At 61.7% G+C, this 135,767-nt stretch overlaps 6 protein-coding genes, 3 long non-coding RNA genes and 1 other non-coding gene across 17 annotated transcripts in view; 4 read left to right on the forward strand and 6 right to left on the reverse strand.

Moving 5' to 3' along the window:
- Positions 1–6,603: 6,603 nt before the first annotated feature.
- NCLN (nicalin) lies at positions 6,604–23,364 on the reverse strand. Of its 2 annotated transcripts, none has more exon segments than NM_001287079.1 (15): positions 6,604–7,586; positions 7,768–7,846; positions 7,992–8,045; positions 9,528–9,688; positions 9,768–9,806; positions 9,890–9,977; positions 11,201–11,379; positions 11,550–11,689; positions 11,766–11,854; positions 12,317–12,420; positions 14,528–14,608; positions 17,076–17,170; positions 17,903–18,047; positions 18,839–19,029; positions 23,096–23,364. In NM_001287079.1, coding segments are annotated over 15 exon segments (1,689 nt in total). In that variant the 5' UTR covers positions 23,280–23,364; the 3' UTR covers positions 6,604–7,526.
- Positions 23,365–27,577: 4,213 nt separating this feature from the next.
- On the reverse strand, positions 27,578–28,914 carry S1PR4 (sphingosine-1-phosphate receptor 4). The gene has a single exon (XM_038567852.1). The coding sequence runs from the start codon at positions 28,871–28,873 to the stop codon at positions 27,722–27,724; it is 1,152 nt and encodes a 383-aa protein (XP_038423780.1). The 5' UTR covers positions 28,874–28,914; the 3' UTR covers positions 27,578–27,721.
- Positions 28,915–36,065: 7,151 nt separating this feature from the next.
- On the reverse strand, positions 36,066–56,530 carry GNA15 (G protein subunit alpha 15). Its single transcript, XM_038567853.1, has 7 exons — positions 55,814–56,530; positions 48,951–49,135; positions 44,469–44,623; positions 43,734–43,862; positions 41,356–41,485; positions 39,916–40,069; positions 36,066–36,961 (listed from the first exon to the last, which is right to left on the reverse strand). The coding sequence occupies exons 1-7, from the start codon at positions 55,956–55,958 to the stop codon at positions 36,735–36,737; spliced, it is 1,125 nt and encodes a 374-aa protein (XP_038423781.1). The 5' UTR covers positions 55,959–56,530; the 3' UTR covers positions 36,066–36,734.
- Positions 56,531–66,012: 9,482 nt separating this feature from the next.
- On the reverse strand, positions 66,013–85,563 carry GNA11 (guanine nucleotide binding protein (G protein), alpha 11 (Gq class)). The gene is given in 7 exon segments (NM_001195842.1): positions 66,013–66,427; positions 67,602–67,755; positions 67,888–68,017; positions 71,322–71,450; positions 71,983–72,137; positions 74,766–74,950; positions 85,405–85,563. Coding segments are annotated over 7 exon segments (1,080 nt in total). The 5' UTR covers positions 85,541–85,563; the 3' UTR covers positions 66,013–66,236.
- A 13,539-nt stretch (positions 85,564–99,102) lies between these two features.
- Positions 99,103–110,323, reverse strand: LOC119864783. Its single transcript, XR_005375228.1, has 4 exons — positions 110,228–110,323; positions 105,315–105,391; positions 102,986–103,130; positions 99,103–99,881 (listed from the first exon to the last, which is right to left on the reverse strand). It is a non-coding gene; the product is annotated as an uncharacterized LOC119864783 (long non-coding RNA).
- On the forward strand, positions 104,840–104,946 carry LOC119864826. The gene has a single exon (XR_005375305.1). It is a non-coding gene; the product is annotated as a U6 spliceosomal RNA (small nuclear RNA).
- TLE5 (TLE family member 5, transcriptional modulator) lies at positions 109,369–117,607 on the forward strand. 2 transcript variants are annotated; one of them, XM_038567861.1, is made up of 7 exons: positions 109,369–109,489; positions 110,525–110,622; positions 112,956–113,019; positions 114,235–114,279; positions 114,775–114,837; positions 116,322–116,396; positions 116,484–117,607. In XM_038567861.1, exons 1-7 carry the CDS (start codon positions 109,463–109,465, stop codon positions 116,703–116,705), a joined length of 594 nt encoding a protein of 197 aa, XP_038423789.1. In that variant the 5' UTR covers positions 109,369–109,462; the 3' UTR covers positions 116,706–117,607. The 2 variants fall into 2 exon arrangements, with proteins under 2 accessions (XP_038423789.1, XP_038423790.1); XM_038567862.1 differs by having other exon boundaries at positions 116,487–117,607.
- A 10,033-nt stretch (positions 117,608–127,640) lies between these two features.
- Positions 127,641–130,260, forward strand: LOC111091401. Its single transcript, XR_005375231.1, has 4 exons — positions 127,641–127,951; positions 128,776–128,974; positions 129,768–129,855; positions 129,981–130,260. It is a non-coding gene; the product is annotated as an uncharacterized LOC111091401 (long non-coding RNA).
- Positions 130,261–130,688: 428 nt separating this feature from the next.
- TLE2 (TLE family member 2, transcriptional corepressor) overlaps positions 130,689–135,767 on the forward strand; it is a 19,245-nt gene continuing 14,166 nt past the window's right edge. For all 6 annotated transcript variants that reach the window (XM_038567856.1, XM_038567857.1, XM_038567858.1 and 3 more), the window contains exons 1-5: positions 130,689–130,801; positions 130,881–130,978; positions 131,418–131,481; positions 131,883–131,927; positions 134,293–134,355. In XM_038567856.1, the coding sequence (XP_038423784.1) occupies positions 130,778–130,801; positions 130,881–130,978; positions 131,418–131,481; positions 131,883–131,927; positions 134,293–134,355 (294 nt within the window). In that variant the 5' untranslated portion in view covers positions 130,689–130,777. The remainder of the gene's footprint in view (positions 130,802–130,880; positions 130,979–131,417; positions 131,482–131,882; positions 131,928–134,292; positions 134,356–135,767) is intronic.
- LOC119864784 overlaps positions 134,431–135,767 on the reverse strand; it is a 3,080-nt gene continuing 1,743 nt past the window's right edge. The window contains exons 2-3 of the long non-coding RNA XR_005375232.1: positions 135,598–135,685; positions 134,431–134,920 (exon numbers count right to left, since the gene is read on the reverse strand). This is a non-coding gene — a long non-coding RNA (uncharacterized LOC119864784). The remainder of the gene's footprint in view (positions 134,921–135,597; positions 135,686–135,767) is intronic.

Raw genomic sequence — 135,767 nt, forward strand, 5'->3', positions numbered from 1 at the left:
GGCTTTCCACAGCAAAAGGCTCTGATTTCACGGGACGTGGGCATGCAGGGGGCTGAGCCCCAGGAGGACGAGTCAGAAACGGCTCCTTGACCTTCCTGGGTCCCTGACCACCCCTGCTTCCCCGCTGTCAACTTGCTGCTGGTGGGGGGATGCGGGTGGTGGTCAGCCTCACCCTGCCCCTTGGGCCCTGACGCCCCCAGGCCTCTCGCGGCTCTTCTAGCACATTCCAGAGAGCTGAGCCCACCCACCCCCCATGAGGGCCTAGTGGTTGGCGATGTGTCCCCAGCCACCCCAGACGCCTCCCGATGTACAGCTGACCCACCTCACCCGCCCTCCCTCTGCCAGGCAAAGAGCTTCACACTTGCCTTCCCGAGGGAACCCCGACCTTTCCTGGAAATTGTCCCAGGTCCCCGATCCTGCCATTTGACCCCAGGAACGGAAAATGATTCCTCATGGGGCCGAGCTCTCCACGCTCCCTCTCAAGAAACTCCCGCGGCCCAAGCAAGCCTGGGAAGAGGGGCCTCCTCTCCCCTCCCCTCCCCTGGGGGGCCTCAGCCCCAGGGACCCCGGTATGGACACCTGCCCTGTAGGGCCAGCGAACTCTCCCGCCACCAACCCTTGGGGGTGTTTGAGGCTGAGAACAAGGGGAGTCCCCTACGGGCCGAGTGCTCCATGCTGGACCTGGAAGTCGCCAACAGGTTGTGGGTTTTTTTTTTGTTTGTTTTGTTTTTGTCTTTTCCCCAACTAAGAATGAAAGAGACGGATAATTGTCTTTTCAGAATTCCTGCCACTCGCCATCAGAGCCACGTGGCTTACGTACCGCAGGATCCTGTGTGCGTGAAGTGTCCGGGGCAGCAAATCCACAGAAAGTGGATCCCGGCGGCCACCAGGGACCGGAGAAAGGTGTGGGGGGGATGGGTGGGGCGTGACCGTCTGTCTCTTGGGGTGATGGAATATTCTGGAATGAGGGGTGATGGACGTACCACAAACCGCTGAAACGTGCGCTTTAAAAGGGCGGATTTTATGGTAAGCGAAGATCTCAATGAAGCTGTTTCGTTTTAAATTAAAAAAACAAACCCCTAAATGCCAGCTCTGTCTCCTGTTTGCCGCTCGACCTCAAGGCAAGACAGTTGAATTTCCCTTCTGTCCTCTGAGAACTAGAACCACGCGTGGACGTACAATCCCAGCAGGTCCAGGAAGCAGGGAGGGGTGGGAAGTGCCCGATCCCAGGTGGGCAGACGGAGGGGCCCCTCCCACCACTGCCTAGTCTCGAGGGGGACACGGCGGGGGGGTGACCCCAGATGCCACCTGGTCCATGTCACCGGGCTCCACGCCCTGGAAGGACACGGCATCTGGGCTTTCACTTGGTTCTGAGGTAGCCCTGCCCCCGCCCCCCCGGATGCACCAGGGTGCCCAGGCTGGGGCCAGTCTACAGGAGCCTGCCCAGGACCCCGAAACGCGTCCAGGTCCTAAGAGGCCAAGACGGGGGCCATTCCAGGGTCAAGGAGGCTCAAGAGACAGGACCCCAGGGGGCTGCAGGCGTGACCTGGAACATTCCTTCCTACATCCAACTCTGGTCTGTAACTTGCCACGAATCGGCGTCCACTTCTGGAGCCGGGGAGTGTTCTGTGAGGGGGGCCGGCGGCGCCAAGCATTTTAGGAAACGCACTCGGACGGGTTTAGGGGTGAAGGGGGCAGGGACAGGCAGGGAGACGGAGAAGGGAACGAAGCAGGTGCGCAACGTGCGCGTCCCCAGAGCGCGCGAAGGGTTTAGCGGGTGCTTGCTGTCCATATTCCCGAAATCATGTCCCAGTAAAAAGTTAGGACACAGAAAGCAAATGTTTGTTGAAGCGCCGGGCGGAGACCCCGTCCGTCCCTGGAGACCCGCCCGGGGCTGCGAGCCTCTCTCCCGGCCTCCCTGAGGACACTGGTCCTGGGCAGGTGCCCGGCGTGGACCGAGGGCCACCGGAGAACACATTTCTGCAGCCCCCTGGGGGCCACGTGTCCTCTAGCGCCCCCACCACCCTCTTGGGGTGGCCAAACTCCAGAGCGTCTCTCAGAGGCCAGGGCTGTGCCTTCTTGCCCAACGACCAGGGTCCACTCTGTCGCTGGCGGTGGCCAGTTCCTCCCTGGTGAGAGGAAAACCAGACGTCGGCGGGGGCTCGCGGGCTGTTCCTGGACGGAGCTGCGTGGGCTTGGGAGGGCACAGGGTCCCTACTGCTCTGTCCTGGCAGGTGATACATAACCAGGTGGGGGGGCTTGTGCCAATAAAACTTTATTTACAAGCACAGGCAGCGGGCTGGGCCAGGCCAGGGGCCGCCGGCGTGCTGACCTCCGGGTAAACGCGCTCCCCCTGGGGCCGGGGTGTGCGATGCTGGAAGTTGGGCAGAGCCGTGTGCCGTCGGCAGAGCACGCTCCAGGATGGGGGGCGGAAGGGCGCGTGCACGGGCAAGGACTGTGAAAGGAAGCTGACGCGGGACAAGGACAGCACGATGCTGTCTACGGAAGACGCTCATGCCAGACACAAAAGTCCTGAACGCCGTCCGCATCTTCCTAGGGATGTGTGTAAAAATGCTTTTATTTTTTAAATGTATTTTAAGTCATCTCTACACCCGACATGGGACTCAAACCCACAACCCCGAGATTAAGACTGAGCTCCTCCGACTGAGCCAGCCAGGCACCCCATTTTTTTTAAATTTTTTTATTTATGATAGTCACACACAGAGAGAGAGAGAGAGAGAGAGAGGCAGAGACACAGGCAGAGGGAGAAGCAGGCTCCATGCACCGGGAGCCCGATGCGGGATTCGATCCCAGATCTCCAGGATCGCGCCCTGGGCCAAAGGCAGGCGCTAAACCACTGTGCCACCCAGGGATCCCCCATTTCTTTTTTAAAGATTTTACTTATTTATTCATGAGAGACACACAGAGAGAGAGACAGACAGACACAGGCAGAGGGAGAAGCAGGCTCCGCACAGGGAGCTTGAGGCAGGACTTGATCCCAGGACCCCGGGGTCACGGCCTGCGTGGAAGGCAGATGCTCAGCCACCGAGTCAGGTGCCGCTAAAAATGTATTTTAAAGAATAAAAAAAGGGGCGTTTGAGGAGCTCAGTTGGTTAGGCCTCTGAGTCTTGATCTCAGCTCAGGTCTTGATCTCAGGGTCATGGGTTCAAGCCCCATGTTGGAACCTACTGAAAAAAAAAAAAAAAAAGAACAAAGGATAGAGACAGGGAACAAATGTCTCCGGGGAGAGGAGAAGGTGGATTGGAAGGAGACTCACTCGTGCTTTGTTGCCCCGAAGCACAGACCCCTGGGCGGAGGTCCAAGCACAACCCTGGGGGTCCAGGCTCCAGGGCCTCTGGCCTTCGCCCAGATGTCTGCTGCCGCTGCCCAGGGCTAAGGACACTAAAGATGAAGCTCACCGGCGCCCGGGAAGCACACGGAGCCAAACCATCTTCCTAACTGACCTCCAGGAGCTAGTGACCTTTCCAAATGCCACGTCAGGCCACACCCTGTCCTTGGTTCCCCATCACGTTGAGAGTCAGATGCAGACGTCCTGCCCATTCCCCAGGGGCCCCTTCTCCTGCTCCCCCCACGGCTCGCCCGCTCCTCACACTAGGCACAATCCTGCCCCGGGGCCTTTGCACGCGCCGTGCTCAATGCCTGCACCACCATCCCTAACTTCCACACAGCTGAATCCTCATCCCAATTTCACTCAAAAGCCCCCTTTAGGGAGTCTCACGGTCCATTCTCCATCTGTTGTCATTCCCTGTCTTCCCCTGCTGAAAATGAGCCCCAGGATGGCCGGGACAGTGGACCCCCCCACCATGTGTCCCCAGGCCCAGCCCGGCACCCGGTGCCCACCCTTGCCCCATTCCCCACCCCGGTGCAGGGTTGGCCTCACAGGTGTGCACAGGACGCTGCACACTTCACACACCAGCTGCTTGCGGCTTGCCTGCCACACCAGCAAAGAGCTGTTTTTTTTGTTTTTTTTTTTAAGGTTTTATTTATTTATGCATGAGAGACGCAGAGACACAGGCAGAGGAAGAAGCAGGCTCTCCATGGGGAGCCTGATGCGGGACTCGATCCCGGGACTCCAGGATCATGCCCTGAGCCAAAGGCAGATGCTCAACCACTGGGCCACCCGGGCGCCCCAAAGAGCTGTTTAGAGGGAATCCCCGGGCGGCTCAGCGGTCTAGTGCCTGCCTTCAGCTCAGGGCGTGACCCCGGGGTCCCGGGATTGAATCCCCTATCGGGCTCCCCGCAGGGAGCCTGCTTCTCCCTCTGTGTCTCTGTCTCTCTCTCTGTGTATCTCGTGAATAAATAAATAAAATCTTTAAAAAAAAAAAAAAAAGCCATTTAGAGAGAAAGGCAGCCGACCCTCGAACGCAGGTTTGAACCGCGGGGCCCACTTGCACGCAGACCTTTTACAGGGCAGCCCTGTGATCTATTTTCTGTCTCCGACTGTAATTTTAGCAACTGGTTCTCTCGCTTTACTTCAGGAACACGGCACGAAATACACAGAACGTGGTAACACGGCCCGTCGACTCTCGTGTCACCGCCCTGGCTTCTGGGCAGCAGTGGGCTCTGGGAAGTCGAAAGATCCACGAGGGTTTCCCCCGGGGGGGGAGAACACATGCACCTACATGCACCCGTACGGTAAGGCTCAACCGTACCAAGACTTACACCCAAACCCTATCCTCAAGACGAGCGGCCGCAAACGCCCACGGGCGCTGAGACACGGGATGAAAGACCCCAGCTGTGGCTCCTGGTGGCTCGTTTTCCTGGTTTCAGGCTACAGAACTTTCTGCGTAAAAAGGAAGCTTCTGCATGTTAATCCGAGCTGTCAGGCTGGAGTCCCCACCCACCCCCTGAAACATGGGGAGTTCTCACCTGGTCGGGGCAGGGGCTGCCTTCTAGCCCTGGGGGTGAGAGGGCAGCATGGAAGGGGCCGGCCTGAGAAGAGGTGGCTGCGACCCTGGGACACCCGAGCTGTGGCCGCTGCAGGCCCAGCCCACGCACCTCTCTAGGCCCCAGCTCTGGGTCCAGCCCATCCCTCCACCCGGACCCCTCCCACCCTCTCCTCCCGGCAGCGGCCACTGGGGGCGCCTGTGAGCACCCCAGCAGGTGGACGATCTTTCCAAACCGCAGGCACCCCGAGACCACGTGCGGTCACCCCCCCACACTGTACCCAGAACACAAGCTCCTGAGGACAGACCTTCCCTTTGTTCTCACTGAACGTCACAGAGCAGGGCACACGGCCGCTGTTCGCAGACGGGCGGAGCTGGGTGGACGGAGGGCCACGCCCCAGACCGGGCTCCCTGGATCCACCTGCTGCACCCCCATCCTGGGTGGAATGTGCCCCCCCTCAAATCCACATCCCCCGGGACCTCAGCATGTGACCCGATCTGGATGGAGGGTCCATGCAGATGTGATGGGTCAAGATGACATTGTAGGGCACGCAGGGGACAGGGGGGCCCCCCACCCCACATGGGGTCCTCAAACAGCAGGAGATGCAGAGAGAACCCGTCATGTCACGGGAACAGGGATGCAGAGGCTGGAGCCCGACGTCTATGAGCCGCGAGAGCCCGGGGAGGAACCCCATGGCCACCGGCCGCCCACGCCCTGACCCTTGGACTCCTGGCCTCGGAGCTGCCTGAAGGCGCCCAGCGTGTGGCGCATCTGCCCCGGGAAACGCACGCCCCACGGTCCCCCCCTCCCCGATGAGGAGCTGGCTTGCACCCCACCTGGCAGCTGGGGAGCAAGAGGGCGAGACCACGGGGCACGGCGGGGGCACGAAGGCCAGCCCCCCGAGGAGTGGGTACGCTCAAATCCTGAGCCCCAGCGCCCCCCGACAGGACACGCGACGCTCATCATTCAATATGGCTTTATTTTCTGATCGTCCAAGTGCGTCCCACAACCAGCCTGAGCCCTGAACAGTCGGCAGTCCTGACATCCTGCCCCCGGGAAGAGGACACCCACTCGGCGCCTGGGCCAACGCCGGTGCCCGCGTCCTGGCCCCCACAGGTGGCCGGGCTGGCTGGGCTTCGGTAAACAGTCTCTGGGGGAAGACTGGCTGCGGGGGGGGGGGGGGGGGGGTGAGGGGGACAGGAGAGCCTGTGGCCCCCATGCCTGCCCCGCCCTGGGAGGCTGGAACCGCAGCCCTGCGGAGGGGGGTGGGGGTCGGAAGGCAGGAGGCCCGAGGCGGAGTTAGAGACGCGGCCCCCAGGAGCCCATCCCCGTCCCCGCAGCAAGTGGCGAGCTGGCTTCTGAGGGGGGCTGGCTGGGGGCACACGGAAGGAGCTGGGGTCCCCCACACCTTATTAAGGCCTCCCTGGAAGCTGAGGCGGGCACCCAGAGCCCTCTCCCTCATGACGACCCTGCCCTTAGCACAGAACACCTAATTGATTATATTGCTAATGAATCTGTACGCCTGGGTCTCCCTGAGATCAATCTCAGCAGCGCTAGACGCGTCCTCCGCACCCCCTCCCCTACAAGAGCCTCATCTTTGGGGTTCGGGCCTGGCCCGTCCTCCCCACGTCCCAGGTCCCTGGGAGGGCAGCCCCATGGGGGCCGCGGCCACGTCCTCTCCAGCAAATGCTCTCCCTGGACCCCCAGCCTGGACACCCTCCTAGGACACGGGGTCACCAGCTGCCCCAGCACACACCTCCTTTCTACAGATGAGGAAACCGAGGCCCAGAGAGCCTGAGGTCAGGGAAGGGGTGGGGGCGGAGTAGGGACCTCCTCTCTCCTCCACGGCTGCCTCCTGCCCCTGGGGCTCCGAAGGCACCCAGGTTCCTGGGGGGCAGGCCCAAGCTCCCCGGGGCACGTGGGTGGGGGCAGACGGTAAGAAACACACATGAAGGTCAATGGCACAGGGAGCTGGGCCGGGAGGCCGCCGGGTCTTCAGGGCACCAGTGTCCACGGGGGCTCAAGGGAGACGCATTCCAAGGCCCCACCCTGAGGCAGCTCCCTGCAGCCCGGGCCAGGGTGGGGGACACAGGGAGGGGTCGGGACCTGGGGACCTAGAGGCCAGTGCTGCCCTTCTTCAGACCAGAGGGGGAGCATCTGAGTCACCCGAGAGTGGTCTGGCCGGTGTGGTGGGAGGACCCAGGGCTGGCAAAGGAGGCCCCTTGCCCCTTGGGCTGCAGTTCATCGGTCTGTCGGTCGGTCGGTCGGTCGGTCGTGGGCCAGAGGAGGGACGCTGAGGCGGTGCTGGGCACGTCTCCTCTGTTGTCCACAGCGGGCGAGCCCTGAGGGCTGCGGGGCCACCTCTGGGGCTGGGGGCTCCTCTGCAGACGCGTCCCCAAGTCTGTGGCCTGGCCCCTGGGGACCTCCACCAAACGCTCCTCCGAGGGAGTTCAAAGGACAAAACAGAGAAAGAATCCCCCAAGTCCTCAAGAGCAACACAGAAAAGCTCTGTAATTCAGGGTTTCGGCCTCTGAGCCGGGGGCGGAGCCCTGCCCTCCTGCGTGGAGGAGTGGGGAGTGGCGGCAGGCAGGGGCTCGCGGCGTGGGCGAGGGGCCCCCTCACTGCGTCTTGGCCTTCACGAGCAGTCTCTGAACTGTTTTGTACAGGAGGTCGAAGTGCTGCAGGCAGCGGGAGGGCTCGAGTGAGGCCGCGGGCAAAGCCACCCCGAGGAAGGCCGGGCCCGCTGTGGGGCCACCGCTCCCAGGCAGCGAGCGTGGGGGCCGAGGGCTCACCTGGCCAGGTCGCCCCTCCCACAGGGGGGCCTGGCCTCCCACCCGCACCTCCCTCCCCCCTGCTCACCTGGACTGCCGTATAGGCCATCCCGAGGTAGGCGCCGATGCACACGGCCAGAAGCAGGTCGAAGATGGCAGGCTTGACCCTGAGGGCGGTAGGCAGGGTCAGGGCACGGCGTGGCCACCAGCCCGCCTCACCTCACCACCCCCAGATGTCCCCAGATGACACGGGACCATGCGCCCCGGGCCGTGACCCAGGGGCGCCATGGCTGCCGGTCCAGGGTGGCTCACCTGTAGGCGTTCATCACCTGCTTCAGCTGGTCATAGAAGACAAACTCGGGGTCCCTGGGGAGAGAGCGCTTTCACCCACAGCCCGGCCGCCTCCCACGGCCCCCGCACACCAGCCCACCCGGAGGCCCCGCCAGCCCAGGAGGGGGAGGGCGTGCGAGCACGAGGCTGCCAATGACCCTCCTGGGGAAGGACTAGCCTCTATTCTGGGGTCTCTGCTGCTTTTCTGGGTGTCAATCATATTCTTGAAAAACAAAGGGGGGGGGCGCTCGGGTGGCTCAGTGGTTTAGGGCCGCCTTCAGCCCAGGGCGTGATCCTGGAAACTTGGGATCGAGTCCCACATCGGGCTCCCTGCATGGAGCCTGCTTCTCCCTCTGCCTGTGTCTCTGCCTCTTTCTCTCTCATGAATAAGTAAAAATCTAAAAAATAAAAAAAAAGAACGAGGGAGCAGCACCTGTGGCTGTCGGTTGGGTGTCTGACTCTTGGTTTTGGCTCAGGTCATGATCTCGGTGGTGAGACAGCCCTGCGCTGAGCCCAGCTGGAGTCGGCCTGAGAGTCGCCCTCCCCTCCCCCACTGCACCGAGCTCTCTCTCGCTCTCAAATAGGATTTTATGTACTTACTGAGAAAGTGAGACTGTGTGAGCACAAGGTGGGGGGGGGGGGCAGAGGGAGAAGCAGATTCCCCACTGAGCAGGGAGCCTGACATGGGACCATGACCTGAGCCGCGGATAGACGCCTCACGACAGAGCCCCCAGGGGCCCCGATAAATACGATCTTTAAATAAAAACAAAGTAGGGTGACTCTGTGGAGAGTCTCTCGGTCTGGAGAGCACAGAGGGAAGGCGATCATGGTCTGGGAACCGGAGGCCCGGAGAGCACAGAGGGAAGGCGATCATGGTCTGGGAACCGGAGGCCCTGGCTCCACAGCCTTGGGTCCACTCTGGGCCTCAGTTACCTCTTCTGTCCAAGAGCCCGGACTCTTGCACACACCGTGAGTGGGCAAAGGCCGAGAGCCAGCGAGGGGCACCATGCGGTGTGGGGGCATCTCCTACCGGGGGACAGTGGCAGGTGCCCTTCCTCGCAAGGCCAAGTGGGGAGCCCTGAAGCACGGAATGGAAAAAAGACAAAACCCAGGTGGCCCATGGTGGGGAGGAGCATCCTGAGGGCAGGTGGGGGACCCCGGGCACAAGCCGCCTGACACCCAGAGCACGAAAGAACCAGAAGGCGGGTGGGGGAATAGGGCTGCACAATAAAACATAGAACATCGGTTATGTGCGATTTTCAGACAAAAAAGAAATGGCTTCTGGTATAAGTATGTCCCAAACGTCCTGTGAGATATACTTACACCAAAAAAAAAAAAAAAAAAAAAAAAACCCATTTATGTGAAATTCACGTTTAACAGAATCCCTGTACTTTCTATCGATTGTTTTATTTCTGGTCCACTGCTTTACGTGCTCAACCTCGCACCCAGGGTGGGAGGCTCCAGACGAGCCCGCTCAGCGGCGAGCCACGGGCGACGGGTGCAGGCGAGGCGGCTCACCGTTTGTCGGCCTTGATGTGGTGCTGCTTCACCTCCTTCAGGTAGCGGCTCAGGTAGTGCTCCAGCGTGCTGAGCAGCGTGCCGTCCTTGTCCACCAGCTGGGCGGCCCGCGGCTGGTTGGTGAGCCAGTCCATCACTGAGTCCAGCTGCTCCTGCTGGATCTGCTGCGGGGGCGCGGCTATGGTCAGGGGACACCCCCCGCCAGTGCCCCCCCCCCCGCCCCTCTGCCCCCGCCGTTACCATCTGCTCCGTGAAGACCGGCATGTCCGGGGGGGTTCCCTGCGGAGAGAGGAGGGACGCACCCTGAGTCTGACCCGCGGGCGGGGGGTGCCGGGGGCCAGCGGGCGTGGCGGGGGCCTCACCTTCTCGGTCAGGTTGTAGATGACCCGGGTCAGGGCCTCCGCGATGAGCCTGGTGTTGCGGGTCAGAGTTTTAGAGTCAACCCGGGACCTTAGGGCAGGAGTTGAAGAAAACATACTCAGGTGTCTGGAACGGGCGTCCGTTTAAATCACCCGAAAAAGCCCAAGCGTATTTCCCACAATAATGAAAACCAGCAAAGCCACAGCGGCCTCAGGGCCTCAGGGCGGGCGCCTGCCCAGCGCCTGCCGGAAGGGCTGCACAGCTCTGGGCCCACTCATCGCCAGGGACGTGGGCGTGGTGGAGCCAAGGTGGTGCCCAGTGGGTGAATGGCGCTCCCCACGGTCGCTCCCGCCTGGAACCTGGGAACGGGCCTGGTTTGGAGGCAGGGCCTCCACGGAAGAGGCGGGTACAGGTGAGGTCGCGCTGGAGGAGCACAGCCCTTCGTCTGACGCCCCCACAGGAAGGGGAGACGTGCACACGCACAGGGGGACGATCCGGCCCCAGGGGCAAAGACCGGGGGACTGCAGGCCAAGGGACCCCAAGTACTGCCAGTGACACAGACCCGTGAAAGGAGCGCAGTGCAAACCAGCGCCGACGACTGCTGACTGGGCGGCTGTGTGGTGCCGGGCCTCCCGGGAGGGCGGAGGGAGTGCACTCCTTGCTCCAGCTCCCTAGGCCCTAGAACACCCTTCTCCTGGCTCATACCCCTTGGCTCTGGCACCACCTCCTCCAGGAAGCTTCCCTGATGTCCCAGGAACGGTCAACACCTCTGCCCGCACCTGCTCATAAAACCCCGGCCCCATGCAGGGCTGACCCACCACTGGGAGACACAGACGGGAAGCAAAGTCCTATAGTGGCAGAAACCAGAGGTGCCCAGGGTCTTGACGAGAGATAATGTGAGGAAGGAAGGTAGGGAAGGCTCCCTGAGGAGGTACGAGACAGGACACCACTGTCCAGGCCTCCGCACAGCCGTGCAAAGGCCCCGGGGGAGGAGCGGCGGCATCTGAGCCACAGGGCAGACCGAGGTGCCCCGCATCTGGGGGGGCACATGTGGGGTCTGGACCTCACACCGGGAGGCCAAGGGCCCCCAAGCCACTCACTCAACCCTCACGTAGGGGGGTCTCTGTAATCAGACCCCAGCTCCCCCCTCACCAGGTTCAGGCTGGCCACCCTCCTCCGTCCCATTCCTCGAGTCGCCATCACCCGCACCTGAGGTCCACTCCCCCCGGCGTCTGCGTCTACGCCCGGGCCCGAAGGCTTGCACAGGGCAGCTGTGGGTGGAGGGGAGGCCCCGGGGCCGCGGCTGCGCCCACCTCACATCCATGATGCTGCTGCGCTGGCCGTCGCGATGGCTCTCCAGGTGGGACAGGGTGAAAGCAGGCAGCCGGCGGATGGCGAAGCGTTCGTGCTCCCAGGCCAGGATGTCCTCCGCCAGGTTGATCTTCTTGTGCACCATGGAGAACCGCACCTCCGGGAACTGGTGGGCGGCCACCTGCGAGCAGTGGCGCCATCAGGGTGGTGCTCCTGCCCTTGGTCCTGGCCATTTCCGTCCACGGATATCCACAGGGGGTCTTGACAGCTGGGAGGATCCCAGGTCCCTGCCCGAACCTCCCTTGCCCTGAGGGGCCCCACTCCCTGGCCCCGGGTCAGGAGAGCACCTACCGCCTCCAGCTCCCGCAGGAAGGCGTGCTGCAGTGTCCCCTCGCGGGGTGGCTTGGACACATGCAGGTGCAGGCTGTCCCCCCGGCCCACGGTGTCCAGGCACAGGACGAAGGCCACGTTGTCCTGGAGCAGGCTGGAATCTGCGGGGCGGCCGAGCTGGTTGGGAGGGGCAGGAAGGTCCGCGGCCCCAGCCCCAGGTCACACAGGGCCACTCACCTGTGTGGTCCAAGTTGTCTTCCAGCCAGCGCTTGGTGCCCTGGTAGTTGAACTTACCTCCTCCAGAGGCAAAGAAGAGAAGGTTGTACCTGGTGTGGGGGAAGTGGGGTATGAGTGCTGCAGGCGAGTGACCAGGACCCCGACAAGGAGGTGGTCTCCCCATAAGTACTGAACCCTGAGCAGCCTTCTGAGCAGGGTCTCCCTGTCCTGGCAAAGCAGACTCCCTGGGGGTGTCCAGGGCGCTGTGGGGAGCTGAGCAGCATCCCTGGCTCCAGGACACCCCCAGCTGTGATGACAGCAGACATCCCCAGAAAGGATGCCGGAAAAAAAATAAAAAAAAATAAAAAAAAAAAAAAAGAAAGGATGCCGGGCCCTGGGGTGCAGGATCTGGGTGGGGCTCAGCTGGTACACCCACACCCTGGTACACAGGGGGTACAGGCCTGGTACACAGGGGGCCCTCGATTCAGACGCGGTCATTCCTGGGGTGCATGAGCCCCTGTACCCAGCGGCTCCACCCTCCCAGCAGCCCCTCCCGCCCGGCTGTCGCGTACGCAGCGTGGGTGCGCTTGTAGGTGTAGAGCCTGGAGAAGAGGCGGGCGAGCTCCAGCAGCACGGAGATGCCGCTCCCGTTCGAGTCCGCACCGTGCGACAACCACTGTGGGCAGGAGGGAGACAAGGCCAGCGATCAGCCCCAGGTCCCACAGTGGACCTCGCTGCCCCTACCGCGGGGCCTGCGGCTGCTAACAGCCCCCACCTGCCTGCGGACACCGCTCTGCTCTAACCCCAGAATGATGGCGCTCCGGGTTTGCAGGGCCGAGCCCCCGGGACACGGAGCCCAGCACACTCTCCTTGCTCCCCAACACTCTGCCCCGTGCCCGCGGGAGCCTCCGTGCAGAATGCAGAGCCCAGAGCCCTGGGCGGCCGCCTTGGTATGGTCCCCAGGATCGCTGCCCGCCCATGCTGCTGGGAGTGGGGTCGGCACAGGTTCCCTCCGGCTGTGAAAGCCCCCAACTCCTCTGGATCCTATCATCTAAAGCGACATCCCGGGATCCCTGGGTGGCGCAGCGGTTTAGCGCCTGCCTTTGACCCAGGGCGTGATCCTGGAGACCTGGGATCGAGTCCCATGTCGGGCTCCCGCTGCGTGGAGCCTGCTTCTCCCTCTGCCTGTGTCTCTGCCTCTCTCTCTCTCTCTCTCTGTGCCTATCATAAATAAATGAAAATTAAAAAAAAAATAAAAAGAAAAAAAAATAAAGCGACATCCCCGATAGCATGATGGGATCTTGGGAAGTAAAAAAAAAAACTGAATTCTATGATGGGGCTTGGGACCCTCCCACGGTCACAATCCACACACTGACATGTCATGTATTGACATTTAGAATTCAGGGAGAGGGCAGCCCAGGTGGCCCAGCGGTTTAGCGCCACCTTCGGCCCAGGGTGTGATCCTGGAGACCCGGGATCGAGTCCCAGGTGGGGCTCTCTGCAGGGAGTCTGCTTCTCCCTCTGCCTCTCTCTCTCTCTGTCTCTCATGAATAAATAAAATAAAATCTTTCAAGAAACTTTTTTAAAAAATAAAACAATTCAGAGAGAGATGGCCCCACGATGCTCAGGGAGGGAACCAGACACAGGAGGCCACGCAGTGAGTCCACATGTGTGACACGTCCAGGACAAGCTTGTCCACAGACGGGGAGGGGGCTCAGGGAGGTGACTGCTGACAGGGACACGGCTTCTGAGATGGAATGTTCTGGAAGTAGATGACCACGGTGGCACAACTCTGTGGATGTCCTACAACGCACTAAAATACACGCTCTAGGAAAACAACTCAAATGTTATGTCAATTCCATCTTAAAAATAAATAAAAATGGATAAAAGCTCCACGGCAGGGGTTGGAGATTAGGAGGATCCCAAGAGGCTCCTGGTTAGCTGAAGGGGCAGACTGATGAGCAGGCCGGGCACTCCGAGGTGACCACTGAGGCCCTGCCTGCTAGGCCGGGTGGGGCCTGGAACAGCTGCCCGCCATCGGTCGCACAGGACCTCCAACCAGGCTGCCACTGGCCACCTCTCTGGTTCAGCTGATTCGTCTTTCAAAGCAAAACATGCCTGATGAAGACACGGGCACTGTTCACGCACTGGCGTGAGCCCTGACTTCACTGTGCCAGGGGCTCTGAGAGCACGGCCCTGGGGAGGCCTGGGGCCCAGCAAACACTCCTGGCCCTCCTCGGCGTCTGAACTGGACTCTGGGCTCCTGCCTCCCTCGTGGGTGGAGGACTTGGGTCCCTGAACCATCTGTGCAGACAAGGGGTTCGTGCTGAGCACCTGCTGCCCTCCTGAGCCTGGGGTCCCGGCTGAGCCGGGCAGAGGGCCCCACGAGACCGACCCCCGCGGAGAAGCTGGGCGCGGGTCTCTCCTAGGCCCCGAGACCACACCTGTGTGCATACTCACGGCTCGTGTTGGGGGAACTGAGCGTGTCCTGTGGGTCACCCGGGAGAGGACCCTGGTGTCCCCGCCCCACCCCTGCACCTGGGGACCCTGACACAGACCTAATCCTGATCCCTGGCCCGGGCACCTGTCAGCCGTGGGGGCTAGGCCACAAGACCCACCTCAGGTTAGCCCATTTCTGCTTCGTGACGACACCCACCCCCTAAGGTCCTCCTGGGCCCTGAGAGGGTGGGTGCTGCTGCTCTGACCCCCGCCCCGAGCTAGCCCGGAGTAGAGCGGGGGTGGGGGGTGCCCGTGCCCCTCCCCCAAAGAGCACGCATACATACGGGGGCTACTCCGAAGGCATCGTAGTGGGCCACGATGACAATGGTCGGGAGGTCTTCTCCACCCAGCCCCGTCAGCCGCCCCTGCAGAGAGACGGTCTGTGAAGCGCACACTGGCTGGACCCCAGCGGCCAGAAACAGCCCCGGCCTCCCCCACGCGGCGGGGCAGCATTTCCGGCTCAGCCGCCTCGTCACAGACAACATGTGAATGAGAGCCTGTGGCCACGTTGCCAATAAAACTTTATTTACAGAAGAAAGTCAAGGGGGCCGCGGCGCGCCGACCCCCCCACCCCGAGACCCAGCCCATCCTCGACGGCGGAGCCCCCAGCCCTGGCGGGCCGGCGGGAGAGCTCTGCTGACGAGGACAAGCAGCCGGTACCGACCGCGGCCACGGGCCAGGTCCCGGCGCCCACACCCGGGCTGCCACCTTGGCCACGTGAACTGGCCCTCGCTGAAGTCACATGGGTGACAGACGAGAACGGCCTTCCGTCAGCAAATGCCTCAGCGTCCACTCCTGCCGTCCGAGTGCCAGTCCCGGGTGCACCGGGGTCAGACGGCACGGCGCGGGGCCCCTGCCAGCTCACGGCCGGGCCCGTCTTCCTGATTCTCCCGAGCAGAGGGCGAGCCCCGGGAAGGCCTCGGCCGTGTCGGAGTGAAGCTCTCCTGGCGGCCGCCCACGGCAAGCCACCCGAGACCCAGGGCCACAGCCCGGATGGGACTCCTGGCCCGAGACCGTGGGCGTGCTGCCGACCCTAGAGGCCCGGGCCTCCTTCCCCAACCGACAGGCCAATGCTGGCACCACAGGGTCGGGAGAGCGGGGGGAGGGGGCACCCCGTGTCCACACAGACAACGGGTGGCAGAGGGCTCGAGGCAGGGCGGAGGATTCTGGAAGCAAAGGCCAGGGCAGCCAGGCTGAAACAGACCTCCTGGTGCTGGGCGGGACCCCCCGACCCCAGCTGCTCCTCACCCACAGCAAACCCGACCAGCAGCTGCTCAGCCCGACCTTCGGGAGCCTGACGAAGGCTCTGGCTCCTGGGAGCTTTCTCTGCCCAAACGGCCACGATCCTCCACAGTTTTAAGGAAACTCCTTGATCTGTAACCTCCCTGATCACTCAGACAAGGCAGGGGCCTCCCCACATCCTGAATCGGCCCGTCCAGCCCTGCTGACGTCACCGGCCCGTCCAGTCCCGCTGGCTACCCCGCCGGCCCATCCGGCCCCGCTGACCACGTCGCTGGCCCGTCCAGTCCCATTGGCCACCCTGCTGGGCCGCCCAGCACCCCCTGCCCCGTGTCCTCCACCCAGAGCCCCTCCCCTCACCTGCCTGTTTGCTGCCCTCATGCCTCCCCCCAACCCTAAGTGAGTTCCTCAAGGAAGGAAATGCATCTCGCTCGCTGCTCCCTAACAGCGGGGCTCCGGACGGGTGGACTCACTCAGTTCTGGAGTGTCGCTCCACCCGAGTCCCACCCGTGCCCAAGCGCCGACACCACGGGCTGGCCAGTAGCCCTGCCCCGTCTGGTGGAAGCCATGGGGACCTGGGGGGACCAGCAGGCTCAGGGACGAGTGCTCGCTAGGTGCCCACTGGGCACTGGGCTCCTGCCTGGCTCTGGGGACCTCACAGGAGGCGCAACAAACACGGTCTCAGTGCCTCTGACACTCAGGATGATGGGAAAGGACCCGAGGACACGCGGCTCCTAAATGAGTCAGGTGGGACGATTGCTCAAGAGAAAGTGCAGCCCGGACGGGTCTGGTGTGGCAGCGCGGGGCTGCAGCTCCTGGTAAAACCAATCTGTGGCTTTTCAGGCCCGAAACCGGATGCGTCCAAGGCCTTGCCTGGAGGGCACCCCCCGCACTAATTTGGGGCACACCAGGCGCTGCTGGCTGGCGGGCTGCCACCAAGCACTTAGCCCCTGGCCGGGGCCTCTGTGAGGGTCTCAGGGCGACCTCTTCACTGGGGCGGGGGACACGACACCAGAGAAGACACTCCCGGCCCCGCGTCCACACAAGTGCTGGGGCCTTTTGTCCAAGCCCCACACGTCTGCCGGGTTGGGGGCGGGGGCTGACCCTCGACCAGGGGGAGGAGGGCAGCAGAGCCGGGGTCTCCTCTGGCCCAGACCCCTGCCTTCGCTACCACCGTAGGTGATGACAGGCTGAACTCTCTCGCGTTTGGCTTGTTGTTTTAATCGGCTACTTCCACGTTCAGAGCTTGACGCCCTCCCATTTCAGCTAAGCTCTGAAAACAGGGGGTGTGTGGCCCCAAAAAGTTCTGAGAACTTCTAGGAATGCAGCACTAGAAAGACTATTATATGATGAAGAGGAGCACCCACTGTGGGAGAGAGAGCTCTCTGTGAGGCAAGGACAGCCAGTGCAAAGGCCCTGAGGCAGGATGAGGAGGCTCCATGTGCGGCCAGGGATGGTGACAGAAAGTGGGAGATCTGACTCGATTTCCCTATCAGAAGGTCCCTCCAGGGGGGAGTGGGTGGGGGGGAGCTCAGGGAGCCCGAGTGCCCCCTGTCCCGAGTCTCAGTGTGGCACACAGGGCCGGGCACTCACCTCCACACTGGTGATGAGCCAGTCGCTCACGGCCTTGCTCTGGACCCCGCTGGTGACCATCTGGAAGCCGTTGGCAGTGGCGGTGTGGAGCAGCACTGAGAACGGGTAGGGCAGGGTCAGCCCAAGCCCTGGGGACTCCTGGACCCAGGCCGGCATCCCCGTGGCTCCAAGGCCCCAGAAGGCAGGGGTCCGGGCTAAGCCAAGCCGTATGCAGAAGCGCCCCGTGATCTCCAGCATGATGTGGTGACGGCGCAGGAAAGAGCCTGGGTCCAGAGCGGGCTGCTGACCCCACTGCCCGGCAGGGGTGACACGCGCCCCCGTGCCAGCTCCAAGCGCCGGCTTCCCGTTACACCCGCCACTTCCACGGGGGAGAACGGAAGGCCAGGCGGGTCCGTTCTGTGGCGTTCCTTCGACTACTTTAGCTAGCTCACTCTCCACAGCCCCCGGCCCTGCTCCAAGCTCATGGACGGGACGTCCCTGGCCTGTCCCTGGCCCACGGTGCAGAAGAAACGTGTCCTCCTTCCCCAACGACGCCGCTGCCCTGCCCCGATGGGCCCAAGCGCGATGCTGACACTGAGAGTGTCGTCAGCAGGTGAACAGACGCCCCCGTTTTCCTTAAACCATCCAGAGGCACCTGGGAAATCCCTCCCTCCAAATTAGCAGCTCTCGAGCTTCTGTTTTCACAGGAGTCAGCGGTGGGGTGGGGGCTGCAAAATGCAGAGTCCTGGCCTCCAGCCCCGAGGCTGCAGCACAGCAGGTGTGAGACAGGGCCCTGGAAAGGGCTGGGTGAGGCCACAGCCTCAACGGGAAGGACCCCACGAGCCTACCTTCAGCAGCAGAGGCAGAGCCCTGGGCGGCGGACGCGGCCTGCGTCTGCTCATAGATGGAGAGCAGGGCCTCGTCCTCCACGGCGAAGTACACGGGGACGACGGTCTCCATGGCCAGCATCTCGGGCTCGGTCTCCATGAATTGCTGCAAAGAAACACACACTGAGGGGGCTTCCAGGGTGGGGTGGGGGCCCAGAGGCTGTCCCGGGAACGCAGGCACGCCAACTCTGGGGCTGGCTAACAAGGCTAGACTCACGCCAGAAAAAAGGATGGGGCGGGGGCCAGGGTACAACAGGATGAGGACGGAGGAACGGGTGAGGGTGGCAATGCCCACGGGGCCCCCAGGGGTACCCATCGGGGGGAAAGCAGGTTGGGAGAACGGGCGAGGGAGCCGGTCAGGTCTGGGGTCACCGGGGACTGGTCCCAGCCCCACTGGCCATCACGCCCTCAGCTGCGAGTGGGCGACAGATGCTGGCACCCTAGGCTGATGGCAGGCACCCACCCACGGGTACCAGGTGCCCGGCACCGAGCACTCGCCTCCACCACCCCCCACCTGCTCCCCGTCTGCAGATGCATCTTCATCCGAGGGGTCTCACGGGATCCTACCAAGCCGGTTCATCCAAGCAGAGCCCCCTCTCCACACTGCGTACGTGGGGCGGGTCACTCCGAGCAGCATCAGCAGCATCCCCAGCCCCCCCTGCTGGCGGCCAGGAGCTCCCCAGTCCTCCTGAGCACAGCTGAGCCCAGACACGGCCCAGAGTCCCTCGGAGAGGGAGGAGGCGACAGTGAAGCAAACATCCCGCCTTCTGAAGGGCAGAGGGCACACGGGCGTGAAGCAACGTGCCCCAGGTCACCTAGCTGACTCCAAACCCAGTGCTCTTTCTTCTGTGGAAGCTCCCGGACCCGAGTCTGTGCAGAAGGAGGCTGGACACTCACCCGGATGACATCCTGGGGCACGGCGGCCATGGCCCGCGGCAGGATGATGACCACGGCGCCGGCCGACTGCCGCAAGGCCTTCTGGTACTGCTCGTAGGAGAAGTCCAGTAGCCGCATGAGCACGCAGCGCCGGCTCAGCACGTCAGCGTCGATGGTGCGGGCCTCTGTGTTGAGCACTGCGTTCCGGGTGCCTGCAGGGGGCAGGGAGGGCCTCCCTCAGTCGGGCGCCGGGACCCCCCACCTGGAGACCACCGACTCGGGAGCCCTCAGGGTCCTGTCACTGGGCCACGGGCATCATGGACGCAGTGCCCGCTCCAACCCGCGGAGTCACGATCCCCACCCCGGGCACCGTCGGGGGGACTGAGTGGCGTTCCCGGCCCCCACCCGCTCCGTGCCGCCAGGAGCTGGACGGTCTCCCACCGTGACAACCACAGACGTCCCGACGTGGCCCAGTGTCTCCCGGGACAGGATCGCCTGGGGGGGGGGGGGCGGGAGGAGCCCCTGCTCTAAACCCAAGGGCCACCTCCCACCTCTTCTGAGAGCTGAAAAAAGCTCCAGAAAATCAGGGAGAGCGCTAGAGCCGGAGTTTCCAGGAAACTGAACCTGCCCCCTCCCCAAGGAGAAGGAGTGGCTCAGAACCAGGGCGCGCACACAGCTTTTCTAAGGCCGGGGCGGGCGGGGGGGGGGGTCTCCCCCAGACAGAGCACCCGTGCACTGATGCCCGGAGAGCACTGCCGGAGAAAACCCGCCGCAAGAAGCCACGCGGACGTCAAACGCAGGAACGTGGAGGAGCGCGGACATCCCGGGACTTCGCACAGGCCCTCAGCACGTGCAGACCCCCCCGTCTGTGCCCCGTGCGCTGCGGGAACGGACTCAGGCAGCTCCCACGGTCGCGGCACTCGACGGGGATGCTGCCAGAAATACCAACTTTTACACCAAATCACCCAAACGGCAAAGGTAAGCGACGATTCCAGAACCTTTCAAAAGCCGCAGGCCAACCCAGGATGCGCTAAATAAGCAAACCACGTTGTGTGTCGGGACTGGACGTGGCCCCCGGGGCTTCTGGTTTGGGACACAGCGAGCGTGACTCAGAAGAGGACACACAGACGTGGGCCGGCTTCCCTCTGTCCTGGAGGTCAAGGTCGCAGGGGGACACGACGGCCGTCCAGGCGCAGGGGGACCGCCACCAGGCCACGGGGCCAGCCCAGCCCCCAGGGACGTGGTCTGGGAAAGCAGGCAGGTGGGAGAGGGCTTGCTTCCAGGGGAGCGCTCCGTGGGGCTGGTCAGGGAGGCGGACGGCGTCCCAGCTGCGACGGGGAAGACCATCTCGGGAGCGGGGGCCTGTGACCACGGAGCAAGGGTGGGCCACGTGCCCAGGCCTGGAGGGGGTGCCCCCCGCCTCCACCCCAACCCTCCAGGGGCCTTTTCTCTGGTTCAGGCCCTGCTGTGGGAGCCCCCGGACAGCCGAGCGGGGAGAGGGCAGCAGGACCTTCAGCGCGTCCTTGAAGCTCTCCAGGGCCGGGGAGGCCCCTCCCCCTGCCCCACCTGTCCTGTGCTCAGCCTCCCAGAGGCCCTCAGATTCAGCTGCGTGTGGAGACACAGGGCCACCCGTGGAACCTACTGTGTGCGTCTTCTGGCCTGGAGCCCCTGCAGGGCAGGACTCAGAGGGAGGAAGCCAGAGAAAGGGAGGCGGAGAGCAGAGCTGGGTGGACGCGGGCCCCCCACCAGCTCCCCCAGGCCCTGAGGGTCCCAAGGGCAAAGGCCCCCTCTTTGCTGAGCTGGCGCGGCTGCCCTTACCCCTCAGTCTAGGCAGGAAGAGGTCAGGCCTGGCAGGTGCCACGAAGGTGGGCGCAGGACACCTGGACAGAAGTCACGGCTTCTGGAAACAGACCCAGACCTGAGCAGGGCTCGCCAATGGCTCTGTCGGGGGCCAAAAGGTCACCCCTCTCGCCCTGCTGGCCACACCAGTTCTGTCTCAACTGCTCAGCTCCGTCCCAGGCAGGCACGCCAACCAGAGGGAGTGGCTGCGCGCCAGTAAACTTTATCCACAACACTGGGTGGAGGGGATGGCACGGACGCTGGGGTGCCGACGCCCCCACCTCCTAGGGGCTCGGGTCAGCCCAGGGCATGCGGGGAGCGAGCGCGGTGGAGGCCAGCCGTGCCCTCGGGAGGGCCAGAGTCTGCCTGGCAGGGGGGTGAGGTCACACCCCGCGGCCTTGTACCTGGTGGATCACCCTGACAGCAAGAGCACACGCCTTTCCTTCCCAGCAGCCAGCCCGCGTTTCTCAAGAGGAGCGAACAGGAAGTTAGGAAAGAAGAGAAACCCAGAGCAAGGGTTGCCGCAGGAGGCGGGGAGCCTGCGGGCTCGGAGGGGGTGCTTGAGACACTGGGGAGGGCGCCATGGGCGGTGAGCCAGCAGGGCAGCTCTCAAGGACCCGGGGTCCCTCCAGGGTCCCTCCGCCAGGGGCCGCACCTCCCAGCACCGCGCAGACGTCCCCCCACCAGCACTGCGCGCCCTCCAGCTTCCCCGCCGCTGAACGTGGCCTGCTGGGCCTGGCACGGGGGCCAGGAGGCGAGTGAGCCGCACAGGGGGGCCTCATGTGGGCACCTGGAGCCGGGCCTCCGCCTCCTCCTGCCGCACACAAGCAGCACTTGGCTGGGGCAGGCGGCGCCCCCCCCAGGCCCCCGAGCTCACCCCCGGAGCCCAAGGTCTTCCCGGACGCCCGGCGTGAGGCACAGAGCATCTGGGCTTCTTGCTGGGAGCGGCAGAGACGGGGGGGGCGGGGCATGGAGACCCAGACTGGGGGGAACCCAGGCCTTCGGGGCGATGCGCTCTGGGAAGGGAGGGGAGTGGAAAAGGCAGCACAGAAACCCACTCGGATCTGGAGAAGCAGCTTATCTCACATTCGGGGCCCCAGGCCTCCGGGAGTCAGATTCCACCAGGAAACCAACAGAAGCTCTGGGCTGGGGCTCGGTTCGGTACATGGACAAACCCTCGAAATTCCCTTCCTGCCTTGCCCGAGCCCCGTCTCGAGCCGTCTCGGGGGCGCAGGGGCCACCTGTGGCTGCGGCTCCCATCCTGGCACACGGCACACACCCTCGTCCCAGACCGGCCCAGACCGTGTGGGTAAGGACCCCTCCCCAGCAGAGTGTGAAGCACGCCACAGAGAACGTGCCACGGCCCGGGGGCTCCCGGTCCTCCCTCCCTGCACCCCCCACCCAGAGCCTGGGGCCTTGGGTTGAAGAGCATCGCTCAGCCCACCTGCCCCGGGTGTGCCCCCTGGCACCGTGGACATGCAGGGCCAGTGCTACTCTGTGCGGGGCTGCCTGGCACCCCCGCCCACCCCCTACTCGATGCCAGGACCTCTGTACCTGTGACAACCATGAAGTCATCACCCAACGACCCCGGGGTTGACAACCACTAAACAGCATCCGCCTAACTGGGATGAGAAGGGATGCGAAGGGGAGTCTGGACAGGACTCCATGGAGGCTGGGACCGCCCCCCCGCCCCCCCCCAGGGCTGGGGATCCATGGGGTCAGGCTGGGCCTGAGGTGTTCAGACAGGAGGGGCCGGTCCACGAGCAGGTGGGCTCAGAGCCGAGAAGAACCAGGACTGCGGAGGGAGCCCCGCTCTGGAGAGGACAGACTTTGACCCGTAGGGACCTAAGGCAGCGAGCCGAGAGAAAAACCAGAGCCTGGAAGGTTCTGGAAGGCCAGAGACAGCTGTAATGAGGCAGAGACGAGGGAATCTAGGCTTGGGGCTGGGGTCAGGACCCCGGGAGGAGAAGGAGCAGGACGGGGGAGCGAGAGCTGAGCGGGGTGCAGGCCCAGCAGGTCAGGGAGGGCACTGAGCGGGGTCAGAGACATCCAGGACTCCTGGACGGAGGGCGCGAGTGGGGCGGGGAGGCCGAGCCCCGCGCAGGGGTGTGCACCAGAGGGAGGGACCACGCTCCCGGGCAAGGGACCCCAGGAGCCCCCGGCACCGGGACTGCAGCCGCGGGGCCCGTGCTCAGAGCTCCTGAGCCCCGAGGGGAGCAGGACCCCGGCTCCGGGGCGCCCCCGAGGTCAGGACCGGCTGGAACTGCCCCTGGGGGGGGGCTCTGGGCGCGAGGGCGGGGGGCGCGGCCCGGGGAGGATGGGCACCGCGGGGGCGGCCGGGGACGCGCCGGGAAGCGGGCGGAGGGGAGCGGGCGGCCGCGGGTTCCGGGCCGGCCGGGCTCGGGGCTCGGGGGCCGGGGCCGGGGCCGGGCGACGCACCGTAGGGCTGGCCCTGCAGGTCGTACTGCTGCATGCGGTACACGGTGAACTCGTGCGCCGCGTCGGCGGCGGGCAGCGGCGGCGCCACGAGCAGCAGCACGGCGGGCAGGAAGACGATGAAGCCGAGCGGCAGGCACGACGCCTTCAGCATGTTCTCCAGCACCTCGCCCGCTTCCTCCAGCATCCTGGCCGGCGGCGGGGCCGCGCGGGGCGGCGGCGGGGACGGGACGGCGGCGGCGGCGGCTCCCGCGGGCTCACCTCGGCATGGGTAGCCGCCGGGGTCCTGCGGGCGCCGCGCCGGGCAGCCCGCGCCCGCTCCGGGGTCCTGCGGGCACCGCCGCGGGCCGCCCCGCTCGCCGCGCAGCCTCCGGGGAGTTGTAGTCCTCCTGGCGCGCGCGCGGAGCCTCCTGGGAGTGGTAGGCCGGCTCCGTTACATCGCAATACGGGACGCTGTGATGGACTGTTCGGCTAGGCCTGCTGATGAGGCGTCACCTGACACGCGAGTCAGAAACATACGGAGACTCGAAAGCAATTAATTGCAGAGGAACTTTCTCAAACGCTATCTGTGTGGCGGGAGGAGGCGGGGAGGCGAGAGGCGGGGGCAGGACGTGACCTTGCGACCCGGAAGGAAGTTGGGATGAGAGCCGAGAAGGCGGGGGAAGCGGGGGGGCAGCGAGATTGCAGCGGCGCGCAATCTCCTGGGAATTGTAGTCCTCCTACGCGGGCACAAGGTCTCATGGGAGTTGTAGTCTTCGTGGACGGAGTCTGAAAAAAAATCACTTAAAACTGCCAAGGGTCGTAGATGTTAAACTCCGCGAGGGAAAAGACTTCTGCCTGCTTCGTGCGTTGATGTATCCCCAGAACCTAGTGCGAGGCTTGGCGCACGGTGGGTGGGTTATACCATTTTTGAATGAATGAAAGAATAATAAAGAAATGATAGAAGTTTCTTAAAGGGATGGCGCAATGGGTTGTGGGACTTGTAGTCTGGAGCCTGGAGTTCGTGAAGGGGGTGGTGATGCGGAATAAATATATATTTAAGGCTTATTCGTATTTGGGGCATACTCATAGTTTGAAACAATTTTTTATTTTTCGTTGTTCATCAAAAATGCAAATTTAACTGGGTGTCCCAAGGTTGTATTTTAGAATGTGGCGACCCTAAGAAGGCACTGTGTCCCAGCCAGGGGTCATACCCACTCCTACAGATGGGAAGGCTGAGGCCAGGGGTGCAGAGCAGGAAAGCTACCCCCCCGCCCCCCGAGCTGACGTCCAGGCTCCCATAGGGCCGCCTCCCTTCTGTCCCAGGTGCGAGGTGGCGCAGACTCACAGCATTTTGGATTCAAGTCCCAGCGCCTCCCCTTCCTGGCTGGGTGACCTTGGGCAGACTGCTTCACCTCTGGGAGCCTCAGTTTTCTCAGCTGCCCGATATGATGGTAATAATCCAACACCCTTTCCCCACCCCCCAGGGGTAAGAATCCAATAGAATGATCCCCGTGAACCGGCTCAGAAAGAGCCAGGCCCACATTCAGTGCTCAGGGCCTGTGGGTAGGGAGAGAACGCACCCAGCTCTGCTGCATCTGCTCCCCCCTCCCCCTCCAGGGGTAACATCGTCCTGAGATACCGTGTGGTGGTCTGTCTCCCCCACAGAGCAGGACCTCTACGGGGGCTGGCAGCGGGTTGCTTAGGGGTGCAAGCCCTGTGCCCAGAAGAGAGCCCGACACTCGGTGGTTCAGTGAATGAATGAGTGAGATGCATGAGAAGCGAGCCCCCAGTGCCCCCACCCCCACCCCGCCAGGTCCTGTCCGCCGCCGCTGCCAGGGAGCCGCCGGGCCTGAGGATCAGGGCTGGCCTAGCAGGGCAGGGGAGAGGACCAGAGCTCATCCTGGCCCTGGTGCTCTTCATCCCCAATTCCTCCGTCTGTCCCCGTTCTTCCAGGTCGGGCTGTGAACGCACGAGAGTCACACACGCTCACCCAGAGACAGCCCGAGAGCGCGGCCAGAACTTGGCTCAGGTAACAAGGTGAGGACCCCAGAGCTGCCCGAGCCGCCTCCTCCCCTGAGCCAGGGTTTCCGTCTGGAGAGTGGAGAGATTCAGCTGAGCCCCACCCGGCGGGGGCCAAGCAGCCACCTGCATGCCCCTGAGCCCAGGAAGCCCGGCTCTGCCCCTTCCCAGCTGCGGGACCTGACCTCTCTGGTCCTCAATGTCCCCGTCTGTAAAAGGGAGTTAACGGTGGGACCTTCCTCCCAGAGGATTTCTGAGGAATCGATACGTTAATAGAAAGGTGGGGATAGCAGGGCCAGGCACCGAGGACCATATAAGGTTTTGTTGCTGTTGTTATTCACTTAAGAACGTATGCATGTGGTTCGGGAGGCTCTGGCCCCCCCCCCCCCCCCCCCCCCCCCCCCCGTCCACACGCCGGGGGCCGGGCTGTCCATACCCTGCTTTTACAGACGAGGAAGCCCGTGGTGTGCGGCACAGCTGCAAGGGTGGCGGGTTCCAGACGCTCCCCCATCCAAGCGCCTAAGTCAGGGTTGCTGGGACAGCTGCGCTGCTGTCAGGGAGGAGGGCTGGCGGCGGGGGGGTGGTTAGAAAAAGGTTCCGGAGGCTCCGAGGAAGGCACGCTGTTGCGTCCACTCCTCCCAGAGCTCCAGTCACTGTAGTGACCCGGACACTGCCCCAGCCCCCTCCCTCATGGAGCTCACGGCCCAGGCAAGAGACGCATGAGCATCCAGAAGTGGTCACAGCTGCCATCCATGTGGGACACGCAGGCGGCAGGACACGAGGGGAAACTGAAGGGAGGAGAAGAAATCAGGGGAGACGCCCTGGAGGAGGTGGTGCCAGAGCCGAGACCTGAATGATGGGCAGAGAGAAGGCAGGTGAGGACTGGGCGTGGGCACGGGCCAGAGGCAGAGAAGAGGCCACTATGGTGCAAGCTCAATCGCGTCCCCCAAAGGTCACATGTCGAAGTCCCCAGATGGGACAAGATTTGGAGGCAGGGTCTTTACAGAGGTGATCGAGCTGAAAACGAGGTGTTTAGGGTGGGCCTGGCATCCTTCTAGAAAGGGGTGGCTTGGGCCCGGAGACCCCGGAGAGCAGAGAGCGGGACACTCGCACAGGCCGAGGGGCGCCCCTGCCGGAATCCAGGAGAGCGCGGGGTCAGGCTCTGCCCCTGTCGGCTCCACGGATGTGCGGCCTCCAGAACCACCAGAGAGCAGAGAGCGGATTCCTGCGAAGCTGCCCCCGACGCAGCCCGGCAGCACACCAAGGCACCGGGAGGGCGACTTTTAAGATTTCATTTCATTTTCATTAATTGTAAGCAGCCGCGCATGGCCAGCGGCCACAGGACCGGGCAGCGCGGCTTCCCGTCGCGGCGGCGCCCCTGGTCGTGCACACAGCTGTCCCGTGCCCAAGCGGCGGCCAGGGTGCTGCCCCCCCACCCTGCAGCCTCAGAACTTGGCGAGACGGTGGCAGGAAGCCCGGCCGGCACTGTCATGCCTGGAAGGAGGGAGAGGACTTTCTCCCAGCTGGACGTGGGCACGCGTGGAGGGCGCGTCACCCCTGGGCCGTCCAGCACGGGTGCCACAAGGGCCACGGAGGACGGTTTCAACGCAAACCAACTCCAAGTTCACTTCTAGGATCTCACCGGCCACATGTCAAGTGCGCCACCGCCGCCGGGGCTCCCAAAACAGGTGGCAGGTTCCCACGGTCGCCAGGAGTTTCGTCAGACGCGTTGGACACCACGTGCCGCGGTGAGCGCAGGCTGTGCGCCCACGGCCCCGGGGTGCGGGTCCGTCCCTCATTGGCCCATTTTACAGGAGGCGAGGGCAAGGCACTTGGTGCTAGAGGGGCCGGGAGGGGAGCGGGCCGGATTCCCTGTAGCCGGGAGGCCGAGGCAGCTGCGCCCCGCTGGCCCCCAGGCGGGACCCCGAGGGGCACAGAGGCCCGAGGCGGGGAAGAGGCCGCGAGGCGCCCAAGACGAGAGATGGGGTAGGGAAAGGGGAAGTGAGCGAGGGGGCGGGGGCCAGCAGGCAGCCCCTCCGGCCCTCACCCCCGTGTGCACACACGCGCACCCTCGCTCTGCCGCTGCCCCTCACCCCGCGCCCCCGTCCACACAGACCCGCCGCCCTCCCCGGCCGGGGGCGCACGTGCCCGCCGCCGCCAGCGACCCGCGGCCCCGTCGCCCCGGTGCCCACAGGTGAATAAGAGCGACGCTGGGACAAACTGTCGTTAACTTCCGTGTTGCCAGGGTGTCAACCCCCACCGCCGCCCGCCCCTCGCAGCCTGGCGGCCCCCCCCGCCGGAATTCAGGGAGGAGCTGGGGGTCCCCAGCATCGTGCAGGAGCTGGGGGTCTACACAGCAAGCCCGCTCACCCCCACTCCAGGCCCCTCCCCGTTCCAGTGAGCAACCGCCGCCTCCAGGGAGACCGCGGGACACCTGCTTGGCACCGGCGGGCCCAGGCGCTGTGAGGAGGACCCTGGGGCCGCGGGACACACGCCCAGCTCGCCGCCGGCTCCCCGCCTCTCCCTCAGAGCCCCACGCTCCCCGCGCGCTCCCGGCTCCCGCGGCCCGAGGCCTGCACGGCGGGGGGCGAGGGGGGACAGGACAGCCGGGTCGGCCCCCGCAGTGGCTCAGACGCTCCGCACGCTGGAGATGCTGGTCAGGGGCTCTCGCATCCGGAAGCTGAGCGACCGGGAGCCCCGAAAGCTGTCCCTCGGCCTCAGCGAGCTGTCCGTGGTGGAGGACTGGGCCTCGGTGACCTGGGCCAGGCAGTCCCGGGGCCCCCGCAGCCCCAGCCGCAGACACCCGCAGCAGAGGAAGCCCAGCACGGCCTGGCACACCTCGCGGCTGCGGAAGGAGTAGATGAGGGGGTTCACGGCCGAGTTGAGCACGGCCAGCGCCAGGATCCAGTCCATGCCGCGCAGGTACTCCTGCGCCCAGTCCGTGGAGCTGAACACGTCGGCCAGCAGCAGGCCGAAGAGCGGGCCCCAGCACACGACGAAGGCCAGCAGGATCATGAGCACCGTCTTGAGCAGCCGGCGGGCCTTGCGGCGGGCGGGGGCCCGGGGGGCCTTCTGGCCGTTGGCGCGCACCACGCGGAAGATGGCCCCGTAGAGCGCCATGATGGCGGCCAGGATGCAGGCGAAGACCCCCACGCAGAAGAGGATGTAGGCCTTGGAGTAGAGCGGCAGCAGGCTGGAGCAGCGCGGGAAGGCGCACACGCAGTTCCAGCCGAGCAGCGGCAGCAGGCCCAGCAGCGCCGCCAGCAGCCAGCACAGCCCGATGAAGCCGTACACCCGGCCGCGCTTGCTCGCCCCGCTCTCGGCCACCGGCCGCACCATGGTGGCGAAGCGCTCGCCGGCGGTGAAGAGCAGGCTGAAGGTGGAGGCGGCCAGCGCCATGAAGAGCAGGCCCTCGCGCAGGAACCACTGGGCGGGCGCCAGGTGGAAGGTGCGCGCGCCCGACAGCAGCACGTTGGCCAGGTAGGCCACGCCGGTGAGCAGGTCGCTCAGCGTGATGTTGACCAGGCAGTAGTACACCCAGCGCCGCGAGCGCATGCGGGTCGCGATGGCCACCAGCACCAGCAGGTTCTCCAGCACCACCAGGCAGCTGGCGGCCACGAAGACGCCGCGCAGCACCCCCAGGCTCCCCTCGTCGGGCCCGGCGCGCCCCGCCAGCCGGCCCGAGTGGTTGTAGTGCAGCACGATGAGGCGGCTGTGCCCGCTGGCCGCCAGCTGCTGGCAGGACTCGGGGGCCGCCGCCGGGGGCCCCGTGCCGTTCATGGCGGTCCCCTGGGGCAGACTGAGGCCCGGGGTGGCTCGCCCGGGGCAGGGTGGAGCCGCCCGCCGGCCGGCCTCGGTTTCCTGTTGTTTCAAATTTCCTGTTATGTTCAAGGTACCCCCAAGCCGGGGGTGAGGCCGGGGACGGGGAGGGGCATCCCAACGGTCGGCCCCCACCCAGGCTCCCGAGGGCCCTGCGGTCGCCCCCTGCGGCCAGACCCGGTCTCCGTCCCCTCGTGGTCCTAGAAAGCCCGGGGAGGCGGGAGGCGTGGGGGCCCAGGGAGGAGGGGAACCGGGCCTCTCCGCGCCGCTCCCCGTGCTTCCCCGGGCCCCCACGGGCCACCCGCTCCGGACCCGGCTGTTCTCTCAGAGGCTCCGAGCCTGCCCAGCACACAGTAGGTGCTTAATAAGCGTGCCTAGTGACGGCACACACGTGAGCGCCCCCAGATACCCCAGTGAAGGCGTAGATGCAACCCATCTTATTCCCACGGCGCACCTGCAGCACGCCCGTGCACAGAAGGGGAGGTTGAGGCCCGGAGACGGGGTCCGGCTGCCTCCAGTGGGAGGGCAACACCCACTCGAGGACCCATGCAGGTCCCCTTCCTGGGGTTGCCCAACCTGCCCCCGAGCTGGCCCTGCCAGGAGCCTCCCGGACGGCCCCCGAGGCAGCCTCTCACCCCTGGAGGGAGAGGGGCTCATGGGAAAAGTGGGAACTCACCCCCCCATGCCCATCCTGGCCCACTCAGGTCTACACAGCCTGGGGTGCAGGTGGGGGAGGGGTGAGTAGAGCCCGTCCTGGGGAGTCTGGCTGCAGGAGGCACGGGTTCCCCTGAAGGGATCCAGCAGCCCTGTAAGGGCCGGGCCAGTCGGGAGACGGGGGCCACCAGGCAGCACCCCTCCCTTTGTTCACCGTTCAGCCCTGGGAGCCGCGTGGTCACAGGGAGCCACAGATAGAGGTGCTGCCGGCGGAGGCTGTAGCCTCTTGTCCCTGGAGGTGACCGAGCACAAGCAGCCCCAACAGCAAGTTCTGGGAACAAGTGCTGCCCAGGCAGTGGGGGTGTGACAGGCAGGGGCCGAGCAGCCCGGTCTTCCTCAGGGACCATCCTCCACAGCTGAGAACTGAGCTTCGGTCAGCAACCATCCCACTTAGACACATTCACAGAGGACACACTGTGTGTCCTGAGGCTGAGCCTGGACCCTGAAATGGTACTTGAGTCCAGACTGAGCCCTGATCCCAAGGTGAGCTCTGATCTTGGCTCTGACCCCAGGCTGAGCCCTGATCCCAGACTGAGTTCTGATCCTAGAATGAGCCCTGCTCCTGGACTGAGCCTTGATCCCAGACTGAGCCCTGATCCTAGACTGAGCCCTGATCCCAGACTGAACTCTGATCCTAGACTGAGCCCCAATCCCAGACTGAGCTCCGATCCTAGGCTGAGCTCCAATCCTGGACTGAGCCCTGATCCCAGACTGAGCCCTGATCCTGGACTGAGCCCTGATCCCAAACTGAGCTCTGATCCTGGACTGAGCCCTGATCTCAGACTGAGCTCTGATCCCAGACTGAGCCCTGATCCCAGACTGAGCTCTGATCCCAGACTGAGCTCTGATCCTAGACTGAGCTCTGATCTTGGCTCTGATCCCAGGTTGAGCCCTGACCCTGGACTGAGCCCTGATCCCAGGCTTAGCCCTGATCCCAAGCTAAATTCTGATCCCAGACTGAGCCCTAATCCTGGCCCTGATGCTAGACTGATCCCTGATCCTTGCTGAACCTTGACCTCGGCTGAGTATGTGATTATAGGTTGGCCACAACCCTGACCTTGACCCTGGCTGAGACCTGGCCCTGGACTGGACCCTGACCCCAAGCTGAGCCCCAATTCTAGTTGAGCCCAACCCCTGCCTAATCCCCAGTCCAGTTGCATCCCTGACTCTAGGCTCAGAGAGCAAATTCAGGACTAAAGTAAATGTAATGAGAGCACAGGTTGGACTAGCAAGGCCCAGCCATCCAACAATGACCTCCTGCCATGAATTACCTGCTGCCTGGTGGAAGGCCCTATGTTCATTATACTTCATTTAATCTCACGATTATCCCCATGCTACAAAAGAGCAATCTCCCTTCTGGAAACCTGCCCAAAGACACAGCTCTGACCGTGTGCAAGTATGAATGCAAAAGGTTATTCATTGTTGTTTGTAAACGCAAAATATCAGAAGCAGCCCAAATGTCTGCACACAGGGGAGGAGCCATGCCAGGAGCATCGTAGCATGGAGTGCCACATGGCCATGAGCAAGAGTGGACTGGAGCCACCTCCAGGTTGTATTGCTTAAGTGGGGAAAAAATACAAAAGTGTATAGATAGTAGGCTACTTTCTGCAAAACAAGGAAGGAGGAATAAAACATACACATAGATGCTTGTTTTTGCAAAATATTTTGTTTTTGCAAAATATTTTGTTTTTGCAAAATAAACCAGGAACCAGTGAGATTGGTTCCCTCCGGGGGGTGGGTAGAGTTGGAATGGAAGGAGGCAGGAGGGGATGACAACCTCTGAACATTTCTGTTTGTGTAGTTTTTAAACTCTATGATTTCTATTCTGCAATAAAATTAAATCAACAAGTGCGCGGAGCAGAAAGCTTGAGAATGGATCGTGAACTGAAAAAGGATGAACCAGACTGTATTTCAGATGGAAATCATAACCACCTGAGAAATAGAGGAAAACGAGCCCATGCAACTTTTGGACATGCACTTGTTCTAAAGACAAAAGGAACTACCAAAAAAAAAAAAAAATGTGAACCTGTTTAGTAGATTTGTTTTCAGGAGTGGAGGAGGTGTAGTGATTCTGAAAGTCTCATGTGTGTTACGGGACTGAGCAAAGTAGCAAGTGTACTGATGTTACTAAGAGCCAGGTCTTCACCGGGGAGGAAATACGATGTCAATATGGAATGGGAGGACATACCCCTCAACCCCATGGGGATGGAATAGGATGGAAAGTGTCAGGGTGGACCCATGATTATTTGTTTGTTTGTTTGTTTGTTGTTTGTTTATGAGAGATACACAGAGAGGCAGAGACACAGGCAGAGGGAGAGGCAGGCTCCCTGTGGGGAGGCTGATGCTGGACTTGATCCCAGGACCTGAGCCGAAGGCAGATGCTCAACTGATGAGCAACCCAGGTGTCCTTGGGCCCATGATTTAAACAAAAACCTATTTGTAACTCCGTCTGCTGAGACAAGCCAGGAGCCACAAGTGCATCTATCTAACACCCAGATCTCGGCTCCTAAATCCCACCTTCAGGGCTCGTGGGAGAAACGGCTGATCCAGGAATGAGGCACGGAGAGTGTCTGATGGGCCGGGAACATCTGATGTGCCAAAAAGTAAGGAAGGGCCCCGAGAAGGACAGGGGCCAGCCTGACGGGGCAGCTGTTGGCCAAGCCTGGGGCAGGGTGAGCAGCAATACTGAGTGACCTTAAAATTGGACAGACCGGGGGGGGGGCACCAGGAGGGCTCAGCAGTTGAGTGTCTGCCTTCAGCTCAGGGCGTGACCCCTGGGTCCTGGGATCGAGTCTCGCATCAGGCCCCCCGCAGGGAGCCTGCTTCTCCCTCAGCCTGTGTCTCTGCTTCTCTCTCTGTGTCTCTCAAGAATAAATAAAATCTTTAAAATATATTATTCTACCAATGTTAGCTTTCCTGAATTTGACCATCGTCTGTTGCTTATGTTGCTACCAGAAGGTGTTTATTTCTAGGAAACGCATGCTGTTTTAGAATAAAGGTTCATGATGTCTCCAAGTCACTCTCAAAATATTTAGAAAAATTAAGAAAAGGGGGAAGAATATTTTCTATGATATATATTATGTACTTCTAGATTATGTTTATAGGCAGATACAAAGCAAAAGGTCAGCCATGGGCAGATCCAGCTCTGGAATCTAGATCTTTTCTGCAAAGGGCCAAATGGTAAATATTTTCAGCTCTGCGGGCCAGTCTCTGTGACAATTACTCAACTCTGCTGTTTCAGCGGGAGCTGCCTGGGCCAATATGTACATGATTGGTGGCGAGCCCAGAAAACTTCCTTTGCAAAACACGGGCTTAGCGCAGGTAGTTTGTTGACCTCTGACCTAGATGAAGGTACACGGGAGTTCACTGTAGTCGTTTTGCAACTTCTTTCCTAACTCTGTGGTCGGACTGTGGTCCCTAAATGTCACAAAAGCAGCAGGGCTCCTGGGAGGAATGACGGCGTCGGGGTCCGGGGCTGGGAGCGGGCCGGAGGAGCCCACAGCGTCCCTCTGTCTGTGCCAGGCCCTGAAGTCCTGAGGCCGGTGGGGCATGTCAGGAGGCCTGAGGAGCCTGCATGCAGAGGCCCGGCCACGTGGGCACAACAAGAGAGTAACGCCTGCTACAGAAACACGTCGACGAGTATTTCTTAACATCCACTAGTTCTCGGAGACACGAAAGTAATGAGTGTTTGGTTCTCTTTTGCGGATGATGGGGAACTGAGTCATTGTTCCGAAAACTGCGAAACCAGAGGCACGGAGCAGAGGAGCAGGCCTGTACCCTGTCTCTCCGGCACGGCCTCTATGTCTAGGTAACCAATAATTGGAGGGGGAGAGGGTTTTTGTTTGGTTTTTTTATCATGCTAAGCTTTTAAAAATTATTTTTAATTGTGGTAAAATCATAGAGCATAATATTCACCATCTTAACCGTCTCTAAGTGCACAGCTCAGGGCGTGGTGCATACTCACCCCGCCACACACAGCCCCCCACCCCGCCACCGTCTCCAGAACCTTCCATCTCCCCACATGGAGACCCCGTCCCCAGGAAGCACTGACCCCCCGCCCCCTACCCCACCCCTGGCTCCCGCCACCTCCTATCTCTGTGGATGGGCCTCCTCTGGGGACCTCCTGGGAGTGGGGTCCTGTGGGAGGTGTCCTTCTGGGTTTGGGTCTCCTCCCTGAGCCCAGTGTCCTCAGGGTCCACCCACACGGGGACAGGTGGTGGGGTTCCTTTCCAGAGGGGCTCTGGAGCAGAAAGAGGGCATTAAGGGAACACTGGACAATGTGGAACGAAGTCTCCCGGCTAGTTCATACGGGCATAGCGGACACCCAACTCCTGGCTTCGCTAACCTGGCCTGTAGCAGTCACCTGAGATGTGACATCGGGCAAGCCGGCCGGCCGCTGTCTAGAAACTCTGCACTTACTTCCGCAGCTTTTCTGTAAATCTGAAATTACTATTAAAAAAACAGTTTATAGGGGTGCCTGGGTGGCTCAGGTCATGATCCCCGGGTCCTGGGATCAAGTCCTGAATCAGGCTCCCCGCAGGGAGCCTACTTCTCCCTCTGCCTGTGTCTCTGCTTCTCTCTCTGTATCTCTCATGAATAAATAAAATCTTTAAATAGTTTTCAGGGGATCCTGGGTGGCTTGGCGGTTTTGCACCTGCCTTTGGCCCAGAGCGCGATCCTGGAGTCCTGGGATCGAGTCCCACGTCGGGCTCCCGGTGTGGAGCCTGCTTCTCCCTCCTCCTGTGTCTCTGCCTCTCTCTCTATGTCTATCATAAATAAATAAATAAATAAATAAATAAATAAATAAATAAATAAATAAATAAATCTTTAAAAAAATAGTTTTCAAAAGAGTTGGGTGACTCTTTAGCAGGTGACCGAGGCCCACAGTGGTGGCAGGTTGACTGTGTGTGCTCTTGATATGATGAGGTGGAAATGGCCCTTTGCCTCTGTGGCCCTCTGCCCTAAAACCTGTAACTGGAGCCTAAGCATGAGGAACACCCTAGGCAAACCTCACCAAGGGACTTTCCACAAAACACCTGTAAGGAGATATGGATGGGAAAGTCCTCACCCCTGGTCTGTGCGAATGTGATCTTCTTTGGAAACAGGGTGTTCGCAGATGTGATCAAGCAAAGATGAGGCCATTAGGGTGGGTCCCCATGCAGTATGACTGGTGCCCCCATAAGGGAGGGGAATGTGGACACAGACACAGACACACATAAGAAGGGGTCATGTGGAGATGGGGCCGAGGGGCACCCGGAGCCCCCGAAGCTCGAGAGGCAGGAAGGACCCTGCGCTGGAGCCTCCAGAGGGAGCATGCCCTGCCACACCTTGACTCCCACCCCCCAGAACTGAGACAGAGTCACCCGGTGTGTGGTACTTTGTTTTAGCAGCTGGGGGAAATGAATGCAATCCCTGCCCGACTGCTTCAAACTGCCGGGATCATCGGGGACACCTGGGGGGCTCAGCCGTTGAGCGCCTGCCTTAGGCTCAGGTCGTGATCCCAGTCCTGGGATTGAGTCCTGCATCCGGTGCTTGCAAGGAGCCTACTTCTCCCTCTGCCTGTGTCTGCCTCTCTGTCTGTGTCTCTCATGAATAAATAAATAAAATCTTAAAAAAAAACTGTCAGGATCATCAAAAAAACAAGGGAAGTCAGGAGCTTCTATCTATCCACTAGATTGGATGCTCCCCAATTCATGAATTGCTGGGGGGGGGGGGGGGAGAAGCCAGTAAATTCTTTAAAATTCCAAATGTGAGGAAAGTCTGAGAAACTGCCACAGCCCAGCAGCACCTAAGGTGACATGACGGCCTAATGTCCTGTGGTGTCCTGACTGATGTCCTGGACAGGAAAAGGCCACTAGGGAAAAATAGAGGAAATCTGGATAAATAACAGACTTCCGTTCATCACGGAACATGTCGGTCTTCGTCCATCAATTATCCACAAAAAAAGAAAAAAAAAGGACTATCTTAATGGAAGATGTTAATAGTAGGGAAACTGGGTACGGTTTCATACGGCAACTCTGTACTAGCGTCACAATTTTTCTGTAAATAGGACCATTCTGGAAAATAAAGCGTATATTTTTAAAAGTAAAATAAAACAAAAAGTGTTGAAGGGATCAGTGTCTTGGCTCTGCCCTCCCGCAGCCGGGGCCGCGGTCACACGCCTGCGTTCCCCTGCACCTGTTCCCTCACCTGAAGACCGAGGCGGGCTGGCTTGAGGGCCGTGGAGCCATCGCCATCTGCAGCTCCACCTTCACCCCCGGTGAGGGGTGGCTCCTGGAATTTGGGTGAATAGCATGGGCCTCACACGGCTCTGAGGACACGCCCTGCACAGGTGAGCGGACAACACGAATGTCCCCCCTCCTTCTCTGTTCTGCTACAGCGACCTGGGACCGGTGACCTGAGAAGAGGCTGCGCAGTGAGACACGGGACGCCCCTCAGATCACAGGGCTCCAGACCGTCATGTCTTTAATGTTCTGCAAGGGGCCCCACAGACGGGGAGGGAATAAATACAGAAGGGTTGTAAGATGCAGTGCGCCCGGCCCCCAGCCTGGGAAGCGGGGGAAATGCCTGTGGGCCTCAGTTTCCCTCGTCTGTAAACAGGTGAGAACACGCAGGGTTTTGCAGGTCTCTCTTCCCGCCCGGGCTTCCCCGACCTCAGGCTGGCGGTGGCGCCTCCGGCCCGCTAGGGGGCGCCAGAGTCCGGTCCCTCGGGCTGCAGGACCACGCCCCCCGCCCCGGGGCGGCGCACCCCGACCGCGGGGTGGGGTGGGGGGAGGTCACGGCCTCTGCCCCGGAGAGCACCCAGCACTGCCCCGGGCGGGCCGAGTCCCCTCCCCTCTCCTCACCCCTCCACCCCGCCGTCCGCAGTGGCCCTGGTGCTCCCCTTCTGAGGAGGTCAACGGGGTCAAGGGAGGGCGAACCCAGGGGCTGTCCCGGGGCGCGCACTACGGAGGGGGCGGCGTCCGGCCTCCAAGCCCCGACTCCCTCGGCCCTTCCGCCGCCTGGACCTGGGGCTGAGCGCAAGGGGCGGCGGGGCTCCCCGGGCCCGTCCGCCCGCAGGTCCCACTGCCACGCGCGGGTCTGAGCCCCGGGGGCAGCGCGGCCTGGGTCACAGCAGGTTGATCTCGTCCAGGTAGCGGGCCAGGACCGAGTCCCGCACGTCCTTGAAGACCTTGCGGATGTTCTGCGTGTCCGTGGCGCACGTGTAGTGGCTGAAGAGGCGCCGGGAGCGCGGGCCCTTCCTGCCCCCGTCAGCACCGTCCACGCAGCTGGCGTACATGCCCGTGTACATGTCCAGGATGAACCTCTTGGCTGCCTCCGCGTCCTGCCTCGGGCCTGGGGGGACAGGGGGGGCGGTCAGGGCACGCGGCCCGTGGGGCAGGCGGAGACTCTCCCTCCTGGGCCAGGAGGGGCCTTGGAGCCCCTGCTCCAGACGTGGCCGCCCCCGGGGCTGCAGCGGCCGCAGGGACCACGCACCGCGGTGCCGGGGGCGCCATCTTGGGCCTTCCTAGAGGGCCACGTGACCGCCAGGTCCAGCCAATGGGAGCCTCAAGAAAGAGCTCTGCTGGTCACGTGACCTGGAATGGACCAATAAGACTTGGCTCTGAGACTTTGGGCCGAACTATGTCAAAGAAAGAAACTCTCTTGGCTGGGCTTCCAACTGATGGGATGGGGACTTGGAGCTGCAGAGAAAGATCTCGCTGAGAGGTGCAGATGGGTAAACTGAGGCCAAGGGAAGGGGAGGGATGGCCACCCTGGTGAGGCAGTGGACACGCTCAGTCTCTATTTCTGTGTCGGTATCTCCGTCCCTCTGTCTGTCTCTGGAGCCCAAGACCCGACTCTGCTGCTACTGGCAGGGTTGCCTTATGATGTCCATGTAACTGCCATGAGCCTCAGTTTGCTCATTTGCAAAAAGGGGATCCTGACAGCCCCAAGCCTCCCAGAGTTGTGAGGACTCGGTGCAATCATGTAGAGGGCTCTGGGCTCAATAATCAGAATGTTATTATCATTCTTCCAGAAAGGCAGGGTACTCAGTGGGTAAGGCTGGTGGTGGCTCCTGATCCAGGCAGCCTGGGTTTGAAGCCTGCCTCTGCCACTCACTGGCAGTGTGGCCTTTGACAAGTGATTGCACCTCCCCGTGCCTCGGTTTCCCCATCTATAGTGGTGAGAAAAAAGAATTCTACTCCACAGGACTTTTTAGTGAGGATTAGACTAGTCCATACACTAGGGTGCCTCCAACGGTGTTAGATGCGTGAGCTGTCGTTATAATCACAGATATTATTTAGTATAGAAGAGGAAAGGACCAAGAGCCAGAAGTTGGCAGAGTACTCTAGCCTGTGGCTGGGAGAAAAAGATGAGTCACGAAGGCCCTTTGATGTGAAGGAAAACAGTCCCTCAAAACTGCCCACTTTATCCCCATCCCCAAATCTCCAGGCCATGCCCCCATCCCCAAGGCTGCTCAGCTGGGGAGGGAGTCAGGGCTGTCCCCCATGATGGAACAAGTTCACATCTGTCTCCCAGGCCCCCAAGTCTTCTGGATCAGATTGGCTGAGATGGCTTCACATGGGCTCTGAGACCTGACAGGGCCAAGGGTCATGCTCATGGTGATGTCACCAAGCTACCGTGGTTGTTGTGTATGGGAGTGAATAGCTCCCCCCCAAATTTATGTCCACCCAGAACCTCAGAGTATGACCTTATTTGGAAATAGGGTCTTTGCAGATGTAATTAGTTGGCTTGAATTGAGGTCATACTGGACTCGGGTGGGCCCGGTAGCCAACGACTGGAGTCCTTATAAGAAGAGGAAAGACACAAACACACACACAGAAGGCCATGTGACAACTGAGGCAGGTCGGAGAGATGTATCTATAAGCCAAGGGACCCCAACCAGAGGCTAGGGGAGATGCTAGGAGTCAGAGCCTCCAGAAGGACCAATCCTGCCGACATCTTGATTTCGGATTTCTGGCTTCCTTAATTGAGGGGGACACCCTTTGCTTGTTTTCTGCCCCCTTGTTTATGGCCCCAGGAAATAAAGTCAGCTGTCTCCAGGAGGGCTGCCATCACCCCCTCGCTGTAGTTGGGAGGCATTTGGCCATGAAGAGGGGAGTCTGCTTGCCTCCTCCTGACTGAGCTGCCCTGAGCAACCTGCCTGACCAGTAGAGTGAGGCATCTGTAACCACCCGCAACTTCTGAGGCTCCCCCCATCCCAGGGGTGAAGTCTGGCTACCCCAAAACAGCCATGAGGTGAGGAAGCCCAAGCCTCGTGAAGGGGCCGTGGATTAGGAGACACCAGATGGAGCCAGGGAGGGGTGCAGGGGGAGAGTAGGAGGGAGTGAGGAGCAGGAGAGAGGGAGGAGGGGGAGGCGGGAGGGAGAGGGAGAGAGGTGCAGAGGGATCAGACCCACAGTGGAAGAAGCCACCTTGGAGGTGCATCTCCATCCGGCCACCTTAGCTGATGCCACACACATGGAACATGAACTTACCCGCCTCCACCCTTCCCAAGTTCCTGCCCCACAAAAACGTGAGCAAAGTCGAATGGAGGCCTCAAGCCCAAGCGTCAGGGGCAGTGTGTCGCTCAGCTGGGATACGTGCACCAGCCCCTCCCAGTGGCCCTCCAGGGAAGTGCGAGCCAGTACACCCCTTCCTGGGACCCACCAGACCCCCACCTCCCCTCTCCATCTTGACCCCGTGTCCTGCTGTCCAGACGGCCAGGCCCTGTGCCCCTCGGGCTGCTGGTGCTGAGGGCTCGCTCCCAAACCTGCTCCTGCCACGTGCACCTGCCCAGACACGATGCAAACCTATTGCTACAACCCACTGCATGAAAGGAGGTCACCGTGTCTAGGAAAACAGAGCTGCGTGCCTTGGAAGGACTTGTCCAAAGGTCAGGCACTGGTTTCCTTTCTAATCTGCTATCTTAGATATAGATAAGGTGACTGCGAAAGAGTCGAAAAAGAAGTCTCAAAAATCTAGGAAGATTCTGGAAATAGCTGTTGACGCCTTCCAAGTGTGGCTGATGACAATGAACCCTACAGCGGACCCACATGCAACAGATCTACACCTGCCTGTCCAGGGCCCCCTGCTCGCAGCCACGGCATCGGGAATGATGGCGCCTGTACCTTCCCCCCACGCTGCAGAGGGGGACACGGAGACTCGCAGCTTGGGTCTGGAACTCGGGTCTGTCCCATCCCATCTGAAACTCCACTGGCTCTGGCTGGGCTAGGGTCCAGGCCAGCATCTCTCTTGGGAGGTGCTTTTGGGAGGTGAAGGCTACAGAAAGTTCTAGAACCACTCACCCTGGAAACTGGGGAAGTAGGTAGCCAGGTGGGAAGTGGGGATCTTCTCCTCCAGGATGTCAGTTTTGTTGAGGAAGAGGATGACAGACGTGCTTTTGAACCAGGGCAGTTCCAGGATGGTGCCAAATAGGGCCAGGCTCTCCTTCATTCGGTTCTAGGTCGAGGGGAACGGGCAGGTCATTGATCCAACAGCCAGCTTGGCCCAGACAGGAGCCCTCCCCCACGTCTCCACATTGGGCTGTCAGCCTAACGTCCAGGGGCTCGGGGCCCCCGATTCCCAGCCGGGTCAGAGGGGGTGCGCCCGTGCTTTGGCGCAGCCTGTACTGGTTTGACTAGTGCCCCCCACAAATTCATGTCCCTCTGGAACTTCAGAATGGAACCTTATCTGGAGATAGGGTCTTTGAAGATGTAAAGAGGTAAGAAGAGGTCATGCTAGATAGATTGCCACCTCCACTGCCAGGGGTCCCTTCCAAAGAGGGGACATTTGGTGGGAATCTCTGGGTGGCCCAGCAGTGTAGCGCCGCCTTTGGCCCAGGGCGTGATCCTGGAGACCCAGGATCGAGTCCCACGTCGGGCTCCCTACATGGAGCCTGCTTCTCCCTCTGCCTGTGTTTCTGCCTCTCTTTCTGTGTGTGTCTCTCATGAATAAATAAAATCTTTAAAAAAAAAAAAAGAGGGGACATTTGGACACAGATACACGGGGGTAAGGCCAGGTGACCACAGAGGCAGAGATGGAGCGACGAGTGTACAGGCCAAGGGACCCCGAAGCAAGGGGAGCTGGGGACAGAGTCTCCCTCACGACTCGGGAGGAAGGAGCCTGGCTGATCCGGGGCGCGTGGCCTCCAGCGCTGGGAGAGGGGGTGTCTCTGTGGCTCCTGCCCCCAGGCTGTCGTCCTTTATCACGACAGCCCCCAGCAAACTAGGACATCGCATGCGGCTGCATTCGAGCAACATCTGTGGCGGCATGACCTCAAACTCATTGTTTCATTTGGTCTGAAAGTCAAAATCATAGCATCTGACCCCTGGACCCTCAGACTGTGCGTGTAAAGCTTCACACCCTAAAAGTGCAAAGGCCTGAAGTGATCTGGGTCTTAATCGGGAGAAGAGTTCACAAAAGAGCGATGTGCGGCCTTTCCGAATAAAAGCAGGCCACTGTCCCCGGGGCATGACCCATTTTCCCGGGCCAGCTGCACTGTGCTTCCTGGGGGCCCTGTCTTGGGGGCTTGAGTGTCCCTTAGAGAGAGAGTCCAGGGTCCTGGCCACACACTGCTCGTGGATCTGGGTCTGGGGACTCAGTGCTCTGGCCACGGAAGGGTGAGAGTGGAGCTGAAAGCCACGCCAGACACACACGGGCCCGCTCAACAGTGGCAGTGGGTTCCCTGCTCAGCCGCGGCCCAGGCCAGGAGGAGGCGGCGCCCCTGTCCCCGCGGTGGCCCTCACCTCCTGGTTATTCTCCTCCAGACACTGGTCGTATTCACTCAGCGAGGCCAGGTAGATGAGGGCAATCACGTTCTCGAAGCAGTGGATCCACTTCTTGCGTTCTGACTTCTGGCCCCCGACGTCCACGATCCTGCCAATTCGGGAATCACCCCGTCAGACCTAGCCAGGGCCCCTGGCCATGGCACCCCAGACCCCGGGCACTCTGGGGCATGTCGAGATCAATATATAATCAATGCCAGCCTCTGGGCCAATGCCTCTGCTGTGTTACCGCATTTCACCCCTTGAGGCAGGTGTTACTGTTCGGCCCATGAAGAAACTGAGGCACGGGAGGGGAGACCTTGGCAAGCCTCTGGACTGGGCTGCCTGATTTGCACCCCGCGGAGGACAGCAGGTCAGACACACCTGGGGCCTGCCTGGTTCTGGCCCAGTGACCTGGGGCAAACTGCAGAACATGTCCAGAACTCAGTTTCCCCACCTGCGGCAACATGCGCATTGTTCTGACCAGCCGACACCATCCCCTCTGTGTGTGGCCCAGGGCGAGGGCCCAGCCTCCACCACACACCGCAACAAAAGCCCGGGCCCTCACGTCTTCCTGTTCTCTCTAAGAAATATGGGTCAGTGATAACAAGGCTTGCATCATCTCCCCGGGGATGGGACTGTTACCCAGGCAGCCGACAGGAAATGCCAGGAGCCCCAGAGCAAGAAGAGACTTGCCCCTTTGTACGGATGGGAAACCAAGGCTGGTGCCCTGTGGCTCCCGATCCCTGAGCCCCACCCCGCTGGTGCCTCTTCAGACTCCCTGAAACCCCAGAGCAGAACGGGGTGGGCAGTAGCTGACAGCGGGGCTCTGGAGACTGAGACAGATGTGGGGAGGCTCCTTGCCAGCCTCCCTTCTCCTAGTCCCAGCTTCCTCTGAGCCCTCGCTCCCTGGATTAGGCCTAAGAACACACTCAAGGCTCCCACCTGAAAATCAGTGCCTTAGCCCAGCCTTTCCTGTGAGCTTCTCCAACCTCTACCTTCATTCCTAAACTTTGATCAATTCATCCATCTATCTGCCCATCCACCCTTCCATCCACCACCCACCCACCTATCCATTCATCACACATGTATCCATCCGTCCATCCACCCACCCATCCATCTACCTGCCCATCTACTCACCCATCCACCCATCTCTCTGTCCATCCATCTACCCACCCACCTACCCCCCCATGCATCCATCCATTCACCAGCCCGTCCACACACCCTCCATACATACACCCATCCCTCCATCCATTTGTTCATCCTTCCGTCTACCCAGTCATCCTCTCACATTCACCAACTTCCCCTCTGATCTTGAGCTGATCATCACTGGGAAAGCAGGAGAATCAAACTCACCCCCTAGCCTTGGGGGGCTCTCCATCAGGGGAGACTGATGGCAAACAGAAAATTATGAACCATCCTCATCAGGAAAAGGCCAGAGGAGCATGTTTGGGGGGTCAATCCAGTGAAGCATGGGACACAGTAGGGTGAAGTGAACACACCCGTGTTGCACCCTGCACCCTCCACAGCTCCCTGCCATCAGCTCACAGACACAGAGCTCGCGGAGGTCACCGATGACCTTCTCATCACCAACCCCAGAAGTCACTGCTCTCAGTGAACTCTTCCCGACCTCGCCTTAGCCTTTGACGCTGGCCCTAATTCTGCATGGACGACCCCTCACTGCGCTGGCCACTCACACCTCTGCCTTCCAGCTCAGGCCTCTGTGTGTCCAGCTACCTCTGAGATGCCCCGGACCCCAAAGACTGCAGTGCCCCAAACGACTTCATTGTCTAATCAAATACCTCCACGCTGCCGCCGCCACTGTGGCCCAACGTGTACCCCGTCCCCTTGATTCTCAGATCCTTACACGCATCTAGTCTTGCCCATTCTACACCAAAACGATTTTTGCACCATCCCCATGACCACTGCCATGGCCCCTACCCTTCCTGCCTGGATCGTGACTCTTGCCTCCTCCTGAGTCTCCTGACCCCCAGCCTCACGCCCTCAAGGGGGTCACCCTCTGAGCTTCCCCAGCCCTGAGCCCATCCCTCTGGACTATCACTGACCACACAGTCTCTGTCTCCTGCCCAGCAGCCCTTCGAGAGTCCTCCTAGTGAACGTCTACTCATCCTTCAATGCCCTAATATCGATGTCCTCTCTATAGACCTGCACCCCTGGAGCTCTGATTGCCCCCCTTCGAGGGGACTGAAGGTGCCTAGATCTAGCTCTGCCCCCTGTGGCCTGGAAGCCCCTTGAGGACTGTGACTAGGAAACTCCTACTCACCCTTCAGGGCCTCAGGGCCTTTGCCCCTCCTATAGGAAGCTTCCCCCCCGCCCTGCCCCCCAGGCTGTGAGCTCACCGCAGGTTGGTCTTCTGCACGGAGAAGCAGTACTCATTGATGCCAGTGGTAGGCATGCGGCTCCGGAGCACGTCCTGTGCTGTGGGCACATAGCCCTCCTCGGTGATACGCTCCAGGTGGGACAGGTAGCTGTGGAGTGAGGAGCCCTGAGGCCCGGTCTTACAGCCTTAGTTTGTTTCTCAGACCCCACCCCAAAGCCCAATGAGGTGCCTGCTTGGGGAAGGGAGCTCCCGGGGAGGGCCCAGGATCTGTGGGTCTGCAGGTGGCCCGGAAACATCACCCTGAGGCTGTGGGAGCATCGAGGAGAAGCGGTTTCACCCTCGGAGCAGTGTGACCTCAAGGACAGTGTCGCTGGGGAGGGGTGTCACCTTCAGGGAGCTGTCACCCCAGGGGTGGTGCTGTCCCAAGAAAAGTGATGGCCTGGGAGTAGGCTCCCAGCTGCCAAATCAGCCTAGATGCGCAGCATCGTACTCAGGACGGCGTCACTGTGTGATGACGACCAGCATCACCCCCGGAATGATGTCACTGTTGGAATAGCGTCGCCCCAAGAGCTGCGTCCCCGCAGGAATGACATCATCACCCTGGAGCAAGACCATCTACAGCCAGCCCACCCCACAGCGTGTCCCACCGTGGCAGCCAACCAGCCTGGGCACCATCCTCCTGGGAGTTCATCCCTGGGGGCGTCTCCGCTGTGCCCCGCACCCCGCACCCGCTGCCCGCGGACCCCAGACTCACTACACGGCCGAGTCAAGCAGGTGGAACTCCCGGCGGCGCTCGTAGCAGGCCCGGATGCCGGCGTCCCTCCACAGCCACTGCATGGCCACGGCATAGCGCTTCTCGAAAGTGGTCACCTTATAGGGGTCCTGGCTCATGACCAGACTGGCGTGGTGCTGGGGAGGGACGGACGGGTGAGTCAGGGCAGCCTGTGGAGTGGGCACCCTGCGCACAGCCCTGCGAGCCGCCGCCTGTCTCCGCGCCCGCCGCCCGCTGCCCTTCCTGCTCCCGCCCTCTGCTCTGCTCCTTCCTTCACCGACGTGATTGTCCACAGATGGAGGGCAGAAGGGCAGCAGAGGACACATGTGCAGGGACGACAGTTCTGGTTCTTTGATGCATACGGGGCAGGTCGCCGCAGGTGTCCCCATTAGAGACTTAGTGCCATGACCCAGGTGGCCGGGTCTCTCGGGGAGGTAGAGGCACGTGCGGCTTCAGCCGCCCACCCAGTGGCCCCTCCTGTGTCCTCTTCCTCGCAGCAACCTCTGCTCCTCTGTCCTCCTTTCTTTCCAGCAGGAACACCTCACTGCTGCTCAGACTCCTGGGTTGGCCTGTGCACAGGCACGTGTGTGCACCGCTGTGTGCGTGCATGCGGGTATGTGTGCAGGTGGGCTTGCATACGCCTGTGAATCTGTGCGTGTATGTGTGTGCGCACATCTGGGCACATGCATGTGTGCTTATGTGGACTTGTGTGTCCCTCCGAGGCTGGGAGTGTGACGAAGATGTCCCAGAGCTCTAATTCACGCTGCATTGAGGTCCTCCCCGGTGCCATACAACAGGGAGAGGGAACGAAAGGTGTCAGGTTTGGAAACGAATACATTACACTGTTATTCACAGGTAACACGACTACATGTAGAAGATCCAAAATCGTCTAGAGATGAGCTATCAGAAGAACATATAACTTAGCAAGGTCCCCGCATGCAAGATCCATAAATAAAAATCAAACGGGTGGCCATATATTCACCACTGACCATGCAAATTTTTAAAAATTTAAATCCCATTTATGGTAGCACCAAAATATATCAAATACCTAGGGATAAAAGAAAAATACCTAGGGATAAATCCAGCAACAGACGTGAAAGCTCTCTACACTGAAATGTAGAAAACATCACTAAGGAAAGATTTTAAGGATCTAAATAATTGGAGGGCTATGCCATGTTCATGGATTGAAAGAGCATCTTTTTCCACTGCCCATTCTGCCCAAAGCAATCCACAGATTCCACGCAATTCTACCAAAACCCCAGAAAGGTGTGAAGGTGTGTGTGTGTGTGTGTAAACACTGACAAGATAATTCTAAACTATGTAGAAATGCACAAGGGCCCAGAGTAGCCAAGACAATTCTGGAGAAGAATAAAGTGGCAGGATTTCCACTGGCAGGCTCGAAGCCTAGATACCAGGAAGCTACACTCATCACCATGAAGCGATATTCACTCAAAGACGGATAAATTGGTCAATGGAACAGAACAGGGAGGATTAGCGGATCCAGGCACATTTGAACACCCGATTTATCACCAAGACGAGACCTTGATACTGTGAGAAAAGCGTAAGTGGCGCTGGTACAACTGAATATCTGCCCACAGGATGCGGGTGGGGAAGGAAAGAGAAACATAATCCCTGCCTCACACCGTACACAAAAATCAATTCCGGGTGGAATGTAAGTCTAAATACGAAACAATAAAAGACAGCGATGGGGGCACCTGAGGGGCTTAGTGGTTGAGCGTCTGCCTTCGGCTCAGGGTGTGACCCCGGGGTCCTGGGATCAAGTCCCACATCAGGCTCCCTGCGTGGGGCCTGCTTCTCCCTCTGCCTGTGTCTCTGCCTCTCTCTGTGTCTCTCAGGAATAGGTAAATAAAATCTTAATAAATAAATAAATAAATAAAAGATGGCAGCAGAGAGTTTCATCATGACTTTGAGGTGGAAAACCATCTCTTGGGCAGCCCCGGTGGCTCAGCGGTTTAGTGCTGCCTTCAGCCTAGGGCATGATCCTGAAGACCTGGGATCGAGTCCCATGTCAGGCTCCTTGCATGGAGCCTGCTTCTCCCTCTGCCTGTGTCTCTGCCCCTCTCTCTCTGTGTCTCTCATGAATGAATAAATAAATAAAATTTATTATGCCACAGATCTGTAAGAAGAAGAAGAAACAAAAAGGGAAGTACTTCTTTTTTGATGGGCAAAGGCCAAAACCAAAAACAAAAATGGGCAGAAGATGTGAACAGTCACCTCGCCAAATGGAACATCCGAGTTCCCAACAAACATATGGAAAGGTGTGCAACCTCCCCATTAATCAGGGCAGTGCGAATCACAACCACAGTAAAAACACTACCAAGAACCCTCCAGAACGGCTACACCAAGGTGACGGCGCCATGTGCAGGTGAGGACGTGCGGCAGGTGGAAGTCTTCGCGCGTGCGTGTGCGCTGCTGGCGGGAGCGTGGACTGGTACAACTGCTCGGAGACAGTTTGGTGTCTCCCCCTAATCTTTTTTTTTAAGATTTATTTTTATTTATTTATGATAGAGAGAGAGAGCGGCAGAGACACAGGCAGAGGGAGAAGCAGGCTCCATGCCGGGAGCCTGACGCGGGACTTGATCCCGGGACTCCAGGATCGCGCCCTGGGCCAAAGGCAGGCGCAAAACCGCTGAGCCACCCAGGGATCCCATCTCCCCCTAACCTAATCCACTTTATGATCCGCATCCACCTCTACGCGAACACCCAACGGAAATGCAAAGGCTTTCACAAACGGCTCATGGCGGAGACGAACGAACCGCCACTTCGCCTCCAAACACGGAAGGGCCACAGATCAACCATGCAGTGCCACAGGCCACACGTGGCAGAAAATTCCGTGTCATTCCATGTAGGGGAAGTTCAAAAACTAGGCAACGTGCTGATGGGAGATGGGCTAGTGGTTAGGCCTGGGCCGGAGGGTGGTAGTGATTTCGGGAAGGGGCCTCATGTTCTGCTTCTTGTCTCCAGGCAGTGGTTACCCACGTGTTTGCTCTGTGATGATTCACCGAGCCCGCCGCCTGGCTTCTTTGGCTCGCGTGTTATGTCCCAACAAAAAAAAAACAAAAAAACAAAAAAACTACGTTACTTTGTAAGGAAAGGCGGTGTAACGGAAGGTGGTGACAGGGCCAGCAGGTGCTTATCTTGAGTCTTCCACTTGGGGACTGTGAATATCAAGCTAAGTGTCCCCTCTCCTCTTGCTTCTCGTCTGGGAGGTGGGAATGACGGCCCCCAGCCGGAGGGGTTTCCTGGGGGTTAAAGTCATCCCATCCACTGATGCTCACCGCCCCCTACCCCCATCAGGCCCCTGCCAAGAGCTTTCGGCTCCTTTAATTTATCGCGTTCTCACCACAAGCCCCGTGAGGATCTCCTGAAGCCCGGGACCGGCCCAGATTCAAACTCAGAAGCCTCCTGATCTGAGAAAGGTGATGTCAGCTGACGCCTGTCACAACGGCTATTATAAAACCCAAAGAAAAGATGAGCGGTGTGGACAAACTGGAACGCCTGCGCCCCGGCGGCCGTGGGAAACAGCCCGGAGCTTCCTCGAAAACCCTGAAACCCGTCTGCCCTGGGGTCCAGCGAGTGCTTCTGGGGGTCTGACCCGCAGGCCAGAGATGAGGATCTTGGAGAGGTCCTGGCGGCCCGCGGCCCTGCGCATCGCCGGACGGATGGCGCGAGCACAAGTCGTGGAAGAGGACGGGATTCTGCTCGGTAACGGCGCGCGTGGCCCCGCAGACGTCGTGGTAACAAATAAGCGAGGCACGGACGGTCCCGCTTCCACGCGACATCGAGAAAAGGCAAACCCACAGCCGCGGAGAGCAGAGTGGGGCTGGCGGAGGGGACTCGGGGGCCGCCGGCAGGGCATGATGTCGTAGTTACGCAGGATGAGCGCGTTGCACAGGCCACCGGACCGGCCACCGAGACGGTTACAGAGGCAGATGGCCAGAGCGTTCCCGAGTAAACTTCCCTGGAAGGTGATGTGCCGGCCGCCGCATGGCTGCCCCCCCACCCCAGGGCAGGACTGTGTCAGAGTCGGCAGTGTGGATGTTTCCACAGCCAAACGGGGTGGCTCAAGACTCCCCCCCGGGAGCTGGGGCCCAGGGAGAGGTGACGGAGCCCACAGGTCCACGGGGACACATGGAGGGACACCAAGCTGCCTGGACGCACAGAACACCCCCAGGAAACTCCTGGGCTGTACAAACAAGCCCTGGGGACCCCAAATACGGCCCGGCCCCAGGTGCTGCCTGCAGGGTCTGAGGGGACACGGTCCTGACCTGGGAGGATCTGAGGGGGCAAGTGCTGGACTTTGGGGTCTGAGGACGCACATCCTGCCCCTGGGGGCCCTAGTGGACACAGCCGGGGTTTGGGGTCCGAAGGGACACGTCCCACCCTGAAGCCCAAGGCCCCACCCAGCTTGGAGCCCAGGAGGGGAGGCCCCAGGATGCTCACGCTGCTCTCAGGCCTGCTGAAGGGGATCTGCAGCCGCTCCATGGCCTCGATCATGGCCCGCATGGAGACGAAGATGTTCTGGTAGACGAGGGGCCGGAAGCCTTTGCGGTCCTCCTCCGAGTAGCCCGCCCCGTGGATGATCCGCATCTGCTTGATGAACGTGCTCTTGCCGCTCTCGCCAGGCCCTGGAGAGGCACACCACCAGCTCAGCCCCGGGGTCCCCCCCCAACCCCCAGGGCTCAAACCCTGGCTCGGCCAGGGCCGCACTCTGCAACCCTGGGCGAGTGCCTTCACCTTCTGGGCCTCAGTTTCCCCAGCTGTAAGATGTGGTTCGCAACAGACCCTGCCCGCTGGCTCTACCTGATGGTAAAGGAGTTCACTGTCAGGTGCTCCCAGGAGGGGTCAGCAAACCATGGCCCGAGGGGCCATCCAGCTGGTCACCTGTTCCTGCACGGCCAGCAAGTTTACAGTTTGTAGGATGGCTTTTATGTCTCTAAGACTGGTGGTTTTTTACATTTTATTTATTTATTCATGAGACACAGAGAGAGGCAGAGACACAGGCAGAGGAAGAAGCAGGCTCCCTGGGGGGAGCCCGATGCGAGACTTGATCCTGGGACCCCGGGGTCACACCCTGAGCCAAAGGCAGATGCTCAACCACTGAGCCACCCAGTCACCCCGCGTCTCTAACACTTTTTATGGTTGTGGTTTTCACATTTTCAAACGATTGAAAGGAATAAAAAAAAACTATTTTGTCACATGTTGAAATGATACAAAATTCATATTTCGGTGTCTATAAATAAAGTTTTATTGGCACACAGTCACCTCCACATGTGTACGAATTGTCTACGGCTGTTTCCTCACCACAACAGCAGAGTCGAGCAGCCAGACAGAGACCATCTGGGCCCCAGGGCTGAAAATATTTACTATCTGCTTGTACAGGAAGAGTTACAGCATGCCTGCAGCGCTCGCGCTCTCGTCAGGAGTAGTAGCATTGACTGTAGTTAGAACTGCTGTTATTATTATTTGCTCTAATACTTTCAAGTAGAGAAACTTTTACAAAGGAGAGACGATAGGATAAATAGTGTTTAGCTGAATGTCAGGGGCGGCTTCTCCGTGGAGGTGACTTGTGGAGTTGAGATCCAAAGGCTGGGAAGGTTGGAGGAAGGGCACATCATGCAGAGGGCACAGCCCGTGCAAGGGTCCTGGGGCAGAAGCAGGCCTGGCGTGTTGGAGGAGCAGCGAGGAGGCCTGTATGGCTGGAGCAGAGTGGGTGAGGGAGAGAGAGGGAGGACAGGGAGGACAGGGAGGGGACGGGGCAGGTGCGTAGGGCCTCGGGGAGCGCGGAGAGGACTTGGACTTTTACTCCCGAGAGGAAGGAGCCCTGGAGAGTGGGAGGGGGGAGTGGAACACCTGCCCCGCGTCCTCATAGGTGTCCTCGGGTAGCTGCTGTAGTGAAGACAGACTGTGGTGCGCGTGGGCCGGAGCACGAGGGCCGGGGTGGAGGTCTAGCTCAGTGGGGGCTGGACCCAGGTGGAGAGAAAGGGCCATTCGAGAGAATCTGGGAGGCGACTCCACAAGTGGGGACCAGTGGACACGATTTATGGGGCCAAGTACAAGACAAGGCCCTCCTGAGCCCGGGGCGCTGCGGGCCTGCCCAGGTCCCCCTTCCCTGCCCCAGAAGCTGCCCCTGGACTTGCCGCAGTCACACCTGGATTTTCGACACTGGGTGTTCCGGCCTCGGGGCTGGAAGCCCAAAGCCGAGGCTGAGCCCCGCAGCCTCCCTCTCTGGTGCCTCCGTCTTCCCTCCTGGCTCCTCCAGCACCTCCCTGCCCCGCGCTGCCCGGCTCCTCCTGGGGGCCCTGGCATGGGGTCCTTCCAGGGACAGGCTGGCGGGCTGGGAGGAGGAACAGGGAAGCAGCAGCAAAGGAAGGGGTGGCCTGGCTGGAGCCCAGAAAGAGGAAACGGGGCAGAGGGGGCAGAGGGAGGTGGAGGGTGGGGAGTGTGGGCAGTGGGGAGACGAGCAGGTGCCGTCTTGCATCACCCCCCACCCCGGGCTCCCTGGCCCTACACATCCGAGGGCAACAAGGGCAGGCCGGGGGGACACCGGGTCTTCGTTAGGTCCGCTAGACCTCGAGCTCTAGCCCCGAGGGACATTAGGGGGAAACGGGGCGAGCGTTCGGGCTGCGGGTCAGGGGTGCGAGCCAGGAACTCCTCACCTGCTCTCGGCTCCGTCCTGGGGCGCCCCGCTTCGTGGTGGGCTCAAACCCACCAAGTATTTAGGGGCAAAAGGTGTCAGGTCTGCAACGTACTTGCAAACCGTTCAGGGAAACGACGAGAATGTGTGTGTTAACTATAGGACTACAGAGCGCGCAAGTTGTAGCTGTCGTTACGCACCGTGTCACCGTGTCAATTGTGAATATAGACACCTGCTCGTCTGGCGGGGCGGGGGGCGGAGGAAGAGTGGAGAAGGGGGAGAAACCTCCCGGCGTCAGGTGCGCGTGAGACGCGGAGTGGGATCCGGAGCAGAAAAAGGGCCGCGTAAACCAGCCCCACCCGGGGCCCGAGCGGCGTCCGCGTGCATCTCTCAGCGGTGACAAACGTGTGCGTTACTCGAGATGCGAACGCGAGGGGAGACCGTTCATGAGCAGCGGCCACCTTTGCCACTTTCCTGTCCTTCTAGAATCGTTCCAACATAACAAGTTGCTCCAGGACGCCCCACGCCACGGGTCCACAGCCTGAAACTCTGCAACGTGAAGCCGCGTGTGCCCCACATTGCGGAATGTCTCAGGTTACGGGAAGGACGCCTCCGGCCCAGCGAATGTCCCCGCCGCGATCACGCGAACATCAGGTGTCGAGGCACAGCTCTCCGGCCCCCGGGGCTCCCCCGAGCCCAACACGCACCGTCTTCCAGAGCCTCACCTGACGGACCGACGGCTCCTGGCTCACTCTTCATGTGGGGAAACTGAGTCCCAGACTGGCTGATGGGATCGCCGTGGGCCGTGCAGCTGGCAAGCGGCCGAGCTGGGACTCAGACCTCGTTCTGCCTGAGGCCAGAACTCGTGGGTGTTAAGGACGACACCAGAAAGTTCCCCATAACAGTAATCCCGGCGAGCATGACTTAACTCTTGGCGTCCGCCGGGCCCGGGGCCACGATACTCCGCGCCTGTCCTCGGTCAGTCCGCACAGACATGCCCTCTGGTTCACCAGGAGACACCGAGGACCAGAGAGGTGAGGCGGTTTTCCCAGGGGCACACAGCTAGCGGGGAAGCAGGAGCCCCCCCCGCCGGTGGGGCGTCACCAGGGCATCAGACAACGTCCGTCTGCGGACACTCGGAAGCCGGGCAGCTGCCGGGGGGCTGCCGGGGGTGGGGGTGCACTCAGGCCAGCCCCGGGGACCGCACCCTCTGACCTCCGGGCCTCGGGGCTCCCCCGGGAGTGTGAAGGGCAGTCAGAGGCCTCACAGGGCAACAGTTCCCCTGATTTTCTTCTCTTCTTTTTCGTGAAAAGGTAAAAAAAAATCCCAGTCCCGGGGTGCCTGGGTCACTCAGTGGGTTGAGCATCATGATCCCGGGGTCCTGGGATCGAGCCCCGCGTCAGGCACCCTGCTCAGGGGGGAGTCTGCTTCTCCCTCCCCCCCCCACTTGTGTTCTCTCTCTCTCTCTCAAATAAATAAAATAAAAATAAATCCCAGTCACCCCCACAATATGGATTGTGTGCCTCACGCATGGGTCACAACCTGATGTCTGAGGGTGGACCCCGCCCCCCCCCGCCTGAGGCCACCAAGGGCTGTGGACCGTCTCCAGCCCCAGGCTCTGGGTCCCCTGCGGGAACGTGACCCGCCCCCCCGGGACTGGGGGCTGCGGGGAGAGCTCTTCCCACCGGCCGGGGCCAGAAGGGAAGTGACTGCTTCCTTCTGGGGATGGATGAGGAACTGGAACCTCACAGATGCCAGGAGGGGCCGTGCCAACCCCGAGCATCACGAGACACCCGTGCGGCTCCTTCCCTGGAGGATGCAGCCCAGGCACCTCGGACACTCCAAGAACTCAGCCTCGGGGGGCACAGGGAGCTGGCCCGGGGGGCTGGGGGTCAGGCGGCTCAGCTTCATGCCAGCTGTGGGGTCGGACAGGCTGGCGACCCCAGACCAATCCCATGGTCCATCCCCTCCCTGGATCTCAGTTTCCCCATCTGTCCTTGGGGAGCCGGGGCTTTCCTCTCTGGGGGCACACGCACACAGAGGTCAAATACACGGACTCTCGAGCCAGAATCCCGGGTTCTGATCCTGGCCGTGCGACCCTGGGCCGATGGCCTCGCCTCACTGGGCCACGGTGTCCCCATCAGGGGACGGGCGCTAGTGGACAGAGCTGGCTCCTTTAACGGCTTCCCTCAGATGCTCCTCGCTCCCCAACACACCAAGGGCTTCCTGTTGGGGACAGATGCCGGCCCGACCCTGCTTCCTCAAAAAGATCAGCCACCTCCAGGAAAAAATAACTTTTGGATTCAATTCCTGTTTTCGAGAGGGGAGAGTGGTGTGGAGGCCGCCCTCAGGGCTGGGGGGCTGGGGGAGGCTGTCAAGACCACAGTCCACGGCGCCGTCCACGGGGCCGGTCAGTGCTTGGGGCCGTGGACAAACCCCCCCACCACAGCAGGAGAAGGGGGCTCCCGATGGGGGCCTGGCCGGGGTGCAGGGGACCGAGTGGGTGGGCCAGGGGACGCGGAGCGGCTCCAGGGGAGGGCACCCCCGAAACAGGATGCTCATCCATTGCCTTGTTGGTGTATAAGTTTGCTCTGGGCCTCTGCTCTGTGTCACGCCCCCGCACTCCCGGGCCGATGCTCTGGACCCAGCAACCAGGGAGAGAGACACGGTCCCCACCTTTGTGCTGTTTGCTGTGCAGCTGGAGACACAGAAAATGAAGAACAAATAAACAAATCTGAGAGGGTGTCGGTGAGTGAGTGCACTGAAGAAAGATCAAGGGCATCAAGTGGAGGAACGAGGACTGGCTGCCCTCGTAGCCAGCGAGGCCGGGAAGACTCCTCCGAGGGGGCGACACACGAGCCTATGCTGTCTCGAGGGACGCTGACAGCTCCCAGCAGGAGAACAGCAAGTGCAAAGGCCCTGCGGTTTGGACATATGTACTTGAGGTGTGCAAGGGAAGATCGCCAACATTGATAACCCCTGAGCCTGATGGATGGGGAAAAAGCTAGCAGACGGAATGGAATGAGGGGTGCAGGGGGCGGGGGACACCACTCCAAATGCTCCAGGCCTGAAAAAGATGACGGCACGGGGGCTGCGGTGTACAACTGCATGCCCAGCCCTCTGACAGCTTCGAAAAATGGGCGCGTTCTTTGAAAGGCACCAACAGCCAAAACTCATTCAAGAAGAAATAACCCGGGACGCCTGGGTGGCTCAGCGGTGACCATCTGCCTCCGGCTCAGGGCGTGACCCCGGGGCCCGGGCTCCCCGCATGGAGCCTGCTTCTCCCTCTGCCTGTGTCTCTGCCTCTCTCTGTGTGTCTCTCATGAATAAATAAATAGAAATCTTAAAAAAAAAAAGCCCAACTAGCCCTCATTAACAGTATTATTAAAAAGCAGCCAATAAAACATCGTATATCATACGTATTATTAACCTAATAGCCTAACGAGTCTGAAGAAATCAGACACACCTATTAAAGTCATTAAATTCTTAATTAAAACCTTCCCGGCTCTGACAGCCTTCATTGATGACTTCACCACCGTCTAAGGAAAACAAAATACTCCCCGAAAAGCAGAGAAGCCAGGTGGCCACTGAAGGACTGTGGGGAAGCAGCAGGAGTCGGGGTGTGAGAGGCCGCGTGCCGGGGTCTGGGCCCCCCTGGGCCCCCCTGGGCCCCCCGGGCTGGCTTCCTTGGAAAACTAAATCACATAAACCTGAATTACATAAAAGGCTCGAGTCAGAAGGGCTCAGACGTGACCCTGGGGTTCCGGGCTCCCCCCGCCTCCTGCCGGGTCCTCAGCCCCCCTCAAACCAGGAAAAACGAGGCCACCACACAGACGGCCGGCCTCCTGGCCCGGGGCCCGCAGACGCACCTCGGGGACACCGGGCCGCTTCCCCAGTGACCCCCGCCCGGGGTTCAGGACATCCCACGTCCCACGCAGAGTGAGGCGGCGGCGGATGGGGGGGGGCGGGGGGGGGACACACGTGCGGGACGCGGCCTGCAGCTTCCGAGGCCACGGCCTCGAGCCCCACAGTCTGCCGGCCCCGCCGCTCCTCCCTCCCGCCCTGTTTTCTTCTCTTGCTTGCTTTTCTTGCTTCAGGAAATTATTTTATCTGCTCTTTGGTTTATGGGCTAACGTCTGAGCATCGCGGCACGACGTGGTCCCCGGGGGCCCGGACACTGCCCGTGTCCTTGGCCGCTGGGCCCCAGGAGTTACCCAATACATCGTGGGTATGAATGGATGAATGGAGCCGTCAGTCAGTCAATCAACTGGCCGGTCGGCCCGAGCCCACTGGCAACGCCCTGCCCCGGGACGAGCGGGCTCGAGCCCTCCCCGCGGCGGGGCCCTTGCGGCGGGCAGGGGAGAGGGCGGGAGGGCACCCCGCACCCACAGTCCCGGCGAGGCCCGGGAGCCGCAGCCCGGAGCCGGAGCCGGTAGGGCGGGCTGGGCCTGCCGCCCCCGGGGCCACCTCCGCTGGCACATGCCCCGCGAGGCGGCTGGTCGGCCCGGGCCGCGGGCCACCCCTTGGGACCAGACCTGGGGCTCTCTGCGCCTTAGTCTTCTCGCCCAGAAGTGGGTCTCCAGCTCTCCCGGCCCCGCCAGGGGTGAGCACCCCCACCCCCGTCCTGGCCCGGGCCCCGGTGCCCCGCCGCCCTGCCCGCCCCACTCACCCAGCAGCAACAGTTTCAGCTCCCCGCGATCCCGCTTCTTCTGCTCCAGGAGGATCCTGTTGATCTCCTGGTCGATCCGGGCCGCCGCCTTCTCATCGTCCGTCAGGCAGCAGGGGCAGCAGCGCCGGGTCAGCGAGCGGGCCATGGTGGGGGCCTCAGCGGGCACGAGGCGGCATGGCCCCGGCCCCGGGAGGGCACCCCGGCCGGCCCTGGGGAGGGCTCCTGGCGCCGGCGCGCAGGGGCTGGCCGGGGGGTGCTTTCCTTGGGGGGTCACCCCAGGGACCCCTGACGTCCCAGCCTCGGGCACCGGGGGCCCAGCTCTACGAGGCCTGAGTGCCCGGCTCAGGAGGGTGGGGGGCAGAGGAGGAGCCTGAGAAGGTGTGGAGGCTCAGGGCTCCCCGCCCATCTGCAGACCTGCCCGGCCCTGCCAAACTGGTTGAGGGTGGGTGCCCCCGGGGAGGGCGGGCTGCCGGCGAGGAAAGGCCCCGACCACAGTCAGCGTCCGTCCCCGTCCCCGTCCCCGCAGCGCCCGCTGGGCCCTCCTTCCTCATTCTGGAGAAGGGGTGGACTCCATCCTCCCGGCCTCTGACGCCGCCTCCAGGGTGGCCCCAGGCCCACCCCTTCTTCCCCTCCCCGGAACCAGTTAGGAGAGGTGATCAGAATGCCAATCTTTGATCTTTCTCAAAAAAACCCTGAAGGCTGGGGGGCGGGGCGTGGGAATGGGGGGGCTCCCGTGTATGGGAGTTCTTCTTACCCCCCAGCTGCAGATGAGCAAACTGAGGCCGAGAGCCAGGAAATGACGTGCCCGGGCGGCCCCAGATGAGTGTTTGGCGGAAGGGCAGGATGGGCTGGGGAGCCCGCAGGCCCGGGCTCTAGGCGCTGACCAGGCCGCCTGGGAGCGGCCGTCCTTCTCCGCAGACGTTTACTGGGGGCCTACTGTGTGCCAGACCCGGTTCTAGCACGAGAGGGAGCAAAACGACAAAATCCCTGGCCTCCCCGCCCAACACTCTAGATAGAGGGACAGATAAATACGTTTTGTTTTTTTTTTTCAGTGTTTAAAGCACCTTTAATCGCAAGATAAATACGTTTTTAAAAAATAGTGAAGCCTGTCGGATGGTGATACATTCTGAGTCCAATAATAATAATAATAATAATAATAATAATAAAATAGAGCAGGAGGTAGGAGGTGCTGGGGTGCTCGAGTTGGGGGCGTTACACAGGGGGTCAAGAAGGTCACGCTGACCAGATGACGTGAGGCACCAAGAGGAGGAGGGGGGCAGGCAGCCTGGGCACAGGGGTCCCAGGGAGAGCTCAGGGTCTCTCCCGACAGCCTGCGGGGCCACCTGAGCCTGCGCCCTGTACCCCCAGGCCCTAGAAGTAGGACGGTGACACGGGAGGTGAGTACACGGCCGCTTCCTGGATGGACACTCACAGCAAAAGGGGAGGTCTTGGGTGGCCTCCAGTCCAGCAGATCTTTGCCCTTTGAGAGGTTCTAGAACACTCTGGAAAGTTCTAGAAACCCTACCCCCACGCCCACCCAGCCCCGGAACTACACATAACTCGGGAGGTCCGGATACCTCTCAGATGGCAGCGGGGCGAGGCTCAGGGAGGGTGAGTGAGGAGCCCGGGATCACACAGCAGCGCGGGCAGCCCTCCCCGCCCACCCCCTGCGCGGCCGGAGGTTGCGCGGTTGTCTTGGCCGTTGATTCATAACGCTCGGCAGATGGGAAGTTCCAGAGAGGCCCCCGCTGGGTCCCCGGGGCCTGGTAGGGGCCGCCCCGCTCTCCTGCCCCCCGGCCCCCCGCCCCCCTGGCCTCCCGCCCCTGCATGGCCATGGCCCAGAGGAGAGGTGCTCCCCGAGGCCGCGGCCCGGCCACTTCCCGGTCTTGGGGCAAAGGACCAAAGGCAGAAATAGGTCTGAGGCGGGGCGGGCGGGGGGGCGGGTAGGGGGGCGGCGGGGGGGCGGGCTGCAGAACAGAAACAACCAGCTTGGCAAAACCGGGAGGCCCAGCTGAGTCACAGACGCCGATGCCAGTGCCGAGCGCAGGACACGGAGGAGGGGACACCGCAGCGGGACCGGTGGGGGCCACGGCCTAACGTCCTCCGTGGCTCCCACTGGCCTCAGGGCAAAGCCCCGGCTGCTCCCTCGGCCCCCCCAGCGGCGGCCTCGGGCACCCTGAGCGTCCCCAGCTTCAAAATAAATCTTCCTTCCGGTCCCTTAACCGGCGAGCTGCTTCCTTCCCCGTGCCAGGCACCGTTCGGGACATCTGTCACGTTTTAGTGCACGGGGAATACCAGGGCGAGCTTGTGCGCGTGTTTTTAAGACACGCGCACACACACAACACATAAAACATGAATATATAACCTAATAAATTCTTGTGAAACCCACGGCCACGTGATCCGCATCCAGGAGAAGCCGAAGCACGTCGTCAGCCCCGGGAGGGGACCCAGATGCGCCTCGCTTCTGCCCCACGGTCCCCGCTGCTGCGACCCCGCCGTCTTCCTGTGCCCGCGGGTAGTTTTTGGTCGGAAGATTGATCTCATCCTTCATTTCTCAGGTTTACGCGGTGCTGTATTCATCATCGGGGCCCTAGGAGCTGGGGCTTTTTAAAGATTTTATTTATTTATTCATGAGAGACCCAGAGAGAGGCAGAGACACAGGCGCAGGGAGAAGCAGGCTCCCCGCGGGGAGCCCGATGCGGGACTCGATCCCGGGGCCCCCGGGTCATGCTCTGAGCCCAAGGCAGACGCTCAACCGCGGAGCCACCCGAGCGCCCCAGTTCTACGAGTTTGGACAAAAGTGCAGAGTCATGGAAATTACCACCCGTGCAGTTGCCAGAAAAACTCCCGCCAGGTACTCCTGGGTCGTCAGGTCCTCGTCCCGTACCCAGTCCCTGGAAACCGCCAATCTTCGTCGCGATGATTTTTCCCACGTTTCTCAGGAGGTCATGTCAACGGCTTCCTACCATTACGTAGCTTCTCGGGTGGGCCTCTTCCACTTAGCAGCAGAGCTCCGTGCCCGCAAGCGGGGTGTTCTGGGCGCGGAGCACCGCCCAGCGGGGTTCACGATCACCCACAGACATCCGCGGCTGTTCCCCGCGCAGGGTGCTCGAGAAGAGGGCTGCTGCGAACGCGCGTGGGCATCTCCCCGGGACAAATCCCTAAGCGCTGGGGTTGCAGGGCCAGGGTCTGTAAGACACCGCTAACCGGGTCACCAAGCAGCTGCACCATTTGGCAGGCCCAGCGGCGACGGATGAGACACCCAGGTGCGCGGCGTCCCCTTCGACGCTTGCCGTTGCCCGTGTTTTTCGTTTCAGCCGATCTAAGCTCGTGCGTGGTGACATCCCATCATGGACCTAATGTGCGTCCCCTGGGAAGGAGCTGGTCACCGAATCTGCCATCGCGTTTAGTGCCTTGTGTCCTGTGTTCTCTTTCCTGCGTTTGGAAAATCCTCGGACAGTCGGGATACAAGTCCTTTATGGGGTGCGGGTTCGCGGATAGTCCCTCCCAGGCCAGATGGTGGCTTTTCATCCCTTCACCGGGCCTTTTGAGGAGCACACGTTTTAAATTTCGATGATGTTCGGGACGCCTGGGTGGCTCAGCAGTGGAGCGTCTGCCTTGGGCTCAGGGCGTGACCCCGGGGTCATGGGATCGAGTCCTGCTCCCTGCATCCCCACGGGGAGCCTGCTTCTCCCTCTGCCCTTGTCTCTGCCTCTCTCTGTGTCTCTCAGGAATTCATAAATAAAATCTTTTTTAAAAAATTTCAAAGACGGGGATCCCTGGGTGGCGCAGTGGTTAGCGCCTGCCTTTGGCCCAGGGCGCGATCCTGGAGACCTGGGATCGAATCCCACGTCAGGCTCCCGGTGCATGGAGCCTGCTTCTCCCTCTGCCTGTGTCTCTGCCTCTCTCTCTCTCTCTCTCTGTGACTATCATAAATAAATAAAAATTAAAAAAAAAATTAAAAAAAAAAATTTCAAAGACGTTCAATGTACCCATGTTGTTTTTTAACTCCGAGGACCGTGCCTTCCGCGTCCTATCACAGCTCTTCGCCCAACCCGAGGCCGTCAGGATGCTCCCTGGGCTTCTCTTCTGCGACTTTTACCGCTTTGCACGTCACGCTTAGATCTGTGGTCCACGTGCTGGCTTTGTGTGGAGCAAGGAGCTCTTCCTCTTCTCCTCCCTCCCTGTCCTCCCCATCCTCCCCTTCCCCTTCGTCTCCTCCTCCCTCTTCTGCACACCGATGCCGACTTGTTCTGGCACCAAAGCTCCTGTCCCCGGATTTCTGCGAGTCTGGGGTCGATGGTCCGGTTCAGATGTGTCCCCGAGGCTACTCCACTTGCTCGCCAGGCGGATCATTGAGTGGGGCGGGCTGACGGCCGGTGGCGGCGGCCACATGGACGCGCCCCCTCCCACCCCCCCCACCCCCCTTCCCGGCCCTTGGCTCTGTGCATTTCCTGCTCGTGAGAACCGTCGCGTCCTTGGCTGAGTCGTTGACGCTCTCCCGGGAAGTCGCCCCTCGCTGCAACTCGCTGCTCGGCTTTTCTTTACAGGCTCGCAACGGAATCGGGCAAACCTCCACGTCTCGGTTCATTTTAGCCACTTCTGAACCTGACATAGAATTGCTCAAGGTGACCTCTGGTGGCGAGTCTGGTTTCCACCTATTGCGCTGCAATTGGTTTGGGACACACGTGGTGCTGCAGCCCGCGGCGGGAAGTCGTTAGTCCTCGCTGCTGCTTCGGCCGAATATCCCACCGTCTGTTCGCCCATTCTTTGGTTTTTCTGATCAGTATTTCATATTTATTATTATTATTTTTAAAGATTTTACTTATTTATTCATGAGAGACACACAGAGAGAGAGGCGGAGACACAGGCAGTGGGAGACGCAGGCTCCATGCAGGGAGCCCAATGCGGGACTCGATCCCGGGACTCCAGGATCATGCTCTGGGCCGCCCCCCCGCTAAACTGCTGAGCCACCCAGGGATCCCCAACTTATTATTTTTTAATTTTTTTTTAAATTTTTATTTATTTGTGATAGTCACAGAGAGAGAGAGAGAGAATGAGGCAGAGACACAGGCAGAGGGAGAAGCAGGCTCCATGCACCGGGAGCCCGACGTGGGATTCGATCCCGGGTCTCCAGGATCGCGCCCTGGGCCAAAGGCAGGCGCCAAACCGCTGCGCCACCCAGGGATCCCCCAACTTATTATTTTTAATTGACATATAATTTTGCATTCATTTCAGGTGTCCGACATAAGGCCCCGATATTTGGGTATCTTGTGAAATGATCCCCACAGCGGGTCCACTTACCATCCGCAGCCACACGTAGTCACGCCGCGTCTTCCTGCGATGAAAACTCCTACGATCTGCGCTCAGCGGCTTTCAGGTGGGCTGACTGCCCCGTTGCGTGGGCATCTGGTTAAATCGCATCTCGGGGCTGCCCGATACCCGGCACACGCCGCCCGGTGACCCCCTGGACCACTGTCTGTGGACAAATGCCTGAGTGTGGAAGTGCTAGGGAGACGGTGCTTCCCAGACACGACCTTCTGCCCAAGCGCAAGCGCCCGATTACGCTCCGTCGAGCTCCGGCGAGTTTTCAGGGGCACTACTCCCTCCCGGTCGCCTTTATTCCTAAACAACCTCGTGCTCCTTGCTGCTCCTCTGGTATTAAAAACGCCCTTTCTGGGCAGCCCGGGTTGAGCGTCTGCCTTCGGCCCAGGGCGTGACCCCAGGGTCCCGGGATCCAGTCCCACGTCGGGCTCCCTGCGTGGAGCCTGCTTCTCCCTCTGCCTGTGTCTCTGCCTCTGTCTGTGTCTCTCGTGAGTAAATAAACAAAATCTTTTTAAAAACAAAAACGCCCTTTCTTCTCGGGGAGCCTGGGTGGCTCAGTTGGTTGGGCGCCCGACTGTTGGTTTCGGCTCAGGTCGTGACCTCGGGGTCCTAGGGTTGAGCCCCACGTCAGACTCTGCACTCGGAGGGGTCTGCTTGGGTTTCTCTCTCTCTCCCTCGGACCCGCCCTCCACTCAAGCTCTCTCTCTGTCTCTCAAATAAATACATCTTTTTTTTTTTTCAAATAAGTACATCTTTTTAAACGTGCTCTGCGGCCCAGCGCACTGCGCTCAGCAGCCAAGGGCTGTCCGTGCACAGGTCAGCAGGGCGGGCTGCGGGTCTCGGACCCCGCTCTGCGGCTGTTCCGCCCTGAAATCCTCCTGCTGTTAACAAAAGCCCTGTGTTCCCCTCAGTCCCCACCTGCGTCTAGCTGCGCTGCGGTCAGGGCAGGGGACTGGCCACTCTGTGCCTCGGTTTCCCTATTAGAGCGAAATGAGGGGCCCTCCCCCCCCTGCAAGAGGCAGGTTAGAGCTGTGGGGGGGACGGGGGGCAGGCCCAAGGGCGCAGGAGCGGCACCTGCCCACCTGCTGGACAGACAGACGCCGGGCCAGGACGTCCAGGGGTCGGGCAGCCTGGCTGGGCCTCCTGCCCCCTCCCGTCCTCCCTGCAGCGGCCCCCAGAGGGCGCCCATGAGCACCCGAGCCGGGTGGGCCACCTGTGCCCACTGCCCTCCTGGCCTCCTGTGCCCCGCAGTCCTCTGGGCCCTGTCCCCTCCCGCGCCCCCACCCCCCGCTCCACCCGTCGCTCACTCGGCTCCAGCCACACCGGCCCCCTTGGCTGTTCCCCGCAGGACCTTTGCACAGGCGGTGACCTCTGCCTGGAATGCCCTCCCCTCATGTCCCTCTCATGACCCGTCCTGCCTTCCTGCTCTACTTTTCTTCAGAGATTAAGTCCTGGTGGTAACCGGCCGCCTCCGCTGCCATGTCCACAGCACCTGGCACCACGGGCCTTCGGGGAATATCCTGCTGATGAGTGAATAGAACCAGAGGATGTGCACACGGAAACCCTGTGCACGGCTGGTGGGGTGTGAAATGTGGACGTCGTGGTTCTTCATGAAGTTAAGTACAGGGCACCTGGGGGGCTCAGCGGTTGAGCGTCTGCCTTTGGCTCGGGTCATGACCCCGGGGTCCAGGGATCGAGTCCCAGATCGGGCTCCCCCCGGGGGCCTGCTTCCCCCTCTGCCTTTTGTCTGCCTCTCTATTTCTCGTGAATAAATAACAAAACAAAATCTTAAAAAGTCAAATCAGAACTGCCCCATGATCCAGGAAGGCAGGGCCTCAGATATTTGCACACCCATGCTCACTTCAGCATGACTCGCGCTAGCGAAGAGGTAGAAACGACGCCAGTGCCCACTGAGGCATGAACAATACAGCAAAAAGTGGTTCATCCGTAAACTGATTATTCAGCCCTAGGAAGGGGCCTGACACCTGCCCCCCGCAGACGTACCCCGAGGACACCGTGCTGGGAGGGGACCCAGACCCGGAAGGACACCTCCCGCAGGACCCCACTCCCAGGAGGTCCCCAGAGGAGGCCCGTCCACAGAGACAGGAGGTGGTGGGAGCTGGGGGGGCGGTGGTCAGTGCTTCCTGGGGACAGGGTCTCCCTGTGGGGAGATGGAAGGTTCTGGAGACGGTGGGGGGGTGCGGGGCGGGGTGAGCGTGCTCCACACCCTGAGCTGTGCGCCTGCAGGGGGTTATGATGGTGAATTCTATGTTATGTGTGCTTACCATTTTTTAAAACGGAAAAAAAAGCCGAAGAAGACTGCAGCGACAGCCAACCTCCCCAGTTTACAGAAATAAATACAGAAATGTCCAGAAGCTGGGCTCCTCCATCCCCGCCCCCACGTGGGAGGCTCTGCTCGCTGCTCCAGCCCCGCGGTGCAGACTCCAGGACCTGAGGTCGGGGCCAGGAAGAGCCCAGCACAGGGCAGGGGCCCGGGTCAGAGCCGGGCGGGGGGACAGGGGGCCCCCCCGGGGCAACTCAGACCCCAGGGCGGCCCCGGGCGAGCCCCGCGGGTGGTGGGCGCCCCCGCACCGCCCACCCCCACCCACCGCGCCCAGCAGGAGGAAATAAGCCAGAGGGGGCCACAGCGTTTAGGAACAAAATTTATTCCAATTTAAAACAGAATTCATTTCAGGAGAAAGATATGAAAAGTCCGCTTCCGTCAGCTACCTCTGGATTAAGGGGTCAGGGCCCCGCCACGCTGAGCGAAGCCTGCCGCCCGCCCGCCGAACCGCGGCCTCGGCCCGGGAGCTGGGCGCCGAGCTGGCGCCTGTCCCCGAGCGCGCACAACAATACATGCATCTCAAATGACAAAAGGTTTAAAAACAGTATTTTTATATAATATTCTTCTTTAAAATAGGTTAAGGTTTCAACCGTCTGAAATCAGGACTGTGTAATGTACAAGTATCACCAGAGGCCGAGGCGGAGGCCGAGGCCGGCGCTCCCCGCACCGCCGCTCGGGCGCTGGTTCGGGACCTCTGGGGGGCCGGGGGCCCCGGCGGCGGCTCTGCCTCTGCTGGGGGCCTGACACAGTGGGAGGGGGACAGAGATCCCCAGGGAGGACGAGAGAAACCAACCTCACACAACGGGCGAGGGGCCCCGGCCCCCCAGGCTCCCGGCACTGGCACAGGACGGGTCTCGGGCCCCCTGGGGCGCACACCACCGTCCCCGCCCTCGGGTCCGGGGCCCTTGGGGTCCCAGATGTTGGGGGGGCGGTGGCGCTCCAGCCAGGCTTTGGCTGTGAGGTGCTTGGCACACTTCTCCCTCTGGAAAGAATACTTCAGGCGCCCAGGCCCGCATGCTCCTGTCACCGCCCCCCAGGCCCAAAGACATGGAGATGCCCACCTGCGAGGACCCCAAGTTCCCTGGGCAGGCCCGCCGCCAGCAGCACCATCTGCTCTGGCACGGAGGGTGCGCCCGGAGGCTGCGGCACATGCCCTCTCGTGTAGACACTTGGCACAAGGGCCCTTTGGGTAGAGACCCCAAGGGGAAACTGGCACAGAAAGCTGCCCCCCCCACCATTCTGCCCCCACAGAGGGCTGATGGCCAGGAATGTAGCCGCCCCACCCCAGAGAGGCTCCCTGTGGTGGCCACAAAACCCCTCCCGGCTCGGGCCCCCCTCAGCAGCAGGGCCTGTGCGTCAGGAGAGCGGAGGGAGGCGGCCGGACACACGGGACCGGCATCCGGGTGGATCCCGACTTGTTTCCACTGTGTTGCCGGCCCAAACACGCAGCGGCCGACGGCGACCACGCAGCGTCCAGATGTGGTGGGCGGGTCCAAGGCATCACTGGCAGTTCATTCCCGCTACGTTGTGCAAATCAAAACAAAACAAAACAAACCCACAGAAAAACACTGTAGTGCTCAGTCCACATCGGATGAAAACGCCACTGCCCCCAATAAGCAGCCCCCGCTTGTTCCCACCCCCACAGCCCCTCAGAAGGAGGGGTCCAGGCAAGGCCCGTGGCTCTGGCTCAGTGCGCGGCCGTGGCCGTGGCCAGGCCTGGAAGCCACCCGGGGACGCGGTGCCCGCTCCCGCCGGCCCTCCGTGGCTCTGGGCAAAGTGCGCTTCGTGCTGCGTGCTCACCTCCCAGGGCGGGGAGGGGGGGACACAACAGGGAGTTTGGGGGCAGAAGGGATAGGAGTGGGAGTGAGGCCTTGCGCCTGGGGCCATGCCTGGTACCACCACAGCGGGCGACTCCCCTCTCCGCCTCTCGGGGACACACCTGAGAATATTCTGAAAACGTCCCCACCCCACTCCCACAATTTTCAAATTGGTTTCCAAACAGAACAAATTAAAAGCGACTCCCAATCCCAGAGGCCCTGCTCGTGGCTCCCCGGGTGTAGCAGGCACCCTCGGCCCCTCGGGGGTGTCTGGGCAGCAGCCTGCGGGAGGCAGGGGAGCCCCCAGGCCCAGGGAGCCCACACACTGTGTTTTGTTTCCTCACCAAAAAAAAAAGAAAAAAAAAAGGTTAGGCACTTCCCAGGGCGGGCAGCGGGGGGCGCCACCCACCCCCACTTCTTGGAGTCCGGGACATCAATAACTTAGGGAGCGAGCGGGAGGAGAGGTCACAGTCCCCAGCCTCGGCCAGGAGCGCAGGAGGGGGCCGGCGGGTGGCTCTGTCCCCGCTGAGCGCCGGGGGGGGGGGGCCGCCGGGCCCGGGCACGGGGCCTGCAGTGGGGGCGCGGTGCGCTCATGTGTCTCGTCTCTGCTGCTCTTGTTTCCTTCTTTTCCTTCTTTTTCTTTTTTTCCTTTTTTTTTTTTTTAATAGAAAAAAGCGAGCCACAAGTCAAGGCCAGGAAAAGGCGGCCTCGCCGCTGACACAGGTGAGAAGGTGCACGAGGTGTATAGAAAGAAAGACGTACGTCCCCTGATAACTGTGAAATAAAAACCATTTGTTAAAAATATGAAAACAAAATCAACTCGTCTGCGGGCAGAGCCGGGCGGGTGGGGCGGGCAGAGCCGCGGCGGGCTCAGCACCGGAGGCAGGCCCCCGCCCGGCGGCGGTCCCTGTTCCTGGGCGCGGCGGCGGCGGCCGGGTCAGACCAGGTTGTACTCCTTCAGGTTGAGCTGCAGGATGGTGTCCTTGACGGCCGCGAACACGAAGCGGATGTTCTCCGTGTCGGTGGCGCACGTGAAGTGCGAGTAGATGATCTTGTCGCTGTCGGGGTTCAGGTCCACAAACATCTTCAGGATGAACTCCCGGGCGGCCTGGGCGTCCCGCTGCGGCCCTGGGGAGGCGGAGGCAGCGGCGGGTGAGCAAGGCCGGCCTGCACCTGCCGAGCAAGCGCACCCCCGAGCATGGACACACGCCCCCCCCCACCCCCAGTGTGCACAGACACCTGCCGTGCACACACTGACACTCGCCAGGTGCAGACGACGTCCACGGAGGGTGGGCCCGGTGCTGGCCAAGCAGAGGCAGCTCCTCCTGCCGCCCCCCGAGCAAGCCCCAGGCTGACACCACCGGCCTGGAGGTGAGCTGGGGGTCTCCCGAGGCGGCAGCTCGGCCGGCATCAGGCAGCCTCCACCCTGGGCCCTGTTCCCCTTGTGGCCCCTCTGCCTCTCTGCCAGTTGCAGCCCACATCAGACACCCCCACCACCTCCAAACTGCGCCGACCTTCCTGCCCGGCCCCATCTCATCCCATTGTGTTACCACATCCCCCCAAACACCACCACTGAATGTACACAGGTGCCCACACGCACGTGCACACAGCCTTATGCTCCCCTGTGCACACCACACATGGGCACAGCTGCTGTCTCCCGGGGCCTCAGCCAGGTCCTCGATGCTCCTCTACCAGCTGGCACCGAGCTGCCAGGGAGGCAGTGGCCAGGCCCAGACTGCCCCAGGGTCCTGTGTCCCGAGAGACAGCAGCTCTGGCTGGTGCTCACATGGGAGGGGGGCCAGAAAGGAGGTGAGGATGGTCAGCGCTCAGCCTTCTGTAGAGCTCAAGCTAAGTGAGGAGCAGAAGAGGGTCCCGGCTCACCCACTCATTCCCAGGGCCTCGCTCCTCCCCACTCAGGCTGTAGGCAAACAGGGGGCCAGGTCTGGGGGGCAGTGTCTCCGTGCATCCCCCCTGGGGCTGTGCACACACCACCAGGCATCCCCTCCCTGAGAGGACACCCCCCCTTGGGACACAAGGGCCTCTCCGTTGGTCAAAGGCTGGGGGACCGTGAAGCCATCAGCGCTCCAGGAAGCTCCCCGGCCTACACTAAGTGTGCCTCCATCAGGGCGTGCGTGAAACGCCCTCCTCACCCCAGCCGCCAAATCACAAAGACATGGAGGCCCAGGAAGCATGAGGGATGTGCTGGAGGCGCCTGGCCCTCCCCACCAGGACACGGGTGCAGAGGGGCAGGGACCCCACTCTCTGCTCTAGCCTCCCCACCCATCCCTCCATCCTGGCTCACCATCGAACTCGGGGAAGTAGTCCACCAGGTGGGAGTGCAGAATCTTATCCTCCAGCAGGTCTTTCTTGTTGAGGAAGAGGATAACCGAGGAGTTCTGGAACCAGGGGTAGGTGATGATGGTCCGGAAGAGGGCTTTGCTCTCCTCCATGCGGTTCTGTGGGAAGAAGGAGGTGGGAGGATGGAGGATGGAAGATGGAAGGGGGGGTCCCCCCAGGGCCCCAACCCACACAGCATCAGGAGGACCCAGAGGTGCAGGGTGGGAAGAACACAGAGAAAGGTGCCTCACCTCGTTGTCCGACTCCACCAGCACTTGGTCATATTCACTTAGGGCTACAAGGAACATGATGGACGTCACATTCTCAAAGCAGTGGATCCACTTCCTCCGCTCTGACCTCTGTCCTCCCACATCCACCATCCTACAGGAAACAGGAACCCCATAGGGCTCAGCACCAGGGTCCCTCCGATAAAACCCTTCCACCAGCATGGCCCAGAGACCTGCCAGGGCCCCCAACACTCATTGGAGCCAGGGGAGCCCGTCCCTCACATCGGTCAGAGCCAGGAGAACACGATACACACACTGGTGGTGCTGCATCTGCACCTGCCCCTGAAGGAGACATCACGACTATGGGGGTCCCAGAACCCAAGCACTTGTAGGGAGCATGGGACCTAAGACCAATCCTTGGACCTCCTATCTCACATCTGGAGACCCACCCTCTCATTTGGGCAACGTGCACAAATGCCCACCAGAGTGCTGTCTGGAACACAGGAAACTGCCTCGGTATCTGCCACAGGGAGACCAAGATATATTGAGGACATCCACGCAGTGGACACGCCTCGGCATTGCAAGGGGGCGGCTCGGAGAGTGACACGCTTCCCCTGTTGCCAGGAGCAACAGCAAGTAGCACAGTTTCCTGTCCTGCACAAGAAGCACGTGCAACATAACAGAACTAACAACAGGCTCCCAGGCACAAGGAGGTAGCTGGTGGAAGGGAGCAGCAGGGTGGAAGGGAGCAGGGGGGTGGAAGGGAGCAATAGGGTAGAAGGGAGCAGCCAGTAGAAGGGAGCAGCTGGTGGAAGGAGAGAAGGAGAGCAGCTGGTAGAAGGGGAACAGCCAGTGGAAGGGAGCAGAAGGGTGGAAGGGAGCTGGTGGAAGGGAGCAGCTGGTGGAAAGGGAGCAGCTGGTGGAGGGGAGCAGCTGGTGGAAAGGGAGCAGCTGGTGGAGGGGAGCAGCTGGTGGAGGGGAGCAGCAGTGTGGAAGGGAGCAGCCGGTAGAAGGGGAGCAGCTGGTGCAAGGGGAGCAACCGGTGGAAGGGAGCAGCTGGTGCAAGGGGAGCAGCCAGCAGAAAGGAGCAGCCAGTGCAAGGGGAGCAGCCAATGGAAGGGAGCAGCCAGCGGAAAGGAGCAGCCAGTGGAAGGGGAGCAGCTGGTGGAAGGGAGCAGCTGGTGGACTCAGCACAGGGGTTTGCCACTGGCTACCTGTGAATTCCCTCAGTTTTCTATGATGAACAAAGATGTCATCATTTAAAAGGATGACGAGCAGGCAAGGACAGTGGCCCTTAGGCCCCGAGAGGGCAGGGGTCCCGCGGCTGGGCCCCTCCGGGGCTGCAGGGTCAGGGGACTAACACTCAGGGTATTCCTAGGCACCGCCAACAGAAATGGGGCCGCCTGGCGGAGCTTTCAGAGGAGACTCCAGGAAGCACAGGTGGGTGGGAGACGTGCCAGGATGACACTGAAGGGACAGGAGGGTGGTGACAGCAGGGTGGTGACTGGCCAAGGGCCCCGTGCGAGGCTGCTAGGCCCAGAGCGACAGCTGTGGCCCGTCTGGGGAATGCCATCGGGGCCGACGGGACCTGGGGCCACTGCCCTTCCGGAGCATGAGGCCTCCCCAGTATGGAGTGGGTCTCCACACAAGGTTCCCCGGAACCGGGCCCGTCTCGTCACACACTGGGACAGTCAGGGGCCAGGCCACAAGCTCAGTGCCAGCGCCCCAGGCTGCCCCCATGGGTGCACAGCCGCCCCGGAGGGGCACCGCTAAGGAAGGGGTGGGCTGGCAGAGAAACGGCAGTGGCAGGCAGGGGCCCGCGACAGAGCAGAGTGCAGACCGGGGAGGAGGCACCGGGGAGGTGGGGACAGGTTTCCAGGCAGAGGACATGGCAGAGAGAGGTTGTGGCGCAGTCAGGGTGAGGCCACGAGACACCCTGCAGAGGGGGCTGGGGGGCGCTGGAATCCAGAGGCTACAGCCCCATCAGGGGTCCCATTAAAAAAGAAAGAAAACTAACACCTTGAACCCTCACGGGGAAAATGTGCCATCAGACTGCGCAGGGTGGAGGCCACCAGCCGCCGAGGGCTCCCGACAGAGCCTGGGGGGCGAGAGAGCGCGCAGAGGGCAGGGAGGGGGGAGGGCTGGCGGCGCCCCCGCTCTCTCCTCGGGGGGTCCCTTGCCAAAGGTCTCGGGCCAAAGAGCACCCCAAAGCACACCTAGTGGTCCCCTCGGGTGCTCCTCAGAGCTGGCGCTCCGAGGCCGAGGAGCAGAAGGCCACAGCCAGTGACAACTGCCACAGCTGACTAGGTCTTTGGGACGCCCGCCCTGGGTGGCATCACCTCCTTCCCCAGCGTGAGCCTACGCAAGAGGAGTGGAGGGCATCACCACAGGGTGGGGACGGCGCGGGGGGGCTCCCAGCGGCAGACAGCCCCCCCACCCCCCGGCCCGGCCCTCGGAGCGCTGGGCTGAGCAGTGTCTTCCAAGCTCAGTGCATCCAGAACCTGCAGACGTGACCTGCCTCGGGAGCAGAGTCGCTGTAGATGTCATCAGTTAGGATGAGGCCATGCCAGAGCGGGATGGCCCTATCCCGTCACCAGTGTCCTTACAACGAGAGGACGTCTGGACATGGACACACGAGGGACAGGCCACGTGACCACGGAGGCAGAGATGGGGCGACGCGTCTACAAGCCGAGGGATGCCCAGGATGGCCGAGGACCCCCGGGAGCCCGGAGGCACAGGGGACAGCGCCTCCTCCCAGCCCTGCCCACAGCGATCCTCGGCCGCCCGCCTCTGGAGCCGGGAGAGAAATCAGGCCCGTGGTTTGAAAGCGCCCACGAGCAGTCCTCTGTCGCGGCAGCCCCAGGAGACACACGCTCGCCCTTGCCGCTTGGCAGCTCTAGGTACACCGTGACCTCGCGGAGCGGCGGGCCGTTCCTCAAGGATGGCACCACATCTACTCCGGCCGCACAACTGGGAGGACTGGGCCCCCAGGGAGAACCCCCCCCATTCTGCCAACGTGCCACCAGCCACCGCGGGCCCCAGCACCGGAGCCCGGGAACCATCTGTCACCCGGCTCTCGGCACAGGTCCCCAGGGCCGTCAGGACCTCTCCGCCGCCCCACAGCCCACCCAGCTCTGGCCGCACCTCCAGACCACCTACCCCATCTACACGGGCACCCTCCCTCCTCCACGGCCCTGTCACAGAGGCCCCCCGAGGAGGCCCTCCCCGCCAGGCCAGCTCCATCACCGCCCGTACCACTACTGGGACGTGGCTCACCCCGAAACTCGGTGGCAGTTATTTATAAGCCTTCTCCCATCCTGGGTTGGAAGCTTCCCGAGAGCAAAGACTGGGACCGGGTGAACCACTGCTGTCCTCACAGCAGGCGCAAAGGTGCTGGGGTGTGAACGGCCCCCACTACAGCGCATGGAGCCGCCCCCGGGGCGCCAGGGCACAGGTACCTGAAGATGATGTTCTCCAGGTCGAAAGGGTACTCGATGATGCCAGTGGTGGGCACTCGGACCCGCAGCACATCCTGCTGGGTGGGCAGGTAGCCCGAGGTGGCGATGCGGTCCACGTCGGCCAGGTAGCTGCAATACAGCAGGGACAGGGCTGCTCAGGTCAGCATGCAAGGCAGGGAGGGGACAGCCCGGCCACCACGGTCCCCCTATGCAGCCAGAACAGGCCTGGCACCGTGCGTCAGCAACAGGGGCACAGCGGCTCCAAAGACTCGGGACGAGGCGGACCTGAGATGGGACAGAGGCCTCCTCGCCCCTGACCGGGCTCTCAGGGCACAGGGAGCCACAGGACAGATGTCAGGTCGGCGCTGGGGGCCTCGCTCCTAGAGCTGCCCCAGAACGCCTGCTGCGGCGGGAGGAAGGGGACTGGCCAGGCCCCAAACAAACCGTCTCATTTTAGCGCAGGGGCAGAGTCCACGGCAGGTGCTCCACGGCCCTCCGGCCCGGCCAGGCGCCTGCCGTGAGCATCTCCCGCCACTCCAGCCATCTGTCCCGAGCAGCGAGCCAGCATCGGCCTGTGCGCCCGAGAGCCCCCGCGCCACAGCCCCCGTGCGACAGCCCCATGCAGCCTGGCTGGGGCCCGAGGGGCAGGCGCCCTACTCACTACTTAGCGGAGTCCGAGAGCTGATATTCCCGCCTCCGGTCGTAGCACTCCTGAATGCCAGGGTCGTCCCACAGGGTCTTGATGGCGTGGACATACCGGTGCTCGAAGGTCGTCACCTTCTCCACATCTACCTCGCGGATGAGGAGCGCGTTGGCCTGGAGCCGGGCAGGGAGAACATGGGCTCGTCAGGGGCTGGGCCCCCGGGGTGCCTGATGGGGTGGGGACCACTGACCCCGTCAGGCACGAGCTCAAGTCAAGAAGGAGCCCAGTGAGCAACAGTGGCCGTCCCTCGGGGCGGGGTCCCCCGAGCAAAGCCTGAGAATCGGGCAGCTCCGGGGCTAGGCCCTGCCCGGTGCAATGGGCCCCAGTGTTGGGGTGCTGCTCTGGGGGGCCAGGAGGTGGGACCGGAAGCAAAAACGAGCAGCAGGCTCTTTAAAAAATGGCCCAGGGGGCAGCCCCGGGGGGCTCAGCATTTAGCGGTGCCTTCAGCCCAGGGCGCAATCCTGGAGACCCGGATGGAGTCCCGCATCGGGCTCCCGGCATGGAGCCAGCTTCTCCCTCTGCCTGTGTCTCTGCCCCTCTTTCTGTAGCTCTCATGAATAAATTTTTTTTAAAAAATTTAAAAAGGGGCCCAGGGCTGGACCCAAAAGAGAACACACAGAGCAATGGAACACACACCCCGGCCAGATGCTCCCCGTCCCCATCTCACCGACGAGGCGAGGGCGTCACCTCAGAAGCCTGCGTGGTCTGCACCCCCTTCCCGGCACAGGGCTCCTAAAACCCCAGTGATCTCTGAGGGAGAGTGGGCGGGGGGGCAGGACACCAGCCAGAGGCAGCCCCCAGGGGAGGGGGCGGGAGGGGCTGCAGGTGAACTGTCACCAGCGGCGTGATGGAGCCCCTGAGACCCCGTGACCCACGGGGCCTGGAGACCCGCTGGCTCCTCGGGAACCAGGCCCTGGGCGATGCTCCAGACACACACACACACACACACACACACACACACGGGGCACACGACTCTGGAGCCTCTGCATTTCTCCTCCAGCCGCTCTGTGTGCCCGCACCAGCCACCAGCTGAGGGACTGGGGAGGACACACCCACCTAAATGGGGACCGAGGGAGCCCTACTCTGGGCTCTGAGAGCCAGCAGGCTCCTCGTGGGCTGGGGAGCCGCCTCCGAGTGGTGCTCTCCTCCCCCCACAGCCGTGGCCTGCAGCCCTCGGCGGCCCCTTTGTCTTCCCCTCCGTCTGCCCTAGAGAAGCAGACAGCAGCCCCGGAAAACCCCACTGCCGATGCGTGAGGATCACGGATCCGTGAGCTGCTTCTACAAAAGCCCAGACTGTAGTATTTCCAGGGTTGCGGCCCATCCCTGCCGCTGTAGCAAGGACGATACGTGGGTAGGCGCAACACGTACCAATAAAACTCTATTTACAAAAGCGGGCACAGTTGGCGACCGTTGTTCTAGGTGCTGACGGACATCGATGGTCCAAACGCCGGCCCAGCTAGACCACGTGGGCTGGATGCTGGGGAGGGCCTCCGTGGAGCAGACCGTACAAACCCAGACTCAGAGGACAAGGGGCTCCAGCAGGCCCCCGACCCAAGGCCGGGCCATGCTGGGGTCCCTGATCATCTGAGAACCGGGGTAAAGGGGGGCAGGTGCCAATCGGAGACGCAGCAGCATCTGGCCGACTGACCTTGTTAAGCCTCAGAGCAACCGGATGCACTTAAACCACACTGCATAAACATGGACTCCTGTGCCTTGTGCTAGCCCAGGGCAAACTTCCGGGGTTCAATAAGAACCCCCAATACTTCTACAAAAGGAAAGCCAAGGGAGGCCATCATTGAGAGCCCACTGGTGCATGGGTGGGGGCTGCTGCAGCAAGGGTGAGCCAGCAGTTCCTTCCAAGGGCAGACCTCAAGCCACCCTGTGACCCCCTCCACCCCCCGGTCACCTGGGAACACAGCCTGGAGAGTGACAACAGGTGCACACAGAACCTGCTCATGAAGGTTACAGCAGCATGACTCACATGCACCAAACACTGGAAACACCCCAGGTGGCCATCAGTAGATGAGTGGACACACATTGTGTCCCTCAACCATGGGCACATCCCCCAGCTGCAAACAAGGGCGAGGCGCCCACTCGCCACCCTAGGGATGGACCCTGAGCCCATGACGCTCAGGGAGGGAACCAGACACAAGAGGCCCCACGGGGTGTGAGTCCACGTGTGTGACACATCCAGGACGGGCTGCTGCATGGACGGGGAGGGAGCTCGGGGGACCGGGATGTGTGTGTGGGGGGGTGACGGCTGAGGGGACGGGGTTGCCTTTTAAGTGATGAGAATGTCCCCAGACTAAACACTGGTGGTGGCTGCACAGCTGCGTGTGTCAGAAAGCACTGAACTGCACGCTTTAAGGGGAGACCTGCCCGGCGAGTGAATTTGGTCTCAATAAGCCATCACTAAAGAAAAAGGAAGGGAAGCGCCCCACCCCCGAGCTCCCCCAGAGCATCGGATGCGGTGTGTGCGGGGCCTGCGGGGCCTGCGGGATGCTGGGCCGACCGAGGGCCGAGAGCTCGCACTGCGCACCCTGGGCCAGCTTCCGCCGTAGGACAGGGTGCTGGGGGCGCTGGGGGCCACCCCGCGGGAGGGCTGAGGCATGGCAGGACACACCAGGGTGCAGGGGCTGGAGGTGGCGGGTCCTGACCTGACAGGGAGGGGAGCCAGGCCATGCTGCGTCCCCTGCACCTGCTGCCACGGCAGCCGCCCCCCGACGGCACCCAGGCCTCACCTTGTTCTGCTCGTACTTGTACAGGATCTTTAGCGTCTCCATGGCGCGGATCATGGCCTGCATGGCGGTGAAGATGTTCTGGTACACGAGCTTGGTGAAGCCCCGCTTGTCCTCCTCCGAGTAGCCCGCGCCATGGATGATCCGCATCTGCTTGATGAACGTGCTCTTGCCGCTCTCGCCAGTACCTGCAGAGCAGGGCGCGTGAGCACAAGGCGGGGCCCAGGCCTGTGGCCCCAACGCCGAGGGTCATGGGGTGGGTGGGAGGGGTCAGAGCCCAAGAACTCAGCCGTCAGACAGGGTGTGGGACACAGCTGGCCAGCGGGCGGCCACTCTGCGAGGGGCGTCCCCTGTGTTACCTGGGTCATGCGCCCAGGCATACGACCCTCTACAGGATGGGAAACTGAGGCTCAGCGTGGGGAGCTGTGGGGTCTGCAGGGCACCTGGCACCAAGCCTGAAGCAGGCGGGAACCCTGAGCATCCTGTCTAGTCACACAGCAGGTGAGCGGCCCCTACGCGCACCAAGTAGCCCCGAGGCTGGCGAGAGGCCCAGACCGTGAGCCTCCGCCGGGTGCCGCTGCCTCTGTGACCACTCAGGCAGACCACCTACAGCTCCTCTAGGCCCCACACGGCGCACCCCACACACGGCACCAGCCCCGTAGGACCTTCCCACGCCCACTGGGGACACCAAACCTAACTTGACGTCTCTGTGAACCCCCAAACCACACTCCTCTCCTGGGGGACCCGCCAGGCCCAATCGTCCTCTGGGGCAAGGGTTTGGTTTCTGAACGGCGGCCAGAGTGGTCTGAGGACGGAATCTGTCCCCACAATGATCCCCAAAAGCTCCTTCCCCAGTAGCAGTGAACTCGTAAACCCCCACTCAGCATCACGCCACCTGCTGAGCACTCCACACTCAGCCAAAGTGACCGCAGCACCTGGACCAGTCCAAGCCCCGTGGCCCACGCCCACGCAGACGGCCCCCAGGTCCCCCTCAGCCCAGGCGTCCACTGCCGTCACCCCGGCCCACTGCCCTGGCGCACATGACATGACACCTACGCGTCTCCCTTCCCCTCCGCAAGCGCTGAGGGGATGCGGGGCTCAGCGGGCTCTCCCAGGGCAGCATGCTGACCCCCACCTCAGCCTCGAGGGATCCAAAGGATCAGAGAGTCACCTGGAAGGCCATCCAGACAGGGCCACGGGGCCGCTGCGCCCTCATCCCCGCTCCAGCCCGCTCGGCCCGATGCGGCCCCGGGTCCCCTCGGGCGACAGCCTCTCCCGCCCGGCGCAGGGGCCAAGCAGCGGGCCTGCCTCCTCCGCTGGCTCAGCCCCCACACACGGCCAGCAGCTGGGGAGGGGATGCCCGCAAACCTCGCCTCACCCCGCAAAGGCTGGAGACCATCCCCTCCCAGGAGCACAGGCTGGACTCGGCCACTCGCCTCCAGCCAAGAGTAGGGCAGAGGATGGGGTGTCACCTCTGAGACCAGGTCATGAGGGGCACAGCGGGTCGCTCCGCACTGGCGGAGGGGGACGGCAGGGGACACCGCCATGCCGGGAGGACACTCAAGAGCGCTGGGGAGAGGCCGAGGCAGGAACGGGCTCCTCCAGCCTCGGCTGACATGTGCTCCGCAGCCTCGCGAGGACCCCGAGCTGCACGGCCAGACTCCTGACCCCGCGGGGTGACAGCCTGTCGCATGAGGCCACATCGTGGGGCGACGTCACTACACGGCGAGAGAGCCTCCAAGTGTAAGAGTGCACTGCCCCCAGCGGCCGCCTGGTGCCCCCCCAGACTGAAGCCCCGGAGCCTCCTCCCGGGGCCCAGAACCCCCAGCCCTGCCCCTGCGGCTCCACCACCGGGTCCCCCCAAGTCCATGCACTGGCTGAGCGGCGTCCCCAGGCAGATGCCGCCCACTCACACCCGCAACGTGGCCTGTGCTCCAGAAAGCTCCAGCGCCCCACAGGCGGGCACCCTTCCCACGCTCGGAGCCACGACTGCAGCCCGAGTGGGGAGCCTCCCTGCCGGGGTTTACGGCTGGCCTCCTGGATGGACCGGGGCCTCGAGACGTGTCCACGCTGTCCCGCAGTCCGGAGGCCCTCAGCCGCATCCGAGGGGCTGACCACACTCGAGGAGACCCGAGCCACAACCCCACGTCACGAAGCAGGGGCCTTGGCTGCAGCACCCTTCTGGTACTTTTGCCAACTGCCGCGGATCCTTCCGGATGAATAAAATAACTGTGGGTCCATCTTCAAGGAAGGCGGTTACCTTCACGCCGGCCCCCGTCCTTCCAATTTCAAACAACTCCCCTCTGCCACAAACGTGACAAGAGGCCACCTGCTCCCTGCGACCGACACCCGGAGAGCTCCGGGGCCAGGAGAGTGTGCGAGGCCGTGTACACGAGCCCACGCAGCCCGGCGGGATCCACGCTGCTCCCTCACCGCAATTTCTGATGTGGTTTCCCCTGACCAGGGTCAGCCCCTCGGTGCTGCTGACACCAGGCGGAGGCACTCTCTGGGGGTGGACCCAGTGAAAATCATGCCAGGGCAGAAAGGGACCCGCCCCATGCCAGCTTTTTAAAAACGAACTCAAGGCAGCTGGGTAGCGCGGCCGGTCACTCTTGGCTTCAGCTGGAGGGATCGAGCCCCGCGCCGGGCTCTGAGCTCAGCGTGCCATCAGCTTGAGATTCTCTCTCCGTCTCCCCTTGCCCCTCCCTGTCCCCATCATGTGTGCACACTCTCCCCCTAAGATAAATAAATCTTTAAAAAAAATAATGAAGGCAAAAGAGACCCGGCCCCCCGAACCCTGGTCCCCCGGAGCTCTCCAGAGGCCGTGCAGACGTCAGCATGACACACGGCCGCGAGGCCCAGGAGGGGATGGGGGGCATGTCTGTGAGGGGACCCCTTGAGGCTGGGCCAGGGAGCAGCCTCACGTTTGGCAAGACGCTGGGCCATGGCTCAGGGCATTCCCCTAAAACCAAAGCCTAAAATGTGGGTTCAGCCCCTGGAGATGTCAGGGAGTCCTGAACCCAGGGCATGGCCGAGGTCCCTTGGGTCCCTACCAAACCCCACTAATGCCCCCTCACAGCCGAGGAGCCACAGCCAAGACCGCAGCCCGGGCTGAGCTCCAGAAGAAGCAAAACCCGCACAACGAGGCACCGTAATGTGGTGATGGACGTGCTAACTAACCTAACTGCGCCCATCGCTTCATGCACATCGGTGATCAGATCATCAGGCTGGACCCCCTTGACCTTACACACCATCGGGCAGCCCTGGTGGCTCAGCGGTTTGGCGCCGCCTTCAGCCCAGGCCATGACCCCGGGGTCCTGGGATCGAGTCCCACGTCAGGCTCCCTGCATGGAGCCTGCTTCTCCCTCTGCCTGTGTCTCTGCCTCTCTCTGTGTCTCTCATGAGTAAATAAATAAAATCTTAAAAAAAAAAAAAAAAAAAAAACTTACACACTATCAACATCAATCATGTGTTAACAAGGGCCCCCGGGGGGATCAGTCAGTGAAGTGTCTGCCTTCAGCTCAGGTCGTGACCCCAGGGTCCTGGGATCAAGTCCTGCATCGGGCTCCCTGCTCTGCAAGGGGTCTGCATACCCCCCCCAGCCTCTGCCGTTTCCCCTGCTTATAGTCTCTGTCTCTCTCTCTCTCTCAAATGATTAAAAAAATCAATAAAGCCAAGGAGGAGTAGCAAAAAGGAACCACATGGCCCGCTGTCTGGTGTGCCTGGGAAATGGGGCGATCAGTGGCCTCCCCTCCCAGGGCCACCAGCACTTTGCCAGGAAGGACAGAGAAAGGCAGGTGTGGAGGCGGCGGGTGCAGGGAGGTGAGGCTGTCGGAGCAAAGTACGCGTGTCTCCCGTGGTGTCTGCACTGGGCCAACGTCGAGAGCGGGAAGCCCGGGGGCCAGGTGCAGAGACGTCACGGGCCCTCTGCCCTGGCACACGCCAGGCCCACTGCCCAGGAGGCGCCGGGCCACCACAGCGCCCGGGGGGAGGCAGGCAGGGGGACCAGGCTCGGGGCAAGGCCGAGCTGCCCAGAGCAACCCAGGTTAGTTTTCCAGATGCCCTTCCTGGGCCAGCTGAGCCGCTGCCATGTCTGTCGCCCGGGAGCTGGGACTCGGGCCCGTGACACAATTCCTGGCCCCGGGAAGCGCTACACACTTGACCCGATGTGCACCTGCCCAGAAGTGCCTTGGGGGCAAGGCCCGCCTGGACCTGTTGGCTGGTCCTCAGCCTCCCACGGGCCCTCTCCTGCCGACCCGCTCAGGCCCTGGGCCCGGTCTCCAGCCTCCAGCGCAGCCTCAACCCTCAGCCACGCTCCCCCTAAAGGGGGCTGGTCTCACAGGCCTTGGCTGCAAAGCCTTTGACGGCTGCCACCGGGAGAGCAGGAGGCCTGCCTCGCTGCACCCACAGAGCCGCCCCAGCACCTGCCAGCCATGCAGGTGCAGCTGCCCTGGCCCCAGGAGCTCAGTTGCCTGCCGGAGCGAAGACCAACGTCCCCTCCAACGCCCACAGGTGACTTCCAGGGCAGCTTCCCCCAGATGTCCCTCGGGCGCAGGCAGACGCTGACAGCAGTGGCCGGGCCACGGTGCGGAGCGCTCCTCAGCACTGGGAAGAACCCCTGGCAGACGCGCAGCAGCCCGACAGGGCCCAGGGGACCATGCCCAGCGGGAAAACCCAGTGCATGGCACGCAGAGGCCTGGGGGACACGGGGTGGGGGTCGGGGCCGGGGGGCGTGGAGAGAAGGCTGGCAGGAGGGTCCCTGCGGTGAGTAATGAAATCACACCACCTCCCCAGCGGGAAGCGAGCGACTTCAGGTCCCAGCCGTGGGAGGCCTCAGGTCCACGTCCGGGGGTCCCCTGGCCGGCCCACTGCTCGTCCTCTCAAGGAGCCACCCCAGCACAACTGGAGCTTCCTTCAGAGAGACTCAATTTCCTGGCTTCCAGGCAGTGCCCTACTCATTCCTCCCTTGTTCCGTGGGGTCTGCTCTTCCCCGTGCGTGCACGCTGCGCGGGGCTCAGCCCCCAGCCCCCAGCCCCCGCCCCCGCACAGGCCGCTCACAGAAGGCACCACACGAGGCTTTTATGAATGAACAGGATGAACTGGGCTCCGACCCAACATGCTGGCCCCGTCAAGCAGCCCCCATGGTCCTCCCATCCCCAGGCTGGGCAGGGGGCTCTACTGCTTGTTACTCCAAGAGCGGGGAGCCCCGGGGGAGCAGCCCCACGGGGTCAGATGAGGCAGGCTCCCTCTGGGCGTGTTCTCTCATGTCACCAGCAGGAGGGCTGAGTCCACCCTATGTCCAGCTGAGCCTCGGAAGAGGGGGAAAGCAGAAGCCCGAGGGGGAGGACGACCTGCTGTTCCGCCCTCCCTGGGGGCTGAGATCCAGGAGGGGTGCGGGGGGAAGGGGCTCCAGGGCAGGAAGGATGGGGCTTGTCTCGTGGCCCCAGGACTCCAGGTCGGCCACTGAGTCCTGGGCGCCAGGAGCAGGCAGGCGGGCTGCCCATGACCGGGGGTGACGGCAGTGAAGCCAGGAACCCCCAGCAACCCCCGGGCCCGGGACTCCTGGAAACCCAACAGGGACCTCGCATGTGTGGACACGTCTGAAATCGAAGATGGACAATGACCTCGCCCCCGGGATGGAGAAAATGTAAAATGGCACCACACACCCCTACTCACTCATTCATTCGGTGACAACTATCACCACAGCCTCTGGGGAGGTGTCAGAGAGCACAGAGGGTTGGGGGCTCCACGGCTTCGGCGGGCGCTCCCGCGCTGCCAAGGGAGGCAAGCCCGATGCCCGAGCGGTCAGCGGGCCCCCGAGGGGCAGGCACGGACCACCCGCCGCTGCGCCACAACGCCCAGTCACCTGAGGCCCAAAGGCGGGACTGGCCGTCCCTGGGGACTAAGGGGGTATCCTTCAGTCACACTGCTGTCCCCAGCGTGCTGAGTCTCACCGTAGGCCCTCCCGGGGCACCCTGATAGTCAGGACGCCGTGAGCCCGGTCCCGCCCGGGCAGCTCACTGACCCGTCCTCCACGGAGGCGCGGATGAGTGGACAGAGGCCGCCAGGGCCTCAGGGGCCCCAGGTGCCTCCGCGGACACTCCTGCCCCAAGGGCCTCGGGAGCAGCCCAAGCCCCCCCCCCCGCCCCCCCCACGGAGCCCCAGCCCCGGGCCAGCCAGCACGAGGGCGGGAAGAGGGCAGTTCCCGCCGGACCCTCCTCCAGGGTGTTTACGCTGCGCCCCGTGCACCCAGCACCACCAGCTGCTGGCAGGGAAGGTGACGGGGCGCGAGCGAGGCTCCCCCACCTCTGAGGTCCAAGCTCCGGAGAGCCGTGCCTGTGAGCCAGGGGCACGGGGACCCGCCGACGGGGCGGCCGGTGTGGTCGGATACAGACAATGCTGATGGTGCCCCCCGACCCCCGCTTCACATCGCCCCCCCCACCTGACCCTCACAATCATCCTAGGAGACCTCCGTGATTATTTCCACTTCACAGAAGAGAAAACCCAGACTCGGGGAGGTCAGACAGGGACAGAAACCCCACTCCAGCACTTTCCAGCTCAGTCCTGGTGGGGACGTGCACCCCCCAGGGCTGTCGCAGCTGCGTTCACACCCGACTTTGTGCAAAGCATCCAGGAGGGAAAGTAAGTGACGAGACAAAACAGCTCCTCTGCCTGCTGAGTGCCCGCCGTGTGCCAAGGGCCTTCATGGCATCCTCACGCTTAATCCTACAAAGTGTTTTGGGCCCCAGGGCCCCATCCCACTGGTTGGACGAGGATGTGAGGATGGGAGACACGGCCTCACCCCAAAACGAGCATCAGCTCCACGGGGAGCCCTCAGAGCAAGGCCCCCATGCCCACTGGCAGGAGGGCCTCACGAGAAAGGCAACCGTGAGCTGTCCCCTGGAGTCCCCGTCCACTCACAGAGCAGAGGGCAACATGCGTGGTGGCAACATTCTCATTTCTGAGGCTGGCAGCTCTGCCTCATGGGCCAGGGTGGTGGGGACCCAAAGGTGGGGAACAAGGAGACCGCAGGGCGGGTGAGCGGCCACACGCGGGACCAGGATGACTGCCCTGATGGCGGGCAGAGGACAGATACAGTGGGCACCCAGGAAGACAGAGAGGCTCGGGGCCCCGGGAACTGGGGACACCTGTGAGTGGTGGCACACACTGCCCAAACTGGCACGCCTGAGGCCTGGGATCCCAGTTCCATGGGCCCCCAGGTGAGCCCGGGTAGCGCCCCTCATCTCCCCTGCTGTCAGGGGGTCCGGGGGACCCCAGGCGAGCCAGCCACTGAGCCGGCTGTCCTCAGGTAACAGGCCCGCACTGCCGGCCCAGACAGCAGCACCCGGCAGGGCACCAGAGATGGGACCGCTCCTCCCGACTGCGTCCAGCTCCGTCCACCCCGCCCACCCGGGCTGAACTTTGCACCCAGCGCCATCTGGGACGCAGAGGGACAAACACCCCCGCCCCCGCCCCGAGTTCTCGTTTGAGCTCCGTCTGGCTTCGCTGCACGCCACTCCGCCACTCCACACCCGGTGCCACAGGCAGCGATGCCTGTGGCCGTGCTCCCGGGGCTGCACGGAGCAGGGCTCCACCACAAAAATATGAAAGTGAAACCTTTTGTGGTTAAATATCTAAGGCAGAACACTTCCTCACGTCCCACCGCAGCGACCAGCCGACCAGCAGGGAGGGAGCAGAGCCTGGACGCTCTGCCATCATCTGTGCGGATGGGCGTTCAGAGGCGGGCCCGGGCCCAGCCCCAGCCCCAGCCCCGGCACGGGGACACCTGGCGGCCACGCTCCAGGGCCCCACGGTTAGGGGGAGACAGAGCCTCGTCCAGGCACTGGGTCCTCCCGCTATGCGCAGGGAAACAGGGAGAGGGAGGGCTCAGAGCAGTTCTGGGCTCCCGCAGCTCGCCCAAGGGCCGCGCCCAGAGAAAGCAGACCCTTTCAGCAAAAGGAAATTTAAGGGGCATAAGGCACCTCCTGGGGTGGGTCAGGGGTAACCCAGGGGCGCACGAGAGCCCACCCACAGGTGCTCCCGCTGTCCTGGGCTGCAGGGGACGCAGCGTGACGACTCTGCCAGGAGCCAGTGGCCACGCTCCACTCTTCACCTCAAAGCACTGGGAGGCGCGCCCTTCCCACCAGGGCCACCACACCCCAGGCCAGATTCCGGGCCTTTTCACTGCCCTTTGGGGGCCGGCACAGCCGACAGGAAGCCTGTGGAACTGACCGCCCTGCTTTATTTAGAATCCCAGAGCCGCGCGGGCCCGGCCAGGCCAGCACGCTGCACCTCCAGCAAGCAGGGTTCCCAGGAAAGACCTGGACTTTCAAACAGGAAACCTGCCCTGAGGAATAGACAAGGGGCCTCCTCCATGGTTTTCTACCAAGTGACAGGCACACGACAGCAAAGGACTTGTCCAGAAGGTCATGGGAGGCAGAGGCCAGCGGGACCTGCCTGGGACCCCCGCCCCAAGAGCTCCGAACTGGGTCTGCAGCCCCCTGACCTCGGGGTTCTGTTCCAGCAAACGGGAGAACCATAGCGCGTCCTCGGGACGGCAGAGCCCGGGACTGGCAGGAAGCGTGGGCCACACAGCCGTGCCCTCTACCCCGTGCCCCAGCAGACAAGACGTTAATGAGAACACGGCCTGGAGCAACAGTGCCCACGGGGCCGGAGGCCGGCGCTCCCCACGTCCACGCGCACGTCGGGGACCGGGTGCACACACAGGGCTCTCCGCCGCACACACGAGAACACCCGCTTCGTAGGCAGTCGTGGAACAGTGGACAAGGCCACTCATGCTGACTACACCCCAGCTCTACCCGTGCACCCGCCGCCGCTGCCGTGTACTGCCCGGGGCACTGGGCGGGGGCAGGTCCCCAACGGCCGATAATGGGCCGATTCTGCCTCCAGGGCACACCAGGCAGTATCTGTGGCCGTCCATGGCGGTCATGACTGGGGGCGCTCCTGGCATCGAGTGGGTCGGGCCAGGGATGCTCCTCAGCCTAACCCAGCATGTGCCCTGCACCCCCACCGAGCAGGGACAGCTGTCCTCCCACCAGACCTTCACTTTGGACCTGCGAGCTCACTCCTTCCTCGTTTTCCTATCTGCCCCCCCATACTGAGAACTTAACGACCCCCTGAAACAGGTGCATGATGCCCCGTGGGGCAGGCGGGGGGCCGGGTGCCTCTCTAGGGTCACACAGGGCGGTGACGGTGTGGGACTGCAGACAGGTACTCCTGCTGCCGACACCCTCGCCCACAGGCAGGCACCAGACACATTCAGCAGGTGGCCCTGCTGGGTCTCCCAACCCAGGGAGACTGCAGACGCACACCAAGGCTGCAGAACCTCAGCTGCTGCCCTGCCTCCTTGAACCCCATCGTCAATCCAAACCTTGGGTGTTCAGGATGGGTGGCGGGGGCCCCTGAGGGGTCACGCAGCCCCCAGGCAAAGGCCGGCCAGCAACGTCGTTAACGTGACAATAACTTCTAAAGTCCCCCTCCCGTTATAAAGTCTGCGGCACACTGCAAAACCAGCCAGTGCCGCGCTGCCCCCCCAGACGCCCCTCAGAACCCACTGCAAGTCTCCCCCAAGCGCAAAGGTCGCTCCCTGCCTGTCTTTTCTGCAAAGTTGGCCTATTTGATACTGTCTTCAACAAACCAAAACGTGTTAGTAAAACAAACAGGGCCCCGTAGGGCCACTGCAGGCAGGAGAAGCAATGCATGCCCACCAAGACCTGGGGCCTCCCCCGGGGCCACCGACGGGGCTCCTGCACCTGCAGACCCGGCTCCCCTAAACCGTCCGCCGCCCTTGGAGCGCGCCCCTCCGTGACAGCGCCTCCGCCCGCCCTGGGCCCATCCAAGCTGCCTCCGCGGAAGGCGTTCCAACCTCCCCTGCAGTGCGGGAATGAAGCAGAGCCCAGGAGCCGGGCAGGGCAAGGGTTTCTGTTTTGTAAACGACCTTCCTGCCTTTGGCGGCGGAGTCCTTCAACAGGCCTCCCCTGGGTGACAGCACTTTGCCAACAGCTGGGCAGCCCGGCTCCTTACAACAGGTGTGCCCTGGGGGAGATGGAGACCCGGACGGACGCGGACATTATCTTCTCCAGGACGCGGCTCCCCCGCGGAGGCAAGAGGAGAGAATTGGCGGAGGGGGGTGAGCTGAGCTGAGCTGAGCCGAGCGGAGCCGAGCCGGGAGGACCTGCGAACGCTCCTGCAGGGCCTCCACCCTGGCCTGCGCCTAAAACAGAAACCCTGAGGGCAGGAAAAGGCTGTCTCCGCCCGCGGGCGTGCACCCCATCCCGGAGGGAACCGGGTGGCGGAGGGGGGCACAGACCCTGCACGTAGGAGGGACGGGGCTCCACCTGCCGGAGCTGGGAAGGCCCAAGACAAGACCCGGGAGGTGAGGGGCACGGAGGGCCGGCCCTCGACAGATGCGGGCAGCGAGGGGCGTCCGGGCGGCAGCGCGGGGCCGGGGGGCAGGGGCTCCGCGGCCGAGGAGGGTGCAGGGGCGCCCCCCGCCAGGCCCGAGCACCCGCAGGGGCGGCCGCCGAGACCCCGGAAGCCGCGCGCGGGCAGCGCCGACCCGGACGGCACCGGCGGGGGCGCGGGGCGGGCACGGAGGCCCGGCGGGCCCGGCCGCACTCACCGAGCAGCAGCAGCTTGAGCTCGCGCCGGGCGTCGCGCTTGTCCCGCCGCAGCTGCTTCTCGATCTCGGCGTTGATCCGCTTGGACTCCTTCACCTCATCGCTGAGGCAGCACGCCATCATGGACTCCAGAGTCATCGTCCCGGCCCCGGCCGCCCGCCGGCCGCCCCCGCCGCCGCCGCCGCCGCCGCCGCCCCCCTGCCCGGCCCTGGCCCTGGCCCCGGAGCCGCCCCGGCCGCGCCCGCCTGGCCCTCGGCGTTCGGCCCCCCGGGGCCGGCCGGTGCGCCTCGGCCGCCTGCGAGCGCCGGTCCCCGCTCGGCCGCGCACTCCCGCCCAGCCGCCCTGCGCCCGCGCCGCCGCCGCCGCCGCCGCCGCCGCCAACCGCAGCCGCCGCGACCAAGCGACAGCGGTGCGCAACCTAACCCGCGCCGGGACCGCGCCGACGGGCGGGCGGCGCGGCCAATGGGAGGAGGCGGCGGCCCGCGCGCCCGCTGAGGGGGCGGGACTAGCGGCGGCGCTGGGCGGGGCGACGCGCGGGCGGGGCGGGGCCTGTGGCGGCGGGCGCGCCCGCGGGTTAGGTTGCGCCGACGTGGGAAGGGGGACGCGCAGCCGGGAGCCGGGCGGGGCCGCCCGGGATTGTGGGAATGTGGCGGACTCGGCCTGCAGGCTCGGCCCCGCTCGGCCCCGCTCGGCCCCGCTCGGCCCCGCTCGGCTCCGCTCGGCCCGGCTCGGCCCGGCTCGGCCCCCCGCGAGAGGTGCGGACCCCGCCGCTGCAGCCGCGGCGCTGGCGAGGCTGGGGGAGCTCGGCGCCCCGCCACACAGTGGGGCATCGGCCCTCGCGGTCTCCCGGGAGGCAATGCCAGGCCGGAAACGAATCTTCCTGTCATCCGTTAAGCATTAAGGGAACGCCTCCTGTATACCGGGCCGGAGTCCAGCGCTGATGCAGCGCCTGCTCTGTGCCAAGCAGGAAACCTGCTATAAACCAGGCGTGAGCCGGCACCGGGCAGCGCCTGCTGTATGCCGGCCACGTACAGGGCGTTCGTGCAGGGCTGCTATCTGCCAGGATACGTGCTCCATCTGCGTTCGGAGCAGGCATTCATGGAGAGCCTACTGTAAGCCAGGCATTAATGCAGCACCTGCGGGACACCAGATGCGGCCCAGGCACCAGAGCAGCACCTACCTCCCCCCGAGGCACGGACCAAGCATTAAGGCCATACCTGCTGCATACCAGACAGGGCAAAAGCATTATGGAGTGCCTACTGTAAACCATGCATGGGCCAAGCAAGCATTAGTGCAGTGCCTGCTGTATTCCAGGCAGGCAACAAGCATTCATGAGGCACCGCACTTTCTTTTTTCTTTTTTTTACTTATATTTATTTTTTCATGAGAGTCAGAGATAGAGAGAGACAGGCAGAGGGAGAAGCAGGCTCCATGCAGGGAGCCCCACGTGGGACTCGATTCCGGGTCTCCAGGGTCACACCCTGGGCCGAAGGTGGCGCTAAACCGCTGAGCCACCCGGGCTGCCCGAGGCACCTTACTTTATACCAAGGACTGCTTTAAGCCCTTGAAAACAACCCTACTACCCGGTTCATTTTATTGAGACGCAGCCAAGCCCTTCCACTTGCACATGGAGCTGGGCTGCTTTACCCCGCACCCGCCCAGCTGTGCCGTTCCGACAACCCTAAGATAGTGACCATCCGGCCTCTTACAGAAAGAGACCCAGAACAAGGTTCGAGCGCAGAGAGGGTGCTCAGTGTGTTGTGAATGATGGAAAAAGAATAAAAGAGCCTGAAGTGTTCCTAAAGCAGGAAACCCATTTTACAGACAAGGAAACTGAGGCTTGGTGAGGCACAGTTCCCCGCTATGGCACCTCTCCCAGCCCTGACCCGGTGGGACCCCTGCACCTCCTCGCCCCATCCAGCCGTGCCCAGATCCCATCACACACCTTCCGAGCTGAACCTTGACATGCTGTTCTTACCTATCTTGAGATATGAGGTGAGGGGAGGGTCAAAGTCTCTTTTTATTAGTTGATTGGGTGTGTGGGAAGATTTGCTCCTCAGAGCTCTCATCTCTGGGGCTTCCATCCACCCCTCAGCGGGACACACAGCCAGGGGCTCTCCTCCCCGACCCCCCGCCCCAAACAGATGGAAGCTCCAGGTATCCTTTGCCTTCCATAGTGACCACCAGACCTGAGAGCTCCAGGAGGGCAGCGACTGAACGTGGTTCGGTCCCGGGGGCTCTCCTCTTCCCCTCTCCAGCGACACTCCCGCGTGCCAGGTGCTAGATGGATGGTGACACGGAATCACTCACCCAGTGTGCAAGTTCCACGTGTGCAGGGAACTTTGTCCACCTCGCTCTCTGTGATATCCCCAGCTCTAAAACGGCACCTGGCAAACAGTGGGTGCTCCTCCGTGTTTACGAAACCCACGAAACCAGCTGTTTTGCACGCTGCTTCCCTTTCTCTGGACGAGAAGAAATCACTGTACTGTCTTCTGTTCTGTGCTCCTGCCCCTTGGTCCTGCAGCCTGCTCCTCATGCAGGGCTCAAGCCTGAGCAAGGGAGCTCCCTTTTGCTGCTCACTCTGGTGCAGCCTGTAGGCCGGCGACTTACCTCCTCTGGGCCTGTTTCCCCATCTGCAAGGCGGGCATAAGATTAGTTCTTCTTCAGAGAGCTGTCGTGATAGCCAGGGAGGACATTGCTCTTGAAGTACATAGTAGAGGGGCGCCTGGGGGGCTCACTGGGGTCATGATCTCAGGGTCCTGGGATGGATCCCTGAGTCGGGCTCCCTGCTCCTCGGGGAGTGCGCTTCTCCCTCTCCCTCTGCTGCTCCCTGCCCCTCGCCTCCCCCACCCGCTCATGCTCCCTGTGTTTCTCAAATAAGTAAAAATTTTTTTTAAAAAAATTACATAGTAGAAGCTTCATATTTGCCTCGATATAGAAATACTAAGGGGTGGTGGCAGATGACCTCTAGAATGACCCCCAGAGAGACCTGCCTCCTGGTGTCCAGCCAGGATGTGAGTTGAATTTAGGGACTTACTTCTGATACATAGACTATGGGAGACGTGACTTCAAAGATGTGGCGATAGAATAGTTCTGGATTCCCAAAGGAGCAGGAGCAGCCACACAGGGTAGGGTAGAGGCTCCCGCCGGCCCCAAGAAAGGAGCCACAGTGGAAGTGCTCCTCTGGCCCCGGGGGGTGGGGGGCACCTGCAGATGAAGCCATGCTGACAATGCAGCCCTGGTGTCATGAGCCAGAACCAGCCAGCTCAATGTTCTGAGCCTCAGACACCGGGTGGGGGAATGACTGTTCCTTGTCCTCAAGCATCGGGTGTGGGGGTGACTTGCTGTGGAGACACTGGTGATTAGCGCACACAGCCAAGAGAAACGAAGACCCTCGGCCGCAGAACACAGAACACCTGTCCACAAAACCTCGCAGCTACTTCGCTCACAATATCCCCAAAGTGGGGATCCCTGGGTGGCTCAGCAGTTGAGCAGACGTCTGCCTTCGGCTCAAGGCATGACCCTGGGGTCCTGGGATCGAGTCCCGCATGGGGCTCCCTGCAGGGAGCCTGCTTCTCCCCCTGCCTGTGTCTCTGCCGCTCTCTGTGTCTCTCGTGAATAAATAAATCAAATCTTACAAAAAAAAAAAAATCCCCAAAGTGGAAGTGGCCCGAAGGTCCACAGACAGGTGAGTGGATAAACAGACTGTGGCTCACATCCGCTGAAACATTCTTCAGCCATAAACAGGGGGAAAACACACACACCAGCGTGAGTGAATCTCAGGTGCCCTCTGCTGAGGGTAAAGTCAAAGAAGCCAGACATGAAAGAGGATGTCCTGTGTGATTCCATTTATATAAAATTAGGTAAAATTCTGGGAAATGCCAACTACGGAAACCCACAGTAGCTAAAAACAGGCTTCTGATTGCCCAGGGACGGGGGTGGGGACAGGCTGGGGCACGAGGGAACTTTCTGGGTGATGCACGTGTTTTTCACCACTTTGATCGTGCCTACGAGGGCGGAGGGAGGGAGGACCTATGACAAAACTTCACTAATTGGGTATTTTACACACGGGCGTTTTGTCGCATGTCAGTCAAACTTTCATAAAGCTGCAAAACCAAGAAACATTTGAAGCGGTGGTGCTTGTAAAGGATACAGTGGGTGCTTAATAGATGCTTCCATGTTTCAAAGGACCCCGAGGCAGGAGCAGCCAGGGTTGGGACTGCAGCCGCGGGCAGGGAGGAGGGTCCCTGTGCCCCGCCCCGCCCCACCGCAGCTCTGCCCCAGACCCCGGGGGCGAGGGAGCGAGGGGAGCTGCAGGGAGCGGGTCCACGGGGTGTTGCCTCCTTCTCATCCATGTGTCACGTGCCTCCCACGGGCCAGGAGCCCCGCGAGGACCCGGAAGGCCCGGATGGGTAAGATAGGGAAACTGAGGTCCATGAGAGATGGCGGGTGAACCGGCCCCAGGGGCCTGGGCAGGTGCCAAACCCTGACTTTGGCTTCCGCACCGAGACGCCCCAGAGGCCTGGAGAGACAAAGTCCGCGGCGGCGGCCACACCTCGAGGCTGGGAGCCCTGTCTTCCTGGCTCCCTGCAGCCTCCGGGCCTCCTCTGTCCTTGGGAGTTGGCCTCCCCTGCCTTGAGGAGTTCGATTTTATGAGGGGTCCAGAGGCTGGGGAGCAGGACAAAGGTAAGGGGGCCCAGGCTGGGGCAGACAGATTGGAGGGGCCCCCCGGGTCAGGGTGCCAGCCCGGGGATTGGACGGCAGGTATCACAGCACCCAAGGACCCAACCTTCTCCGGGGCTCGGTGCTGACTTTCCATTAAAGAAATCACCGGTATCACGTGGACACCTGGCGTCGGAGGAACCAGAGGGAGGCCTGCACCCTCGTCCTACCCTGTGTCCCCCCGCACTGTCCCAAACCCGTGATCACGGACACCGTTGGCTTTTTCCTCTTTTTTTCTTTCTTTTCAAAGACGGTGCGATCCAAGAGGATGAGGGGCCCTGGGTCTGGAATTTGTTCCCAGCACCCACCCCTGGGTCTGGTCGATAGTAGGCACCCAGCTCCACAAATACGGGTTTGCACTCTTTAACAAAGAAAGACATACAGAGGGCCCATGAGCACTCGGGGACCATGAGATGCCACCTGCCAGCGTGGCTAAGACGAAAAAGTCTCACTGTACCAAGTGCTGACAGGAATAGGGGACAACTGGACCTCTCGGCTGCGGGTGGCTGGAAAGGCTGGTGGGGCTGGAAAGGTTAAACACTTACCTACCCAGGGATCTAACCACTTTGTTCCTAGGTCTCTCTACCCAACAGAAACAAAAACATTTGTCCATACGAAGATTTGCACGAGGACCGTCAGGGCAGCCCCACTTTAGGGGCCTTTTTTTTTTTTAAGATTTTATTTATTTATTCATGAGAGACACAGAGAGCGAGGCAGAGACCCAGGCAGAAGAAGAAGCAGGCTTCCCGCGGGGAGCCTCATGTGGGACTCGATCCCGGAACCCGGGATCACACCCTGAGCTGAAGGCAGATGCCCGACCACTGAGCCCCCCAGGCGCCCCATGAAGTGGCCTTCTCATCCCGCACACTCCCCGCAGGCTGTGTGACTGTCAAGGAGTAGCTGTCCCTCTCTGAGCCTCCGCTGCTGCTTCTTCCTTTAACATGGGGGGGTGGGGCGTGATGATAAGAATTGCCACGTACCGACAAACACACGTGAAAAGATGCCCTGCCCGCAGTAGATGCTCAATAAATGCTGGTTGTGTGATTCAAAAAAAAAAAAGATACCCAACATCGTGAGTTATCAGGGAAAGGCAAATCAAAATGCAGTGAGATGCCATCCACACCCACGGGAGAGCTAGCACACGAAAGGCAGAGATGGTAGCGAGTGCTGACGAGGATGTGGAGAAACTGAGTCCTTGCGCAGCCGCCGGTGGGAATGGGAAACGGCGAAGCCGCTGGGGGCAACCATGGGGTCGTGGTGCAGAAAGGTAAAGGTACAGGTTCCCCCCGCCGGCCACTCCAGTCCTAGGCATTCACGCAAAAGAATCCAAAACAGTTGTACAAACAGAATCGTGTTCACACGTGTTCCCTGTAATGTTACTCACAACAGCCAAGAGATAGGGACACCCGAGGCGCCATCGAAGGATGAGCGTATAAATTCTACGGGTCCCCCACGCGTGGACACGGCCCTCGGCCAACAGCCCCGAGGCGTCCACACACGCTGCCCTGGGACTGGTAGGCCGCTCATGGGGGCCAGGGAATGGGGGCGTGACGGTTGATAGGGATGGGTTTCTTTTTCAGATGATAGAATATTCTAGAATTAGTGGTCATAGCAGCACAACATAGTAAATATACTAAAAACCACTGAGTTGTACATTTAAAATGGTGAATTTTAGGGGCACCTGAGTGGCTCAGTGGTTGAGCATCTGCCTTCAGCTCAGGGCATGACCCCGGGGTCCTGGGATCGAGTCCCACATCGGGGTCCCCACAGGGAGCCTGCTTCTCCCTCTGCCTGTGTCCCTGCCACTCTCTCTGCATCTCTCATGAATAAATAAATCAATAATCTTAAAAATAAAATAGAATAAAAAGTTATGTGTAGATTTTTCACTGTGTGTGGGGTCAGCCTCTCTAACCCCCTCATTGTTCAAGACTCAACTGCATATTGATGTTAGGAGTACCTGCTAAAGAAAAAAATAAGCACAGTAGGGGACTTCCGGAGGGAGTGGGACTTGAGATACAGGGATTAGGGAAGGATTCTCTGAGGAAGCGAGCAAGGCACAAGCGTGTCTCTGAGAAGAGCATTCCAGCTAGCAGAGAGAGCCAGAGCAAAGGCCCTGGGGCAGGACGGAGCCTGGCGTGCTTGGAGGAACAGTGCGGGGGCCCTTGTGGCTGGAGCAGACTGCAAGGAGGGGAGGGAAGAGAGGGGAAGGGGCAGGTCCTGCAGGGTCTTGGGGGGCCTCCAGGAGGACTTGGCTTTTACCCAGGGAAGTGGGAGCCCTGGAGGGCTGTGGGCAGAGGAGGGCGGGACTCGGGTGATCACGGGCGCCCTCTGGTGGCCGCTGCTCTGGGGAGGCCAGGGGGGTGGAGCGTGGGACAGGACAGTGGCCACCGCGTGGCAGGGGCGGGTGAAGATGAGGCCGGACCAGGTGGAGGCTGGGGACTGGCCCGAAGCGGACTCCTCAGGAATGGCCCACGGGCCACACCCCAGCTCCTTGACCTCGAGCCATCACCCTGAGACAGGGACTCAATCTTTCCCCATTTCCTTTTTTTCTAAGACAGATCTAACCCGTACCTACCTCGGGAGGTTTAATTCACACAAAGGACTTAAAACGAGGCCTGGTCCACAGTGCACAGGCTACGAGTGTTGGTTTCTGTTACAACAACAACAATAATAATAGCGATTGTCCCCACTCATTACGCCAGGTACAGCCGTTCACTCAGGACCTGCTTCACGCTGACCCCTCCTCCCTCAGTCCGCCTCCTGGGGAACCTTCCGGGCCCGCTCCCCGGTGGATTCCCCGAGGACAGAAACCGGAGCTTTGTCATCTTCGTGTCCCCAGCTCTCCGCTCAGGGCCAGGTCTCAGGAAGGAGGCCCTGAAGGAAGGGATGAGGCTCCTGACTCTTCCAAGCACAGCCCTGCCCCCCCAGGCCCCCACCTGCGTCCCTTCTCAGTCCCCGGATCCCTCCATGCAAACTTCCTCCCTAGTTCAGAGGCTGCGCAAGGACCCAGCCTAGCAAACTCCTACTCAACCTTCAAACCCTCAGCTCCAAGGCGTGGCAGGAACCTCATCCTCTCCCCACAGGCTCCCCAAGCCTCGGACCCTCCACCTCAGCCCTGCACAACCAGCCGGGCTCCCGAGCGTGTTACCACCCCAGCGTCCCCAGAAGCTCCCCTCCTAGCCCCGTTCCTCTCAGCGAGACTGAGCTTGCTGCAGTCCCTGCAAACCCTCGGCGCAGCCTCAGATGCCATGCCACCTGCCGGGAACATCCTCCTCACCCTCTCTGCTTTGCAGTTTCCCATACCTCCTTTCCGACACCTTCTCCAGGAAGCCTTCCCTGTCTACCCCCTAAACACAGAACCCACCTCCCACTCCTGAGGATCCCAGCCCCAAGCCCCGCCCTCTGCTCCAGCCCCTACCCTGCAGGGTTCGGAGCACCTGTGACTGGCCCCCTCCCTCAGACGACGGGTTTCTCAACAGCTGGAAGTGGTGAACTTCTAGTTAACCTTCAAAACCCCAGCTTAAATGTACCCACCTCTGCATAATCGCTGCCAGTCTCCTTCTGACAGCTGCCTCACTCCTTCCCTGGGGTTTCTCCCCTCTTCTACCTCTTCGAGTTGAAAGCACCCATGCCTAGTTCTGTCTTCTCCAAACGGCCAGGTCTCAGGATGCGCCCACCATGCGGCTGCTCACAGAAAGGGGCATCTAAATGGGAAGGGAGGGGATCCCTGGGTGGCACAGCGGTTTAGCGCCTGCCTTTGGCCCAGGGCGCGATCCTGGAGACCCGGGATCGAATCCCACGTCGGGCTCCCGGCGCATGAAGCCTGCTTCTCCCTCTCCCTCTGCCTATGTCTCTGCCTATGTCTCTGCCTATGTCTCTGCCTCTCTCTCTCTCTCTCTGTGACTATCATAAATAAATAAAAAAAATTTAAAAAAAATGTCCTTCATTTAAAAAAAAATGGGAAGGGAATGAGGAAGGGGGGAAGGAAGGAAAGAAGGGGAGGGGGAGGAAGGGGGGGAGGAAGGGGGGAGGGAGGGAGGGGAGGGAGGAAGGAGGGAAGGAGGAAGGGAAGAAGGAAAGGGGGGAGGAAGGGAGAAAGGAGGGAGAGAGGAAGGGAGGGGGGAGGGAGGAAGGGAGGAAGGAAGGGAGGGGGGAGGGAGGAGTGCCTGATTGAGGTCTTGCATTTTACAAATTCCAGCTGTACTGAGACCTCAAACAAGTAACTGAGCCAAGACTTTGTCTTTAAAAAGGGGAGGGGGGACCTGGGTGGCTCAGCAGTTGAACACCTCCCTTCAGCTCAGGTTGTGACCCCGGGGTGCCAGGATCGAGTCCCACCTCGGGCTCCTCGCAGGGAGCCTGCTTCTCCCTCTGCCTGTGTGTGTCTCTCATGAATAAACAAATAAAATTTAAAAAAAGAGAGAGATAGAGGATGCATCCAGGCTCCTTCTGTAGGAGGGTGGGACGTAGAGCCCAACATCCGGGGCTGAGTGTGCTCAGGGCACCGGGGTGTCTCTCCCGAGGCCCTGATGCCAAGCCACCCGGAGGTGAACCGTCTTACCCCATACCCCGAACTCGCGAACTCACTGCTCATGCACCCTGGGCCGCAGCCCTAAAATCACTATGCGGGGGCTTTCTCAGTCACTAGCGGACACGCGCAGGGGGCGGAAGCGTGAGCCCCAGGTGCACGTGCCCAGCCGACGTGGAGAAAGGCAACGCTCCCGCCTTGTGCTTTCCAGCGTCCCTTCCAAGCTGTCTCGAGTGCCACAAGGTTTGCATGTTTGTGCTTTTTGTGGCGTTGCTTTGCTGGGTGCAACGGACCCCAAGCACCCAGTGCCGGCTGGTGTTCCTAAGCTCCAGGAGCCAGGGACCTGTCTGAGCGGGAAAGGGCTGCGCTGGGACAAGCTTCATTGGTGGCGGGCGCCTGCGCTGGGGGCCGCGGGTTCGAGACCTACAACCTACATTACATGCGGGGGCTTTGAGGATGTTATGTATTTATTCCTGAGAGACCCAGAGAGAGGCGGAGACTCAGGCAGAGGGAGAAGCAGGCTCCCTGCGGGGAGCCCGGTGCGGGACTCGATCCCAGGACCTCAGGGTCACGCCCTGAGCAGAAGGCAAGGAGGGAAACTGAGGCAGAGTTGGGCGCGGCCCAGCATCCTTCCCAGCCAGCTGGCCTGCACGGAAGCTCTGCAGGGCGTGCCTGCAAAGGCTCTCGGTCCCGAGCTTTCTTTGAAACTCTTCCCTTAGGACTCCCTTATCTGTGTCCAGCCATAAAGTCACTAAGTTCCGCAGGGGCGGGCGGGGGCGCGCACAGATAAGAGCCACGTGGGCGGGGAGACCCCGGTGCCTCCCGGGAGCACCCCCCCACTGGCAACCCTGCCGCATGGACCCCTGCTGACCCCCTCACCCCCACCCCCACCCCATAGCAAGGCCTCGAGGGGCCCCAGCAGGGTGCGCGCAGGCGGCCTGGGGTGCCCCTGGATTTAGCAAATAAAATCACTCAGCGCCCCTCGAACGGCAACTTCAGATAAATGTTGTGTCGTGTCAGGATATCCTTGCTCATTTACCTGGGCGTCCCCTAGTCCATCTGGCAGCCAGAAGCCCAGGCAAAGTCCTTGCCCGGCCTGCACCCCACCCCGGCCCCTCCCTCCAGCCCAGCCCTGTCCTGCGCAGCTGTTTGCCCCACCCCAGCAGGTTTGGGCTTTCTCTTTGTTATATTTTTTTTTCTTAACACTTTTAAGTTGTAGGAAAGTGGACATAACCTAAAACTTACCACTTTAACCGTGTCTGAGTGCACAGCTCAGGGCACAGAGCACCCTCACCCCGCCACGCACCCACCTCCATCACCGTCTCCAGAACCTTCCATCTCCCCACACTGAGACCCCGTCCCCAGGAAGCACTGACCCTTTGCCCCCTGCCCCAGCCCCGGCTCCCACCACCTCCTCTCTGTGGACGGGCCTCCTCTGGGGACCCCCTGGGAGTGGGGTCCTGCGGGAGGCGTCCTTCTGAGTCTGGGTCCCCTCCCTGAGCCCCGGTGTCCTTGGGTCCGTCCACGTGGGGGCAGGTGTCGGGGTCCCTTCCTTTCCAAGGCTGGCTCGGATTCCAGGTGTGCACAGGCCGCGCTGTGCATGTCCTTCATCCGCAGGATGGACACTTGGGTGTTTCCACCTCCTGGCTGCTGTGACTCAGGCTGCTGTGAACACAGGTGTGCAAATAGGTCTCAAGTCCCTGTTCTCAGTTCTTGTGGGTAGATAGATACGTGGAGTCTATCGGGGTCAGATGGTCACTCCGTGTTTAATCTTTGGAGGAACCAGCAGACTGTCTTCCTCAGCCGCGTGGTTTTCCATTCCCACCACCCACCGACACTTGTTCCTTTCTAAGTATGACGATAATGATGATGATGATTTTTATTATTATTATCATCATCCCTCTAGCGTCCTAGTGGGTATGAGGGGGAATCTCACTGCGGTTTTGGTTTGCCTTTCCCTGGCGGTGAGCATCCTTCCCGTGCTTCTTGGACATGAGGAGATCTCTGTGGAGAAGAGCTCCTCGTCCCGGGGTTAGCTGGGTCAGTCTGGCTTTTGCTCTTGAACCTCACGTATGTGCCGTGGGGCTGCCACGCGCCTTCGCGTCTGGCTTCCTCTGCTCCGCGTCATGCGTGCAGCAGCCGCCGAGCATCCTCCACGCGGTGACCCACCGCCGTGGCCTCTCCTGTCGCCGGAGGGCTTCAGGGGCTGGGCTCCGGGTTCGGGTCCCCCCCACACACACCGTACACTGAACCATCGTTTTGGTCAATCTGTCGGTCACGGGATCAGGGTAGTAAGCCAGGACCCACATATTTCTTTGAAACGACATAGATAAATAAATTTTTTAAAAAAGATTAAAAAAAGGGATCCCTGGGTGGTGCAGCGGTTTGGCGCCTGCCTTTGGCCCAGGGCGCGATCCTGGAGACCCGGGATCGAATCCCTCGTCTGGCTCCCGGTTCATGGAGCCTGCTTCTCCCTCTGCCTGTGTCTCTGCCTCTCTCTCTCTCTCTGTGACTATCATAAATAAATTAAAAAAAGAAAAAGAAAAAAGAAATGACATAGAATAGGGATTCCTGGGTGGCTCAGTGGTTGAGCGTCTGCCTTCGGCCCAGGGTGTGACCTCGGGGTCCTGGCATCGAGTCCCGTGTCGGGCCCCCAGCATGGAGCCTGCTTCTCCCTCCTCCTGGGTCTCTGCCTCTCTCTCTCTCTCTCATAAATAAATAAATATAAAAAAAAAAAAGAAAAGAAAAGAAATGAAATGACATAGAATAGAAGCCAGCACCGCGCCTCGTGCTTTGCCAGGGCAAGAGGCCCCTTGTGCAAGTTTACCGGGGTCACGGGTGCTGCAAACATGCACCCCGAGCCAGTGCACGTAGGTAAAGGGACACACGTTTGTCACTGGGTGGACATGTCTGTCGCCCCGGGAAAGGGCTTGAAGGCTCCCCGCTGCTTCTTTCTTCATAACTTAACCCTGGTGCGTGTGAGGAGTAGATTCACGAGGACGGTGGTTCTCAGCTGAGGGTGATTCTGCCAAGAGACATCGAGGCTGGAGGCCTCCGGAGGACTCTGATTCTGCCCCCAGGGGACGCTGGGCCACGTCTGGGAACATAGGGGGTCGTCAGGCCTGGGTGCTCCTGGCATAGGGGTTGGGGGAGGCCGCTCAGCCCCCCCGCCACAGCGCCCACCCAGAGAACGTCCAAGGGCACAGGGAAGGACCCTGGGCCAGGCCCCACGGTGGCTGTGCCAAGTCCATCCCAGAGCCCGGACCTGGGTGTGCAAGCCCGGGAGGCTGGCCGTGCTCTGCGGCGGCCTGGGGCTCCCGTCCCTGTGACACGCCGCCCCCGTGTGGACGGTCATGGAACGCGCTCTGACTGCCTGACCTCCGGGAGGGTCCCCACCTCTTTCATCCGAGATTGGAATATTCTAGCCCCGGGCTGTGGGGCGAGCCCTCGAGATAGGACCAGGGCAACTGAGGCACTGAATTTTTAATTTCTTGTCATTGCAATTCATTTACACCAAAGCTCTAAGAGCCACGAGTGCCCTGCAGTGACCCAAGTGGACAGCCCAGTGTGCACAGGCACGCTCATCTGTGGGCGGGGGGGCCTGAGACAGAGTGTGTGATGGAGGCCGTTGTGTCCCCAGGTTGGCAGACACGTGTGTATTTAGGACGGTGTTTTGGTTTTTTTTTTTAATTTTATTTATTTATTCATGAGAGACACACAGAGAGAGGCAGAGGGAGAGGCAGAGGGAGAAGCAGGCTCCATGCAGGGAGCCCGATGGGGACTCGATCCCGGGACCCCGGGGTCACGCCCTGAGCCCAAGGCAGACGCTCAACCACTGAGCCACCCAGGCGTCCCAATCAGGCCTTAATTGCCTTCCATCCCACAACTTTCTGGAACTTGTGCGGCTCCCGTTCCACAGAGAAGAAGACATAGGCCCATCGCTCGGCAAGTAGAACACCCTGGGGCTGGGTCGGAAGAGCGAGCAGCTTTTGATCTCGAGGTTGTGCATTCGAACTCCACGTTAGGTGCAGAGATGACTTAAAAATAAAATCTTTTAAAAGAAAAGGAAGAGGGCAGCCCAGGGGCCCAGCGGTTTAGCGCCGCCTGCAGCCCAGGGTGTGATCCTGGGGTCCTGGGTTCAAGTCCCGCATTGGGCTCCCAGCATGGAGCCTGCTTCTCCCTCTGCCTGTGTCTCTGCCTCTCTCTCTCATAAATAAATAAATAAAATATTTTTTTAGAGATTTAATTTTTTTTTTTTAAATTTTTTTTTTATTATTAGAGATTTAATTTTTTTATCACATGTGTTTTCTGCATCAATTGAGGTAAGCAATGTAGGTTTTTGTTTTGTTTTTTTTAATTTATTTATGATAGTCACACAGAGAGAGAGAGAGAGAGAGGCAGAGACACAGGCAGAGGGAGAAGCAGGCTCCATGCACCGGGAGCCCGACGTGGGATTCGATCCCGGGTCTCCAGGATCGCGCCCTGGGCCAAAGGCAGGCGCTAAACTGCTGCGCCACCCAGGGATCCCAATAAAATATTTTTTAAAAATAGAAAAGGAAGAAAAAACAATGCCAGAGTGAGGATTTCAACCCACATCAGTCTATTAACTGTGATGCCAAGCTGCCTCGCTAGAGCGGTCTGCTGGGTCCTGGGGAAGGTCAGGGCGGGCTGGGGCGAGGCGGGGGCGATGGGGCTGAGAAGGGCACGGGGCAGACTGGAGTGGGAACCTCCCCTCCGTCGGTTCCTTGCTGTGTGACCTCACAGAGGCGTCCTGCCCTCTCTGAGCCTCTGGGTCTCCTCTACTGCAACCGCATCTTCCTGGGGCTATTCTGGGGAGGACATTCGATGACCTGCCGTCTGACTTTGCTTGGGCGCCCGGTGCGGGCTCTCGGTCTGGGTGACGCCAGTCGCCTTCTCACTGGGGGCTCACATGCAGGGGTCCCTCATCCCCTTCCCAGGGCACTAATCCCCCCTCCGGGGACGGGGGCCCAGCCTCATGCCCTCACCTAACCCGCAGCACCTAAGGTCCAACCTCCAAATACGGACCCCGCTGGGGGTCAGGGCTTCCACGGAAGCCGATGGCGGGGGACACGATTCTTCACGCAGCCACTCGTGCAAATGGTGGTGCAGGCGGGGTGGCTGGGGCCCAAATCCTGGCTCTTCTCTGCACCCGCCGTGTGCTCCTGGGCCCGGGGCTCAAATCCTCTGTGCTTCTGGGTCTCGGTTTCCTCAGCTGTAAAACGGGAGAGGACGTTGTGCCCACCCCAAGCGCTGGGAACAGCAGTGGGGACGTGCGGGAGCTTGGTGGGCCTTGGCCACTCCCGACGCAGGGGGCGGCGTTTGTGTTGTTTGGGGGGCCTCTGGGCCACGGGTCCTGCACCGCGGGAGATGCACCGTCGTCTCCTCCACCAGAGGGATGAGAAAGACGCCCAGAGAGGGACAGACCCTCACCCAGAGCCGCACAGCCCGCCAGTCACCGAGGCGCAGCTGGCACGTGGCCCTTAGGGCCTCTGGAGGGCGCGGCAGGTGGGCGGCCACACCTCCTGCTCCCTGCTCCCCAGAGACAAGCCCCCCCCCCCCCCCCGCAGCAGCCTGCTAATCGTGGTGCCTAATTACCCTACAGCCCCAGGGAAATGCCCAGACACCTTTCTAAGGCCCTGAAGCACCCCAACAGCAGCTCAAGGCCCTGCCAACGCCTGGCTCCCCAGGGTGCGGCCACAAGCTCCCGGGGAAGAGCAAGTGCACGAAAACACAGCCCGGCACGGTCACGCGCAGCCTGGCTGGTGGCAGCAGGTGTAGAGGCTTGGGGGGGGGGGCTCCTCCCATCCCCCAAGGCTGGGAGGCCGCCGGCCGGGCCACACTCTCCCTGAGCCTCTACCGCGTGCATCTGCAAAGTGGGTTAGCAGGCAGTGAAAGAGCATGCGCAGAAGACGAGGGCGGCTCCCCGCGGGTGGGGCGCCCCACGCCACCCTGTCCCACCCCATCGTCATGACTGTCACCTGCTGCCCCCCCATCTGTCGCCAGGCTGGGAAGCAGGAGCTGCTCTGCTGCAGGTTCCACCGTGGGACAGCCGAAGCGGAGGGGCCCACGGCGCCCAGTGAGGCCGGGAGAAGTCGGGGCACCCACGGGGCTGGGGGAACAAAGGGGGTGGCTGCGGTGGAAGGTGGCGTGGTGGTTCCTCAAACGCTGGCCCACGGAGCGGCCCTGTGACCCGGCAAGTCCTCTCCCGGTGTCGGAGAAGAGGAACATGTGTCCCACGACGCGTGTTCACAGCAGAGGATTCACAGCAGCCTCCACGTGTCCATCCACGGATGGACGGATGTGCACGAGGCATCCGCCATGCACCGGAAGGTCTCTGGGCCGCGAGCAGGAGTGAGGAGCCCACACGCTACCCCAGGGTCAGACCCCGAGTCCCCGACGCTCAGGGAGGGAGCCAGACACAGGAGGCCCCATGGGGTGTGAGTCCGCGAGTGTGACACGTCCAGGATGGGCTCCTCCATGGATGGGGAGGGGGCTCAGAGGGGCCGGGGGCTGGGGAGGGGAAGAGGAGGTGACTACTCTGGGGGAAAGAGATTCTTTGAAGGTGATGGAATGTTCTGGAATTAGTGGTGATGGTTGCACAACTCAGTGAATGTACTGACAACCAGAAGGAAGGGACCCCGAGGACACCAGGCTCAGGGAGGGGACCCAGACCCAGAAGGATGCCTCCCGCAGGACCCCACTCTCAGGAGGTCCCCAGAGGAGGCCCATCCACAGAAACAGAGAGGAGGTGGTGGGAGCCAGGGGTGGGCGGGGGTGGGGGTCAGTGCTACCTGGGGACCGGGCCTCCATGTGGGGAGATAGAAGGTTCTGGAGACGGTGGTGGGGGTGGGTGTGTTTCGGTGCCCTGAGCTGTGCACCTAGAGACCGTCGGGGGGCGCCTAGCCAGCTCAGTTGGTAAAACATGTGACTCTTGATCTCAGGGTTGGGAGTTAGGACCCCATCTGAGCATAGAATAAAGATTACTTTTAAAAAATAGTTGAGCCCACCTCGGGCTCCCCGCAGGGAGCCTGCTTCTCCCTCTGCGTGTGTCTCTGCCTCTCTCTGTGTCTCCCAGGAATAAATAAGTAAAATCTTTAAATTAATTAATGAATTAAAATCTTTCAAAAAAAATTTTAATGGTTGAAATGGTAAATTTCTGCTCATCCAATCATCTGTTCGTGGATAGTTGTTTCTACTTCGGGCCATTGTAAATAATTCTGCTATCAACACGGGTATATGAGGGTCTGCTGAGTCCCCACTTTCAAATCCCTGGGGGCAACACCCAGGAGTGGACTCGCCGGGTCAGACGGTGACTCCGTGTTTAAGTTTGTAAGGAACCGCAGGACCGTCTCCCCCAAGGCCGCCCCCCCCCCCCCCCCCCGCCCCGTCACCTCCCCCCCACCTCCTGGGCCGCGCACCAGGGCTCCAAGGTCTCCATGTCCTCAGCAACACAGGGTGTTTCCTTTTTTTTTTTTTTTAAATCACAACCACCCTGGTGGGCATGGAGTGGCGTCTCACGGAGGTTTGACACCTGCCCCGACGGCCAGGAGGTGCGCCCTCTCGGCCATCTGTATGTCGTCTTTGCAGGAGCGCCTGTTCAGGTCCTCTGCCCATTCCTGCCTTGGCTGGTTTGTTCGCTGTTGCTGTTTCTATATTCGGGACAACGGAGTCTTGTCGGGATTTGCAACGATTGTCTCCCATCCTGGGAGTTGTCTTTTCATTCTCTTGCTGGCGTCCTCTGATTGATGCACAAAACTTTTTAATTCTCATGAAGTCCTGTGTATCTGATTTTCCCCTCCTTGACTCTTTTTTTTTTTTTTTTTTTTAAAGTAGGCCCCAGGCCCAGCACAGAGCCCAACCCGGGGGCCTGAACTCACGACCCTGCGATGGAGACCCTGAGGAGATCGGCAGTCGGACGTCTAAACGACTGAGCCACTGAGGCGCCCCTCCTCCTGGACGTTTCTGAGGACATTGCACAGAGTTCTCAAGGGGCTTGCAAGTGTCCCCAGCCCCATCTCCCAGGCTGGCGGCCCTGCCACCCCATCCGCACCCACTGCTGCCCACGCTAAATCTCCATCAACCCCAGCCCTTCCCGTCCACGTCCACGCCAGGCCTTCGCCGGGCCCAGCTCCTCTCTGCTCTCGGGGCACTGTTCCTGCCCAACCCACACGTCTGCCAGGCAGCGCCCAGCGCTCATGAGAGTGGAGGGGCCCGGGAAAGTGTCTCCATCTCCTCCAGCATCAGAGGCAAACAGTGAGTACAACGATCATGAATATAGCCTCACGCACCCCCCGGATTACACCTGCGTGTACATACCAATCCATCAGGAAACGGCATCTTCGGGGCGCCTGGGGGCCTCAGCAGTTGAGCGTCTGCCTTCAGCTCAGGGCATGATCCCAGGGTGCTGGGATCGAGTCCCACATTAGGTTCCTTGTAGGGCCTGCCTATGTCTCTGCCTCTTCTATGTCTCTCAGGAATAAATAAATAAAATATTCAAAAAAAAAAAAAAAAGGAAACAGTATCTTCAATGGTTTTCGTGGAAGCCCGGACCCACAGAAGTTATGGTGCCACCCTGCGTCCTACTCTCCTGGAAGCAGCCCGACTGAGGTTTGGAAGCGAAGTGGGACCGTGCTGCCCTCTTGTGATGCCCAAAAACCTTCCATGGCTCCCCAGTGGTGTCCAAATGAAGGCTGAGCCCCTGGGTGGCCGTTTCCTCCCCGCCTTACCCGCCCCAGCCCCACCCTCTGCCTCCGGGCCTTGGCACCGACCACTGGTCACCTAGGTAACCCCCCACATCCTTCACTGGGGGAAGCCCTCCCCACCAGCCTCCGGCCCTCAGCCAAGGTCAGTTCCATTGTTATAAACCTGCCTGGAAAGAAGCTCCCCTCCCTCCTCTCAATTTGCCATTTGGCTCTCGTTAGAGCAGCCAGGAGCCCCCAGGCCGCGCAGCTGACACGGGGCTGGGGCGCTCTGGGGAGCCCCCGGGGCTGAGCGGCCTCTCTGGCCCCGCCCATGCCCACGCTGGAGCACCGTCCTGCTGTGACAGCCACAGATGTCCCCACACGCTGCCCAACGTCCCCTGGAGGCAGAATTGCCCTGGGGGGAATGATCCGATAAGTGCCTGCCTCCGCCTCCCTCGCCCAGCGGGGTGCCAGGCCCTAGTCCGCCCCTGGGGGCTCGGGCTGGCACACAAGGCGGGCACCACGTGCGGCACCTGCTGGTCCTTCTCCAGGACAAGCCCCGTAGAACTATACCGGGGGTGCGTTGTGCCCCCCAGATTCCGACGGAGAGGTCCTGCCCCCAGCGGGGTTGCATCTGGAGATGGGGCTTGTAGGGGGTAGTGAAGGTCACCGGGTGGGGCCCCGATCCTGTGACCCGATAGCACTGGTGGCAGCGGCGGCCTGGCCACGTGTGCACACCCGTGGAGGAGAGGCCGTGAGCATGCGGCCCCAGGCGGCGGAGTCCGGGCCCAGCCAGGGACAGACTGAGGCAGACCTCATCCGCCGCCGCCACCACCACCGGCATCTGGATCTTGGACCTTCCGGCCTGGGAACTGTGAGAAGTGAGTGCTTATTGTTTATTAGGGCCCCGCTGGGGTGCTTTGCTTTGGGAGGCCCTGGGACTGCTTTGCTGGGTGGCCTCGTCCTGAGAAAGGTGATCTTCACAGCGAGCCAGGTCGACTGAGCACCTACTGTGTGTGACAAGCTCTGTGCAGGGAATAAAAAAGCCTGAATCCCTGCCTCGTGCAGCTGACGTGCAGCTGACTTTATTCTAGTGGAGACAATAAACACACACAGGAAAATATAAAGACAGAGATGTTCCTTTAAGGTAGAGAAAGGGAACAAATGGATATCGGGCTAGTTTAGGGAGGCCCAAGGTAGCCTATGGGAGGAAGTGATGTCACCTGAGCCGAGACCTGCAGGAAGTGAGGGATGGGCCAGGTGATTTCCACAGGAAGCGCCTCCCAGGCTGCAGGCACAGCCCATGCAAAGGCCCTGGGGCAGGACTGGGCCTGGTGTGTTGGAGGAACAGCGAGGGGGCCCCTTGTGGCTGGAGCAGGGTGAGCAAGGGGGACAGATAGAGGAGGGGGTACAGAGAGGGGACTGGGTGGTGGTGTGGGGCCTTGGGGACCACGAGGAGGACTTTGGGTCTCACTGAAAGAACATGAGGGTGCTCTCTTCAACAGCACATATGCTGAAATTGGAACGATACAGAAGAGATTCGCATGGTCTCTGCACAAGGAAGTCACACAAATTCATGAAATGTTCCATGTTTTTAAAAATGTAAGCCAAAAATTACAGATTTCTTCATTTTTCACTAAACAGGCAATTGAAACGCATGGTATAATGAAATGGACAGAACAACTATTCTATTTATTTAGTTTCCCATCTATGAGAATCTCACGATAAAGTCATAGCTATTGAGGCACCCGGGGGGCTCGGCAGTTGAGCGCCTGCCTTCGGCCCAGGGTGTGACCCTGGGGTCCCGGGATCAAGTCCCGCATCGGGCTCCCCGTAGGGAGCCTGCTTCTCCCTCCGCCTGTGGCTCTGCCTCTCTCTGTGTCTCTCATAAATATATAAATAAAATCTTAAAAAAAAAAAAACTTGATGCCTGAAGAAAGTGCCTCACTCAAAAGTGCACTTACCCTAGTCCCGGCCCTGCCAGAATTAAATAGAGAAGTCACAATGAGGCCTCGTTGAGAAGGTGACCTTTAAGCCAAGCCTGGAAAGAAAGGAAAGAATTAGTCAAGATGGCATTTGGCGGATGCCTATTGGAGCAGAAGTAGCCCATGCAAAGGCCCTGGGGCGTGGACCAGGGCCTGGTGTGTCAGAGGAACAGTAAGGAGGCCCCATTGGCTGTAGCAGAGGGAGCAAGGGTGAGGGAAGAGGAGGGGAGGACAGGGAGGGGATGGCGAGCTCCAGCAGGGCCTCGGGGGCCCCAGGGAGGACCTGGGCTTTCACCTCAGGGAGGGCTGTGGCCCCAGGAAAGACAGGATTTAAGTCAACTTTTTAAAGCCCATTGGCTCTGCAAGCGGAGGGATTTTCAGCCGCCCCCGTCAGCGCCATAAACCTCCTCCTAGAATCCCACCTGACACTGAGTAGGTGCGGCAGGTATTCCCCGCGGGAGGGCATGAGCCGCGGCTCCCTTCTGGGGCGGGCCGGGGGTGTGAGGGCCAGGGTAGGACTCTCACACCGCCCCAGAGGCTCAGACCCGGAGCCGGACCGCTGTGCCCCCACCCGCCGCTCGGCTGGGTGGTCACCCGTCTCCTCCCCAACCTGTGATTAAGGCCGGCAGCGCATCCATCACGCCCAGGCGGTGCCGGGCTCTGCCCACGGGGCCCCGCGCATCCGTAAGCAGCAGCCTGCCAGGTGCTCTGGTCTCAGAGGCCACGTCCACGAGCCAGGTCCCTGCCCCCACCTGCTCCCGTGTGCAGCCCTGAGATACCTGGGCAAGCGGGCAGCAGAGACCCCAGGATGTGGCCTAGAGTCGGGGACGGTGGGAGCCGAGGGGTGCACAGTGGCACCTCCCCACCGCGAGATCCTCGAAAGCCCCACCACCCACCCCAATTAATTATAGAGTCGGGACTGTTGGTCTGGGACTGCGGCCTGCTCCCCGCCTGGCCCCCCACCCTCCGCTCCTGCCAGGGGCCCAGCCCAGGCCGACCCTGTCCACCCCACCTCCCAGCCTCCCACCTTGCCTTTCTCCATTCCGACAACCAGGCTTCTACCTGGCCGACTCTCTGTGCTTAGAGCTTCTCAGCTAGGGACGATTCGCGCCCCCCACCCCCACCCGGGACACTCGGCGGAGTCTGCACACGCTGCTGCTTGTCAAGCCTGGGCAGGGAGGCGCTCCTGGCACCGAGCAGGCGGGGGGCTGGAGATGCTGCTCGAGCTCCCCACGGTGCCCGGGGCGGGCCCTCGCAGGGAATGAGCCAGGCCAGAACGGTCAAGAGCGCAGAGGCTGACGGAGAGACGCTGCTCTGAAACCTCCCAAGGCTCCCCGGTGCCCTCCGTGTAAAATGCCAACCTCTCCGTCTGGAACTCAGGGGCCTGCTTCCTCAGGCCTCCCGGCCACCTCCGGTCTATCCCACCGTGCCTGCCTTCATGCCCCACCTGGAGGGGCAGTGTCACATCGTGGGGCAAGGCCCAACTACCTGACTTTACACCCGGGCCCTGCCACCTTCAAGCTGTGTGATTTTGGCCAGGTCACTTCGCCTCATGGTGCCTTGATGTCCTCATCTTCAAACGGCTCTATTACCTAAGGCTAAAATCCTTAAAGCAGAGCCTGGCATGTGGTAAAAACACACACAGCTCGGTTGCTTGATTTTATTCACGCACACAATGCTGGGCCTCTGTGCCCGCTGAAGGGCCCGGCCCTGACCCCACTGGACGGCGGGGGCTCCTGAGTCCAGCTCCGCCCCTGCCCACCAAGCCTGGGGTCTGCTAAAAATGAGAGTGCGTGGCCCCAAATGCCTGAATACTGGGAACTGCCTCCCTAGCTCAGGCTCAGACGCGGGTGGCTTCCCAGGAGAAACAGCGTCTGGCGTGTGGCTCCTGCTGTCCCAAAGGACCGGGCACTAGAAGGACAGGCCCTGCTCTCGGTCTAATGCTCTGTTGTCAACATCTTGAAATTCCTAAATTCCTACCAATTTTCAACTAGAGATCCTGCGTTTTCATTTTTCCTTGCCCCAAAATTCTATAGCCCATCTACATCGGGGACTCTGATATGATTTGTGGGGACTGTGTGTTCCGGAACCCGATAGGAACATTGAAGAACCTTCCAAAAATGGGTTCCTTTTTTTCTTATACCATGGGGACAAGGGGGACTCACATTATCCTTACTCATCTCTGGCCCCATCAGATAGTGTCTTTATGTAACACACTAATATTCTGCTCATCACGAATTCTTTTGGGATGGATTTTTATTTGTAAAGAACATTAAAGTAGTATTTATCTTGAAGGAATTTTTTTTGGGGGGGGGAGGAGGGGAGGGCAGAGGAAGCCTTAAATTTTGCTTATTTATCTCATATTCGTCTGGCCTTCCATCTGCCCAGGAAAGGTGTCTGGGGTCCTAAGTCTCCGTTTTGCAGACGGGGAAAACCCAAGGCCCAGAGAAGTCACAGATATCCGGAGAGGCAAGCGGCATAGTCGATAATGACAGCGATGGTGGTGGTAATTAAGAGACTGTATTTAGCACTTGCCGGGCTAACCAGGCATTAGTTCACCAACTTCTTTGGGGCCTGTTATCCACATGGCAGCAAGAGTGATCCTATCAGAATCCCAGTTGGCCGGGCCTTTGGTGGGGGGGTCGCGGCCTCCTGCCTCGAGAGCCTCCCTTGGAGTAAAACCCCCCACCGCCCCCAAGGCCCTGCACCATCTGTCATGCCGCCGGCCCCGCTACAGAATTCACATGGCCCAGTGCAGAACAAAATTGTGGGACCCCGGGGCAGCCCCTGTGGCGCAGCGGTTTAGCGCCGCCTGCAGCCCGGGGTGTGATCTTAGAGTCCCGGGATGGAGTCCGACGATGTCGGGCTCCCTGCATGGAGCCTGCTTCTCCCTCTGCCTGTGACTCTGCCTCTCTCTCTCTCTCTCTCTCTCTGAATAAATAAAAAATAAAATCTTAAAAACAAAAATTGTGGGACCCCTTGTTGGAAAACTATTAGGAATTTCCAGACCAGCGCAGCAGGCCATGAACCCGCACAGGCCCTTCAGAGCGCAGGCCTCCAGTGGGAACCAAGGTGTGAAGCTGCTGGCCCTGCCTCCCTGCGCCGTCCCCAGTGCTAGGCTGGGCCTGCCTCAGGGCCCTTGCACTTGCTACTCCTGCCTCCCCCCACCCCCCCTCCAGGGCTGTCTCTCACTTTCAGGTCCTCTGCGGTTGAGGAGGCCTCTCTGACCTTCCTCTGTTTCAAATCGCACTTTCCGGGCCCTCCCCGCTGGCTCATTTGCCCCCTAGCTGGGGGTTCGGTCTGTCTCCTGCCATCTCCACCAGGCCGGGATTTTGCACACACGCGCGCGCACACACACGCGCGCGCGCGCACACCCCGCCCCCACCCCCAGGTCCCGAGCGGGCCCGCACACAGTAGGCGCGGTGCGCGGGTGGGGGCGGCGGGGTCAGCGCGGCCTCCCCGCAGAGCAGCCGGCCCGCGGGCCAAGGTTACGGAGCGCGTCCCTGGCACGCGTCCAGGTCGCGCCATGACGGAGCCGGCGGTGTAGACGGGGGCGGCGGGCCCTCCTCGCCGCGCGGGGACACCGAGGCCCGCGGCCGGCCGCCCCCCGCCGGGAGGGGCCGCGGCGGGGCGGGGCGGGGCGCGCCGAGCCCAAGGTCACCGCGCCGGCCGGCGGGAGGCGGGCTGGGTGGGGATCCGCAGGCCTCCCCGGGCGCGCGCCCCCCTCGGCGGCGCGCACGGGGCCCGGGAAGCAGCAGCGGCGGCGGCGGCGGCGGCAGCAGGTGGAGCCGGAGCCTCCGCGAGCCGAGGCCGCGGCCAGTGCCGGCGCCGCCGCCATTAGACAATAGGAGCGGCGGCCGGGCGTGCGGGGAGGCGGGCGGCGGGGAGGGGCGGGGAGGGGCGCCGGGCGCGCAGGAAGCGGGGCCCGGGGCGCGCCGGGGCCGGGCGCGCGGGGAGGGGGCGCAGGAAGCGGGCGAGGCCGGGCGCGGGAGGCGGCGGCGGCGGCCCCGGGAGCTGCCGATCGGCGCCGGGACAAAGGCGCGGCCGCCCGGCGCCCCGAGCCGCCCGAGCCGCCCGAGCCGGGGCGCACAACCGGGGCGCAGCCCGCGCCCCCCGCCGCGACTGACATGATGTTTCCACAAAGCAGGCATTCGGTAAGCGGGGCCCGACGGCCCGGCGCCCCCCCCCACCCCGGTCGGGGCCCCGCATCCCCGCGCCCGCGCCCCCCCAGGTCCCCTGCCGGCCGCCCCCCCCCAGGTCGGGCCCCGCGCGCCTCCCCAGGTCGGCGCCTGGCACCCGGGGTCCCGGCCTGGCCGTCGCCCTCCCCGCTCCCGGCCGGGCCGCCCCCCCATCCCCAGCTCCCTGCTCGGCGCCTCCCCCGACTCCGGCGCGGGGCCCAGCGCGGCTCCCCCGCCCCCACCGCCCGGGCTCCCCGGCCCCCGCAGGTCCCGGCCGCTCCCCCCGCCCGGCCCGGATCCCCCCTAGTTCCCAGGCCCGGTCCCCTCCGGCTCCCGGCCCGGATTCCTCCTCCCCCCGGCCCCCGGGGCAGGCCCCCCCCCCCCCGCGCCCCAGCCAGGCCGGGCCTCGGGCGGCCTTGGCCTCGGGCCTGGGGCACCCCGGGAGCCCCGCCGGGCCCCGCGAGCTCCGGGGCTGGTCTGGAGGCCTGGGATGAGGGGGGATCCGAGGCGCACCCCTCCCGGAAGAACGCGGCCGGGCAGGAGGGTGCTGGGAATCTGGGGCGGACGCCCCCCCGGGTGATTTCGGGCGCCGGGAGAGGCCCCCTCCCCAAGGGGACTTTTCGGGGAGGCCGGGCACCCCCACCAACTTGGGGAGGGGGCCTCCAGGACGCCGGCCCCCCTCCCGCAGAGGCGGTTGGGGCCCTCGGATTGCACCTCCCTCCGGCGCTTCCGAGGGGCGGTAGAGGGCGCGCGCCGCCCCCCGCCGAGGGCGGACCTGCTAACGCACCCCCACAGCCTGGGGGTGGCGGGGAGCGCGGCGGCCCCGGGCGCACCCACCCCTTCGCCTTCCCCCGGGAGAGGCGGGGGCAGGAAGCGAGGGCGGGGGCCGCGCCAGGGGCTGTAAACACGGGCCCGGGAAGTGGGGCGGGGGGGGGGGGGCGCTGCAGCTGCGCCTGCCCCGGGGGTCACCCCGCCCCGCGGGGCCCTGACCCGGCCGCCCCCTCCCCGCAGGGCTCCTCTCACCTACCCCAACAACTCAAATTCACCACCTCGGACTCCTGCGACCGCATCAAAGACGAGTTTCAGCTGCTGCAGGCTCAGTACCACAGGTGAGCTGGGGGCCAGAGGCCCTGGCGGTTGGGGGGGGAGGCCCCCCAGGCCTGGGGGGGGTTACTGCTTTATACACCTATTTGAAGAAATGGAGGCCGAGAGCGTCCTGGTACGGGGTAGGCCCTGTCCTGAGCACTTTCCGGATATTAAACTCGTAGACTTCAAGACAACCCATTTCACTGGTAAGAAGCCTGAGGCACAGAAAGTTAAATTATTTGTCCAGACACTGGGGCTGTGTGGCTTCAGAGGGCCTCTCCCCACCCCCACCCCAATCCCCCCGCGTGGATAAAAGACCTCCCAAGGAGCCTGGTGGAGGATGGACCCCCCACCCCGGAAAGAAAACATTCCGCAGCCTGTCCTGTCTCTTCTCTGCTTAGTTTTGGGGAATGAGTTCCCGGCTCCCAACAAGACTCTCCAAGGAGGCTCTTCCCCCAGAATTTAACGTTCTGGCGCCGTAAAGGGCTTGCGCAGTGCAGCATGGAGGGGTTGGACCGGTGCTGTCTTTGTCTCATGCTTTAAGAACGTCAAGCCCAGAGAGGGCAGAGATTTCCTGAGGATGCACAGCACTGAGACCAGGCCGAGATGTGCCCGTAATCTCTGGGTTGGGGAACGCAGATTCTCAAGGCTGTTGGGGGGCGGGGGGCTTTGCCTGGGAATCGGGCCGGAGTCCTCGGTCACGGTCGCAGACCCCAGCGGCTCTCTAGGCCTGTTGGCCTGCGCAGACAGGTTCCAAGACAGATTCTGGGTTTTAAGAAAGAAAAACAGCGAGATCCAGATCTGTAGATAGATTTTTAAAAAAAATCTCACCTTTCAAGGCGACTTTCCTCACTCCCCATGTGCTAGATGCTGAACCGATGTCCTCTTGTAGCATTTCCCCGCTGTGGGCCTCTTAACTGTGCCCATTTCTCAGACAAGGAAACTGAGGCACTGGCAGTTGAAGGCAGGCCCCAGGAACTTTGTTTGTGGTCCCTGATGTGAAGCATTTAGGGCCTGGGCTGGGCAGGCCTGGGTTCTCGGAGCCCCTCCAGAGCGCCCCCACTTCGTAGTGAGCCCTGGGGCCTGACAACCCCAGAGCCGGGGGTCAGAGGGCCGTCACAGGGCTGTGTGTCCTCAGCTAAACCCGACACCCTCTCTGAACCTTGGGGTCTGCACCCGGTGGACCTGGGTTTCTCTCTGGACTGTGAGGGGTCCTCCCATGGGGTGGGTACACACAGGAGTTGCCAGACCCTCAAACAGGGCCAGAAATTCAGAGTTTGGCGTGAAATTGCCTGATTGTTTTTTTTTCCCCCCAATGGTATCCACAAATAGCGTTTTTTAAGGAAAGGGGGAGAAAAAACACGTGGGGCCCATAGCCACATGCACAGTGGCAGACCCGTCGTAAGCACTTTGGTGAAGCGAAGATGCCAGGCCCCTGGGATGACTGACCAGAAGGTCAAGCATGTATCAGGTGCTTCCTGTATACCAGGCGCTGTTCTAGAAGCTTCTCTGGTCTTCATCCACTTCCTTTTCTCAGCACCCCCACCCTGGGAGGTCAGTCCCTACAGATGCAGAGACAAGGCCCAGAGAGGTAGAGGGGTTTGCCTAGAGCCACACAGCAGCGAGGTGGCGGGCCTGAACCCTGAAGCCACCGCATGTAGCTGGGGTCTGCGCCCGCGGCTTTCTAGGTCTCTCTCTGCCCTCCCCCTTGGGGCGGGGGGGGTGCTTTGGGAGGTGCCCAGAGCCCGTCCCTGCGGCGGGGGCCTGAGAGAGGCCAGCGGCTCGCCATCTGTTACCCAACAGTGGACTCTTCCCCGCTGGTGAAATCAAGGCCAGGCCCCCTCGGATACCCCTCGGTGAGCTGGGCCCAGGGCCCCGCCAGCCCGCCCTCCGCCCTCTCCAGCCGCTGTGGCTTCTGGTCCTTCGTCCCCGGCTGGACAGTTTTCCCCAGTGGCTCCGACTGTGGCCTCTGAAGCCAGCTTTCCGGGGCTGTGTGACCTTGAGCGAGTTACTCAACCTCTCTGGGCATCCGTTGCATCATCTGTGAAATGAGGATGACGCTCGTATCACTGATCTCATCAAGCGTCTGGAGTGCAGAGAAGTTTCTCGGAGTCCCTGGCTGACCCGGCGTGTTTGCTGTTTGCTCGACTCTGCTTATCTGTGTTATTCCCCGTTACTCTCTCCGCCACCAGAGCCACAAGGCTGATTGCAGGATCCCCGGTTTACACTTAGAGAGCCTGAGGGCACACACGTCCCCTCCCCTCCCCGCGCCATCTTCACAGAGGGGGACACGGCCTTCTCCCTGCACAACAGGGGGCTCAGTCCACCCCCACCCCCCCATCTTGTTCTTTTCCAGCCTGAAGCTCGAATGTGACAAGCTGGCCAGCGAGAAGTCCGAGATGCAGCGTCATTATGTGATGGTAAGTAAGCTGGCCCTGGGCGGCGGGCAGGGCAGGGGGGCGCGGGGTGACCCTGGACCCTCCTCCACCCGCCCTGGCAGCTGCCTGCACCCGGCCACCTCCTTGGGATGGACGAGGATCGGGGTCCGCGCTCCATTCAGCCGGCCCCAGGGCCTGGCCCAGGCCGCCTCGCTGGCCTGGCCGCCCGCCCAGCCAGTGGCCCAGGTGCCAAACCACCGGGTTGCAGCCCGGGCCTGCCAGGTCCCCCGGCTGTCCTTGGCAGCAGAGGAGGCCGCTGCCGTGGAAGCCAAAGCCAGGAACTGACTGGGGGAGCGGCCGGATCCCTCCCTGCCCCCACAGGCCGGGCAGTTAACCCCTCCCTGCCTGAGCTTCAGCAGGAGGGGGGGGGCAGCCGCCGCGGGCAGGAAGCTGACATCCTGGGAGGGGGAGGGAAGGGGTGACACTACATTCTTTGCCTGACATTTGAGATCCTGCCTGGATCCATCCCCGCCAGGTGGCAGTCCCTACATCTAAAAGCCCCCCTCCTTGGCCCAGCCCAGAGCCCAGCTCTCCCAGGCTTGGCTGGGCACTGACCCTCCTGGCCCTGGAGGGATAGGGAGGGGGCGAGAGAGAGCTATGGGGGACTGGGGGATTCCCCAGGGGGGGCTCACTGCCCCAAGCGGGGGCACTGCAGCTCGGGTCTTGAAGAATGAGTAGGAGCTTGCTGGACAGAGAAGAAGAAACCACGGAAAGTCCTGGGGATGAACTTGGCTGCCCCTGCCCCACCCCCAGGGATGATGGGGAGCCATGAGGGGGTTTAGAGGAGGGGAGGAGGCAGGGTCAGATCTGGGGCGTGAGGGGGGTGCTGCTGACCCCAGAGCCAGACCCAGCAGGCTTTGTTTATCCTGGTTATTTATACCCAGGAAGGCCAACTTCCCTGGAGTCTGGGGCCACCCGCAGACAAGACACATAAAGATAAAAGATTAGGCGCCCTGGAATGTATGTGTGCTGGAGAGGGGGCTGGATAATTACTCCAGAAGCCAGGGGAGCCCGGCCAGGCTGGGGCCAGGCTGGGGCCAGGCTGGGGCCCTGACGCTTCCCCAGCTCCCCGCAAGTGGCCCCATGAGGGGCCAAGACCCTGCTCCCGCATGCGCGCCCCACCTGCCCTCGTCCTCCCACACTGTGCGTCCCATCCTTGGCCCACCCCATTTCTCTCTCTGTCTCCCCACCACGCAGTACTACGAGATGTCCTACGGCTTGAACATCGAGATGCACAAGCAGGTAGGCCACCACCCCAGGCAGGTGGGCCCGCCCCTTGGTGACCCCCAGGTCTACCCCCCTATCCTGTTACCTTCCACACCCCTCTCCCTGTTCTTTCTCCGGCCTCCCCCAAACTACCACCCCCACCCGGCTGACTCCTGTGGGAGGGGGTGACACGCCAGCACACTGAGAACCCCCAGACTGCCCCTCGCCCTCCGGCCCCCTGAGGTCGGCCAATATCAGGGATGTCCTAAGAACTGTGCTGTGGGCCACCCTCTCCCCCATGCTGGGTGGCATCTTCCCAGGGCCACCCAGTCCCCGAGCCTGGACTCCCGGTTGGCCCCAGAGCCCACCTTTGCCTCCGACTGGGTGCCCATAGGCTTGAGGTGCTGATGCGACCCGGGGCCCAGTTGGGCTCCTCTCAGCCGGAACCCCGCCAGCTACTGGGGCTGGTCTGCACCTGCCCCTGCCGCCTCCCCGCCGCCTCCCCTGCACTGAAGCCTCTGTGTGTTGCAGGCCGAGATCGTCAAGAGGCTGAATGGGATTTGTGCCCAGGTCCTACCCTACCTTTCCCAAGAGGTGAGTGGCACCCCCGGGGCTGAAGGGAGGAGGAGGTGGTTGGGCCATGAACTTGCCCGGGCCTCCCCCCACCCCGACCCCCGCCCACGGCCCTCTGGGGCAGCAGCTGCTGGGTGCCCAGGGCACACGCCTCCCCTCTCTGGACCTCCCAGACACAGAAGATCCGCAGATCGGAGGAACCCCAGGGGCACAGGGCAGTACAGGGAGGGGCCTCACCCTGCTGTGGAATTCCCAGCCTGAGTGAGTCATTTCGTGGGTGAAGACGTCAGATATGCCAAAGGCTGCACCAAGGATCTTTTTTTTCCCTTTCTTGCTTCTGCCTTTTTCCCTTCTGAGATCTGTGTGCCAGGCCCCTGGGGGCCGCCTCAGGCCAGAAACCAGGGGCCGCATGTTCGGGGAGGGCACTTGCACACACACGTGCACACAGAGGCAGGCGTGCACGGGCTCAACACAGATAGATGAGGCTCGCACGCGCACCTGCAGACACAGGTCTGCACGCACATGAACGCAGGGACGCGTGGACACGCACCCCGGGGAACCACGCACTGAGCTCTTGCTTTGGCTTTTTGTTTTTTGTTTTTTAAGATTTTATTTATTTATTCCTGAGAGACACAGGCAGAGAGAAAAGCAGGCTCCCTGCGGGGAGCCCAATGTGGGACTCGACCCTGGGACCCCAGGGTCACCACCTGAGCCAATGGCAGATGCTCAACCATTGAGCCAACCAGGCATCCCGGCTTTTTGGGGTTTTAAGACCGTTGGTGTGAGGCCCATTCCATCACCGGAGCCATTCCTGCCCTCTGCCAGGCTTCCTGTCCATAATTTATCATTTCCTCTTGGATTCCTGACCATGTCTTGGGGCCCTTTGGGTAACCTGCTTGCCCAGAGACAATTCCAGAAGGATACTATGAAAACCCTAGAGAAGGGGGTTCTTGGGGCTCTGATAGACCTAGACTTGTGCTTTCCTTTCATGACAGGAACTTCTTGGTAGGCAAGGCAAAAAGGGAAACTGGCAGGAGAAACAGACTTTCAGGGAGTGCTCGGGTGTGGGAGGGATTGCCCTGAACCCAGAATCCACTGGGCCTTCCCCAGTTGTGCAAGGAGAGGATCTTGGATTAGCAGATCTCAGAGGCACAGGCTGCAGGCTCTTAGGATCAGGTCTTCTCTGTATGGTTGGCCAGGTTGTGCACTGTTCATTGACTCCTTTGCACATGGCATTGAATAGGTCATGGTCCGGGGTTTCTCTCAGACTCCCCTAATGGCATTTTCTTCAGTATCTGGCACCAATCCCCTTGGGTCTTCTTGAATCTGTCATTTGTCCCCATTTTCCAGAGGAAGAGACTGGGGCTTGGTGAACAGAAGCGGCTGGAGGGAGGGGTTTTTCGGGGGCAGGGAGGGTGGCTCCTCTTGGGCTCTGTGCCCCAAACCTGCACAGAGATCGGGGCACAGCACCTGGCTCCTCTGTCTCTACCCCATCCCCCTTCCAGCACCAGCAGCAGGTCTTGGGAGCCATCGAGAGGGCTAAGCAGGTCACCGCTCCCGAGCTGAACTCCATCATCCGAGTACGTCTGGGCTTTGGGTGGCCTTGGGTGGGCCTTGGGTGGGCAGGGGCCCCAGGCAGCTAATGCTTCCCTCCGTCTGCCCTGCAGCAGCAGCTCCAAGCCCATCAGCTGTCCCAGCTGCAGGCCCTGGCCCTGCCCCTGACCCCACTGCCCGTGGGGCTGCAGCCACCCTCGCTGCCCGCCGTCAGTGCCGGCACCGGCCTCCTCTCGCTGTCTGCGCTGGGCTCCCAGGCCCATCTCTCCAAGGAAGACAAGAACGGGCACGACGGTGACACCCACCAGGAGGATGACGGCGAGAAGTCGGATTAGCGGGTGGCGGGGTGGGGAGGGTGGGGGGGCGAGGGGACACAGACATGGAGAGAGGAACATTTAGCGCAAGACACAGTGTAGCTCGGGATTGGCTGAACTCGGTAGTATTTATGGTAGCCGCCTGCTGGGGTCCTAGCCCTGCCTGTGTGCCACCCCTAGCTTCTCACACCCCCGGCTCCAGCCTCCCTCCTCCTCCTCCCTCTCCCCTCCTCCCCGCCCCCCCTGCAGCCGGAGTGGGCCAATACCTGCCCATTCCACCCGGGAGGTAAGCTGAGGCCTGGAGGCGCACAGGGGAGGCCAGGCCCGAAGACAGCAGAGCCTCCAGAAGCCCAGCACCCCCGCACCTCCCCGCCCGCGCCCGCCGGGCCCCTCAGGGCGCGCCCCCAGCCTCCCACCCTGGCACTGCATGCAAACACCACGCTAGCTGCCCCTTCCCGCCCTGGGCACCCCGCGTCCCTCCCCCCTCACTCCCCTCCTCCTCCGCAAGGCTAGTTCCAGAGCCCACGCCCACCGCTCCTCTCCCCTGCAGGAGAGGGGGCGGAGAGAGGGAGCCTAGCCAGGCGCAGGGGTGGGGGCGGGCGGGCGTCCCAGAATTCCCTTTCTCCCCTTCCCCAATAAAGATGAGGGTACTCAAGTTGTCTTGGTTTTTATTTTATTTTTTTCCTTTTTCCAGTACACTAGCTTGTCTTTTAAGAAAAGGGATATTTAAAAAAAAAAAAGAAAAAAAGGACAGAAAAATGTTTTAAAAAAACAAGCAACACCCACACCTGTGTCTGTATATAGCCTTTTAGACTTGTCAGCTTTTGTTGTGTAGAGTCGTTTGATCGCTGCGGAGAGAAGGGAGACTGCTGTACCGAGGGTGGGCTTAGCTGTGCCTTTCAAATAAAGATGTGAGAAGGTTGGTTGCCTTGTTCCTGCCTCTGTGTTGTGGGCTGCCGCGGTGCCCCCCTTCCCAGGGGAGGAGGGGGCTTCCCTCGTGTCTGAGCTCCCTCCTCCTGACGGGCCGGATCCGGAGAGTCCCCGTGGGGGTGGGGGGTCCGGCCTGTCCCTGTAGTCTGTCTCCCGAACTGATGCCCAGACCGGAGGGGCAGCTGGAGGCTCTGGGTCACACAGCCCGGCCCAGGGGCCTGAAGCGGAGCTGACCCGGCTTCCCATCCCCAGGCCAGAGGGCTCCTCGGTGCCATTCTTTTCCCTTAGACACCAGACTTTGAGCCCGCAGGACCCACGCCCACTGCATCCCCACTCTGCCCATTTGGCCAGATCAGAGAACACACAGCGCCCCCCCCCCAGCTGAACCAGACCCTCCGAGGACCTGTCCAAGGCGTCCCTGCCACGCCCCAGCTGGACCACCCAGGGGAACCCCAAGGAAGGCTATCAAGAGGCCTCCGGCTGCCCCCCCAGGGAACGGGGCAAGGCTGAGGATGAGGCAGGGCGGGCAGTGTAGATTGCAGACCCTAAGGGACCCGGGCACCCAAGGGACTTCTGGACTCCGAGAAACTCCCACCTGCCCCAATCCAGTGGGTTCCCAGGTTGGACCAAGGGCACAGGGAGGGGGGTTGGGGTGGACTGCTTACCTCTGGGGAAGTGGCTCAGGTCCCCGAGGAAAGAGAGGCCGAGGGGGGGCGCGTGACCCGATGGTCCCACCAGCCGCCTGCTGTGCCCCAGCAGTCCACCACCGCAGCCGGAGCCCCTCCAGAAATGCCAGCGTGCTGGGGTCCCTCCCTGCCTACCAGTCATCCTTGTGCCAAAAGCCCAAACTCGCCCAGGACCCTGGGAGAGCGTAAACCTTTTGCAGCGCCAGTTGTCACAGCTACTTGGAAGGCTACCTGGGCCCCACCTCGCGATTCCCCTGCTCCTGGATCTGTGTCCCGGCAGACTGGCCACCACCGCCGGGCCACTGCCCCCACAAAGACACGAACGAGGGCGTTCAGAGCTGCTGTCCCCAGTCACCGCTTCCCCGGACTGGAAACCACAGCAGAACAGACGAGCCGTGACCTAATCGTGCCTGGAACACGATGCAGCCGCGAAGAAGAGCGAGGCCCGGCTCCGCCGACACCGCCCACCGCATCTCGCGCACCCTTTAACAAGGCAAGCCGGGTACAAACGCGTAAATACCGAACGTCCCATTTCTACCAAGAACAAAGTCAAGGGATCCCTGGGTGGCTCAGCGGTGGAGCGTCTGCCTTCGGCCCTGGGATCGAGTCCCACATCGGGCCCCCCGCAGGGAGCCTGCTTCTCCCTCTGCCTGTGTCTCTGCCTCTCTCTGTGTGTCTCTCATGAATAAATAAAATATTAAAAAAAAAAAAAAGAACAAAGTCAAGCCCAGGTGACCTACAGTGGCAGGTGTCATGGGGTTACCCTTGGCAGGGGGGGCCACAGGGGGACTTCTAACGGGGCTGCCCATGTTTCATTTCTTAACTGGGGGGGGGGCTCAGGACACGGGTGTGTGCGCTTTGCAATCATCAACTTGTTCGCTTACAACCTGTGCGCTCTTTTGTGTGTTACAATTCACGATTTTAAAAAAATCCTGAGAAATAGGTTTTGGGGGCCTCCATGGCAGCTGGTCCTGCTACCGAGACTCCCAGTTATCCCTCTTCAGCAGGCTGCAGCCAGACTGCAGCATCTTGCTGTTCCTTTGCCTAGAGGCCTTTGCACATGCTGTTCCCTCTGTCTGGAACCCTGTTCTTTTTTCCCCCTCCTCCCCAGGGTTGTAATCCTCCGAGACTTCCAGATGTCCCTTTTGTCCCCTGACCCTCCCCTAAAGCAGGACTCTGGGGTCCCTCCACCTGGGTCCCGCACAGACAACATATTAATATGTCACATGATGGTTCCAGGAAGCCGGTTGGTCTCCAGCCTCGATTTAAATCCCGGCTCTTGCTCTCACGGCTGGAGAGTGTAGACGAGCAGCTCCACCCCCGTGGATCCTGGATTCCCCATCTGTAAAATGGGTAGGATCTCAGAACAAACCTCGTTATGAAGATCGTATTATTTAATCGGTGGAAATGCTTACGGCTCTGGGCACATTCATTCATTCATCTATTGAGACCTCTGAGCTCCCCAGGACACAGAAGATATAAATCCCTGCCCTCTGGCTGGAAAAGACAGATAACCAGGAAAATAGAGAGTGTGTCAGCGCGTGTGTGTGGATAGGGAGTGAGGCCCAGCCGGGATGGAGGGTTGGTGGCAGGATTTTTCTTTCTTTTTTTTTTTTTTTTCTTAATTGGCTCATAGGAGCAACTTAATAAATGTTAGCACATTTATTGAGGGCCGACCTGGGTTGCCACCGCCTCAGACCCTAACGGGAGATTTGAGGCAAGTGAGGTCACTTGTCTGATGTCACTTTCTGGGAAATCGGTGGGAGAATTAGCAGGGAGCCTGCGAGGGCCCGAGCTGTCAGCTGATGCTGTGATTCCTGATGCTGCTGGCAGATGAAGGGCGCCGTGGGAGGGGGGTCACGACCCGACACCCCCAAACCAGGGGGCTCCTCCGGAGACCGGGCGCCCTGCGCAGCCACGGGGGTGGGCTCTGCGCCCTCGGGGTCTCCCCCTGGGGCTCGGGCCCCCCAGTCCCGCTGCAGGGCTGGTTCCCCCCACCTGGGGAGGGCCCAGGAGCCCCTCCGGCGGGGCGGGGTGCCGGGGCGGCCCCGGGGTGGCGACCGCGGCCGCGGAGCCGGGCGGGCGCAGGGACGGCCTCCGGAGCCCCCTCCCCGCCGCGGCCTCCCGCGCTTAACGACCGCGCCGCCGGCGACCTCGGCTAATTGATCCGCTAATGGGCCCCGCGCCGCGGCCGCGCCTAATGAGGCGGGAGGAGGGGGCGGGGGCGGCGGGAGGGCGCAGGGGGGCCCCGGAGAGCGGCGCGGAGAGGGGGAGGGGGCGCGGGAGGGGAGGGGAGGGGGAGCGCGAGGAGGAAGCCCAGGGGGTGGCAGGAGGGGGGACGAGGGCGGAGATGGAGGGAGGGGGCGGGCGGAGCGCGGGGGGCACCGCGGGGAGGGGGCGGGAGCGGAGGGGGAGGGGCGATGCCCCAGGGGGTGCCGCCCCCCATCTGACCACCCGACCCCCTCTCAGACAGCATCCCTGCAGGGGAGGCCCCTGCGCCCTCTCCCAAGGCCCCCCCTTCCCCTACCGCTCCCCTTTCATGCAGAGGCTTCTCAGCTGGGGGATCTGCGAGCATCAGGGGTGTGCGCCCCCCTCCACTCTGCACCTCGATTTCCTGTCCCTACAATGGTCCTAATGTCCTCCGTGTTGGAGAATCCCGGCTGCCCCTGTCCCCCTAGGCCCCTCCGTACCTCCGGGGACTCCTAGGTCTGAGAGCCCCCAGCCCCAGAGAGCCAGCCCTCCTCCCCCGGGGGGGAGCTGGAACTCCGGGCCTGACCCAGGAGGTGGCCACCTCCAGCAGGGCCGGGTACACCCGCGGTTCAGTCTTGGGGGGGAAACAGAAAGAGGCCCTGCTGCCAGGGCTGGTGGAGCCTGGGACCTGGAAATGATGTCACGGGCCCATTCTGCAGACAGCAAAACTGCAGCACGTTGTCGGGGCCACAGAACGAGGCAGGTGGGTCCCCTGGGCTGCGCTAAAGGGGCTCGCAGCCCCACAAAGAGGCACCGGAAATAATCAGGAAGGCCAAGCAAGTCACAGGGGTGACAAATCATCAACAGCCACGATGTGAACATCTGTCACGGCCCCAGCCTTGGCCAAGGGTTTGGACTAGTCTAATTCATTAAAAATATATATTTATATTCATTTTTTTATATTCATTTTTATTATTATGTTTATTCATTTTTACCCCCAGCATGGGGCTCCAACCCCCTCCCCCCAGAGGTCAAGAGTCACGTGCTCTTTGGACTGTGCCAGCCAGGCGCCTCATCTCTGTTACTTCTTGAAAATACCTGTGAAGGGAGGACCATTTTGCAGATAAAGAAACTGAGGCTCAGGACAGGTAGTGACTTGCCCAAGAGCTTCACAGCCGAGAACCTGGATCCTGAGGCAGGGAGGTCCCATCCATAGGGTCCAGGATCCTCGCCATTGTGTCTAAGAGAAAGAGAGAGCTTCTGGGAGCCAGTGCTGGGGAGGGGGGCCTTCAAGGATGGGGTGGCCAGCAGGTCAGGGGCCAGCAGGAGGGGCTGGGCTGAGGAGGGTGGGAAGGCGGTGAGGTTGCTCCTTGAGGCACCCCCCCTTCCCGTGGAGGCCTCCATCCCAACAGTTCTTGGCCTCTTCCCCGTGCCTGGGGGGGTGAGCAACCCTGATGCCACCTCGGGGCCTTTGCCTCCGCCTGGAACATGCTGTCCCCAGAGCTGGGCACTCGCTGCCATCACCGCCATCAACACCCCCTCTCCCGCTTTATCTTCGTGGCATCAATCACTGCTCACAACTTAAGTCCACAGATATTCCCTTGTTCTCCTTCTTCCCCTCACTCTGAGCTCCCTCCCGGACAAAAGGGATGGGGTCTGAGGCGGTGGTGGCCGAGGCCCCAGGCTGAGAGGGTGCCGGGCACGCAGTAGGCGGGCAGGGGAGGCTCCGGGAGCCTCGGGCAGCGGCAGAGGAGGTGGCCCGGAGCCAGCCCCCGGGAGCCCGGCAGGTGTTGGTGCAGAGGAGGGGCTCGGGGGCGCCTGGCCTTCCCATTTAGATGCTTCCCGACTTTGGGAGCTGCAGGAGGGGCCCATGCGCCCAACCCGCCCTGCCCGCCAGGGACACCTCCCCCCCAGGGTCCCTCCCAGTATCCTAGCATTTCCCTGTGTCTCCACCCTTGGCTCTGGATGTCCCAGAGTCTCTCTCTCTCTCTCTCTGCAGCCCCGCCCCCCACCGTCCTTCGAGGTCTTTCTAGATCTCTCCTCCCTCTCTATCTCTCCCTCCTACTCTCCCCGTGTGCCCCCCCACCCCGCTCTGTGCCCCCTCCCTGCCATCGGAGCCTCCCCTAGCAGTGCCCCCACCCTCCATCCCCCTCCACCTCCCCGCACAGGCCTCTCCCACCCACCCGGGCCCCTGGGCCAAGTTGCTGGGCGCCAGCCAGGCCTGGAAGCCGGCCCCTCCCCCGCCCTTGACCCTCCGCCCCCTCCCACCCCCTCTCTCCCCGCCTCCGCCCCTTCCTCCTCCACCCCCTTCGCCCTCCTCCTCCTCCCCCTTCTCCCCATCCCCAGCCCTGCCTCCTCTCCACACCCCCCTCCCCTTCACCCCTCCTCTTTCCCGGCCTGGGGGAGAGGCGGGGCCGCTCCCGGTGCCCTGCTGGGCCTGATCGGGCCTGTTGGGTAAGGGCTGACCCGCCCCCGCGGGGAATGGTGGGTTTCCCCGCCCTGGCGGCGGGTGGCCTGGCACTTGGTCTGCCCACCTGGGCGGCGGGGAGGGGGTGGCCCGGGCCCTGAACAGGGCTAGCCCACCACAAGCACCGGGGCTGTGTGACCTTGGGCAGGTCCTTAGGCGCCTCTAGACTTGGCCGCCTCCACTCCACGCTCCCAAGCCAGATGGACTGGCCGCAGGCATTTATTGGACGCCTGCTGTGTACTGGGCTCTGGGGTGGGTGCCCAGGGACCCAGGACAGAGTGCTTCTTGACCCTCATGGAGCCCACAGCATCCAGGGAAGACAGATAACAAATAAACTAGCAAATAAGATAATTTCAGAGAACAGTCAAAGGCTACAAAGAGAAATCCAACAGGGGCAGGAGACAGAGAATGACAAGGGGCCTCTCTCCGTGGAGGTGACATCTGAGCTAAGACCTGGATGACAGGAGCCTTCCAGGGAAGATGGCTAAGGGGAGGGGGGCGCTGCAGGCAGAAGCCCAGACAGAGGCAGCACCGCCTGTTCTGGGCAGGTTCTCACCCCCGGCTTTGCAGGCCTGTTGTGAGCATCAAAGGCAAGGTGGGGGGAATGGGAGGAGGGAATAAGGGGGGGCAGCACTCAGGGCAGCGGGAGGGAGCATTGTCAGGGCAGCTCAGCCCCTTTGTTGGATGAGCAGACTAAGGCCCAGAGTGAGAGGTCTCACAGCAAACCAGAGGCCAATGGGGCCACATTGTGTGTGGGGTCTTTTCCACACACATCTATGCCCCACCCCCTGGGGATGCTGAATCGGGGGTCCAGCAAGGAGCACCCCAAGAGTAGGGATGGAGGCAGGGTTCACAGGGATCCGGCACGTGGCAGCCACAGCGTAGAGGTGAGGCCCAGACTCAGGGTGGAGGGGGTGTGCGTGGTATGGGGTCTGGGATACGGGCAATGACCAAGGGCTCCCCAAATCGAGGCTCCCTTCCTGTGCCTGCTCCTGCCGGCCGGGCTCTCCCCTGCACACACCGGCACAGTAGTGATGGGCAAAGCCGGTTTGCCTGAGCCTCTGTTGGATTCTGTGATGATAGGAGGAAGTTCCTACCTCTCCTTTCACAGAATCACGGGGACACCGCAGCAAGGTAGGATCTGAACCCAGGCCTTCAAGGGAAGTGTGACCTCAGGTGGCCCCTGATCCCCGCAAGCTAGGTTAGCAAAGGGCAGGCAGTCAGGGGCTCCGGGGCCCTGCCCCAAATCCTGGGTGACCCGGGACGGGCTCTGTCCCTCCCTAGGCTTGCCGCTTTATCCTCCCAACAAATACATGGAGCAGGCTCTGTGTCGGGCCTGGGCAGACCGTAAAATCCTCAGTAAGTGCTCAGAGATGAGTGTTCATAAAATGAGGGCGGCTGACCAAGTAGGAGGGTTGAGGGCCCCCCTAAGCCGGCTGGCCGGAGCAGGCCTCACTAGCATGTGATGCTCCATCCAAGACTGGAAGGGGAGAAGAGTCAGCCGTGGTCCAGGCAAAGGAAACAGCCTATACAAAGGTCCAGGGGGCAGGACCTTGCCTGGTATGTTAGAGGAACAACCGAGAGGCCTGAGAGGGGAGGGAGGGAGAGGGAGAAGGAGATGAGGACAAGGAGAGGACAGGGGTTGGATCATGTAGACAAAGGGGGGAGTTTGGATTTCATTCTGAGGGTGATGCGGACCTCTGGAAGATTCTTGAGCAGAGGAAAGGATGGGGTCTGATCATATGCGTATATAGACAGATAAATAGTTTTTTAAGTAAATATCCATGTCCAACTTGGGGCTTGAACTCAAGACCCGGAGATTAAGAGTCACATGCTCTACGGACTGAGCCATTTTATTTTATTATTATTATTTTTAAAGATTTTATTTATTTTTAGAGACAGAGAAGCAGAGACACAGGCAGAGGGAGAAGCAGGCCCCATGCAGGGAGATGTGGGACTCCATCCCGGGTCTCCAGGATCAGGCCCTGGGCTAAAGGTGGCGCTAAACCACTGAGCCACGGGGCTGCCCCGGACTGAGCCATTTTAATGGGTACACGGGTGGGGGGAAGGGAGGGTGCATACAGAGACCGGTATGAAGCGGGAGGCCAGGGAGAGAAGGCCTTTGGGCCACAATGGCCGAACAGTGGCTTCCCAACATGGACCATTTACTAGGAGTTATTTTAAAATACCTGATTGGCCTTCACCTCCTGGAAGATTCTGTCCTCAACCTCAGTTTCCAGGTGGGGAGCCCCGTGGAGCAGAGCAGAGGCCATCCAGGACTCCCTGTGGCCCCTTCTTTTTTCTTTTGCACCTGCAGGGGCCGGTATTGGGAGCCTTCAGCCAATCCTAGTGCCTCCTTCCTGCCCAGTCCCTGACTCCCACCGTCAGAGCCCATCGCACCTTTGCAGGCCCTAGTGAAAGTAGTAGCTGGGGCCTTTCACCCCATGGGGCCTGACCATGTCGTCCCCCCCCACCTCACAGCGTGGGCCTGGCCAGAGGTGCGCCCTGCAAGGTGAGGCGTCAGAGCCCATGACTCCTCAATCCCAGGGGAAGACTTAACACTGTCCCAGCTTTCCTCTATGCGGCAGCTCCTATGCACTCTGCAGAACCCCAGCTTCGACACCCCCTCTGACATCTAGGAAGCCTTCCCAACTTCCCAAGCAGGGACCTTGCTCCAGCTCCGTCTCTGCTCCCACCGACAGTCCAGTCCCGGTCCCTGCACCTCAGCCCTGACTACAGGGGGCTGAGAGGGTCTTCTGGTCTCCCCCTTGCTGTCCCAAACTTGGGAGCCCCTCCCTGAATCCCTAGCCTGGCTGCTCACCCGGGGGACAGCAGAGAGCACTGGTTTCTCCAACAAGTCGCTTCCAACCATCTCACTGTACAAGTGAGTAAACTGAGGCCCAGAGAGAGGCCCGCGAGCGTCTTAAGGTCACGGTGGGGGGCGCCAGAAGCCCGGGCAGGGCTCCCACGTTCCCAGGTGGAGGGCGACGTGTGAGTGACTCTTCTGGGGGGGCTCAGCGCCAACCTTGGCAGGAACAGAGGCTCAGAGGTCACCTGAGAGCCCTGGCCGGCAGGAGGGGACAGGCTTGGCTGGTGGCCCAGCAGCTCGGCTGGGGGCGGGGGGGCGGGGGGGCGGGAGGCAGAGGTTGGCGAAGTCGGAAGCCAAAGGCTTGGCCTCCCCGAGGGAGCCGCTTTCCCGGCCCGGGTCGGATCAATGGGCTGTAATTATACCGCGCCGGGCCCGGAGCCGGCGGGGAGGGAGCGGGAGCTGGCAGGAGCGAGGCGGCGGGCGGGGGAGCGCGGCCCGAGAGGGACCCACGTTACTTTGATTGACAGCCCTGGCGGGCGCCGCGCAACGCCTTCTGGGGATCGTAGTCTTTCCGAGAGGCCCGCTCCCGCCTCCTCTCGTGTTTGCGCTCGGGGAAACCGAGGCACGGGACTCCCGCACCTCCCTCGCCTCCGCCTCCCCGTCGGCTTATCCCTCCCCCCATCTGGCCTGGGGACAAAAACTGACGCGGGCTAGCGAGCCTCCAGCCCCGGGCGACAGTCTCGGCTCTTCCCGGGGGTGGGGGTGGGGGTGGGAAGGGTCCTTCTACCTTAGTTTACCCATCTGTGAAATAGGGCGAGAGGCGCCCCGTGGGGCGCCAGCTGGCCGGGCTTGTGCAGGGCAGGGTGTTGGGCGAGGGGCTCTGGCATTTGAGGAGGGGCCCGCCGGGCTGGGGGTGGCTCGCTACCCCGGGTTTCGGAGCCTGACGGCACCGGATCGCCCACCCCCAGCCCCGGCATCACCGAGGCCCGGCGTCCACGAGGCTCTCCGCGTCTGGCGGGCGGGGGGGAGCCACACGCTCCTACCCCGCTGGCAGCCCTCTGATTGGCCCAGCCCGTCCCAGTGCCTCCTGCCATTGGCTGCGGGATCCTCGATCGCCATTGGCCGGAGCCCATTGTGACGTCACGGACCCATGTGGGAGCGCCGCGAGGCGATTGGCTGGCGCGCGCAGCCAACCACCGCGGAGAGAGGAATTTCCACAGTAGCCGAGGCGGAGAGGCTGATTTAAGGTGGTCCGAGCAATCCGGGGTCCCAGCGCTGCTTCTCGGCTTTTTCCTTTAAAAAAAATAAAAAATAAAAAACCCACCTCATAAAAACCCAGGCAGGGACTGGGGCTGAGCCGTTCCGTACGGCGGGAGGAGGGGGATCAGAAGCGAAGTCCCTTCCCCCATTTTGCAGCTTCTTGCCCGGTTCTGCAGGTGGGGCGTGCAGCCCCGGCGGGCGGGGGTGGGGGGAGGGGGGGGCGAGTTCGCGGGGCGCAGGCTTCTGGGGTAACGAGAGGGTCGTGCTAGACTGTCCAGCCCGGAACCCACCGCGGCGATCCTTGCCCGGCCCGTCCTGCTGCCCCTGCCGCGTGTGCATTTCAGCGTGGTGCGGTGGGTCCCCCATCTCACTGCTCCCAGCTGAGCCCCCCCAAATTCTCAAAGCTGCCCCCAAAGCAGAGCTCACAGCAAACGGTCTCCTCCCTCCTGGCGAATCACGTACACCATCCTGTGTGTGTGTGTGTGTGTGTGTGTGGTCTTGTGGCTTCTGGGCAATCCACAAATCTGTATTTACCCTCCCCTGCGGGGTGTGCCTGGTAGAAACGTCTAAAGCCTGTTGCCTCAAGGTCCCCTCCTCCAGGAAGCCTCTCTGGCTTCACCAGGCAGAGGCCCTGTCCGTCTGGTCTGCAGGCGCTCACTCCATCAGTGACCCAGGAGTCAGTGCCTAACTCTGTCCACCCCCCACTTCCCTATCCTGGGCCAGGCGTCTCTAGGAGCCCGAGGGCCTTCCAGCATGAGGGTGGGTTGTAGAATAAATACCCACCTGAACAGCCTGTGCTCACTGTGTGGAGGGGGAAGGTACCTTCCGGAGGAGAGGATGCCTGCAGGAGATGCTTTGGGGCTGGGCCTTGAAAAAATGGATTTTCTCCAGGCAGAGAAGGAGCAGTAGCGAATTCCAGGAAGAGGTAACCACACAAGCAAAAGCCCGGAGGTGGGAGAGAACACAGAGTAGGTAATGGGACTGGCGTGGGCTGGAGCAGAGAGAGTAGGTGAAGGGGTGGAGGGAGGTGAAGCCAGGCCGGGCCAGGTGCTGCAGGACATCTGAGGCTAGCCAGAGGATCTGGGGTTTGTCCTGAGTAAGTTTGCCATAGGAAGCCATGGGAAGGGTTTTGTTTGTTTGTTTTTTAAAGTTTTTATTTATTTATTAATGAGAGACACACAGAGAGGCAGAGACACAGGCAGAGGGAGAAGCAGGCTCCCTGTGGGAGCCTGATGTGGGACTTGATCCCAGGACCCTGGGGTCACAGCCTGAGCCGAAGGCAGATGCCCAACTGCTGAGCCACCCAGGTGCCCCCATGGGAAGCTTTTATGTGGGAGGGCCAGGCCCAAAAATGATGGCGAGAGTTAAAGCCTGCTGGGGCTGGAGCTCAGAGAGGGGAGGATGAAGAGCTGGCTCAGGCCGGAGGGGGCGCTCTGCGGATAGGGAGCAAGATTGAGGGGGCAGGTGCAGGGGAGGGAAGGGGCTAGGCCTAAGCCAATGCTCTGTCTTGGGAGAGCAGGACCAGGGCCCAGGTCTGGGGGAAGGTGCTACACCTAGTGACCCCGGGAACATCCCGGGGAGGCATGGCGCTTCCTGGAAAGGTTTTGGAATTAGGACTTCACGGACCCCCACCCCAGAACCGGGGATTCCTGGCGTTGTAGAAAGGTGGAACTCCGTTCTTAGCCCTTCCCAGCAGGAGTGTGGCCAGTGACTTCCGGCTTGAGCTGATCAGCTGTTTCTTCTCCCCAGCTCCTCTGCCTATCCGTTTATTGAGCACTTGCTGTGTGCCAGGCTCTGCAAGAAACGGCTCTGTCCCCACACGGCCTAGTGAGGGAGACAAATGCCGAATTGAACAACCCGCAGGGAAATGTGGTGTTGGCGAAACAAAACACACTCTGGCGGGACCTCGAAGGAGGGAGGACGGGATACAGGATTTGGGAATAACCAGGTGGGATGAGTGAATGACCGTAGAAATGGGTGGCCTGGAGGGGGCTTTCTTAGGTGACCTCTGAGCTGAGACTTGAATGACCCAAAGCAAGGGAACAGCATTTCAGGCAGAGGGAACAATAAATGCAAAAGCCCTGAGGCAGGCCCCTATCTGGTAGGTTAGGAAAAGAGTGGAGAGGCCAGAGTGTCGGAAGCAGAGGGGATGAGGGTGAAGATGAAGGCAGTTGGGTCCAGGGAGGGAAGGGCAGAGACGGGGTTTGTGCAGGGCCTTGTGGGAAAAGAGAAGAGTTTGGATTTTATTTTGATGACAATAGGGAGCCATTGAACACTAGTACACACACACACACACACACACACACACACATCTCTGTCCTCAGGATCTCTTTCTCCCCTGCGCTCCCATCCTGGGTAGGTCGCATGTCTCTCAGGCACCCCAGATAAGTAGGTTCCCTCTTGTCTCCACCACTGCTCCCCAAAGTCTTTCTCTGTACACACAAATAGTTCCCCAATCGCCAAGCTGTGATTGTGCCTTGTCCGCAGAGCTCGGAGAGGGCCAGAATCGCTTCCCCTTCGGTCACCCTCGTATTCCTGGCACCTGGAAGGATACCTGGCCCCTGATAGATGCTCAATAAATTATCTGTTGGCTGGAAGGCGGTGCTGCTCAGCTCGGGAGGGCTTCGTCTACTTTGGCTCCCCCGCCTCCAACACAGGGGCAGGCATCACCGCGAGGCAGGGGTTTCTCTCTATTTTGTGTCCGCTGCGCCTCGGTGCCTAGAGCTGTGTCTGGTCCGCAGGAGGTGCTCCAGGCATGCTTGTTGACCGACTTAACAAACTTTGAGGTTTTTCCTACCAAGATGGGAGCAAGGAGGTGCGATGTCCCAGGTGAGTGTGGGGGATGCTCCCAGGCTGGCTGCGGTCTGTGCCCCCAGTGGAGCGCCTGCCCCCAGCGACCCCGGTCTGGTGGCAGGGATTCGGCTGCCCTTCTCAGGGCCTGCTCTGCCCTCTAGGAGCTCGCAGTCTGCTGCTGGTGGCAAGGGGAGTCCGAGTCCCAGCTGCGGGAGTTTGCTCGTGCAGGGCCAGGCTGGGGGCTGTTCAGGCCCCATCTCCTTAAAGGACAGCTCCAGGCTCTGCCGTTTTACAGATGCGAATACTGAGGCCGGAGGGGGCGAGCGGGGTCTGCCCTCCTCGGTGCAGGTTGCCGGCCTCCTCCAGAACCTGTCTCAGCCCTCTCCCTCGGGAGGGCCCCTTCACCCCAACCGCCCCCTCCCCAGCACGCTGCCCCCCACAGCACCCCCCCGCCCCCCGCCGAGGTGTGTCTGGCTTCCCTGCACGTCTCTCCTCCGGGGAGGGAGCGGGCGGCGTCGGCGGGGCACTGGGCGCGGGCCTCAGTTTCCCCACGGGGCCCGGCCGGGGGCGGGGCGGGGGCGGGGTCCCGGGGCGCGGGCCCGAGGCGCGGGGGGCGCGGCGGGCGGGCGGGTGGGCGGGCCGGGGGGCGGCGGCGCCACCTTAAGGCGGCTCTGCCCGCGGCTCCCGGCCGAGCCCCGCCGGAGGGAGGCGGCTCCGCGCGGGGCCCGCCGCCCGCGCCTCCGCCGACACCGGGCCGCGGCTCGCGCGACCTTCGCGCCCGCCCCGCGCCCGCGCCCCCGCCCCGCCCCCGCCCCGCGCGCTCGGGGGGGCGCGGGCGCTCCGGGTCCCGGCCCCGCGCCGCCGCGCCCCTCCTGCTGCCTCCGGGCGCCCCCGGCCCCGCCGCCGCCCCCCCGGGATCGTCGGGCTCCGGCGGCGCGGGGGCCTCCGCATCGCCAGGATGTACCCCCAGGGGAGGCACCCGGTGAGTGGGGGCCCGGGCCGCGCGGGGGCGGGGGGCGCGGGCGCCCGGAGCTCAGACCCCGCCGCGCCCCCGCCCGCAGACCCCGCTCCAGTCCGGCCAGCCCTTCAAGTTCTCGATCTTGGAGATCTGCGACCGCATCAAAGAGGAATTCCAGTTTCTTCAGGCTCAGTACCACAGGTGAGGGGGGCGGGGGCGCCGCGCCCCGGGGGAGCCGGGAGCTCACCTGGGAGCTCACCTGGGAGCTCACCTGGGAGCCCCCCGGGGGGGGGGGACGGGCCCGCTGGGGGCCCCCGGGCGCAGCCAGGCGGGGGCGGGGCCTCCAGGGTGCCGGGAGGAGGGAGCCCCCCCTGCAGGGCCGAGGGAGGGCTTCCAGGTGGAAGCGCAGGTGAGGTGGCCGGGGACGCTCAGCACTGGGGCGCTTGGAGCCTGAGAAGGGGCGGGAAGGGACTGGACGGAGGTGGGGCGGCGAGCAGGAAGTGGGGACAGGGGACGGAGCCAAAGCCATCACTTTGGAAACTGGCCCAGACCGGGTATCTCTGCGTCCTGTGCCGGGTGGGGCGCGGTGGGAGTAGAGGCAGGGCGCAGAGTGGGATCCCCATGCTCCTCTCCTTCCCAGCCTCAAGCTGGAGTGTGAGAAGCTGGCCAGTGAGAAGACAGAAATGCAACGACATTATGTCATGGTGAGGGGCTTCGGGTGCCAGGAGCTGCGGGCAGTGGGGAGGGGGCTCCGCTGTGACTGAAAGCGCTGGGGGTTTGACTCCCCGCTCACCCTGCCCCTCCGGGCCTCATTTTCCGTCTTGTAAAGGGGGCTGGTTGGGATTCCTGGCCATCCTACAAATAATGAGGCAAGGATGTCCCCTCTCCTGATGGGCATCTCTGAGGGGCCGGGGTCTCTGGGCACCTCCTCCTGCCACCCTCCCTGCTTGCTCCTCTGGTCTTCCCCTCTGGGCTTGGGGGGAGGCTCTGTGCCCTGCTGTGATTCCCCCAGCCTGGGGGCTCCCCGGAAGCCCCAGCATCACCCAGCTCAAGGCTGGGCACCAACTGGCACAGTAGACATTCCCAACTGGCTCTTCCTTTGCAGTATTATGAGATGTCCTACGGGCTCAACATCGAAATGCATAAACAGGTAACTGTTGGGGCTCGGGGTGTTCAGGAGGAAGGGTGAGGGTCTGGAAGCTGTGAGAGAGACCCAGCGCTCAGGCAGTCCGGGTCTTATCCTGAAATCTCTGGGACCAGGGGGCCAGATTTCAGCCTCACAGAAGGAAAACAGTTCTGAACTTCTGGAGACAGGGTCCAGCAGAGAGGCGAGAAGTGGGCAGGAGCCAGGTGTCCCTGTCAAGGAGGGCTTGTGGCAGAGGCTGCAGCCAGGTCGGGCAGGCAGTGGAGGTGACTTCTGGCCCAGGGAGGTCCCTTTCAGGCCAGAGAGTCTCATGTTTGGAGGATGGATCCTGATGATCTGAGCTGGACCCCAAGCTGCTGTTGATGCTTTAAAGGATGTAAGATTGGCCCTAGTGCCCTGAGGGTCCGAGACTCTCATCAGCTTCTGAGTGTGATGCAAGGTTCTCAGACCAGAAGGGTCTCAAATTGACTCCAGTTGTTCAAGATTAACCCCGAGACGGGGTGCCCAGGTGGCTCAGTCGGTTAAGCATCCGACTCTTGATCTCAGCTCAGGTCTTGATCTCAGAGGCGTGAGTGCAAGCCCCATCTGTGTTGGGTTCCACGCTGGGTACCAAGCCTACTTAAAAAAAGAAAAAAAAATTAACCCCAAGGACCTGACACTGACCTCAAGGTTCTCTGATAGATGAGGGACCCCAAAAGATTGTGAGGTTGATGGGGTCTTAGGTTCTGTCCCTGAGACTATCAGAACAGGGTAGGGGTGGGGGGGGTGGAGCCTAAAACAACACTCCTTCCGGGTGGGTGGGAAGAGGAGGGGGAGTGGGCTAAGAGTGTGGGCTGCCTCAGGGTGCCCGCCCTGGTGTGCTTTTCTGGGTATGCGTGGGCTCTGCTGGCTCTGGTGTGGGCCGCGGCGGGCGGGGGCTGACCTGGCTGGAGTAGGGCGTGGTCCTGGGGGTTCATGAAATAGACCATCTTAGGGGGTGGGAGGGGGCAGGCAGGTGCTAGGGCCCGGCCCCCACCCTCCCAGTGGGAACTCAAGCCCTGCCCAGATGCACGAGGCACACAGCACCCCTCTAACCCCGGCAGAGGCGAAGCATAGCCTGACCCTGCACACACCTGGATATGCCATACCTGCCCCTCTCCCCCTGCCCCCATGCAGCTTTCCCTCTGTTCAGCCTCTCAGGGCTCCCCTGGCTCAGATCCTGTCCCCGAAGACACCTGCTTGTAAAACCACAGCCTCCCCTCCACTCCCTGTACTTCTGCGCCCAAACGTGTGGGTTTCCCCACATACCAGCCGATTCTCCAGCTACGACACCAGCAGATGTCCTGAGATTCAGCTTGATTCTGACACTCTGCCTGGAATTAGCTCAGACCTCACAGGTGCGGGGCTCGGCCCCACCAGGCTGCCCCTGTTGCAGATGCCAAGCAAAAGTCTGGGTCTCTGGCCCAAGCGTCTGACCGTTCAGCTATATATAAGTTGAGGGTTCCCGTAATCCCCACCTCAGGTTCAATAATTTGCCCAAACAGTCCCCAGAACTCAGGGAAACAGTTGGCTTGTTAGATTACCCGCTTATCCTATAGGATCGGATTCAGGAACAGCCAGATGGAAGAGAGGCGCGGGGCGAGGCATGGGGCGGGGGCGCAGAGCTTCCATGCCCTGCCCGGGTGCGCCACCCTCCCAGCACCTCCATACGGTCACCCACCTGGTCACCCACCCGAGGCTCCCCACCAACTCCGTCAGGATTTTTAGGGAGGTTTCATTGCACAGACCCAATTGGTTACATCATCGCCGTTGCTGATTATCTCGACCTCCATCCCTCTAACATACTCAGGTGTTGAGAACAGCAAGATGCTCCCCGCCCCCATCACTGGGAAATTCTGAGAGTTTTAGGGGCTCCTCTGTACCAGGATGTGGGACAAAGACAAGATATATGTTTCTTTTTATTAGCCCAACACCACAAAGCCCTTCCCCCTGAGCGTGGTGCACTGGGATCTCGGCCTGGCAGTGGCCCAGGTCGCAGAGGGAGCCTGTGCCCCCCAGACACGGCCTGGGATGGCCACTGCTTTGTTTGCGATGACCCCACAGCCCCTCAGTGCCCATCTGAGTTGGGCGTCTGGGTGGCTGCTTCCTGGGAATCTGTTGATTGTGTCTGTATCCGTCCCGGCCTTCCGGCTCCCGGCGGCCCTGGGCATCAGCTCTGCAGGCCGCGTCCTCCGCAGCCCGCCTTCCGCCCCCGAGCCTTGCCTCTCTGGCTTCAGCGTCGCCCCCTTTGCACCTGCTGGTGACGGCCCCTTACCTCCCGGGCTTTGCCAAGGCTTATTATGTCTGGAGTGAGGGTCCCCCCCCAAGCCTCCTCCCTATTGTTTCCTGCCAGGCCGAGATTGTGAAGCGCCTCAGTGGTATCTGTGCTCAGATTATCCCCTTCCTGACCCAGGAGGTGAGTGGGCCTGTGGGGGCAGACGGGGAGCTGGATGACTGGGAGAGGGGGGACTGGTTCCGCCGGGGGGCCGGGGAGGGGGGACCGGGCAGGGGCTTCAGGGATGGACGGAGGTGGAGGCTGAGGGCGAGGAGTGGGGGCTCCGGCCCGGCCACCAGGCCGCCTGGGTCCGAGTCCTGGCTCTGTGCCCTTGGCTGCTTGCCTTGTCTGTGCCTTTGTGGTCATGTTTAGACAAGCTGATACACGCCAGGGCGATACTGGGTGCTAAGCAAGCACCCAGGAAGAGTTAGCCCTATGTGTGCTCAGTGCAGCTGGCTAGTCACGAAAGGGCAAATACCGTCCAGCTCCATTCCCGGGAGGTCCCTAGAGGAGTCTCGTCGTGCACAGAGACAGAGACGAGATGGTGGTGGGAGCCAGGGGCTGAGGGAGGAGATGGGGAGTCTCCGTGTGGGGAGATGGAAGGTTCTAGAGATGGAATGTGGGGGTGGGTGCACGACGATGTGAGTGTGCTTCGTGCCGCTGAGCTGTGCACTTAGAGACTGTTAAGATGGTGACTCGTAGGTATCTGTAACCACAATAATAATTTTAAAAAGGTAGAACCGGGGCAGATGACATAATAAGCAGTGTGAGCACCTCACTGAAACTTAAAAAAAAAGCGGGGTGGGGTGCCTGGGTGGCTCAGGTAGCAGTTAGGCGTCTGCTTTCGGCTTGGGTCATGATGCCAGGGTCCTGCGATCAAGTGCCACATCAGGCTCCCGGCTCAGTGGAGTGTCTGCTTCTCCTCCCTCTAAATATTTTTTCTTTTTAAGATTTTTTTTATTTATTCATGAGGGACACACACACACACACACACACACACACAGAGACAGAGAGAGAGAAAGAGGCAGAGACACAGGCAGAGGGAGAAGCAGGCTCCATGCAAGGAGCTCGACGTCGGACTTGATCCCGGGACTCCAGGATCACGTCCTGGGCCAAAGGCAGACGCTCTACCGCTGAGCCACCAGGGATCCTCCTCCCTCTAAATATTTAAATAAAATCTTTAAAAGGAAAAAAAAAAGTTAGCCCTTGTAAGAATTCTCCAAGGGCCTGCCAGCCTGAGGACCTTTGCAGCAGCTGTCCCTGCTTCCTTTCTGGAGCATTCCATCCACAAGAGACACCAGGGCAGGTCCCCCTGCAGGGTGGGTAGATGGAGCCCCCCGCCCCCCGTTGTGACAGCGAACAAAAACAGGGGTAGATGCTCACCTCGGATGGGACCCCACCAAATCTGAGATTTTCTGGAAGCTCGGGAAGGAGGGATATCCTGGCTGGCGTGAGACTGTAGAGATGGTGTCTGGAGCAGAGGGTGGGGACCGAGTGGCCGCGGTGACAAGAGCAACACGGGAAGAAAGATGGTAAACGGACTAGGAAGTGAA

Source organism: Canis lupus, chromosome 20 (assembly GCF_011100685.1).
Source record: "Canis lupus familiaris isolate Mischka breed German Shepherd chromosome 20, alternate assembly UU_Cfam_GSD_1.0, whole genome shotgun sequence".
NCBI classification, from domain to species: domain Eukaryota; kingdom Metazoa; phylum Chordata; class Mammalia; order Carnivora; family Canidae; genus Canis; species Canis lupus.

Bases quoted from the DNA above. Each gene is read 5' to 3' on its own strand.
- S1PR4 (XM_038567852.1), bottom strand. From the start codon at position 28,873: ATGAACGGCACGGGGCCCCCGGCGGCGGCCCCCGAGTCCTGCCAGCAG.
- TLE5 (XM_038567861.1), top strand. From the start codon at position 109,463: ATGATGTTTCCACAAAGCAGGCATTCG. The intron at 113,020-114,234 runs GTAAGTAAGCTG...CCCACCACGCAG, and splicing joins TGCAGCGTCATTATGTGATG to TACTACGAGATGTCCTACGG. The intron at 114,280-114,774 runs GTAGGCCACCAC...TGTGTGTTGCAG, and splicing joins ACATCGAGATGCACAAGCAG to GCCGAGATCGTCAAGAGGCT.
- GNA15 (XM_038567853.1), bottom strand. From the start codon at position 55,958: ATGGCCCGCTCGCTGACCCGGCGCTGCTGCCCCTGCTGCCTGACGGAC. The intron at 49,136-55,813 runs GTGAGTGGGGCG...GTGCCTCTCCAG, and splicing joins GCTGAAACTGTTGCTGCTGG to GGCCTGGCGAGAGCGGCAAG. The intron at 41,486-43,733 runs GTGAGCTCACAG...CCGAATTGGCAG, and splicing joins GTGCAGAAGACCAACCTGCG to GATCGTGGACGTCGGGGGCC.